Here is a 144,179-nt window from a genome sequence, read left to right as displayed (position 1 = left end):
TTGGCGATGAAACACAGAAATTGCATCGGAATTAAATAGAAAAGGCACAATGCCGACTTAAGTTCAAGAAGACTGACTCTTCTTACTGACTTTGTTTTGAACCATTCCTGTGACACTAATTATAGATTCCGATGCTTCACTTCAGGTTTACTGTATCCCTCTGACCTTCTTATAGACGATGAAACACAGAAATTGCATCGGAATTAAATACAAAAGCCACAATGCCGACATAAGTACAAGAAGACTGACTCTTCGTACTGTCTATGTTTTGAACCATTCCTGTGACACTAGTTATAGATTCCGATGCTTCACTTCAGGTTTACAGTTTCCCTTGGACCTTCTTATTGACGATGAATCACAGAAATTGCATCGGAATTAAATACAGAAGACAAATGCCGACTTAAGTACAAGACTCTTCTTACTGTCTATGCTTTGAACCATTACTGTGACACTAGTTATAGATTCCGGTGCTTCACTCCAGCTTTACTGTATCCCTTGGACCTTCTAATTGACGATGAAACACAGTAATTGCATCGGAATTAAATACAAAAGGCACAATGCCGACTTAAGGACAAGAAGACTGACTCTTCTTACTGACTATGCTTTGAACCATTCCTGTGACACTAGTTATAGTTTCCGATGCTTCCCTTCAGGTTTACAGTATCCCTCTGACCTTCTTATTGACGATGAAACACAGAAAAAGCATCGGAATTAAATACAAAAGGCACAATGCCGACATAACTACAAGAAGTCTGACTCTTCTTACTGTCTATGTTTTGAACCATTACTGTGACTCTAGTTATAGATTCCGATGCTTCACTCCAGGTTTACCGTATCCCTTGGACCTTCTTATTGACGATGAGACACAGAAATAGCATCGAAATTAAATACGAAAGGCACAATGCCGACTTAAGTACAAGAAGACTGACGCTTCTTACTGTCTATGTTTTGAACCAATCCTGTGACACTAGTTGTAGATTCCGACGCTTCACTTCAGGTTTACTGTATCGCTTGGACCTTCTTATTGACGGTGAAACACAGAAATTGCATCGGAATTAAAAACAAAGGCACAATGCCGACTTAAGTACAAGAACACAAACTCTTCCTACTGTCTATGTTTTGAACCATTCCTGTGACACTAGTTATAGATTCCGATGCATCACTTCAGGTTTACTGTATCCCTTGTACCTTCTTATTGACGATGAAACACAGAAATTGCATCGGAATTAAATACAAAAGGCACAATGCCAACTTAAGTACATTAAGACCCACTCTTTTTATTGACAATGATTTGAACCATTTCTGTGACACTAGTTATAGATTCCGATGCTTCACTTCAGGTTTACTGTATCCCTTGGACATTCTTATTGACGATGAAACACAGAAATTGCATCGGAATAAAATAGAAAAGGCACAATGCCGACTTAAGTACACGAAGACTGACTCTTCTTACTCTCTATGTTTTGAACCATTCCTGTGACACTAATTACAGATTCCGACGCTACACTCCAGGATTACTGTATCCCTTGGTCCTTCTTATTGACGATGAAACACAGAAATTGCATCGGAATTAAATACAAAGGCACAATGCCGACTTAAGGACAAGAAGACTGACTCATCTTACTGACTTGGTTTTGAACCATTAGTGTGACACTAGTTATAGATTCCGTTGCTTCACTCCAGGTTTCCTGTATCCCTTGGACCTTGTTATTGGCGATGAAACACAGAAATTACATAGGAATTAAATAGAAAAGGCACAATGCCGACTTAAGTACAAGAAGACTGACTCTTCTCACTGACTATGTTACGAGCCATTCCTGTGACACTAGTTATTGATTCCGATGCTTCACTTCAGGTTTACTGTATCCCTTGGACCTTCCTATTGACGATAAAAGACAGATATTGCATCGGAATTAAATACAAAAGGCAAAATGCCGACTTAAGTGCACGAAGACTGACTCTTCTTCCTGTCTATGTTTTGAACCATTCCTGTGACACTAGTTATAGATTCAGATGCTTCACTTCAGGTTTATTGTATCCCTCTGACCTTCTTATTGTTGATGAAACACAGAAATTGCATCGGAATTAAATAGAAAAGGCACAATGTCCACTGAAGTACAAGAAAACTGACTCTTCTTACTGTCTATGTTTTGAAACATTCCTGTGACACTAGTGATAGATTCCGATGCTTCACTCCGTGTTTAGTGTATCCCTTGGACCTTCTGAATGACGATGAAACACAGATATTGCATCGGAATTAAATAGAAATGGCACAATGCCGACATAAGTTCAAGAAGACTGACTCCTCTTACTGACTATGTTTTGAACCATTCCTGTGACACTAATAGATTCCGATGCTTCACTTCAGGTTTGGTGTATACCTTGGACCTTCTTATTGACGACGAAACACAGAAATTGCATCGGAATTAAATACAAAAGGCACAATGCCGACTGACGTACAAGAAGACTGACTCTTCCTACTGTCTATGTTTTGAACCATTCCTGTGACACTAGTTTTGGATTCCGATGCGTCACTTCAGGTTTACTGTATCCCTCTGACCTTCTTATTGACGATGAAACACAGAAATTGCATCGCAATTAAATACAAAAGGCACAATGCCGACTTAAGTACAAGAAGACTGACTCTTCTTGCTGTCTATGTTTTGAACCATTCCTGTGACACTATTTATAGATTCCGATGCTTCATTCCAGGTTTACTGTATCATTTGGACCTTTTTATTGACGGTGAAACACAGAAATTGCATCGGAATTAAATACGAAAGGCACAATGCCGTCTTAAGGACAAGAAGACTGACTCTTCTTACTGACTATGTTTTGAACCATTCCTGTTACACTAGCTATAGATTCCGATGCTTCACTTCAGGTTTACTGTATCCCTCTGTCTTTCTTATTGACGATGAAACACAGAAATGGCATCGGAATTAAATACAAAAGGCACAATGCCGACTTAAGTACAAGAAGACTGACTCTTCTTACAGTCTATGATTTGAACCATTCCGTTGACACTAGTTATAGATACCGATGCTTCACTCCAGGTTTACTGTATCTCTTGGTCCTTGTTATTGGCGATGAAACACAGAAATTGCATCGGAATTAAATAGAAAAGGCACAATGCCGACTTAAGTTCAAGAAGACTGACTCTTCTTACTGACTATGTTTTGAACCATTCTTGTGACACTAGTTATAGATTCCGATGCTTCACTTCAGGTTTACCGTATCCCTTGGACCTTCCTATTGACGATGAAACACAGAAATTGCATCGGAATCAAATACGAAGGGCACAATGCCGACTTAAGTACAAGAAGACTGACTCTTCTTACTGACTATGTGTTGAACCATTCCTGTGACACTTGTTATAAATTCCGATGCTTCACTTCAGGTTTACTGTATCCCTCTGACCTTCTTATTGACGATGAAACACAGAAATTGCAACGGACTTAAATACAAAAGGCACAATGCCGACTTAAGTACAAGAAGACTGACTCTTCTTACTTTCTATGTTTTGAACCAATCCCTTGCCACTAGTTGTAGATTCTGATGCTTCACTTCAGGTTTACTGTATCCCTTGGACCTTCTTATTGACGATGAAACACAGAAATTGCATCGGAATTAAATACAAAAGGCACAATGCCGACATAAGTACAAGAACACTGACTCTTCCTACTGTCTATGTTTTGAACCATTCCTGTGACACTAGTTATACACACCTGGAAATTGAAATAAGAACACCGTGAATTCATTGTCTCAGGAAGGGGAAACTTTATTGACACATTCCTGGGGTCAGATACATCACATGATCACACTGACAGAACCACAGGCACATAGCCACAGGCAACAGAGCATGCACAATGTCGGCACTAGTACAGTGTATATCCACCTTTCGCAGCAATGCAGGCTGCTATTCTCCCATGGAGACGATCGTAGAGATGCTGGATGTAGTCCTGTGGAGCGGCTTGCCATGCCATTTCCACCTGGCGCCTCAGTTGGACCAGCGTTCGTGCTGGACGTGCAGACCGCGTGAGACGACGCTTCATCCAGTCCCAAACATGCTCAATGGGGGACAGATCCGGAGATCTTGCTGGCCAGGGTAGTTGACTTACACCTTCTAGAGCACGTTGGGTGGCACCGGATACATGCGGACGTGCATTGTCCTGTTGGAACAGCAAATTCCCTTGCCGGTCTAGGAATGGTAGAACAATGTGTTCGATGACGGTTTGGATGTACCGTGCACTATTCAGTGTCCCCTCGACGATCACCAGTGGTGTACGGCCAGTGTAGGAGATCGCTCCCCACACCATGATGCCGGGTGTTGGCCGTATGTGTCTCGGTCGTATGCAGTCCTGATTGTGGCGCCCACCTGCACGGCGCCAAACACGCATACGACCATCATTGGCACCAAGGCAGAAGCGACTCTCATCGCTGAAGACGACACGTCTCCATTCGTCACTCCATTCACGCCTGTCGCGACACCACTGGAGGCGGGCTGCACGATGTTGTGGCGTGAGCGGAAGACGGCCTAACGGTGTGTGGGACCGTAGCCCGGCTTCATGGAGACGGTTGCGAATGGTCCTCGCCAATACCCCAGGAGCAACAGTGTCCCTAATTTTGCTGGGAAGTGGCGGTGCAGTCCCCTACGGCACTGCTTAGGATCCTACGGTCTTGGCGTGCATCCGTGCGTCGCTGCGGTCCGGTCCCAGGTCGACGGGCACGTGCACCTTCCGCCGACCACTGGCGACAACATCGATGTACTGTAGAGACCTCACGCCCGACGTGTTGAGCAATTCGGCGGTACGTCCACCCGACCTCCCGCATGCCCACTATACGCCCTCGCTCAAAGTCCGTCAACTGCACATACGGTTCACGTCCATGCTGTCGCGGCAAGCTACCAGTGTTAAAGACTGCGATGGAGCTCCGTATGCCACGACAAACTGGCTGACACTGACGGCGGCGGTGCACAAATGCTGCGCAGCTAGCGCCATTCGACGGCCAACACCGCGGTTCCTGGTGTGTCCGCTGTGCCGTGCGTGTGATCATTGCTTGAACAGCCCTCTCGCAGTGTCCGGAGCAAGTATGGTGGGTCTGACACACCGGTGTCAATGTGTTCTGTTTTCCATTTCCAGGAGTGTAGACTCCGACGCTTCACTTCAGGTTTACTGTATCCCTTGTACCTTCTTATTGACGATGAAACACAGAAATTGCATCGGAATTAAATACAAAAGGCACAATGCCGACTTAAGTACATGAAGACCGACTCTTCTTATTGACAATGATTTGAACGATTCCTGTGATACTAGTTATAGATTCCGATGCTTCACTTCAGGTTTACTGTATCCCTTGGACATTCTTATTGACGATGAAACACAGAAATTGCATCGGAATTAAATACAAAAGGCACAATGCCGACTTAAGTACAAGAAGACTGACACTTCTTCCTGTCTATGTTTTGAACCATTCCTGTGACACTAGTTATAGATTCCGATGCTTCACTCCAGGTTGACTATATCCATTGGAACTTCTTATTGACGATGAAACACAGAAATTGCATCGGAATTAAATACAAAAGGCACAATGCCGACTTAAGGACAAGATGACTGACTCTTCCTAATGACTATGTTTTGAACCATTCCTGTGACACTAGTTATAGATTCCGATGCTTCACTTCAGGTTTACTGTATCCCTCTGACCTTCTTATTGACGATGAAACTCAGAAATAGCATCGGAATTAAATACAAAAGGCACAATGCCGACTTAAGTACAAGAAGACTGACTCTTCTTACTGTCTATGTTTTGAACCATTCCTGTGACACTAGTTATAGATTCCGATGCTTCACTCCAGGTTTACTGTATCCCTTGGACCTTCTTATTGACGATAAAACACAGAAATTGCATCGGAATTAAATAGAAAAGGCACAATGCCGACTTGAGTACAAGAAGACTGACTCTTTTTACTGATTATAGTTTGAACCATTCCTGTGACACTAGTTATAGATTCCGATGCTTTACTTCAGGTTCACTGTATACCTTGGACCTTCTTATTGACGATGAAACACAGGAATTGCATCGGAATTAAATACAAAAGGCACAATGCCGACTTAAGTACAAGAAGACTGACTCTTCCTACTGTCTACGTTTTGAACCATCCCTGTGTCATTAGTTGTGGTTTCCGATGCTACACTTCAGGTTGACTGTATCCCTCTGACCTTCTTATTGACGATGAAACACAGAAATTGCTTCGGAATTAAATACAAAAGGCAAAATGCCGACTTAAGTACACGGAGACTAACTCTTCTTACTGTCTATGTTTTGAACCATTCCTCTGACACTAGTTATAGATTCCGATGCTACACTCGAGGTTTATTGTAGCCCTTGGACCTTCTTATTGACGATGAAACACAGAAATTGCATCGGAATTAAATACAAAAGGATCAATGCCGACTTAAGGACAAGAACACTGACTATTCTTACTGACTTTTTTTTGAACCATTCCTGTGACACTAATTATAGATTCCAATGCTTCACTTCAGGTTTACTGTATCCCTCTGACCTTCTTACTGACGATGAAACACAGAAATTGCATCGGAATTAAATACAAAAGCCACAATGCCGACCTAAGTACAAGAAGACTGACTCTTCGTACTGTCTATGTTTTGAACCATTCCTGTGACACTAGTTATAGATTCCGATGCTTCACTTCAGGTTTACTGTTTCCCTAGGACCTTCTTATTGACGATGAATCACAGAAATTGCATTCGAATTAAATACAAAAGACACAATGCCGATTTAAGTACAAGAAGACTGACTCTTGTTGCTGTATATGCTTTGAACCATTACTGTGACACTAGTTATAGATTCCGGTGCTTCACTCAATCTTTACTATATCCCTTGGACCTTCTTATTGACGATGAAACACAGAAATTGCATCGGAATTAAATACAAAAGGCACAATGCCGACTTAAGGACAAGAAGACTGACTGTTCTTACTGACTATGGTTTGAACCATTCCTGTGGCACTAGGTATAGATTCCGATGCTTCACTTCAAGTTTACAGTATCCCTCTGACATTCTTATTGACGATGAAACACAGAAATTGCATCCTAATTAAATACAAAAGGCACAATGCCGACTTAAGGACAAAAAGACTGACTCTTCGTACTGTCTATGTTTTGAACCATTCCTGTGACACTAGTTATAGATTCCGATGCTTCACTTCAGGTTTACTTTTTCCCTTGGACCTTCTTATTGACGATGAATCACAGAACTTGCATCGGAATTAAATACAAAAGACACAATGCCGACATAAGTACAAGAAGACTGACTCTTCCTACTGTCTATGTTTTGAACCATTCCTATAACACTTGTTATAGATTCCGATGCTTCACTCCAGGTTTACTATATCCCCTGGACCTTCTTATTGACGATGAAACACAGACATTGCATCGGAATTAAATACAAAAGGCACAATGCCGACTTAAGGACAAGAAGACAGACTCTTCTTACCGACTATGTTTTGAACCATTCCTGTGACACTAGTTATAGATTCCGATGCTTCACTTCCGGTTTACTGTATCCCTTGGACCCCCTTATTGACGATGAAACACAGAAATTGCATCGGAATTAAATAGAAAAGGCACAATGTCGTCTTAAGTACAAGAAAACTGACTCTACTTACTGATTATAGTTTGAACCATTCCTGTGACACTAATTATAGATTCCGATGCTTTACTTCAGGTTTACTGTATACCTTGGACCTTCTTATTGACGATGAAACACAGAAATTGCATCGGAATTAAATATAAAAGGCAGAATGCCGACTTAAGTGCAAGAAGACTGACTCTTCCTACTGTCTATGTTTTGAACAATTCCTGTGACACTAGTTGTGGATTCCGATGCTTCACTTCAGGTTTACTGTATCCCTCTGACCTTCTTATTGACGATGAAACACAGAAATTGCATCGGAATTAAATACAAAAGGCACAATGCCAACATAAGCATAAGAAGACTGACTCTTCTTTATGACTATGTTTTGAACCATTCCTGTGACACTAGTTATAGATTCCGATGCTTCACTCCAGCATTACTGTATCCCTTGGTCTTTGTTATTGACGATGAAACACAGAAATTGCATCGGAATTAAATAGAAAAGGCACAATGCCGACTTAAGCACAAGAAGACTTACTCTTCTTACTGACTATGTTTTGAACCAATCCTGTGACACTAGTTATAGATTCCGATGCTTCACTTCAGGTTTACTGTATCCCTTGGACCTTCTTATTGACGATGAAACACAGAAATTGCATCGTAATTATAAACAAAAGGATAAATGCCGACTTAAGTACACGAAGACTGACCCTTCTCACTGTCTATGTTTTGAACCATTCCTGTGACACTAATTATAGATTCCGATGGTTCACTTCAGGTTTATTGTATCCCTCTGACCTTCTTATTGACGATGGAGCACAGAAATTGCATCGGAATTAAATAGAAAAGGCACAATGTCGACTTAAGTACAAAAAGATTGACTCTTCTCACTGTCTACGTTTTGAACCATTGTTGTGACACTAGTTACAGCTTCCGATGCTACACTCCAGGTTTTTTTGCAACCCTTGGACCTTCTTATTGACGATGAAACACAGAAATTGCATCGGAATTAAATAGAAAAGGCACAATGCCGACTTAAGTACACGAAGACCGACTCTTCTTATTCACAATGATTTGAACCATTCCTGTGACAATAGTTATAGATTCCGATGCTTCACTTTAGGTTTACTGTATCCCTTGCACATTCTTATTGACAATGAAACACAGAAATTGCATCGGAATTAAATACAAAAGGCACAATGCCGACTTAAGTACAAGAATACTGAATCTTCTTACTGTCTATGTTGGAACCATTCCTGTGACACTAGTTATAGATTACGATGCTTCACTTCAGGTTTACTGTATCCCTCTGATCTTCTTATTGACGGTGAAACACAGAAATTGCATCGGAATTAAATACGACAAGCACAATGACGACTTAAGTACAAGAAGACTGACTCTTCCTACTGACTATGTTTTGAACCATTCCTGTGACACTAGTTAAAGTTTCCGATGCTTCACTTCAGGTTTACTGTATCCTTCTGACTTTCCTATTGACGATGAAACACAGAAATTGCATCGGAATTAATTAGAAAAGGCACAATGCCGACTTAAGTACAAGAAGACTGACTCTTCATACTGTCTATGTTTTGAACCAATCCTGTGACACTAGTTGTAGATTCCGATGCTTCCCTTCAGGTTTACTGTATCCCTTGGACCTTCTTATTGACGATGAAACACAGAAATTGCATCGGAATGAAATACTAAAATCACAATGCCGACTTAAGTACAAGAAGACTGACTGTTCCTACTGTCTATGCTTTGAACCATTCCTGTGACACTAGTTATAGATTCCGATGCTTCACTTCAGGTTTACAGTATCCCTTGTACCTTCTTATTGACAATGAAACACAGAAATTGCATCGGAATTAAATACAAAAGTCAAAATGCCGACATAAGTACATGAAGACCGACTCTTCTTATTGACAATGATTTGAACCATTCCTGTGACACTAGTTATAGATTCCGATGCTTCACTTCAGGTTTACTGTTTCCCTTGGACCTTCTTATTGACGATGAAACACAGAAATTGCATCGGAATTAAATACAAAAGCCACAATGCTGACCTAAGTACAAGAAGACTGACTCTTCGTACTGTCTATGTTTTGAACCATTCCTGTGACACTAGTTATAGATTCCGATGCTTCACTTCAGGTTTTTCTGTTTCCCTAGGACCTTCTTATTGACGATGAATCACAGAAATTGCATTCGAATTAGATACAAAAGACACAATGCCGATTTAAGTACAAGAAGACTGACTCTTGTTGCTGTATATGCTTTGAACCATTACTGTGACACTAGTTATAGATTCCGGTGCTTCACTCCGTCTTTACTATATCCCTTGGACCTTCTTATTGACGATGAAACACAGAAATTGCATCGGAATTAAATACAAAAGGCACAATGCCGACTTAAGGACAAGAAGACTGACTCTTCTTACTGACTATGGTTTGAACCATTCCTGTGGCACTAGTTATAGATTCCGATGCTTCACTTCAGGTTTACAGTATCCCTCTGACATTCTTATTGACGATGAAACACAGAAATTGCATCGTAATTAAATACAAAAGGCACAATGCCGACTTAAGTACAAGAAGACTGACTCTTCGTACTGTCTATGTTTTGAACCATTCCTGTGACACTAGTTATAGATTCCGATGCTTCACTTCAGGTTTACTGTTTCCTTTGGACCTTCTTATTGACGATGAATCACAGAACTTGCATCGGAATTAAATACAAAAGACACAATGCCGACATAAGTACAAGAAGACTGACTCTTCTTACTGTCTATGCTTTGAACCATTACTGTGACACTAGTTATAGATTCCGGTGCTTCACTCCAGGTTTACTGTATCCCTTGGACCTTCTTATTGACGATGAAACACAGAAATTGCATCGGAATTAAATACAAAAGGCACAATGCCAACTTAAGGACAAGAAGACTGACTCTTCTTACTGACTATGTTTTGAACCATTCCTGTGACACTAGTTATAGATTCCGATGCTTCACTTCAGGTTTACTGTATCCTTCTGACATTATTGACGATGAAACACAGAAATTGTATCGGAATTAAATAGAAAAGGCACAATGCCGACTTAAGTACAAGAACACTGACTCTTCCTACTGTCTATGTTTTGAACCATTCCTGTGACACTAGTTATAGATTACGACGCTTCACTTCAGGTTTACTGTATCCCTTGTACCTTCTTATTGACGATGAAACACAGAAATTGCATCGGAATTAAATACAAAAGGCACAATGCCGACTTAAGTACATGAAGACCGACTCTACTTATTGACAATGATTTGAACCATTCCTGTGACACTAGTTATAGATTCCGATGCTTCACTTCAGGTTATATGTATCCCTTGGACATTCTTATTGACGATGAAACACAGAAATTGAATCGGAATTAAATACAAAAGGCACAATGACGATTTAAGTACAAGAAGACTGACACTTCCTACTGTCTATGTTTTGAACCATTCCTATGACACTTGTTTTAGATTCCGATGCTTCACTCCAGGTTTACTATATCCCCTGGACCTTCTTATTGACGATGAAACACAGACATTGCATCGGAATTAAATACAAAAGGCACAATGCCGACTTAAGGACAAGAAGACAGACTCTTCTTACCGACTATGTTTTGAACCATTCCTGTGACACTAGTTATAGATTCCGATGCTTCACTTCCGGTTTACTGTATCCCTCTGACTTTCTTATTGACAAAGAAACTCAGAAATAGCATCGGAATTAAATTCAAAAGGCAAAATGCCGACTTAAGTACACGAAGACTGACTCTTCTTACTGTCTATGTTTTGAACCATTCCTGTGACACTAGTTATAAATTCAGATGCTTCACTCCAGGTTTACTGTATCCCTTGGATCCCCTTATTGACGATGAAACACAGAAATTGCATCGGAATTAAATAGAAAAGGCACAATGTCGTCTTAAGTACAAGAAAACTGACTCTACTTACTGATTATAGTTTGAACCATTCCTGTGACACTAGTTATAGATTCCGATGCTTTACTTCAGGTTTACTGTATACCTTGGACCTTCTTATTGACGATGAAACACAGAAATTGCATCGGAATTAAATATAAAGGCAGAATGCCGACTTAAGTGCAAGAAGACTAACTCTTCCTACTGTCTATGTTTTGAACAATTCCTGTGACACTAGTTGTGGATTCCGATGCTTCACTTCAGGTTTACTGTATCCCTCTGACCTTCTTATTGACGATGAAACACAGAAATTGCATCGGAATTAAATACAAAAGGCACAATGCCAACATAAGCACAAGAAGACTGACTCTTCTTTCTGACTATGTTTTGAACCATTCCTGTGACACTAGTTATAGATTCCGATGCTTCACTCCAGCATTACTGTATCCCTTGGTCTTTGTTATTGACGATGAAACACAGAAATTGCATCGGAATTAAATAGAAAAGGCACAATGCCGACTTAAGCACAAGAAGACTTACTCTTCTTACTGACTATGTTTTGAACCAATCCTGTGACACTAGTTATAGATTCCGATGCTTCACTTCAGGTTTACTGTATCCCTTGGACCTTCTTATTGACGATGAAACACAGAAATTGCATCGTAATTATAAACAAAAGAATAAATGCCGACTTAAGTACACGAAGACTGACCCTTCTTACTGTCTATGTTTTGAACCATTCCTGTGACACTAATTATAGATTCCGATGGTTCACTTCAGGTTTATTGTATCCCTCTGACCTTCTTATTGACGATGGAGCACAGAAATTGCATCGGAATTAAATAGAAAAGGCACAATGTCGACTTAAGTACAAAAAGATTGACTCTTCTTACTGTCTATGTTTTGAACCATTGTTGTGACACTAGTTATAGCTTCCGATGCTTCACTCCAGGTTTTTTTGCAACCCTTGGACCTTCTTATTGACGATGAAACACAGAAATTGCATCGGAATTAAATAGAAAAGGCACAATGCCGACTTAAGTACACGAAGACCGACTCTTCTTATTGACAATGATTTGAACCATTCCTGTGACAATAGTTATAGATTCCGATGCTTCACTTTAGGTTTACTGTATCCCTTGCACATTCTTATTGACAATGAAACACAGAAATTGCATCGGAATTAAATACAAAAGGCACAATGCCGACTTAAGTACAAGAATACTGAATCTTCTTACTGTCTATGTTGGAACCATTCCTGTGACACTAGTTATAGATTACGACGCTTCACTTCAGGTTTACTGTATCCCTCTGATCTTCTTATTGACGGTGAAACACAGAAATTGCATCGGAATTAAATACGACAAGCACAATGACGACTTAAGTACAAGAAGACTGACTCTTCCTAATGACTATGTTGTGAACCATTCCTGTGACACTAGTTAAAGTTTCCGATGCTTCACTTCAGGTTTACTGTATCCTTCTGACTTTCCTATTGACGATGAAACATAGAAATTGCATCGGAATTAATTAGAAAAGGCACAATGGCGACTTAAGTACAAGAAGACTGACTGTTCCTACTGTCTATGTTTTGAACCAATCCTGTGACACTAGTTGTAGATTCCGATGCTTCACTTCAGGTTTACAGTATCCCTTGGACCTTCTTATTGACAATGAAACACAGAAATTGCATCGGAATTAAATACAAAAGGCAAAATGCCGACATAAGTACATGAAGACCGACTCTTCTTATTGACAATGATTTGAACCATTCCTGTGACAGTAGTTATAGATTCCGATGCTTCACTTCAGGTTTACTGTTTCCCTTGGACCTTCTTATTGACGATGAAACACAGAAATTGCATCGGAATTAAATACAAAAGCCACAATGCTGACCTAAGTACAAGAAGACTGACTCTTCGTACTGTCTATGTTTTGAACCATTCCTGTGACACTAGTTATAGATTCCGATGCTTCACTTCAGGTTTTTCTGTTTCCCTAGGACCTTCTTATTGACGATGAATCACAGAAATTGCATTCGAATTAAATACAAAAGACACAATGCCGATTTAAGTACAAGAAGACTGACTCTTGTTGCTGTATATGCTTTGAACCATTACTGTGACACTAGTTATAGATTCCGGTGCTTCACTCCATCTTTACTATATCCCTTGGACCTTCTTATTGACGATGAAACACAGAAATTGCATCGGAATTAAATACAAAAGGCACAATGCCGACTTAAGGACAAGAAGACTGACTCTTCTTACTGACTATGGTTTGAACCATTCCTGTGGCACTAGTTATAGATTCCGATGCTTCACTTCAGGTTTACAGTATCCCTCTGACATTCTTATTGACGATGAAACACAGAAATTGCATCGTAATTAAATACAAAAGGCACAATGCCGACTTAAGTACAAGAAGACTGACTCTTCGTACTGTCTATGTTTTGAACCATTCCTGTGACACTAGTTATAGATTCCGATGCTTCACTTCAGGTTTACTGTTTCCCTTGGACCTCCTTATTGTCGATGAATCACAGAACTTGCATCGGAATTAAATACAAAAGACACAATGCCGACATAAGTACAAGAAGACTGACTCTTCTTACTGTCTATGCTTTGAACCATTACTGTGACACTAGTTATAGATTCCGGTGCTTCACTCCAGGTTTACTGTATCCCTCGGACCTTCTTATTGACGATGAAACACAGAAATTGCATCGGAATTAAATACAAAAGGCACAATGCCAACTTAAGGACAAGAAGACTGACTCTTCTTACTGACTATGTTTTGAACCATTCCTGTGACACTAGTTATAGATTCCGATGCTTCACTTCAGGTTTACTGTATCCTTCTGACATTATTGACGATGAAACACAGAAATTGTATCGGAATTAAATAGAAAAGGCACAATGCCGACTTAAGTACAAGAACACTGACTCTTCCTACTGTCTATGTTTTGAACCATTCCTGTGACACTAGTTATAGATTACGACGCTTCACTTCAGGTTTACTGTATCCCTTGTACCTTCTTATTGACGATGAAACACAGAAATTGCATCGGAATTAAATACAAAAGGCACAATGCCGACTTAAGTACATGAAGACCGACTCTACTTATTGACAATGATTTGAACCATTCCTGTGACACTAGTTATAGATTCCGATGCTTCACTTCAGGTTATATGTATCCCTTGGACATTCTTATTGACGATGAAACACAGAAATTGAATCGGAATTAAATACAAAAGGCACAATGACGATTTAAGTACAAGAAGACTGACTCTTCCTACTCTCTATGTTTTGAACCATTCCTATGACACTTGTTTTAGATTCCGATGCTTCACTCCAGGTTTACTATATCCCCTGGACCTTCTTATTGACGATGAAACACAGACATTGCATCGGAATTAAATACAAAAGGCACAATGCCGACTTAAGGACAAGAAGACAGACTCTTCTTACCGACTATGTTTTGAACCATTCCTGTGACACTAGTTATAGATTCCGATGCTTCACTTCCGGTTTACTGTATCCCTCTGACTTTCTTATTGACAAAGAAACTCAGAAATAGCATCGGAATTAAATTCAAAAGGCAAAATGCCGACTTAAGTACACGAAGACTGACTCTTCTTACTGTCTATGTTTTGAACCATTCCTGTGACACTAGTTATAAATTCAGATGCTTCACTCCAGGTTTACTGTATCCCTTGGACCCCCTTATTGACGATGAAACACAGAAATTGCATCGGAATTAAATAGAAAAGGCACAATGTCGTCTTAAGTACAAGAAAACTGACTCTACTTACTGATTATAGTTTGAACCATTCCTGTGACACTAGTTATAGATTCCGATTCTTCACTTCCGGTTTACTGTATCCCTCTGACTTTCTTATTGACGAAGAAATAGCATCGGAATTAAATTCAAAAGGCACAATGCCGACTTAAGTACAAGAAGACCGACTCTTCTTCCTGTCTATGTTTTGAACCATTCCATTGACACTAGTTATTGATTCCGATGCTTCACTCCTGGTTTACTGTATCCCTTGGACCTTCTTATTGACGACGAAACACAGAAATTGCATCGGAATTAAATAGAAAAGGCACAATGCCGACTTAAGTAGAAGCAGACAGACTCTTCTTACTGACTATGTTTTGAACCATTCCTGTGACACTAGTTATAGATTCAGATGCTTCACTCCAGGTATACTGTATCCCTTGGACCTTCTTATTGACGATGAAACACAGAAATTGCATCGGAATTAAATAGAAGAGGCACAATATCGACTTAAGTACAAGAAAACTGACTCTTCTTACTGCTTATAGTTTGAACCATTCCTGTGACACTAGTTATAGATTCCGATGCTATACTTCAGGTTTACTGTATACCTTGGACCTTCTTATTGACGATGAAACACAGAAATTGCATCGGAATTAAATACAAAAGGCAGAATGCCGTCTTATGTGCAAGAAGACTGACTCTTCCTACTGTCCATGTTTTGAACCATTCGTGTGGCACTAGTTGTGGATTCCGATGCTTCACTTCAGGTTTACTGTATCCTTCTGACCTTCTTATTGACGATGAGAAATAGAAAATGCATCGGAATTAAATACAATAAGCACAATGCCAACATAAGGACAAGAAGACTGACTCTTCTTACCGTATATGTTTTGAATCATTCCTGTGACACTAGTTATAGATTCCGATGCTTCACTCCAGCATTACTGTATCCCTTGGACCTTGTTATTGACGATGAAACACAGAAATTGCATCGGAATTAAATAGAAAAGGCACAATGCCGACTTAAGTACAAGAAGACTGACTCTTCTTACTGACTATGGTTTGAACCATTCCTGTGACACTAGTTATAGATTCCGATGCTCCACTTCCGGTTTACTGTATCCCTTGGACCTTCTTATTGACGATGGAACACTGGAATTGCATCGTAATTAAATACAAAAGGATAAATGCCGACTTAAGTACACAATGACTGACTCTTCTTACAGTCTATGCTTTGAACCATTACTGTGACACTAGTTATAGATTCTGATGCTTCACTCCAGGTTTACTGTATCCCTTGGACCATCTTATTGACGATGAAACACACAAACTGCATCGGAATTAAATAGAAAAGGCGCAATGCCGACATAAGCACATGAAGACCGACTCTTCTTATTGACAATGATTTGAACCATTCCTGTGACAATAGTTATAGATTCCGATGCTTCACTTCAAGTTTACTGTATCCCTTGGACATTCTTATTGACGATGAAACACAGAAATTGCATCGGAATTAAATACAAAAGGCACAATGCCGACTTAAGTACAAGAAGACTGACTCTTCTTACTGACTATATTTTGAACCATTCCTGTGACACTAGTTATAGATTCCGATGCTACTCTCCAGGTTTACTTTATCCCTTGGACCTTCTTATTGACGATGAAACACAGAAATTGCATCGGAATTAAATACAAAAGGCACAATTCCGACTTAAGTACAAGAAGACTGACTTTTCCAACTGTCTATGTTTTGAACCATTCGTGTGACACAAGTTTTGGATTCCGTGGCTTTACTTCAGGTTTTCTGTATCACTCTGACCTACTTATTGACGATGAAACACAGAAATTGCATCAGAATTAAATACAAAAGGCACAATGCCAACTTAAGTGCAAGAAGACTGACTCTTCTTACTGTCTATGTTTTGAACCACTCATGTGACACTAGTTGTAGATTCCGATGCTTCACTTCAGGTTTACTGTATCCCTTGGACCTTCTTATTGACGCTGAAATACAGAAATTGCATCGGAATTAAATACAAAAGGCAATATACCGACTTAAGTACACGAAGACTGACTCTTCTTACTGTCTATGTTTTGAACCATTCCTGTGACACTAGTTATAGATTCCGATGCTACACTCCTGGTTTACTGTATCCCTTGGACATTCTTTTGACGATGAAACACAGAAATTGCATCGGAATTAAATACAAAAGGCACAATGCCGACTTAAGTACAAGAAGACTGACTCTTCTTACTGTCTATGTTTTGAACCATTCCTGTGACACTAGTTATAGATTCCGATGCTTCACTTCTGGTTTACTGTATCCCTCTGACCTTCTTATTGACGATGAAACACAGAAATTGCATCGGAATTAAATACAAAAGCCACAATGCCGAATTAAGTGCAAGAAGACTGACTGTTCTTACTGTCTATGTTTTGAACCATTCCTGTTGCACTAGTTATAGATTCCGAAACTTCACTTCAGCTTACTGTTTCCCTTGGACCTTCTAATTGACGATGAAACACAGAAATTGCTTCGGAATTAAATACAAAAGGCACAAAGCCGACTTAAGTACAAGAAGACTGACTCTTCTTACTGTCTATATTTTGAACCATTCCAGTGACACTAGTTATAGATTCCGATGACTCACTTCATTTTTACTGTATCCCTTGGACCTTCGTATTGACGATAAAACACAGAAATTGCATCGGAATTAATTACAAAAGGCACAATGCCGACTTAAGTACAAGAAGACTGACTCTTCTTACTGTCTATGTTTTGAACCATTCCTCTGACACTAGTTATAGATTCCGATGCTTCACTTCAGCTTTACTGTATCCCACTGACCCTATTGCCGATGAAACAGAAAATTGCATTGGAATTAAATACAAAAGGCACAATGCCGACTTAAGGTCAAGAAGACCGACTCTTCTTACTGACTATGTTTTGAACCTTTCCTGTGAAACTAGTTACAGATTCCGATGCTTCACTTCAGGTTTACTGTATCCCTCTGACCTTCTTATTGACGATGAAACACAGAAATTGCATCGGAATTAAATACAAAAGCCACAATGCCGACTTAAGTACAAGAAGACTGACTGTTCTTACTGTCTATGTTTTGAACCATTCCTGTTGCACTAGTTATAGATTCCGATGCTTCACTTCAGGTTTACTGTTTCCCTTGGACCTTCTAATTGACGATGAAACACAGAAATTGTATCGGAATTAAATACAAAAGGCACAAGGCCGACTAAAGTACAAGAAGACTGAATCTTCCTACTGTCTATGCTTTGAACCAATCCTCTGACACTAGTTATAGATTCCGATGCTTCACTTCAGGTTTACTGTATCCCTCTGACCTTTTTGCCGATGAAACAGAAAATTGCATTGGAATTAAATACAAAAGGCACAATGCCGACTTAAGGACAAGAAGACTGACTCTCCTTACGGACTATGTTTGAACCATTTCTGTGGCACTAGTTATAGAGTCCGATGCTTCACTTCAGGTTTACTGTATCTATTGGACCTTCTTATTGAAGATTAAACACAGAAATTGCAACGGAATTAAACACACAAGGCACAATGCCGGCATAAGTACAAGAAGACTGACTCTTCTTACTGTCTATGTTTTGAACCATTCCTGTGACAGTAGTTATAGAATCCGATGCTTCACTCCAGGTTTACTGCATCCCTTGGACCTTCGTATTGACGATGAAACACAGAAATTGCATCGGAATTAAATAGAAAAGGCACAATGCCGACTTAAGTACAAGAAGACCGACTCTTCTTACTGGCTATGCTTTGAACCATTCCTGTGACACTAGTTATAGACTCCGATGCTTCACTTCAAGTTTACTGTACCCCTTGGACCTCCTTATTGACGATGAAACACAGAAATTGCATCGGAATTAAATACAAAAGGCACATTACCAACTTAAGTACAAGAAGACTGACTCTTCTTACTGTCTATGTTTTGAACCATTCCTGTGACACTAGTTATATATTCCGATGCTTCACTTTAGGTTACTGTATCCCTTGGACCTTCTTATTGACGATGAAACACAGAAATTTCGTCGGAATTAAATACAAAAGGCACATAACCGACTTAAGTACAAGAAGACTGACCCTTCTTACTGACTATGTTTTGAACCATTCCTGCAACACTAGTTATAGAATCCGGTGCTTCACTTCAGGTTTACTGCATACCTCTCACCTTCTTATTGACGATGAAACACAGAAATGGCATCGGAACTAAAAGCAAAAGCCTCTATGCCGACTTAAGTACAAGAAGACTGACTCTTCTTACTGACTATGTTTTGAACCATTCCTGTGACACTAGTTATAGATTGCGATGCTTCACTTCAGGTTTACTGCATCCCTCTGACCTTCTTATTGACGATGAAACACAGACATTGCATCGGAATAAAATAGAAAATGCACAATGCCGACTTAAGTACAAGAAGACTGACTCTTCTTACTGTCTATGTTTTGAACCATTCCTGTTGCACTAGTTATAGATTCCGATGCTTCACTTCAGGTTAACTGTTTCCCTTGGACCTTCTAATTGACGATGAAACACAGGAATTGCATCGGAATTAAATACAAAAGGCACAATGCCGACTTAAGTACAAGAAGACTGACTCTTCTTACTCTCTATGCTTTGAACCAATCCTGTGCCACTAGCTATAGATTCCGATGCTTCACTTCAGGTTTACTGTATCCCTCTGACCTTCTTATTGACGATGAAACACAGAAATTGCATCGGAATTAAATACAAAAGGCACAATGCCGACTTAAGTACAAGAAGACTGACTCTTCTTACTGTCTATGGTTTGACCCATTCCTGTGACACTAGTTATAGATTCCGATGATTCACTTCAGGTTTACTGTATCCCTCTGACCTTCTCATTGACGATGAAACACAGAAATTGTATCGGAATTAAATACAAAAGGCACAATACCAACTTAAGTACAAGGAGACTGACTCTTCTTACTGTCCATGTTTTGAACCATTCATGTGACACTAGTTGTAGATTCCGATGCTTCACTTCAGGTTTACTGTATCCCATGGACATTCTTATTGACGATGAAACACAGAAATTGCATCGGAATTAAATACAAAAGGCACAATGCCGACTTAGGTACAAGAACACTGACGCTTCCTACTGTCTATGTTTTGAACCATTCCTGTGACACTAGTTATAGATTCCGATGATTCACTTCAGGTTTACTGTATCCCTTGTACCTTCTTATTGACGATGAAACACAGAAATTGCATCGGAATTAAATACAAAATGCACAATGGCGACTTAAGTACATGGAGACCGACTCTTCTTATTGACAATGATTTGAACCATTCCTGTGACACTAGTTATAGTTTCCGAAGCTTCACTCCAGGTTTACTGTATTCCTTGGGCCTTGTTATTGACGATGAAACACAGATATTGCATCGGAATTAAATAGAAAAGGCACAATGCCGACTTAAGTTCAAGAAGACTGACTCTTCTTACTGACTATGAATTCAACCATTCATGTGACACTAGTTATAGATTCCGATGCTTCACTTCGGGTTTACTGTATCCCTTGGATCTTCTTATTGACGATGAAACACAGAAATTGCATCGGAATTAAATACAAAAGGCACAATGCTGACTTAAGGACAAGAAGACTGACTCTTCTTACTGACTTTGCTTTGAACCATTCCTGTGACACTAATTATAGATTCCGATACCTCACTTCAGGTTTATTGTATACCTCTGACCTTCTTATTGACGATGAAACACAGTAATTGCTTTGGTATTAAATTGAAAAGGCACAATGTCGACTTAAGTACAAGAAGACTGACTCTTCTTACCGTCTATGTTTTGAACCATTCTTGTGACACTAGTTACAGAATCCGATGCTTTACTCCAGGTTTACTGTATCCCTTGGACCTTCTTATTGACGATGAAACACAGAAATTGCATCGGAATGAAATGCAAAAGCACAATGCCGACTTAAGTACAAGAAGACTGACTCTTCTTACTGACTATGTTCTGAACCATTCCTGTGACTCTAGTTATAGATTCCGATGCTTCACTTCAGGTTTACTGTGTACCTTGGACCTTCTTATTGACGATGAAACACAGAAATTGCATCGGAATTAAATACAAAAGGCACAATGCCGACTTAAGTACAAGAAGACTGACTTTTCCAACTGTCTATGTTTTGAACCATTCCTGTGACACAAGTTTTGGATTCCGAGGCTTCACTTCACGTTTTCTGTATCCCTCTGACCTACTTATTGACGATGAAACACAGAAATTGCATCGGAATTAAACACAAAAGACACAATGCCGACTTAAGGACAAGAAGACTGACTCTTCTTACTGAGTATGTTTTGAACCATTCCTGTGACACTAGTTATAGATTCCGATGCTTCACTTCAGGTCTACTGTATCTCTCTGACCTTCTTATTGACGATGAAACACAAAAATTGCATCGGAATTAAATACAAAAGGCACAATGCAGACTTAAGTACAAGAAGACTGACTATTCTTACTGTCTATGCTTTGAACCATTACTGTGACACTAGTTATAGAGTCTGATGCTTTACTCCAGGTTTACTGTATCCCTTGGACCTTCTTATTGACGATGAAACACAGAAATTCCATCAGAATTAAATACGAAAGGCACAATGCCGACTTAAGTACAAAAAGACTGACTCTTCTTACTGACTATGTTTAGAACCATTCCTGTGACACTAGTTATAGATTCCGTTGCTTCACTTCAGGTTTACTGTATCCCTCTGACCTTCTTATTGACGATGAAACACAGAAATTGCATCGGAATTAAATGCAAAAGGCACAATGCCGACTTAAGTACAAGAAGACTGACTCTTCTTACTGACTATGTTTTGAACCATTCCTGTGACACTAGTTATAGATTCCGATGATTCACTTCAGGTTTACTGTATCCCTCTGACCTTCTCATTGACGAAGAAACTCAGAAATTGCATCGGAATTAAATACAAAAGGCACAATGCTAACTTGAGTAGAAGAAGACTGATTCTTCTTACTGTCTATGTTTTGAACCATTCATGTGACACTAGTTGTAGATTCCGATGCTTCACTTCAGGTTTACTGTATCCCTTGGACCTTCTTATTGACGATGAAACACAGAAATTGCATCGGAATTAAATACAAAAGGCACAATGCCGACTTAAGTACAAGAACACTGACTCTTCCGACTGTCTATATTTTGAACCATTCCTGTGACACTAGTTATAGATTCCGATGCTTCACTTCAGGTTTACTGTATCCCTTGTACCTTCTTATTGACGATGAAGCACAGAAATTGCATCGGAATTAAATACAAAATGCACAATGGCGACTTAAGTACATGAAGACCGACTCTTCTTATTGACAATGTTTTGAACCATTCCTGTGACACTAGTTATAGTTTCCGATGCTTCACTTTAGGTTCACTGTATCCCTTGGACATTCTTATAGACGATGAAACACAGAAATTGCATCAGCATTAAATACAAAAGGCACAATGCCGACTTAAGTACAAGAAGACTGACTCTTCCTACTGTCTATGTTTTGAACCATTCCTGTGACACTAGTTATAGATTCCGATGCTTCACTCCGGGTTTACTATATCCCTTGGACCTTCTTATTGACGATGAAATACAGAAATTGCATCGGAATTAAATACAAAAGGCACAATGTTGACTTAAGGACAAGAAGACTGACTCTTCTTACTGACTATGTTTTGAACCATTCCATTGACATTAGTTATAGATTCCGATGCTTCACTCCAGGTTTGGTGTATCCCTTGGACCTTCTTATTGACGATGAAACACAGAAATTGCATCGGAATTAAATGCAAAAGGCACAATGCCGACTTAAGTACAAGAAGACTGACTCTTTTTACTGACTATGTTTTGAACCATTCCTGTGTCACTAGTTATAAATTCCGATGATTCACTTCAGGTTTACTGTATCCCTCTGACCTTCTCATTGACGATGAAACACAGAAATTGCATCGGAATTAAGTACAAAAGGCACAATGCTAACTTGAGTAGAAGAAGACTGACTCTTCTTACTGTCTATGTTTTGAACCATTCATGTGACACTAGTTGTAGATTCCGATGCTTCACTTCAGGTTTACTGTATCCCTTGGGCCTTCTTATTGACGATGAAACACAGAAATTGCATCGGAATTAAATAGAAAAGGCACAATGCCGACTTAAGTACAAGAAGACCGACTCTTCTTACTGGCTATGCTTTGAACCATTCCTGTGACACTAGTTATAGACTCCGATGCTTCACTTCAAGTTTACTGTACCCCTTGGACCTCCTTATTGACGATGAAACACAGAAATTGCATCGGAATTAAATACAAAAGGCACATTACCAACTTAAGTACAAGAAGACTGACTCTTCTTACTGTCTATGTTTTGAACCATTCCTGTGACACTAGTTATATATTCCGATGCTTCACTTTAGGTTACTGTATCCCTTGGACCTTCTTATTGACGATGAAACACAGAAATTTCGTCGGAATTAAATACAAAAGGCACATTACCGACTTAAGTACAAGAAGACTGACTCTCCTTACTCTCTATGCTTTGAACCAATCCTGTGCCACTAGTTATAGATTCCGATGCTTCACTTCAGGTTTACTGTATCCCTCTGACCTTCTTATTGACGATGAAACACAGACATTGCATCGGAATTAAATACAAAAGGCACAATGCCGACTTAAGTACAAGAAGACTGACTCTTCTTACTGACTATGTTTTGAACCGTTCCTGTTGCACTAGTTATAGAATCCGGTGCTTCACTTCAGGTTTACTGCATCCCTCTCACCTTCTTATTGACGATGAAACACAGAAATGGCATCGGAACTAAAAGCAAAAGCCTCTATGCCGACTTAAGTACAAGAAGACTGACTCTTCTTACTGACTATGTTTTGAACCATTCCTGTGACACTAGTTATAGATTGCGATGCTTCACTTCAGGTTTACTGCATCCCTCTGACCTTCTTATTGACGATGAAACACAGACATTGCATCGGAATAAAATAGAAAATGCACAATGCCGACTTAAGTACAAGAAGACTGACTCTTCTTACTGTCTATGTTTTGAACCATTCCTGTTGCACTAGTTATAGATTCCGATGCTTCACTTCAGGTTAACTGTTTCCCTTGGACCTTCTAATTGACGATGAAACACAGGAATTGCATCGGAATTAAATACAAAAGGCACAATGCCGACTTAAGTACAAGAAGACTGACTCTTCTTACTCTCTATGCTTTGAACCAATCCTGTGCCACTAGTTATAGATTCCGATGCTTCACTTCAGGTTTACTGTATCCCTCTGACCTTCTTATTGACGATGAAACACAGAAATTGCATCGGAATTAAATACAAAAGGCACAATGCCGACTTAAGTACAAGAAGACTGACTCTTCTTACTGTCTATGGTTTGACCCATTCCTGTGACACTAGTTATAGATTCCGATGATTCACTTCAGGTTTACTGTATCCCTCTGACCTTCTCATTGACGATGAAACACAGAAATTGTATCGGAATTAAATACAAAAGGCACAATACCAACTTAAGTACAAGAAGACTGACTCTTCTTACTGTCCATGTTTTGAACCATTCATGTGACACTAGTTGTAGATTCCGATGCTTCACTTCAGGTTTACTGTATCCCTTGGACATTCTTATTGACGATGAAACACAGAAATTGCATCGGAATTAAATACAAAAGGCACAATGCCGACTTAGGTACAAGAACACTGACGCTTCCTACTGTCTACGTTTTGAACCATTCCTGTGACACTAGTTATAGATTCCGATGATTCACTTCAGGTTTACTGTATCCCTTGTACCTTCTTATTGACGATGAAACACAGAAATTGCATCGGAATTAAATACAAAATGCACAATGGCGACTTAAGTACATGGAGACCGACTCTTCTTATTGACAATGATTTGAACCATTCCTGTGACACTAGTTATAGTTTCCGAAGCTTCACTCCAGGTTTACTGTATTCCTTGGGCCTTGTTATTGACAATGAAACACAGATATTGCATCGGAATTAAATAGAAAAGGCACAATGCCGACTTAAGTTCAAGAAGACTGACTCTTCTTACTGACTATGAATTCAACCATTCATGTGACACTAGTTATAGATTCCGATGCTTCACTTCGGGTTTACTGTATCCCTTGGATCTTCTTATTGACGATGAAACACAGAAATTGCATCGGAATTAAATACAAAAGGCACAATGCCGCCTTAAGGACAAGAAGACTGACTCTTCTTACTGACTTTGCTTTGAACCATTCCTGTGGCACTAATTATAGATTCCGATACCTCACTTCAGGTTTATTGTATCCCTCTGACCTTCTTATTGACGATGAAACACAGTAATTGCTTTGGTATTAAATAGAAAAGGCACAATGTCGACTTAAGTACAAGAAGACTGACTCTTCTTACCGTCTATGTTTTGAACCATTCTTGTGACACTAGTTACAGAATCCGATGCTTTACTCCAGGTTTACTGTATCCCTTGGACCTTCTTATTGACGATGAAACACAGAAATTGCATCGGAATGAAATACAAAAGCACAATGCCGCCTTAAGTACAAGAAGACTGACTCTTCTTACTGACTATGTTCTGAACCATTCCTGTGACTCTAGTTATAGATTCCGATGCTTCACTTCAGGTTTACTGTGTACCTTGGACCTTCTTATTGACGATGAAACACAGAAATTGCATCGGAATTAAATACAAAAGGCACAATGCCGACTTAAGTACAAGAAGACTGACTTTTCCAACTGTCTATGTTTTGAACCATTCCTGTGACACAAGTTTTGGATTCCGAGGCTTCACTTCACGTTTTCTGTGTCCCTCTGACCTACTTATTGACGATGAAACACAGAAATTGCATCGGAATTAAACACAAAAGACACAATGCCGACTTAAGGACAAGAAGACTGACTCTTCTTACTGACTATGTTTTGAACCATTCCTGTTGCACTAGTTATAGAATCCGGTGCTTCACTTCAGGTTTACTGCATCCCTCTCACCTTCTTATTGACGATGAAACCCAGAAATGGCATCGGAACTAAAAGCAAAAGCCTCTATGCCGACTTAAGTACAAGAAGACTGACTCTTCTTACTGACTATGTTTTGAACCATTCCTGTGACACTAGTTATAGATTGCGATGCTTCACTTCAGGTTTACTGCATCCCTCTGACCTTCTTATTGACGATGAAACACAGACATTGCATCGGAATAAAATAGAAAATGCACAATGCCGACATAAGTACAAGAAGACTGACTCTTCTTACTGTCTATGTTTTGAACCATTCCTGTTGCACTAGTTATAGATTCCGATGCTTCACTTCAGGTTAACTGTTTCCCTTGGACCTTCTAATTGACGATGAAACACAGGAATTGCATCGGAATTAAATACAAAAGGCACAATGCCGACTTAAGTACAAGAAGACTGACTCTTCTTACTGTCTATGTTTTGAACCATTCCTGTTGCACTAGTTATAGATTCCGATGCTTCACTTCAGGTTAACTGTTTCCCTTGTACCTTCTAATTGACGATGAAACACAGGAATTGCATCGGAATTAAGTACAAAAGGCACAATGCCGACTTAAGTACAAGAAGACTGACTCTTCTTACTCTCTATGCTTTGAACCAATCCTGTGCCACTAGTTATTGATTCCGATGCTTCACATCAGGCTTACTGTATCCCTCTGACCTTCTTATTGACGATGAAACACAGAAATTGCATCGGAATTAAATACAAAAGGCACAATGCCGACTTAAGTACAAGAAGACTGACTCTTCTTACTGTCTATGGTTTGACCCATTCCTGTGACACTAGTTATAGATTCCGATGATTCACTTCAGGTTTACTGTATCCCTCTGACCTTCTCATTGACAATGAAACACAGAAATTGTATCGGAATTAAATACAAAAGGCACAATACCAACTTAAGTACAAGAAGACTGACTCTTCTTACTGTCCATGTTTTGAACCATTCATGTGACACTAGTTGTAGATTCCGATTCTTCACTTCAGGTTTACTGTATCCCTTGGACATTGTTATTGACGATGAAACACAGAAATTGCATCGGAATTAAATACAAAAGGCACAATGCCGACTTAGGTACAAGAACACTGACGCTTCCTACTGTCTATGTTTTGAACCATTCCTGTGACACTAGTTATAGATTCCGATGATTCACTTCAGGTTTACTGTATCCCTTGTACCTTCTTATTGACGATGAAACACAGAAATTGCATCGGAATTAAATACAAAATGCACAATGGCGACTTAAGTACATGGAGACCGACTCTTCTTATTGACAATGATTTGAACCATTCCTGTGACACTAGTTATAGTTTCCGAAGCTTCACTCCAGGTTTACTGTATTCCTTGGGCCTTGTTATTGACGATGAAACACAGATATTGCATCGGAATTAAATAGAAAAGGCACAATGCCGACTTAAGTTCAAGAAGACTGACTCTTCTTACTGACTATGAATTCAACCATTCATGTGACACTAGTTATAGATTCCGATGCTTCACTTCGGGTTTACTGTATCCCTTGGATCTTCTTATTGACGATGAAACACAGAAATTGCATCGGAATTAAATACAAAAGGCACAATGCCGACTTAAGGACAAGAAGACTGACTCTTCTTACTGACTTTGCTTTGAACCATTCCTGTGGCACTAATTATAGATTCCGATACCTCACTTCAGGTTTATTGTATCCCTCTGACCTTCTTATTGACGATGAAATACACTAATTGCTTTGGTATTAAATAGAAAAGGCACAATGTCGACTTAAGTACAAGAAGACTGCCTCTTCTTACCGTCTATGTTTTGAACCATTCTTGTGACACTAGTTACAGAATCCGATGCTTTACTCCAGGTTTACTGTATCCCTTGGACCTTCTTATTGACGATGAAACACAGAAATTGCATCGGAATGAAATACAAAAGCACAATGCCGACTTAAGTACAAGAAGACTGACTCTTCTTACTGACTATGTTCTGAACCATTCCTGTGACTCTAGTTATAGATTCCGATGCTTCACTTCAGGTTTACTGTGTACCTTGGACCTTCTTATTGACGATGAAACACAGAAATTGCATCGGAATTAAATACAAAAGGCACAATGCCGACTTAAGTACAAGAAGACTGACTTTTCCAACTGTCTATGTTTTGAACCATTCCTGTGACACAAGTTTTGGATTCCGAGGCTTCACTTCACGTTTTCTGTATCCCTCTGACCTACTTATTGACGATGAAACACAGAAATTGCATCGGAATTAAACACAAAAGACACAATGCCGACTTAAGGACAAGAAGACTGACTCTTCTTACTGAGTATGTTTTGAACCATTCCTGTGACACTAGTTATAGATTCCGATGCTTCACTTCAGGTCTACTGTATCTCTCTGACCTTCTTATTGACGATGAAACACAAAAATTGCATCGGAATTAAATACAAAAGGCACAATGCAGACTTAAGTACAAGAAGACTGACTATTCTTACTGTCTATGCTTTGAACCATTACTGTGACACTAGTTATAGATTCTGATGCTTTACTCCAGGTTTACTGTATCCCTTGGACCTTCTTATTGACGATGAAACACAGAAATTCCATCAGAATTAAATACGAAAGGCACAATGCCGACTTAAGTACAAAAAGACTGACTCTTCTTACTGACTATGTTTAGAACCATTCCTGTGACACTAGTTATAGATTCCGTTGCTTCACTTCAGGTTTACTGTATCCCTCTGACCTTCTTATTGACGATGAAACACAGAAATTGCATCGGAATTAAATGCAAAAGGCACAATGCCGACTTAAGTACAAGAAGACTGACTCTTCTTACTGACTATGTTTTGAACCATTCCTGTGACACTAGTTATAGATTCCGATGATTCACTTCAGGTTTACTGTATCCCTCTGACCTTCTCATTGACGATGAATCACAGAAATTGCATCGGAATTAAATACAAAAGGCACAATGCTAACTTGAGTAGAAGAAGACTGATTCTTCTTACTGTCTATGTTTTGAACCATTCATGTGACACTAGTTGTAGATTCCGATGCTTCACTTCAGGTTTACTGTATCCCTTGGACCTTCTTATTGACGATGAAACACAGAAATTGCATCGGAATTAAATACAAAAGGCACAATGCCGACTTAAGTACAAGAACACTGACTCTTCCGACTGTCTATATTTTGAACCCTTCCTGTGACACTAGTTATAGATTCCGATGCTTCACTTCAGGTTTACTGTATCCCTTGTACCTTCTTATTGACGATGAAGCACAGAAATTGCATCGGAATTAAATACAAAATGCACAATGGCGACTTAAGTACATGAAGACCGACTCTTCTTATTGACAATGTTTTGAACCATTCCTGTGACACTAGTTATAGTTTACGATGCTTCACTTCAGGTTCACTGTATCCCTTGGCCATTCTTATAGACGATGAAACACAGAAATTGCATCGGCATTAAATACAAAAGGCACAATGCCGACTTAAGTACAAGAAGACTGACTCTTCCTACTGTCTATGTTTTGAACCATTCCTGTGACACTAGTTATAGATTCCGATGCTTCACTCCGGGTTTACTATATCCCTTGGACCTTCTTATTGACGATGAAATACAGAAATTGCATCGGAATTAAATACAAAAGGCACAATGTTGACTTAAGGACAAGAAGACTGACTCTTCTTACTGACTATGTTTTGAACCATTCCATTGACATTAGTTATAGATTCCGATGCTTCACTCCAGGTTTAGTGTATCCCTTGGACCTTCTTATTGACGATGAAACACAGAAATTGCATCGGAATTAAATGCAAAAGGCACAATGCCGACTTAAGTACAAGAAGACTGACTCTTTTTACTGACTATGTTTTGAACCATTCCTGTGACACTAGTTATAAATTCCGATGATTCACTTCAGGTTTACTGTATCCCTCTGACCTTCTCATTGACGATGAAACACAGAAATTGCATCGGAATTAAATACAAAAGGCACAATGCTAACTTGAGTAGAAGAAGACTGACTCTTCTTACTGTCTATGTTTTGAACCATTCATGTGACACTAGTTGTAGATTCCGAAGCTTCACTTCAGGTTTACTGTATCCCTTGGACCTTCTTATTGACGATGAAACACAGAAATTGCATCGGAATTAAATAGAAAAGGCACAATGCCGACTTAAGTACAAGAAGACCGACTCTTCTTACTGGCTATGCTTTGAACCATTCCTGTGACACTAGTTATAGACTCCGATGCTTCACTTCAAGTTTACTGTACCCCTTGGACCTCCTTATTGACGATGAAACACAGAAATTGCATCGGAATTAAATACAAAAGGCACATTACCAACTTAAGTACAAGAAGACTGACTCTTCTTACTGTCTATGTTTTGAACCATTCCTGTGACACTAGTTATATATTCCGATGCTTCACTTTAGGTTACTGTATCCCTTGGACCTTCTTATTGACGATGAAACACAGAAATTTCGTCGGAATTAAATACAAAAGGCACATTACCGACTTAAGTACAAGAAGACTGACTCTCCTTACTGACTATGTTTTGAACCATTCCTGCAACACTAGTTATAGAATCCGGTGCTTCACTTCAGGTTTACTGCATCCCTCTCACCTTCTTATTGACGATGAAACACAGACATTGCATCGGAATAAAATAGAAAATGCACAATGCCGACATAAGTACAAGAAGACTGACTCTTCTTACTGTCTATGTTTTGAACCATTCCTGTTGCACTAGTTATAGATTCCGGTGCTTCACTTCAGGTTTACTGTTTCCCTTGGACCTTCTAATTGTCGATGAAACACAGGAATTCCATCGGAATTAAATACAAAAGGCACAATGCCGACTTAAGTACAAGAAGACTGACTCTTCTTACTCTCTATGCTTTGAACCAATCCTGTGCCACTAGTTATAGATTCCGATGCTTCACTTCAGGTTTACTGTATCCCTCTGACCTTCTTATTGACGATGAAACACAGAAATTGCATCGGAATTAAATACAAAAGGCACAATGCCGACTTAAGTACAAGAAGACTGACTCTTCTTACTGTCTATGGTTTGACCCATTCCTGTGACACTAGTTATAGATTCCGATGATTCACTTCAGGTTTACTGTATCCCTCTGACCTTCTCATTGACGATGAAACACAGAAATTGCATCGGAATTAAATACAAAAGGCACAATGCCGACTTAGGTACAAGAACACTGACTCTTCCTACTGTCTATGTTTTGAACCATTCCTGTGACACTAGTTATAGATTCCGATGCATCACTTCAGGATTACTGTATCCCTTGTACCTTCTTATTGACGATGAAACACAGAAATTGCATCGGAATTAAATACAAAATGCACAATGGCGACTTAAGTACATGGAGACCGACTCTTCTTATTGACAATGATTTGAACCATTCCTGTGACACTAGTTATAGTTTCCGATGCTTCACTCCAGGTTTACTGTATTCCTTGGGCCTTGTTATTGACGATGAAACACAGATATTGCATCGGAATTACATAGAAAAGGCACAATGCCGACTTAAGTTCAAGAAGACTGACTCTTCTTACTGACTATGAATTCAACCATTCATGTGACACTAGTTATAGATTCCGATGCTTCACTTCGGGTTTACTGTATCCCTTGGACCTTCTTCTTGACGATGAAACACAGAAATTGCATCGGAATTAAATACAAAAGGCACAATGCCGACTTAAGGACAAGAAGACTGACTCTTCTTACTGACTTTGTTTTGAACCATTCCTGTGACACTAATTATAGATTCCGATACCTCACTTCAGGTTTATTTTATCCCTCTGACCTTCTTATTGACGATGAAACACAGTAATTGCTTTGGTATTAAATAGAAAAGGCACAATGTCGACTTAAGTACAAGAAGACTGACTCTTCTTACTGTCTATGTTTTGAACCATTCTTGTGACACTAGTTACAGATTCTGATGCTTTACTCCAGGTTTACTGTATCCCTTGGACCTTCTTATTGACGATGAAACACAGAAATTGCATCGGAATGAAATACAAAAGCACAATGCCGACTTAAGTACAAGAAGACTGACTCTTCTTACTGACTATCTTCTGAACCATTCCTGTGACTCTAGTTATACATTCCGATGATTCACTTCAGGTTTACTGTGTACCTTGGACCTTCTTATTGACGATGAAAGACAGAAATTGCATCGGAATTAAACACAAAAGACACAATTCCGACTTATGGACAAGAAGACTGACTCTTCTTACTGAGTATGTTTTGAACCATTCCTGTGACACTAGTTATAGATTCCGATGCTTCACTTCAGGTCTACTGTATCTCTCTGACCTTCTTATTGACGATGAAACACAGAAATTGCATCGGAATTAAATGCAAAAGGCACAATGCCGACTTAAGTACAAGAAGACTGACTCTTCTTACTGACTGTGTTTTGAACCATTCCTGTGACACTAGTTATAGATTCCGGTGATTCACTTCAGGTTTACTGTATCCCTCTGACCTTCTCATTGACGATGAAACACAGAAATTGCATCGGAATTAAATACAAAAGGCACAATGCTAACTTGAGTAGAAGAAGACTGATTCTTCTTACTGTCTATGTTTTGAACCATTCATGTGACACTAGTTGTAGATTCCAATGCTTCACGTCAGGTTTACTGTATCCCTTGGACGTTCTTATTGACGATGAAACACAGAAATTGCATCGGAATTAAATACAAAAGGCACAATGCCGACTTATGTACAACAACACTGACTCTTCCGACTGTCTATGTTTTGAACCATTCCTGTGACACTAGTTATAGATTCCGATGCTTCACTTCAGGTTTACTGTATCCCTTGTACCTTCTTATTGACGATGAAGCACAGAAATTGCATCGGAATTAAATACAAAATGCACAATGGCGACTTAAGTACATGAAGACCGACTCTTCTTATTGACAATGTTTTGAACCATTGCTGTGACACTAGTTATAGTTTCCGATGCTTCACTTTAGGTTCACTGTATCCCTTGGACATTCTTATAGACGATGAAACACAGAAATTGCATCGGCATTAAATACAAAAGGCACAATGCCGACTTAAGTACAAGAAGACTGACTCTTCCTACTGTCTATGTTTTGAACCATTCCTGTGACACTAGTTATAGATTCCGATGCTTCACTCCGGTTTTACTATATCCCTTGGACCTTCTTATTGACGATGAAATACAGAAATTGCATCGGAATTAAATACAAAAGGCACAATGTCGACTTAAGGGCAAGAAGACTGACTCTTCTTACTGACTATGTTTTGAACCATTCCATTGACATTAGTTATAGATTCCGATGCTTCACTCCAGGTTTAGTGTATCCCTTGGACCTTCTTATTGACGATGAAACACAGAAATTGCATCGGAATTAAATGCAAAAGGCACAATGCCGACATAAGTACAAGAAGGCTGACCCTTCTTACTGACTTTGTTTTGAACCATTCCTGTGACACTAGTTATAGATTCCGATGATTCACTTCAGGTTTACTGTATCCCTCTGACCTTCTCATTGACGATGAAACACAGAAATTGCATCGGAATTAAATACAAAAGGCACAATGCTAACTTGAGTAGAAGAAGACTGACTCTTCTTACTGTCTATGTTTTGAACCATTCATGTGACACTAGTTGTAGATTCCGATGCTTCACTTCAGGTTTACTGTATCCCTTGGATCTTCTTATTGACGATGAAACACAGAAATTGCATCGGAATTAAATACAAAAGGCACAATGCCGACGTAAGTACAAGAACACTGACTCTTCCTACTGTCTATGTTTTGAACCATTCCTGTGACACTAGTTATAGATTCCGATGCTTCACTTCAGGTTTACTGTATCCCTTGTACCTTCTTATTGACGATGAAGCACAGAAATTGCATCGGAATTAAATACAAAATGCACAATGGCGACTTAAGTACATGAAGACCGACTCTTCTTATTGACAATGTTTTGAACCATTCCTGTGACACTAGTTATTGTTTCCGATGCTTCACTTTAGGTTCACCGTATCCCTTGGACATTCTTATAGACGATGAAACACGGAAATTGCATCGGAATTAAATACAAAAGGCACAATGTCGACTTAAGGGCAAGAAGACTGACTCTTCTTACTGACTATGTTTTGAACCATTCCATTGACATTAGTTATAGATTCCGATGCTTCACTCCAGGTTTAGTGTATCCCTTGGACCTTCTTATTGACGATGAAATACAGAAATTGCATCGGAATTAAATACAAAAGGCACAATGTCGACTTAAGGGCAAGAAGACTGACTCTTCTTACTGACTACGTTTTGAACCATTCCATTGACATTAGTTATAGATTCCGATGCTTCACTCCAGGTTTAGTGTATCCCTTGGACCTTCTTATTGACGATGAAACACAGAAATTGCATCGGAATTAAATGCAAAAGGCACAATGCCGACATAAGTACAAGAAGGCTGACTCTTCTTACTGACTTTGTTTTGAACCATTCCTGTGACACTAGTTATAGATTCCGATGATTCACTTCAGGTTTACTGTATCCCTCTGACCTTCTCATTGACGATGAAACACAGAAATTGCATCGGAATTAAATACAAAAGGCACAATGCTAACTTGAGTAGAAGAAGACTGACTCTTCTTACTGTCTATGTTTTGAACCATTCATGTGACACTAGTTGTAGATTCCGATGCTTCACTTCAGGTTTACTGTATCCCTTGGACCTTCTTATTGACGATGAAACACAGAAATTGCATCGGAATTAAATACAAAAGGCACAATGCCGACGTAAGTACAAGAACACTGACTCTTCCTACTGTCTATGTTTTGAACCATTCCTGTGACACTAGTTATAGATTCCGATGCTTCACTTCAGGTTTACTGTATCCCTTGTACCTTCTTATTGACGATGAAGCACAGAAATTGCATCGGAATTAAATACAAAATGCACAATGGCGACTTAAGTACATGAAGACCGACTCTTCTTATTGACAATGTTTTGAACCATTCCTGTTACACTGGTTATTGTTTCCGATGCTTCACTTTAGGTTCACCGTATCCCTTGGACATTCTTATAGACGATGAAACACGGAAATTGCATCGGAATTAAATACAAAAGGCTCAATGCCGACTTAAGTACAAGAAGACTGACTCTTCCTACTGTCTATGTTTTGAACCATTCCTGTGACACTAGTTATAGATTCCGATGCTTCACTCCGGGTTTACTATATCCCTTGGACCTTCTTATTGACGATGAAATACAGAAATTGCATCGGAATTAAATACAAAAGGCACAATGCCGACTTAAGGACAAGAAGACTGACTCTTCTTACTGACTATGTTTTGCAGCATTCCATTGACACTAGTTATAGATTCCGATGCTTCACTCCAGGTTTAGTGTATCCCTTGGACCTTCTTATTGACGATGAAACACAGACATTACATCGGAATTAAATAGAAAATGCACAATGCCGACTTAAGTACAAAAAGACTGACTCTTCTTACTGTCTATGTTTTGAACCATTCCTGTTGCACTAGTTATAGATTCCGATGCTTCACTTCAGGTTTACTGTTTCCCTTGGACCTTCTAATTGACGATGAAACACAGGAATTGCATCGGAATTAAACACAACAAGGCACAATGCCGACATAAGTACAAGAAGACTGACTCATACTGCTGTCTATGTTTTGAACCATTCCTGTGACACTAGTTATAGATTCCGATGCTTCACTTCAGGTTTACTGTTTCCCTCTGACCTTATTGCCGATGAAACAGAAAATTGCATCGGAATTAAATACAAAAGGCACAATGCCGACTTAAGGACAAGAAGACTGACTCTTCTTACTGACTATGCTTTGAACCATTCCTGTGAAACGAGTTACAGATTCCGATGCTTCACTTCAGGTTTACTGTATCCCTCTGACCTTCTTATTGACGATGAAACACAGAAATTGCATCGGAATTAAATACAAAAGCCACAATGCCGACTTAAGTACAAGAAGACTGACTGTTCTTACTGTCTATGTTTTGAACCATTCCTGTTGCACTAGTTATAGATTCCGATGCTTCACTTCAGGTTTACTGTTTCCCTTGGACCTTCTAATTGACGATGATACACAGAAATTGTATCGGAATTAAATACAAAAGGCACAAGGCCGACTTAAGTACAAGAAGACTGAATCTTCCTACTGTCTATGTTTTGAACCGTTTCTGCGACACTAGTTATAGAGTCCGATGCTTCACTTCAGGTCTACTGTATCCCTTGGCCCTTCTTATTGACGATGAATCACAGAAATTGCATCGGAATTAAATACAAAAGGCACAATGCCGACTTAAGTACAAGAACACTGACACTTCTTACTGTCTATATTTTGAACCATTCCAGTGACACTAGTTATAGATTCCGATGCTTCACTTCAGGTTTACTGTAACCCTCTGACCTTCTTATTGATGATGAAACACAGAAATTGCATCGGAATTAAATACAAAAGGCACATTACCGACTTAAGTACAAGAAGACTGACTCTTCTTACTGTCTATGTTTTGAACCATTCCTGTGACACTAGTTATATATTCCGATGCTTCACTTTAGGTTACTGTATCCCTTGGACCTTCTTATTGACTATGAAACAGAGAAATTTCGTCGGAATTAAATACAAAAGGCACATTACCGACTTAAGTACAAGAAGACTGACTCTCCTTACTGACTATGTTTTGAACTATTCCTGCAACACTAGTTATAGAATCCGGTGCTTCACTTCAGGTTTACTTCATCCCTCTCACCTTCTTATTGACGAAGAAACACAGAAATGGCATCGGAACTAAAAGCAAAAGCCTCTATGCCGACTTAAGTACAAGAAGACTGACTCTTCTTACTGACTATGTTTTGAACCATTCCTGTGACACTAGTTATAGATTCCGATGCTTCACTTCAGGTTTACTGTATCCCTCTGACCTACTTATTGACGATGAAACACAGAAATTGCATCGGAATTAAATACAAAAGGCACAATGCCGACTTAAGTACAAGAAGACTGACTCTTCTTACTGTCTATGTTTTGAACCATTCCTGTGACACTAGTTATAGATTCCGATGCATCACTTCAGGTTTACTGTATCCCTTGTACCTTCTCATTGACGATGAAACACAGAAATTGCATCGGAATTAAATACAAAATGCACAATGGCGACTTAAGTACATGAAGACCGACTCTTCTTATTGACAATGATTTGAACCATTCCTGTGACACTAGTTATAGTTTCCGATGCTTCACTCCAGGTTTACTGTATTCCTTGGGCCTTGTTATTGACGATGAAACACAGATATTGCATCGGAATTAAATAGAAAAGGCACAATGCCGACTTAAGTTCAAGAAGACTGACTCTTCTTACTGACTATGATTTGAACCATTTATGTGACACTAGTTATAGATTCCGATGCTTCACTTCGGGTTTACTGTATCCCTTGGACCTTCTTATTGACGATGAAACACAGAAATTGCATCGGAATTAAATACAAAAGGCACAATGCCGACTTAAGTACAAGACGTCTGACTCTTCTTACTATCTACGTTTTTAACCTTTCCTGTGAGACCTGTTTGAGATTCCGTTGCTTCACTTCAGGTTTACTGTATTCCTTGGACCTTCTTATTGACGATGAACTACAGAAATTGCATCGGAATAAAATACAAAAGGCAGAATACCGACTTAAGTACAAGAAGACTGACTCTTCTTTCTGCCTATGTTTAGAACCTTTCCTGTGAGACCAGTTTTAGATTCCGATGCTTCACGTTAGGTTTACCGCATCCCTTGGACCTTCTTATTGACGATGAAACACAGAAATTGCATCGCTAATGAATACAAAAGGCACAATGCCGACGTAAGTACACGAAGACTGACACTCCTTACTGTCTATGTTTTGAGACTTTCTGGTGAGACCAGTTTTATATTCCGATGCTTCACTTCAGGTTTACTGTATCCCTTGGACCTTCGTATTGACGATGAAACACGGAAATTGCATCGGAATTAAATACAAAAGGCACAATGTCGACGTACGTACAAGAGGACAGACACTTCTTACTTTCTATGTTTTGAACCTTTCCTGTCAGGCCACTTTTAGATTCCGATGCTTCACTTCAGGTGTACTGTTTTCCTTTGACCATTATATTGTTGATGAGACACAAAATTTGCATCGGAATTAAATACAAAAGGTACCATGCCGACTTAAGTAAAGGAAGACTGATTCTTCTTAATGTGTATGATTTGAATCCTTCCTGTGAGACCAGTGTTGGATTCCGATGCTTTACTAAAGGTTTACTGTGTCCCTTGGACCTTCTTATTGACGATGAAACACAAAAATTGCATCGGAATTAAATACAAAGGGCACAATGCCTCCTTAAGTACAAAAGACTGACTCTTCTTACTGTCTATGTTTTGAACCTCTCCTGTGAGGCCAGTTTTAGATTCCGATGCTTCACTTTAGGTGTACTATATTCCTTTGACCATCATATTGACGATGAGACACAGAATTTGCATCGAAATTAAATACAAGAGGCTCAATGCCGACTTAAGTACAAGATCACTTACTCTTCTTTCTGTCTATGGTTTGAACCTTCCCTGTGTGACCGGTTTTAGATTCCGACGCTTCACTTCAGGTTTACTGTATCCCTTGGACCATCTTATTGACGATGAAAAACAGAAATTGCATCGGAATTAAATACAAAAGGCACAATGCCGAGTTAAGTACAAGAAGACTGACTCTTCTTTCCGTCTATGTTTAGAACCTTTCTTGTGACACCAGTTTTAGATTCCGATGCTTCACTTTAGGTTTACTGTATCCCTTGGACCTTCTTATTGACGATGTAGCACAGAAATTGAATCGGAATTAAATACAAAAAGAACAATGCCGAGTTAAGTACGAGAAGACTGACTCTTGTTACTGTCTATGTTTTGAACCTTTCCTGTGAGACCAGTTTTAGATTCCGATGCTTCACTTCAGGTTTACTGTATCCCTTGGACCTTCTTATTGACGATGAAGGACAAAAATTGCATCGGAATTAAATACAAAAGGCACAATGCCGAATTGAGTACAAGACGTCTGACTCTTCTTACTATCTACGTTTTTAACCTTTCCTGTGAGACCTGTTTGAGATTCCGTTGCTTCACTTCAGGTTTACTGTATCCCTTGGACCTTCTTATTGACGATGAACTACAGAAATTGCATCGGAATAAAATACAAAAGGCAGAATACCGACTTAAGTACAAGAAGACTGACTCTTCTTACTGCCTAGGTTTGAATCTTTCCTGTGAGACCAGTTTTAGATTCCGATGCCTCACATTAGGTTTACTGCATCCCTTGGACCTTCTTATTGACGATGAAACACAGAAATTGCATCGGAAATGAATACAAAAGACACAATGCCGACTTAAGTACACGAAGACTGACACTCCTTACTGTCTATGTTTGAGACTTTCTGGTGAGACCAGTTTTAGATTCCGATGCTTCACTTCAGGTTTACTGTATCCCTTGGACCTTCGTATTGACGATGAAACACGGAAATCGCATCATAATTAAATACAAAATGCACAGTGCCGACTTAAGTACAAGAAGACTGACTCTTCTTACTGTTTATGATTTGAACCTTTCCTGTGAGACCAGTTTTGAGTTCAGATGCTTCACTTCAGGTTTACTGTATCCCTTGGACCTTCTTATTGACGATGAAACACAGAAAATGCATCGGAATTAAATACAAAAGGCTCAATGAAGTCGTAAGTGCAACATGACTGACTCTTCTTACTGTCTATGCTTTTGTACCTTTCCTGTGAGACCAGTTTTAGAAATCAATGATGCACTTCAGGTTTACTGTATCCCTTGAACCTTCTTATTGACGATGAAACACAGAAATCGCATCATAATTAAATACAAAATGCACAGTGCCGACTTAAGTACAAGAAGACTGACTCTTCTTACTGTCTATGTTTTGAACCTTTCCTGTGAGACCAGTTCTAGACTCCGATGCTTCACTTCAGGTTTACTCTATCCCTTGGACCCTCTTATTGACGATGAAATACAGAAATTGCATCGCAATTAAATACAAACGGCATAATGCCGACTTAAGTACAAGAAGACTGTCTCTTCTTACTGTCTATGTCTTGAACCTTTCCTGTGAGACCAGTTTAGATTCCGATGCTTCACTTCAGGTTTACTGTATCCCTTGGACCTTCTTAGTAACGATAAAACACAGAAATAGCAACGGAATCAAATACAAAAGGCACAATGCCGACTTAAGTACAAGAAGACAGTCTCTTCTTACTGTCTATGTTTTGAACCTTTCCTGTGAGACCAGTTTTAGATTCCGATGCTTCACTTTAGGTTTACTGTATCCCTTGGACCTTCTTATTGACGATGTAGCACAGAAATTGAATCGGAATTAAATACAAAAAGAACAATGCCGAGTTAAGTACGAGAAGACTGACTCTTGTTACTGTCTATGTTTTGAACCTTTCCTGTGAGACCAGTTTTAGATTCCGATGCTTCACTTCAGGTTTACTGTATCCCTTGGACCTTCTTATTGACGATGAAGGACAAAAATTGCATCGGAATTAAATACAAAAGGCACAATGCCGAATTGAGTACAAGACGTCTGACTCTTCTTACTATCTACGTTTTTAACCTTTCCTGTGAGACCTGTTTGAGATTCCGTTGCTTCACTTCAGGTTTACTGTATCCCTTGGACCTTCTTATTGACGATGAACTACAGAAATTGCATCGGAATAAAATACAAAAGGCAGAATACCGACTTAAGTACAAGAAGACTGACTCTTCTTACTGCCTAGGTTTGAATCTTTCCTGTGAGACCAGTTTTAGATTCCGATGCCTCACATTAGGTTTACTGCATCCCTTGGACCTTCTTATTGACGATGAAACACAGAAATTGCATCGGAAATGAATACAAAAGACACAATGCCGACTTAAGTACACGAAGACTGACACTCCTTACTGTCTATGTTTGAGACTTTCTGGTGAGACCAGTTTTAGATTCCGATGCTTCACTTCAGGTTTACTGTATCCCTTGGACCTTCGTATTGACGATGAAACACGGAAATCGCATCATAATTAAATACAAAATGCACAGTGCCGACTTAAGTACAAGAAGACTGACTCTTCTTACTGTTTATGATTTGAACCTTTCCTGTGAGACCAGTTTTGAGTTCAGATGCTTCACTTCAGGTTTACTGTATCCCTTGGACCTTCTTATTGACGATGAAACACAGAAAATGCATCGGAATTAAATACAAAAGGCTCAATGAAGTCGTAAGTGCAACATGACTGACTCTTCTTACTGTCTATGCTTTTGTACCTTTCCTGTGAGACCAGTTTTAGAAATCAATGATGCACTTCAGGTTTACTGTATCCCTTGAACCTTCTTATTGACGATGAAACACAGAAATCGCATCATAATTAAATACAAAATGCACAGTGCCGACTTAAGTACAAGAAGACTGACTCTTCTTACTGTCTATGTTTTGAACCTTTCCTGTGAGACCAGTTCTAGACTCCGATGCTTCACTTCAGGTTTACTCTATCCCTTGGACCCTCTTATTGACGATGAAATACAGAAATTGCATCGCAATTAAATACAAACGGCATAATGCCGACTTAAGTACAAGAAGACTGTCTCTTCTTACTGTCTATGTCTTGAACCTTTCCTGTGAGACCAGTTTAGATTCCGACGCTTCACTTCAGGTTTACTGTATCCCTTGGACCTTCTTAGTAACGATAAAACACAGAAATAGCAACGGAATCAAATACAAAAGGCACAATGCCGACTTAAGTACAAGAAGACAGTCTCTTCTTACTGTCTATGTTTTGAACCTTTCCTGTGAGACCAGTCTTAGATTCCGATGCTTCTCTTCAAGCTTACTGTATCCCTTGGACATTCGTATTGACGATGAAACACAGAAATTGCATCGGAATTAAACATAAAAGGCACAATGCCGACTTAAGTACAAGAAGACTGACTCTACTTACTGTCTATGTTTTGAATCATTCCTCTGAGACCAGTTTTAGACTCCGATGCTTCACTTCAGGTTTACTCTTTCCCTTGGACCTTCTTTTTGACGATGAAATACAGATATTGCATCGGAATTAAATACAAAAGGCACAATGCCGACTTAAGTACAAGGAGACTGACACTCCTTACTGTCTATGTTTTGAGACTTTCCTGTGAGACCTGTTTTAGATTCCGATGCTGCACTTCAGGTTTACTGTATCCCTTGGACCTTCGTATTGACGATGAAACACAGAAATTGCATCGGAATTAAATACAAATCGCACAATGCCGACTTAAGTACAAGAAGACAGACTCTTCTTACTTTCTAAGTTTTGAACCTTTCCTGTCAGACCAGATTTAGATTTCGATGCTTCACTTCAGGTTTACTGTATCCCTTGGACCTTCTTACTTGCAATGAAACACAGAAATTGCATTGGAATTAAATGCAAATGGCACAATGCCGCCTTAAGTACAAAAGACTGACTCTTCCTACTGTCTATGTTTTTTACCTTTCCTGTGAGACCAGTTATAGATTCTGATGCTTCACTTCAGGTGTACTATATTCCTTTGGCCGTCATATTGATGATGAGACACAGAATTTGCATCGAAATTAAATACAAGAGGCTCAATGCCGACTTAAGTAGAACCACACTTACTCTTCTTTCTGTCTATGGTTTGAACCTTCCCTGTGTGACCAGTTTTAGATTCCAACCCTTCACTTCAGGTTTACTGTATCCCTTGGACCATCTTATTGACGATGAACAACAGAAATTGCATCGAAATTAAATACAAAAGGCACAATGCCGACTTAAGTACAAGAAGACTGACTCTTCTTTCTGTCTATGTTTTGAACCTTTCTTGTGAGACCAGTTTTAGATTCCGTTGCTTCACTTTAGGTATACTGTATCCCTTGGAGCTTCTTATTGACGATGAAACACACAAATTGCATCGGAATTAAATACGAGAGGAACAATGACGACTTAAGTACGAGAAGACTGACCCTTCTTACTGTCTATGCTTTGAATCTTTCCTGTCAGACCAGTTTTAGATTCCGATGCTTCACTTCAGGTTTACTGTATCTCTTGGACCTTCTTATAGATGAAGAAACACAGAAATTGCATCGGAATTAAATACAAAAGGCACAATGCCGACTTAAGTACAAGAAGACTGACTCATCTTACTGTCTATGTTTTGAACCTTTCCTGTGAGACCAGTTTTAAATTCCGATGCTTCACTTCAGGTTGACTCTATCCCTTGGACCTTCTTATTGACGACGAAACACAGAAATTGCATCGGAAATAAATCCAAAGCGCACAATGCCGACATAGGTCCAAGAAGACTGACTCTTTTTACGTTCTAAGATTTGAGCTTTTCCTGTGAGACCAGTTTTAGATATCGATGCTTCACTTCAGGTTTACTCTTTCCCTTGGACCTTCTTTTTGACGATGAAACACAGATATTGCATCGGAATTAAATACAAAAGGCACAATGCCGACATACGTACAAGAAGACTGACTTTTCTTACTGTCTATGATTTTAACCTTTCCTCTGAGACAAGTTATAGATTCCGTTGCTATACTTCTGGTTTACTGTATCCCTTGGACCTTCTTATTGACGACGAAACACAGAAATTGCATCGGAAATAAATACAAAAGGCACAATGCCGACTTAAGTACACGAAGACTGACACTCCTTTCTGTCTATGTTTTGAGACTTTCCTGTGAGACCAGTTTTAGATTCCGATGCGTCACATCAGGTTTACTGTATCCCTTGGACCTATGTATTGACGATGAAACACAGAATTTGCATCGGAATTAAATACAAAGGTCACAATGCCGACTTAAGTACTAGAGGACTGACTCTTCTTACATTCTATTATTTGAGCCTCTCCTGTGAGCCCAGTTTTAGATTCCAATGTCTCACTTCAGGTGTACTGTTTTCCTTTGACCATTATATTGATGATGAGACACAGAATTTGCATCGGAATTAAATACAAAAGGCACCATGCCGACTTAAGTACAAAAGACTGACTCTTCTTACTGTCTATGTTTTGAACCTTTCCTGTGAGATAAGTATTAGATTCCGATGCTTCACTTCAGGTGTACTATATTCCTTTGACCATCATATTGACGATGAGACACAGAATTTGCATCGAAATTAAATACAAGAGGCTCAATGCCGACTTAAGTACAAGAACACTTACTCTTCTTTCTGTCTATGGTTTGAACCTTCCCTGTGTGACCGGTTTTAGATTCCGACGCTTCACTTCAGGTTTACTGTATCCCTTGCAGCTTCTTATTGACGACGAAACACAGAAATTGCATCGGAATTAAATACAAGAGGAACAATGCCGATTTAAGTGCGAGAAGACTGACACTTCTTACTGTCTATGTTTTGAACCTTTCCTGTGAGACCAGTTTTAGATTCTGATGCTTCACTTTAGGTTTACCGTATCCCTTGGACCTTCTTATTGACGATGAAACACAGAAATTGCATCGGAATTAAATACAAAAGGCACAATGCCGACTTAAGTACAAGAAGACTGACTCTTCTTACTCTCTATGTTTAGAACCTTTCCTGTGAGACCAGTTCTAGATTCCGATGCTTCACTTCAGGTTTACTGTATTCCTTGGACCTTCTTATTGACGATGAGACACAGAATTTGTATCGAAATTAAATACAAGAGGCTCAATGCCGACTTAAGTACAAGAAGACTGACTCTTCTTACTGTCTATGTTTGAACCTTTCCTGTGAGACCAGTTTTAGATATCGATGCTTCTCTTCAGGTTTACTGTATCCCTTGGACCTTCTTATTGACGATTAAACACAGAAATTGCATCGGAATTAAATACAAAAGGCACAATGCCGACTTAAGTACTAGAAGACTGACTCTTCTTACTTTCTACGCTTTGAACCTTTCCTGTGAGAGCAGTTTTAGATTCCGATGCATCCCTTCAGGTATACTGTATCCCTTGGACCTTCTTATTGACGATGATACACAGGAATTGCATCGGAATTAAACACAAAAGGCACAATGCAGACTTACGTTCAAGTAAACTGACTCTTCTTACTGTCTATGTTTTGAATCTTTCCTGTAAGACCAGTTTTAGCATCCGATGCATCACCTCAGGTTTACTGTAGCGTTTTGACCTTCTTGTTGACGATGAAACAAAGAAATTGCATCGGAATCACATTCAAAAGGCACAATGCCGACTTAAGTACAAGAAGACTGACTTTTCCTAATGCCTATCTTTTGAACCTATCCTGTGAGACCAGTTTTAGATTCCGATGCTTAACTTCAGGTTTACTGTATCCTTTGGAACTTCTTATTAACGATGAAACACAGAAATTGTATCGGAATTAAATACAAAAGGCACAATGCCGACTTAAGTACCAGAAGACTGTCCCTTCTTACTTTCCATGTTTTGAACCTTTCCTGTGAGAGCAGTTTTAGCTTCCGATGCTTCACTTCAGGTTTACTGTATCCCCTGGTCCTTCTTATTGACGATGAAACACATAAATTGCATCGGAATTAAATATAAAAGGCACAATGCCGACCTAAGTACAAGAGGATTTACTCCTCTTACTGTCTATGTTTTGAGCCTTTCCTGTGAGACCAGTTTTATATTCCGATGCTTCACTTCAGGTTTACTATGTCCCTTGGACGTTCTTATTGACGATGAAACACGGAAATTGAATCGGAATTAAATATAAAAGGCACAATGCCGACCTAAGTACAAGAGGATGGACTCCTCTTACTGTCTATGTTTTGAGCCTTTCCTGTGAGTCCAGTTTTAGAATCCGATGCTTCACTTCGGGTTTACTGTATCCCTTGGACCCTCATATTGACGATGAAACAAAGAAATTGCATCGGAATTAAATACAAAAGTCACAATGCCGACTTAAGTACAAAAGACTGACTCTTCGTACTGTCTATGTTTTGAGCCTTTCATGTGAGACCAGTTTTATGCTCCGATGCTTCACTTCAGGTTTACTGTATCCCTTGGACCTTCTTCTTGACGATGAAACACGGAAATTACATCGGAATTAAATACAAAAGGCACACTGCCGACTTAAGTACAAGAACACTGACTCTTCTTACTGTCTATGCTTAGAACCTTGCTTGTGAGAGCAGTTTTAGATTCCGATGCTTCACATCACGTTCACTGTATCCCTTGGACCTTCTTATTGACGATGAAACACAAAAAATTGCATCGGAATTAAATACAAAAGGCACAATGCCGCCTTAAGTACAAGAGGACTGACTCTCCTTGCATTCTATGATTAGAGCCTTTCCTGTGGGACCAGTTTTAGATATCGATGCTTCACTTCAGGTTTACTCTATCCCTTGGACCTTCTTATTGACGATGAAACACAGAAATTGCAGTGGAATTAAACACAAAAGGCACAATGCCGACTTAAGTACAAGAAGACTGACTCCTCTCACTGTCTGTGATTTGAACCTTTCCTGTGAGACCAGTTTTAGATATCAATGCTTCACTTCAGGTTCACTATATCCCTTGGACCATCTTATTGAGGATGAAACGTAGAAATCGCATCTGAATCAAATACAAAAGGCACAATGCCGACTTAAGTACAAGAAGACTGACTCTTCATACTGTCTATGTTTTGAACCTTTCCTCTGAGACCAGTTTTACATTCCGATGCTTCACTTCAGGTTTACTGTATCCCTTGGACACTCGTATGGACGATGAAACAGAGAAATTGCATTGGAGTTAAATACAAAAGGCACAATGCCGACCTAAGTACAAAAGACTGACTCCTCTTACTGTCTATGTTTTGAACTATTCCTGTGAGACCAGTTTTATACTCCGATGCTTCACTTCAGGTTTATTGTATCCCTTGCAACTTCTTATTAACGATGAAACACAGAAATTGCATCGGAATTAAATACAAAAGGCACAATTCCAACTTAAGTACTAGTAGACTGACCCTTCTTACTTTCTATGTTTTGAACCTTTCCTGTGAGACCAGTTTGAACTTCCGATGCTTCACTTCAGGTTTACTGTACCCCTTGGATCTTCTTATTGACGATGAAACACAGAAATTGCATCGGAATTAAATATAAAAGGCACAATGCCGACCTAAGTACAAGAGGATGGGCTCCTCTTACTGTCTATGTTTTGAGCCTTTCCTGTGAGTCCAGTTTTAGATTCCGATGCTTCACTTCAGGTTTACTGTATCCCTTGGACCCTCTTATTGACGATGAAACACAGAAATTGCATCGGAATTAAATACAAAAGGCACAATGCCGACATAAGTACGAGAAGACTGGCCCTTCTTACTTTCTATGTTTTGAATCTTTCCTGTGAGAGCAGTTCTACATTCCGATGCTTCTCTTGAGGTATACTGTATCCCTTGCACCTTCTTATAGACGATGAAACACAGAAATTGCATCGGAATTAAACACAAAAGGCACAATGCAGACTTAAGTTCAAGAAAACTGACTCTTCTTACCGTCTATGTTTTGAACCTTTCCTGTAAGACCAGTTTTAGCATCCGATGCTTCACTTCCGGTTTACTTTATCCTTTGGACCTTCTTGTTGACGATGAAACACAGAAATTGCATCGGAATCACATTCGAAAGGCACAATGCCGACTTAAGTACAAGAAGACTGACTCTTCTTAATGCCAATCTTTTTAACCTTTCCTGTGAGACCAGTTTACATTCCGATGCTTAACCTCAGGTTTACTGTATCCCTTGGACCCTCTTATTGACGATGAAACACAGAAATTGCATCGGAAATTAATACAAAAGGCACAATGCCGACTTAAGTACAAAAGACTGACTCTTCTTACTGTCCATGTTTTGAAACTTTCCTGTGAGACCACTTTTATACTCCGATGCTTCACTTCAGGTTTATTGTATCCCTTGGAACTTCTTATTAACGATGAAACACAGAAATTGCATCGGAATTAAATACAAAAGGCACAATGCCGACTTAAGTACTAGAAGACTGACCCTTCTTACTTTCTATGTTTTGAATCTTTCCTGTGAGAGCAGTTTTACATTCCGATGCTTCACTTGAGGTATACTGTATCCCTTGCACCTTCTTATTGACGATGAAACACAGAAATTGCATGGGAATTAAATACAAAAGGCACAATGCCGACTTAAGTACAAGAAGACTGACTCTTCTTACTGTCTATGCTTTGAACCTTTCCTGTGAGACCAGTTTTAGATTCCAATGCTTCACTTCAGGTTTACTGTTTCCCTTGGACCTTCTTATTGACGATGAAACACAGATATTGCAGTGGAATTAAACACAAAAGGTACAATGCAGACTTAAGTTCAAGAAAACTGACTCTTCTTACTGTCTATGTTTCGAACCTTTCCTGTGAGACCAGTTATAGATTCCGATGCTTCATTTCAGGTTTACTATGTCCCTTGGACGTTCTTATTGACGATGAAACACAGAAATTAAATCGGAATTAAATATAAAAGGCACAATGCCGACCTAAGTACAAGAGGATGGACTCCTCTTACTGTCTATGTTTGAGCCTTTCCTGTGAGTCCAGTTATAGATTCCGATGCTTCACTTCAGGTTTACTGTATCCCTTGGAACTTCTTATTGACGATGAAACACAGAAATTGCATCGGAATTAAATACAAAAGGCACACTGCCGACTTAAGTACAAGAACACTGACTCTTCTTACTGTCTATGCTTAGAACCTTGCTTGTGTGAGCAGTTTAAGATTCCGATGCTTCACTTCAGGTTTACTGTATCCCTTGGACTTTCTTATTGACGATGAAACACAAAACATTGCATCGGAATTAAATACAAAAGGCACAATGCCGATTTAAGTACACGAAGACCGACTCTTCTTACTGTCTATGTTTGAACCTTTCCTGTGAGACCAGTTTTAGATATCGATGCTTCACTTCAGGTTTACTGTATCCCTTGTACCTTCTTATTGACGATGAAACACAGGAATTGCATCGGAATTAAAAACAAAAGGCACAATGCCGTCTTAAGTACAAGAGGAGTGACTCTTCTTGCATTCTATGATTTGAGCCTTACCTGTCGGACCAGTTTTAGATATCCATGCTTCACTTCAGGTTCACTGTATCCCTTGGACCTTCTTATTGACGATGAAACACAGAAATTGAAGTGGAATTAAACACAAAAGGCACAATGTAGACTTAAGTTCAAGAAAACTGACTGTTCTTACTGTCTATGTTTTGAACCTTTCCTGTGAGACCAGTTTTAGCTTCCGATGCTTCACTTCTGGTTTACTGTATCCTTTGGACCTTCTTATTGACGATGCAACACATAAATTGCATCGGAATTACATTCAAACGGCACAATGCCAACTTGAGTACAAGAAGACTGACTCTTCTTAACGCATATCTTTTGAACCTATCCTGTGAGACCAGTTTAAGATTCCGATGCTTCACTTCAGGTTTACTGTATCCCTTGGACCCTCCTACTCACGATGAAACACAGATATCCCATCGGAATTAAATACAAAAGCCACAATGCCAACTTAAGTACAAAAGACTGACTCCTCTTACTTTCTATGTTTTGAAACTATCCCGTGAGACCAGTTTTAGACTCCGGTGCTTCACTTCAGGTTTACTGTATCCCTTGGACCTTCTTATTGACAATGAAACACAGAAATTGCATCGGAATTAAATACAAAAGGCACAGTGCCAACTTAAGTACAAGAACACTGACTCTTCTTACTGTCTATGATTTGAACCTTTCCTGTGATTCCAGTTTTAGATTCCGATGCTTCACTTTAGGTTTACTGTATCCCTTGGACCTTCTTATCGACCATGAAACACATAAATTGCATCGGAAATAAATACAAAAGGCACAATGCCGTCTTAAGTACAATAGGACTGACTCTTCTTACATTCTATGATTTGAGCGTTTCCTGTGAGACCAGTTTTAGATATCGATGCTTCACTTCAGGTTTACTGTATCCCTTGGACCTTCTTATTTACGATGAAACACATAAATTGCAGTGGAATGAAACAGAAAATGCACAATGCAGATTTAAGTTCAAGAAAACTGACTCTTCTTACTGTCTATGTTTTGAACCTTTTCTGTAAGACCAGTTTTAGCATCCGATGCTTCACTTCAGGTTTATTGTATCCTTTGGACCTTCTTGTTGACGATGAAACTCAGAAATTGCATCGGAATCACATTCAAAAGGCACAATGCCGACTTAAGTACAAGAAGACTGACTCCTCTTAATGCCTATCTTTTGAACCTATCCTGTGAGAGCAGTTTTAGATTCCGTTGCTTCACTTCAGGTTTACTGTATCCCTTGGACCATCTTATTGACGATGAAACACAGATATTGCAGTGGAATTAAACACAAAAGGTACAATGCAGACTTAAGTTCAAGAAAACTGACACTTCTTACAGTCTATGTTTCGAACCTTTCCTGTGAGACTAGTTTTAGCTTCCGATGCTTCACTTCAGGTTTAGTGTATCCCTTGGAACTTCTTATTGACGATGAAACACAGAAATTGCATCGGAATTAAATACAAAAGGCACAATGCCGACTTAAGTACAAGAAGACTGACTCTTCTTACTGTCTATGCTTTGAACCTTTCCTGTGAGACCAGTTTTAGATTCCAATGCTTCACTTCAGGTTTACTGTATCCCTTGGACCTTCTTATTGACGATGAAACACAGATATTGCAGTGGAATTTAACACAAAAGGTTCAATGCAGACTTAAGTTCAAGAAAACTGACTCTTCTTACTGTCTATGTTTTGAACCTTTCCTGTGAGACCAGTTTTAGCTTCCGATGCTTCACTTCAGATTTACTACGTCCCTTGGACGTTCTTATTGACGATGAAACACAGAAATTGAATCGGAATTAAATATAAAAGGCACAATGCCGACCTAAGTACAAGAGGATGGACTCCTCTTACTGTCTATGTTTTGAGCCTTTCCTGTGAGTCCAGTTTTAGATTCCGATGCTTCACTTCAGGTTTACTGTATCCCTTGGAACTTCTTATTGACGGAGAAACACAGAAATTGCGTCGGAATTAAATACAAAAGGCACAATGCCGACTTAAGTACAATAGGACTGACTCTTCTTACATTCCATGATTTGAGCCTCTCCTGTGAGACCAGTTTTAGATTCCGATGCTTCACTTCAGGTTTACTGTATCCCTTGGAACTTCTTATTGACGATGAAACCCAGAAATTGCATCGGAATTAAATACAAAAGGCACAATGCCGTCTTAAGTACAAGAGGACTGACTCTTCTTGCATTTTATGATTTGAGCCTTTCCTGTGGGAACAGTTTTAGATATCGATGCTTCACTTCAGCTTTACTGTATCCCTTTGACCTTCTTATTGACGATGAAACACAGAAATTGCAGTGGGGTTAAACACAAAAGGCACAATGTAGACTTAAGTTCAAGAAAACTGACTCTTCTTACTGTCTATGTTTTGAACATTTCCTGTGAGATCAGTTTTAGCTTCCGATCCATTACTTCAGGCTTACTGTATCCTTTGGACCTTCTTATTGACGATGCAACACATAAATTGCATCGGAATTACATTCAAAAGGCACAATGCCAACTTAAGTACAAGAAGACTGACTCCTCTTAACGCCTATCTTTTGAACCTTTCCTGTGAGACCAGTTTACGATTCCGATGCTTCACTTCTGGTTTACTGTATCCCTTGGACCCTCCTATTCACGATGAAACACAGAAATCCCATCGGAATTAAATACAAAAGGCACAATGCCGACTTAAGTACAAGAAGACTGACTCTTCTCACTGTCTATGCTTTGAACCTTTCCTGTGAGACCGGTTTTTGATTCCAATGCTTCACTTCAGGTCCACTGTATCCCTTGGAACTTCTTATTGACGATGAAACACAGAAATTGCATCGGAATTAAATAAAAAAGGCACAATACCGACCTAAGTGCAAGAGGATGGACTCCTCTTAATGTCTATGTTTTGAGCCTTTCCTGTGGGTCCAGTTTTAGATTCAGATGCTTCCCTTCATGTTTACTGTATCCCTTGGACCCTCTTATTGACGATGAAACACAGAAATTGCATCGGAATTAAATACCAAATGCACAATGCCGTCCTAAGTACAATAGGACTGACTCTTCTTACATTCTATGATTTGAGCCTTTGCTGTGAGACCGGTTTTAGATATCGATGCTTCACTTCAGGTTTACAGTATCCCTTGGACCTTCTTATTTACGATGAAACACATAAATTGCAGTGGAATGAAACAGAAAATGCACAATGCAGATTGAAGTTCAACAAAACTGACTCTTCTTACTCTCTATGTTTTGAACCTTTCCTGTGGCACCAGTTTTAGCTTCCCATGCTTGAGTTCAGGTTTTCTCTATCCCTTGAACCTTCTTATTGACGATCAAACACAGGAATTGCATCGGAATTATGACGGCATTGTGCCTTTTGTATTTAAGTACAAAAGACTGACTCTTCGTACTGTCTATGCTTTGAACCTTTCATGTGAGACCAGTTTTATGCTCCGATGCTTCACTTCAGGTTTACTGTATTCCTTGGACCTTCTTATTGACGATGAAACACAGAAATTACATCGGAATCACATTCAAAAGGCACAATGCCGACTTAAGTACAAGAAGACTGACTCCTCTTAATGCCTATCTTTTGAACCTGTCCTGTGAGACCAGTTTTAGATTCCGTTGCTTCACTTCAGGTTTACTGTATCCCTTGGACCATCTTATTGACGATGAAACACAGATATTGCAGTGGAATTAAACACAAAAGGTACAATGCAGACTTAAGTTCAAGAAAAATGACTCTTCTTACTGTCTATGTTTTGAACCTTTCCTGTGAGACCAGTTTCAGCTTCCGATGCTTCACTTCAGGTTTACTGTATCCTTTGGACCTTCTTATTGACGGTGCAACACATAAATTGCATCGGAATTACATTCAAAAGGCACAATGCCAACTTGAGTACAAGAAGACTGACTCTTCTTAACGCATATCTTTTGAACCTATCCTGTGAGACCAGTTTAAGATTCCGATGCTTCACTTTAGGTGTACTGTAGCCCTTGGACCTTCTTATCGACCATGAAACACAGAAATTGCATCGGAATTAAATACAAAAGGTACAATGCCGACTCAAGTACAAGAAGACTGACTCTTCTTACTGTCTATGTTTTGAACCTTTCCTGTGAGACCAGTATTAACTTCTGATGCTTCACTTCAGGTTTACTGTGTCCCTTGGATCTTCTTATTGACGATGATACACAGAAATTCCATGGGAAATAAATACAAAAGGCACAATGCCGACATAGGTACAAGAAAACTGACTCTTCTTACTCTCTATGCTTTGAGCCTTTCCTGTGAGTCCAGTTTTAGATTCAGATGCTTCACTTCATGTTTACTGTATCCCTTGGACCCTCTTATTGACGATGAAACACAGAAATTGCATCGGAATTAAATACAAAAGCCACAATGCCGTCTTAAGTACAATAGGACTGACTCTTCTTACATTCTATGATTTGAGCCTTTCCTGTGAGACCAGTTTTAGATTCCGTTGCTTCACTTCAGGTCTACTGTATCCCTTGGACCATCTTATTGACGATGAAACACAGATATTGCAGTGGTATTAAACACAAAAGGTACAATGCAGACTTAAGTTCAAGATAACTGACTCTTCTTACTGTCTATGTTTCGAAACTTTCCTGTGAGACTAGTTTTATCTTCCGATGCTTCACTTCAGGTTTACTGTATCCCTTGGAACTTCTTATTGACGATGAAACACAGAAATTGCATCGGAATTAAATACAAAAGGCACAATGCCGATTTAAGTACAAGAAGACTGACTCTTCTTACTGTCTATGTTTAGAATCTTTCCTGTGAGACCAGTTTTGGATTCCAATGCTTCACTTCAGGTTAACTGTATCCCTTGGACCTTCTTATTGACGATGAAACACAGATATTGCAGTGGAATTAAACACAAAAGGTACAATGCAGACTTAAGTTCAAGAAAACTGACTCTTCTTACTGTCTATGTTTTGAACCTTTCCTGTGAGACCAGTTTTAGCTTCCGATGCTTCACTTCAGGTTTACTATGTCCCTTGGACGTTCTTATTGACGATGAAACACAGAAATTGAATCGGAACTAAATATAAACGGCACAATGCCGACCTAAGTACAAGAGGATGGACTCCTCTTACTGTCTATGTTTTGAGCCTTTCCTGTGAGACCAGTTTAAGATTCCGATGCTTCACTTCAGGTTTACTGTATCCCTTGGTCCTTCTTATTGACGGTGAAACACATAAGTTGCATCCGAATTAAATACAAAAGGCACAATGCCGACTTAAGTACAAGAAGACTGACTCTTCTTACTGTCTATGTTTTGAACCTTTCCTGTGAGTCCAGTTTTAGATTCCGATGCTTCACTTTAGGTTGACTGTATCAGTTGGAACTTCTTATTGACGGAGAAACACAGAAATTGCATCGGAATTAAATACAAAAGGCACAATGTCGACTTAAGTACAAGAGGACTGACTCTTCTTACTGTGTATGATTTGATCCTTTCTTGTGAGACCAGTTTTAGATTCTGATGCTTCAGGTTTACTGTATCCCTTGCACCTTCTTATTGACGATGAACCACAGGAATTGCATTGAAATTAAATACAAAAGGTACAATGCATACTTAAGTACAAGAAGACTGACTCTTCTAACTGTCTATGCATTGAACCTTTCCTGTAAGACCAGTTTTAGATTCCGATGCTTCACTTCAGGTTTACTCTACCCCTTGGACCTTTTTATTCACGATGAAACACTGAAATTGCATCGGAAATAAATACAAAAGGCACAATACCGACTTAAGTACAAGAAGACTGACTCTTCTTACTGTCTATGTTTTGAACCTTTCCTTTGAGACCAGGTTTTGATTCCGATGCTTAACTTCAGGCTTACTGTATTCTTTGGACCTTCTTATTGACGATTAAACACAGAAATTGCATCGGAATTGAATACAAAAGGCACAATGCCGACGTAAGTACAAGAAGACTGACTCTTCTTACTGTTTATGCGTTGAACCTTTCCTGTGAGACCAGTTTTAGATTCCGATGCTTCACTTCACGTTTACTGTATCCATTGGACCTTCATATTGACAATAAAACACAAAAATTGCATCGGAATTAAATACAAAAGGCTCAATGCCGACTTAAGTACAAACGACTGACTCTTCTTACTGTCTATGTTTTGAACCTTTGTTATCGACGATGAAACACAAAAATTGCATCGGAATTAAAAACAAATACCACAATGCCGACTTAAGTACAAGTGGACTGACACTTCCTTACATTCTATGATTTGAGCCTTTCCATTCAGAGCAGTTTTATATTCCGATGCTTCACTCCAGGTCTACTGTATCCCTTGGACCTTCTTATCGACGATGAATCACAGAAATTGCATCGGAATTAGATACAAAAGGCACAATGCCTACTGAAGTAGAGGAACACTGACTCTTCTTACTGTCTATGCTTTGTACCTTTCCTGTGAGACCAGTTTTGGATTCCGAAGCTGCTCTTCAGGTTTGTTGTATCCCTTCGACCTTCTTATTGACAATAAAACACAAAAATTTCATCGGAATTAAATATAAAAGGCTCAATGCCGACTTAAGTACAAGAGGATTGACCATTTCTTACATTCTATGATTTGAGCCTTTCCTGTCAGAGCAGTTTTAGATATCGATGGTTTACTTCAGCTTTACTGTATCCCTTGGACCTTCTTAATGACGATGAAATACAGAAATTGCATCGGAAAGAAATACAAAAGGCACAATGCCGACTTAAGTACAAACGACTCACTCTTCTTACTGTCTATGCTTGAACCTTTTCTATGAGCCCAGTTATAGATTCCGATGATTCACTTCAGGTTTACTGTATCCCTTGGACCTTCTTATTGACGTTGAAACACTGAAATTGCATCGGAATTAAATACAAAGGGCACAATGCATACTTAAGTACAAGAAAACTGACTCCTCTAACTGTCTATGCTTTGAACCTTTCCTGTAAGACCAGTTTTAGATTCCGATGCTTCACTTCAGGTTTACTGTATCCCTTGGACCTTCTTATTGACGATGAAACACAGAGATTGCATCGAAATTAAATACAAATGGTACAATGCATACTTAAGTACAAGAAGACTGACTCTTCTAACTGTCTATGCATTGAAACTTTCCTGTAAGACCAGTTTCAGATTCCGATGCTTCACTTCAGGTTTACTGTATCCCTTGGAACTTCTTATTGACGATGAAACACAGAAATTGCATCGGAATTAAATATAAAAGGCACAATGCCGACTTAAGTACAAGACGACTGACTCTTCTTACTGTCTATGATTTGAGCCTTTCCTGTGAGACCAGTTTTAGATTACGATGCTTCACTTCAGCCTTGCTGTATCCTTTGGACCTTCTTATTGACGATGAAACACAGAAATTGCATCTGAATTAAATTCAAAAGGCACAATGCCGACTGAAGTACAAGAGAACTGACTCTTCTTACATTCTATGATTTGAGCCTTTCCTTTGAGACCAGTTTTAGATTCCGATGCTTCACTTGAGGTTTAATGTATCCCTTCGACCTTCTTATTGACAATGAAACACAGAAATTGCAGCGGAATTAAATACAAAAGGCACAATGATTATTGAAGTAGAGGAACACTGACTCTTCTTACTGCCTATGTTTTGAAACTTTCCTGTAAGACCAGTTTTGGATTTCGAAGCTTCACTTCAGGTTTACTGTATCCCTTGAACTTTCTTATTGACAATGAAACACAAATATTGCATCGGAAATAAATACTAAAGGCACAATGCCGACTTCAGTAAAAGAAGACTGACTCTTCTTACTATGTTTTGAACCTTCCTTGTGAGACCAGTTTTAGATTCCGATGCTTCACTTCAGGTTTTGTGTATCCCTTCGACCTTCTTATTAACGATGAAACACAGAAATTGCATCGGATTAAATACAAAAGGCACAAGCCCGACTTAAGTACAAGAAGACTGACTCTTCCTACTGTCTATGTTTTGAACCTTTCCTGTGAGACCAGTTTTACATTCCGATGATTCACTTCAGGCTTATTGCATCCTTTGGACCTTCTTATTGACGATGATATACAGATATTGCATCGGAATTGAATACAAGAGGCACAATGCCGACTTAAGTACGAGAAGACTGACTCTTCTTACTGTCTATATTTTGAACCTTTCCTGTGAGACCAGTCATACATTCCGATGCTTCACTTCAGGTTTACTGTATCCCTTGGACCTTCTTATTGACGATGAAACACAGAAATTGAATCGAAATTTAAAACAAAAGTCACAATGCCGACTTAAGTACAAGAAGACTGACTCCTCTTACTGTCTAAGTTTTGAAGCTTTCCTGTGATACCAGTTTTATATTCCGATGCTCACTTCAGGTTTACTGGATCCCTTGGACCTTCTTATAGACGATGAAACACAGGAATTGCTCTGGAATTAAATACAAAAGGCACAATGCTGGCTTAAGTACTAGAAGACTGACTCATCCTACCCTCTATCTTTTGGACCTTTCCAGTGTGACCAGTTTTAGATTCCGATGCTTCACTTCTGGTTTACTGTATCCCTTGGACCTTCTTATTGACGATGAAACACAGAAATTGCATCGGAACTAAATACAAAAGGCACAACGCCGGCTTAAGTACAAGGAGACTGACTCTTCTTACCGTCTATGTTTTGAACCTTTCCTGTGTGACCTGTTTTAGGTTCCGATGCTTCACTTTAGGTTTACTGTATCCCTTGGACCTTCTTAACGACGAAGAAACACAGAAATTGCATCGAAATTAAATACAAAAGGCACAATGTCGACTTAAGTACAAACGACTGACTCTTCTTACTGTCTATGTTTTGAACCTTTCCTGTGAGACCAGTTATAGATTCCGATGCTTCACTTCAGGTTTATTGTATTCTTTGGATCTTCTTATTGACGATGAAATACAGAAATTGCATCGGAATTAAATATAGAAGGCACAATGCCGGTTTAAGTACAAGAAGACTGACTCTTCTTTCTGTGTATGATTTGAATCTTTCCTGTGAGACCAATTTTAGAATTCAATACTTCACTTCAGGTTTACTGTATCCCATGGACCTTCTTATTGACGATGAAAAACAGAAATTCCATCGGAATTAAATACAAAAGGCACAATGGCGTCTTAAGTACAAGAAGAATCACTCTTCTTACAGTCTATGTTTGAAACTTTCCTGTGTGACCCGTTTTAGATATCGATGCTTCACTTCAGGTTTACTGTATCCCTTGGACCTTCTTATTGACGATGAAACACAGAAATCGCATCGGAATTAAGTACAAAAGGCCCAATGCTGACTTAAGTACAAGAAGACTGACTCTTCTAACTGTCTATGTTTTGAACATTTCCTGTGAGACCAGTTTTATATTCCGATGCTCACTTCAGGTTTACTGTTTCCCTTGGACCTTCTTATGGACGATGAAACACAGAAATTGCACCGGAATTAAATACAAAAGGCACAATGCCAACTTAAGTACACGAAGACTCACTCTTGTAACTGTCTATATTTTGAACCTTTCCTGTGAGACCAGTTATAGCTTCCGATGCATCACTTCAGGTTTACTGTATCCCTTGGACCTTCTTATTGACGTTGAAACACTCAAATTGCATTGGAATTAAATACAAAAGGCACAATGCCAACTTAAGTACAAGAAGACTGACTCTTCTTACTGTCTATGTTTTGAACCTTTACTGTGAGATCAGGTTTAGAATCAGATGCTTCACTTCAGGTTTACTCTATCCCTTGGACCTTCTTATTGACGATAAAACACAGAAAGGGCATCGGAATTAAATACAAAAGGCACAATGCCGACTTAAGTACAAGAAAACTGACTCTTCTCACTGTCTATGTTTTGAACCTTTCCTGTGAGAGCAGTTTTAGATTCCAATGCTTCACTTCAGGTTTACTGTATCCCTTGGACCTTCTTATTGACGATAAAACACAGAAAGGGCATCGGAATTAAATACAAAAGGCACAATGCCGACTTAAGTACAAGAAAACTGACTCTTCTCACTGTCTATGTTTTGAACCTTTCCTGTGAGAGCAGTTTTAGATTCCAATGCTTCACTTCAGGTTTGCTGTATCCCTTGGACCTTTTTATTGAGGATGAAACACAGAAATAGCATCGGAAATAAATACAAAAGGCACAATGCCTGATGAAGTAGAGGAACACTGACTGTTCTTACTGTCTATGTTTTGAACCTTTCCTGTGAGACCAGTTTTGGATTCCGAAGCTTCACTTCAGGTTTACTGTATCCCTTGGACCTTCATATTGACAATGAAACACAAAAAATTGCATCGGAATTAAATACAAAAGGCACAATGCCGAACTAAGTACAAGAAGACCGACTCCTCTTACTGTCTATGTTTAGAGCCTTTCCTGTGAGACCAGTTTTAGATTCCGATGCTTCACATCAGGTTTACTGTATCCCTTGGAGCTTCTTATTGACGATGAAAAACAGAAACTGCATCGAAATTAAATACAAAGGTCACAATGCCGACTTTAGTACAAGAAGACTGACTCTTCTTACTGTCTATGTATTGAAGCTTTCCTGTGAGACCAGTATTACATTCCGATGCTCACTTCAGGTTTACTGTATCCCTTGGACCTTCTTATTGACGTTGAAACACAGAAATTGCATCGGAATTAAATAGAAAAGGTACAATGGCGTCTTAAGTACAAGAAGAATGACTCTTTTTACTGTGTATGTTTGAAATGTTCCTGTGAGACCGGTTTTAGATATCGATGCTTCACTTCAGGCTTACTGTATCCCTAAGACCTTCTTATTGACGACGAAACGCAGAAATCAAATCTGAAGTAAATACAAAAGGCACAATGCCGACTTAAGTACAAGAAAACTAACTCTTCATACTCTCTATGTTGTGAACCTTTCCTGAGAGACCAGTTTTATATTCCGATGCTCACTTCAGGTTTACTGTATCCCTTGGACCTTCTTATGGACGATGAAACACAGAAATTGCATCGGAATTAAATACAAAAGGCACAATGCCGACTTAAGTACACGAAGACTGACTCTTCTAACTATGTTTTGAACCTTTCCTGTTAGACCAGTTTTAGCTTCCGATGCATCACTTCAGGTTTACTGTATCCCTTGGACCTTCATATTGACGTTGAAACACTGAAATTGCATCGGAATTAAATACAAATGGCACAATGCCGAGTTAAGTACAAGAAGACTGACTCTACTTACTGTCTATGTTTGGAACCTTTCCTGTGAGACCAGTTATAGCGTCCGATGCATCACTTCAGGTTTACTGTATCCCTTGGACCTTTTTATTGACGATGAGTACACAGAAATTGCATCGGAAATAAATACAAAAGGCACAATGCCGAACTAAGTACAAGATGACCGACTCCTCTTACTGTCTATGTTTAGAGCCTTTCCTGTGATACCAGTTTTAGATTCCGATGCTTCACTTCAGGTTCACTGTATTCCTTGGACCTTCTTATTGACGATGTAACACAGAAATTGCATCGGAAATAAATACCAAAGGCAGAATGCCGACTTAAGTACAAGAAGACTGACTCTTCTTACTGTCTATGCTTTGAACCTATCCTGTGAGACCAGTTTTTGATTCCGATGCTTCACATCAGGTTTACTGTATCCATTGGACCTCCTTATTGACGGTGAAACACATTAATTACATCGGAAATAAATACAAAAAGCACAATGCTGACTTAAGTACAAAACACTGACTCTCCTGACTGTCTATGTTTTGAACCTTTCCAGTGAGACCAGTTTTGGATTCCGATGCTTCACATCAGGTTTACTGTATCCCTTGGACCTTCTTATTGACGATGACACACAGAAATTGCATCGAAATTAAATACAAAGGTCACAATGCCGACGTAAGTACAAGAAGACTGTTTCTTCTTAGTGTCTATGTTTTGAACCTTTCCTGTGAGACAAGTTTTAGATTCCGATGTTTCACTTCAGGTTTACTGTATCTTTTGGACCTTCTTATTGACAATGAAACACAGAAATTGCATCGGAAATAAATACAAAAGGCACAATGCCGACTTAAGTACAAGAAGACTGACTCTTCTTACTGTCTATGTTTTGAGCCTTTCCTGTGAGACCAGTTTTAGAATACGATGCTTCACTTCAGATTTACTGTATCCCTTGGACCTTCTTATTGACGATGAAACACAGAAACTGCATCGAAATTAAATACATAGGTCACAATGCCGACTTTAGTACAAGAAGACTCACTCTTCTTACTGTCTATGTTTTGAAGCTTTCCTGTGAGACCAGTATTATATTCCGATGCTCACTTCAGGTTTACTGTATCCCTTGGACCCTCTTATTGACGTTGAAACACAGAAATTGCATCGGAATTAAATAGAAAAGGTACAATGGCGTCTTAAGTACAAGAAGAATGACTCTTCTTACTGTCTATGTTTTGAACCTTTCCTGTGAGACCAGTTTTAGCTTCCGATGCATCACTTCAGGTTAACTGTATCCCTTGGACCTTTTTATTGACGATGAAACACAGAAATTGCATCGGAAATAAATACAAAAGGCACAATGCCGAACTAAGTACAAGATCACCGACTCCTCTTACTGTCTATGTTTAGAGCCTTTCCTGTGAGACCAGTTTTAGATTCCGATGCTTCACTTCAGGTTTACTGTATCCCTTGGACCTTTTTATTGAGGATGAGACACAGAAATTGCATCGGAAATAAATTCAAAAGTCACAATGCCTGCTGAAGTAGTGGAACACTGACTGTTCTTACTGTCTATGTTTTGAACCTTTCCAGTGAGACCAGTTTTGGATTCCGAAGTTTCACTTCTGGTTTAGTGTATCCCTTGGACCTTCATATTGACAATGAAACACAAAAAATTGCATCGGAATTAAATACAAATTGCACAATGCCGAACTAAGTATAAGAAGACCGACTCCTCTTACTGTCTATGTTTAGAGCCTTTCCTGTGAGACCAGTTTTAGATTCCGATGCTTCACTTCAGATTTACTGTATCCCTTGGACCTTCTTATTGACGATGAAACACAGAAACTGCATCGAAATTAAATACAAATGTCACAATGCCGACTTTAGTACAAGAAGAGTGACTCTTCTTACTGTCTGTGTTTTGAAGCTTTCCTGTGAGACCAGTATTATATTCCGATGCTCACTTCAGGTTTACTGTATCCCTTGGACCTTCTTATCGACGTTGAAACCCAGAAATTGTATCGGAATTAAATAGAAAAGGTACAAAGGCGTCTTAAGTAAGGGAAGAATGACTCTCCTTACTGTCTATGTTTGAAATGTTCCTGTGAGACCAGTTTTCGATATCGATGCTTCAATTCAGGTTTACTGTATCCCTTGGACCTTCTTATTGACGACGAAACGCAGAAATTGCATCGGAATTAAATACAAAAGGCACAATGCCGACTTCAGTACACGAAGACTGACTCCTCTAACTATGTTTTGAACCTTTCCTGTTAGACCAGTTTTAGCCTCCGATGCATCACTTCAGGTTTACTGTATTCCTTGGACCTTCATATTGACGTTGAAACACTGAAATTGCATCGGAATTAAATACAAAATGCACAATGCCGAACTAAGTACAAGAGGAATGACTCTTCTTACACTCTATGATTTGAGCCTTTCCTGTGAGACCAGTTTTAGATTCCGATGCTTCACTTCAGATTTACTGTATCCCTTGGACCTTCTTATTGTTGATGAAACACAGAAATTGCATCGGAATGAAATACAAAAGGCACAATGCCAACTTAAGTACAAGTAGACTGACTCTTCTTACTGTCTATGTTATGAACCTATCCTGTGAGACCAGTTTTAGATTCCGATGCTCCACTTCAGGTTTACTGTATCCCTTGGAGCTACTTATTGACGATGAAACACAAAAACTGCATCAGAATTACATACAAAAGGCACAATGCCCACTTAAGTACAAGAATACTAACTCTACTTACTGTCTATGTTTTGAACCTTCCTTGTGAGACCAGTTTTAGATTCTGATGCTTCACTTCAGGTTTAGTGTATCCCTTCGACCTTCTTATTGACGATGAAGAACAGAAATTGCATCGGAATTGGATACAAAAGGTACAATGCCGACTTAAGTACAAGAGGAATGACTCTTCTTACATCCTATGATTTGAGCCTTTCTTTTGAGACCATTTTTAGATTCCGATGCTTCATATGAGATTTACTGTATCCCCTGGAACTTCTTATTGACGATGAAACACAGAAATTGCATCGGAATTAAATACAGAAGGAACAATGCCGACTTAAGTACAAGAAGACTGACTCTTCTTAGTATCTATGTTTGACGTTTTCCTGTGAGACCAGTTTTAGATTCCGATCCTTCACTTCAGGCTTACTGTATCCTTTGTACCTTCTTATTGACGATGAAACACAGAAATTGCATCGGAATTAAATACAAAAGGCACCATGCCGACTGAAGTACAGGAGAAGTGACTCTTCTTACATTCTGTGATTTGAGCCTTTCATTTGAGACGAGTTTTAGATTCCGATGCTTCACTTGAGGTTTAATGTATCCGTTGGACCTTCTTATTGACGATGAAACGCAGAAATTGCATCGGAATTAAATACGAAAGGCACAATGCCTACTGAAGTAGAGAAACACTGACTCTTCTTACTGCCTATGTTTTGAACCTCTCCTGTAATACCAGTTTTGGATTTCGAAGCTTCGCTTCAGGTTTACTGTATCCCTTGGACTTTCTAATTGACAATGAAACACAAATATTGCATCGGAATTAAATACAAAAATCACAATGCCGACTAACGTACAAGAAGACTCACTCTTCTTACTGTGTATGAATCGTACCTTTCCTGTGAGGCCGGTTTTAGATAACGATGCTTCACTTCAGGTTTACTGTATCCCTCGGACCTTCTTATTGACGATGAAACACAGAAATGGCATCGGAATTAGATACAAAAGGTACAATGCCGACTTAAGTACAAGAGGAATGACTCTTCTTACTGTCTATGTTTTGAACCTATCCTGTGAGACCAGTTTTAGATTCCGATGCTTCACTTCAGGTTTACTGTATCCCTTGGACCTCTTATTGACAATGAAACACAAAAATTGCATCGGAGTTAAATACAAAATGCACAATGCCGACTTAAGTACAAGAGGAATAACTCTTCTTACACTCTATAATTTGAGCCTCTCCTGTGAGAAAAGTTTTAGATTCCGATTCTTCACATCAGATTTACTGTATCCCTTGGACCTTCTTATTGTCGATGAAACACAGAAATTGCATCGGAATGAAATACAAAAGGCACAATGCCAACTTAAGTACAGGTAGACTGACTCTTCTTACTGTCTATGTTATGAACCTATCCTGTGAGACCAGTTTTAGATTCCGATGCTCCACTTCAGGTTTACTGTATCCCGTAGACTTTCTTATTGACAATGAAACACAAATATTGCATCGGAATTAAATACAAAAATCACAACGCCGACTTACGTACAAGAAGACTCACTCTTCTTACTGTGTATGATTCGTACCTTCCCTGTGAGGCCGGTTTTAGATTCCGATGCTTCACTTCAGCTTTACTGTATCCCTTGGACTTTCTTATTGACGATGAAACACAGAAATCGCATCGGAATTAAATTACTGAAGGTACAATGCCATCTTAAGTACAAGAAGACTGACTCTTATTACTGTCTATGTTTTGCACCTTTCCTGTGAGACCAGTTTTGTATTTCGATGCTCACTTCAGGTTTACTGTATCCCTTGGACCTTCTTATTGAGATTGAAAAAAAGATATTGCATCGAAATTAAATACAAAGGTCACAATGCCGACATAAGTAGAAGAAGACCGACTCTTCTTACTGCCTATGTTTTGAACCTTTCCTGTGAGACCAGTTTTAGATTCCGATGCATCACTTCAGGTTTACTGTATCCCTTGACCTTCTTATTGACAATGAAACACAGAATTTGCATCAGAGTTAAATACAAAAGGCACAATGCCGACTTAAGTACAATAAGACTGACTCTTCTAACATTCTATGATTTGAGCCTTTCCTGTGAGACTAGTTTTAGATATCGATGCTTCACTTCGAGTTTACTGTATCCCTTGGACCTTCTTATTGCCGACGAAACACAGAAAATGCATCGGAATTAAATACAACAGGCACAATGCCGACTTAAGTACAAGAGGACTGACTCTTCCTACATTCTATGATTTGAGCCTTCCCTTTGAGACACGTTTTACATTCCGATGCTTCACTTGAGGTTTACTGTATCTCTTGGACCCTCTAATTGACGATGAAACACAGAAATTGGATCGGAATTAAATACAGAAGGCACAATGCCGACTTAAGTACAAGAAGACTGACTCTTCTTACTGTGTATGATTTGAACCTTTCCTGTGACACCAGTTTTAGATTCCGATGCTTCACTTCAGGTTTACTGTATCCCTTGGACCTTCTTATTGACGATGAAATACACAAATTGCATCGGAATTAAATACAAAAGGCACAATGCCGACTTAAGTACAACAAGACTGACTCTTCTTACTGTCTATACTTTAAACCTTTCCTGTGAGACCAGTTTCAGATTCCGATGCTTCACTTCAGGTTTACTATATCCCTTGGACCTTCTTATTGACGATGAAACACAGAAATGGCATCGGAATTAAATACAAAAGGCACAATGCCGACTTAAGTACAAGAAGACTGACTCTTCTTACTGTCTATGATTTGAACCTTTCCTGTGAGACCAGTTTTAGCTTCCGATGCATCACTTCAGGTTTACTGTATCCCTTGGACCTTCTTATTGACGTTGAAACACTGAAATTGCATCGGAATTAAATACAAAAGGCACAATGCCTACTGAAGTAGAGGAACACTGACTGTTCATACTGTCTATGTTATGAACCTTTCCTGTGCGACCAGTTTCAGTATCCGAAGCTTCACTTCAGGTTTACTGTATCCCTTGGACCTTCTTATCGGCAATGAAACACAAAAAAAAGCATCGCAAATAAATACACAAGGCACAATGCCGACTTAAGTACAAGAGGACTGACCGGTTCTTACATTCTATGAATTGAGCCTTTCCTGTCAGAGCAGTTTTCGATATCGATGCTTCACTTCAGGTTTACTGTATCCCTTGGACCTTCTTATTGACGATGAAACACAGAAATTGCATCGGAATAAAATACAAAAGGTGAAATGCAGTCTTAAGTGCACGAAGACTGACTCTTCTAACTGTCTATGATTTGAACCTTTCCTGTGAGACCAGTATTATATTCCGATGCTCACTTCAGGTTTACTGTATCCCTTGGACCTTCTTATCGACGTTGAAACCCAGAAATTGCATCGGAATTAAATAGAAAAGGTACAATGGCGTCTTAAGTACAAGAAGAATGACTCTTCTTACTGTCTATGTTTGAAATGTTCCTGTGAGACCAGTTTTAGATATCGATGCTTCAATTCAGGTTTACGGTATCCCTTGGACCTTCTTATTGACGACGAAACGCAGAAATTGCATCGGAATTAAATACAAAAGGCACAATGCCGACTTAAGTACACGAAGACTGACTCCTCTAACTATGTTTTGAAGCTTTCCTGTTAGACCAGTTTTAGCCTCCGATGCATCACTTCAGGTTTACTGTATCCCTTGGACCTTCATATTGACGTTGAAACACTGAAATTGCATCGGAATTAAATACAAAATGCACAATGCCGAACTACGTACAAGAGGAATGACTCTTCTTACACTCTATGATTTGAGCCTTTCCTGTGAGACCAGTTTTAGATTCCGATGCTTCACTTCAGATTTACTGTATCCCTTGGACCTTCTTATTGTCGATGAAACACAGAAATTGCATCGGAATGGAATACAAAAGGCACAATGCCAACTTAAGTACAAGTAGACTGACTCTTCTTACTGTCTATGTTTTGCACCTTCCTTGTGAGACCAGTTTTAGATTCTGATGCTTCACTTCAGGTTTAGTGTATCCCTTCGACCTTCTTATTGGCGATGAAGAACAGAAATTGCATCGGAATTGGATACAAAAGGTACAATGCCGACTTAAGTACAAGAGGAATGTTCTTCTTACATTCTATGATTTCAGCCTTTCCTTTGAGACCATTTTTAGATTCCGATGCTTCATATGAGATTTACTGTATCCCCTGGAACTTCTTATTGACGATGAAACACAGAAATTGCATCGGAATTAAATACGGAAGGAACAATGCCGACTTAAGTACAAGAAGACTGACTCTTCTTAGTATCTATGTTTGACGTTATCCTGTGAGACCAGTTTTAGATTCCGATGCTTCACTTCAGGCTTACTGTATCCCTTGTACCTTCTTATTGACGATGAAACACAGAAATTGCATCGCAATTAAATACAAAAGGCACCATGCCGACTGAAGTACAGGAGAAGTGACTCTTCTTACATTCTATGATTTGAGCCTTTCATTTGAGACGAGTTTTAGATTCCGATGCTTCACTTGAGGTTTAATGTATCCTTGGACCTTCTTATTGACGATGAAACGCAGAAATTGCATCGGAATTAAATACGAAAGGCACAATGCCTACTGAAGTAGAGGAACACTGACTCTTCTTACTGCCTATGTTTTGAACCTCTCCTGTAATACCAGTTTTGGATTTCGAAGCTTCGCTTCAGGTTTACTGTATCCCTTGGACTTTCTAATTGACAATGAAACACAAATATTGCATCGGAATTAAATACAAAAATCACAATGCCGACTAACGTACAAGAAGACTCACTCTTCTTACTGTGTATGAATCGTACCTTTCCTGTGAAGCCGGTTTTAGATAACGATGCTTCACTTCAGGTTTACTGTATCCCTCGGACCTTCTTATTGACGATGAAACACAGAAATGGCATCGGAATTAGATACAATAGGTACAATGCCGACTTAAGTACAAGAGGAATGACTCTTCTTACTGTCTATGTTTTGAACCTATCCTGTGAGACCTGTTTTAGATTCCGATGCTTCACTTCAGGTTTACTGTATCCCTTGGACCTCTTATTGACAATGAAACACAAAAATTGCATCGGAGTTAAATACAAAATGCACAATGCCGACTTAAGTACAAGAGGAATAACTCTTCTTACACTCTATGATTTGAGCCATTCCTGTGAGACCAGTTTTAGATTCCGATTCTTCACATCAGATTTACTGTATCCCTTGGACCTTCTTATTGTCGATGAAACACAGAAATTGCATCGGAATGAAATACAAAAGGCACAATGCCGACTTCAGTACAAGAAGACTGACTCTTCTTACTGTCTATGTTTTGAACCTTCCTTGTGAGACCAGTTTTAGATTCTGATGCTTCACTTCAGGTTTAGTGTATCCCTTGGACTTTCTTATTGACAATGAAACACAAATATTGCATCGGAATTAAATACAAAAGGCACAATGCCGACTTCAGTACAAGAAGACTGACTCTTCTTACTGTCTATGTTTTGAACCTTCCTTGTGAGACCAGTTTTAGATTCTGATGCTTCACTTCAGGTTTAGTGTATCCCTTCGACCTTCTTATTGACGATGAAGAACAGAAATTCCATCGGAATTGGATACAAAAGGTACAATGCCGACTTAAGTACAAGAGGAATGACTCTTCTTACATTCTATGATTTCAGCCTTTCCTTTGAGACCATTTTTAGATTCCGATGCTTCACATGAGATTTACTGTATCCCCTGGAACTTCTTATTGACGATGATACACAGAAATTGCATCGGAATTAAATACGAAAGGAACAATGGCGACTTAAGTACAAGAAGACTGACTCTTCTTATTGTCTATGTTTGACCTTTTCCTGTGAGACCAGTTTTAGATTCCGTTGCTTCACTTCAGGTTTACTGTATCCTTTGGACCTTCCTATTGACGATGAAACGCAGAAATTGCAACGGAATTAAATACGAAAGGCACAATGCCTACTGAAGTAGAGGAACACTGACTCTTCTTACTGCCTATGTTTTGAACCTTTCCTGTAAGACCAGTTTTGGATTTCGAAGCTTCGCTTTAGGTTTACTGTATCCCGTAGACTTTCTTATTGACAATGAAACACAAATATTGCATCGGAATTAAATACAAAAATCACAACGCCGACTTACGTACAAGAAGACTCACTCTTCTTACTGTGTATGATTCGTACCTTCCCTGTGAGGCCGGTTTTAGATTCCGATGCTTCACTTCAGGTTTACTGTATCCCTTGGACTTTCTTATTGACGATGAAACACAGAAATCGCATCGGAATTAAATTACTGAACGTACAATGCCATCTTAAGTACAAGAAGACTGACTCTTATTACTGTCTATGTTTTGAACCTTTCCTGTGAGACCAGTTTTGTATTTCGATGCTCACTTCAGGTTTACTGTATCCCTTGAACCTTCTTATGGACGATGAAACACAGAAATTGCATCGGAATTAAATACAAAAGGAACAATGCCGACTTAAGTACAAGAAGACTGATTCTTCCTACTGTCTATGTTTAGAACCTTTCCTGTGAGAGCAGTTTTAGATTCCGATGCTTCACTTCAGGTTTACTGTATCCCTTGGACCTTCTTATTGAGGTTGAAAAAAAGATATTGCATCGAAATTAAATACAAAGGTCACAATGCCGACATAAGTACAAGAAGACCGACTCTTCTTACTGCCTATGTTTTGAACCTTTCCTGTGAGACCAGTTTTAGATTCCGATGCATCACTTCACGTTTACTGTATCCCTGGACCTTCTTATTGAGAATGAAACACAGAATTTGCATCAGAGTTAAATACAAAAGGCACAATGCCGACTTAAGTACAATAAGACTGTCTCTTCTTACATTCTATGATTTGAGCCTTTCCTGTGAGACTATTTTTAGATATCGATGCTTCACTTCGAGTTTACTGTATCCCTTGGACCTTCTTATTGCCGACGAAACACAGAAAGTGCATCGGAATTAAATACAACAGGCACAATGCCGACTTAAGTACAAGAGGACTGACTCTTCCTACATTCTATGATTTGAGCCTCTCCTTTGAGACACGTTTTACATTCCGATGCTTCACTTGAGGTTTACTGTATCCCTTGGACCCTCTAATTGACGATGAAACACAGAAATTGCATCGGAATTAAATACAGAAGGCACAATGCCGACTTAAGTACAAGAAGACTGACTCTTCTTACTGTGTATGATTTGAACCTTTCCTGTGACACCAGTTTTAGATTCCGATGCTTCACTTCAGGTTTACTGTATCCCTTGGACCTTCTTATTGACGATGAAACACACAAATTGCATCGGAATTAAATACAAAAGGCACAATGCCGACTTAAGTACAACAAGACTGACTCTTCTTACTGTCTATACTTTAAACCTTTCCTGTGAGATTAGTTTCAGATTCCGATGCTTCACTTCAGGTTTACTATATCCCTTGGACCTTCTTATTGACGATGAAACACAGAAATTGCATCGGAATTAAATACAAAAGGCACAATGCCGACTTAAGTACAACAAGACTGACTCTTCTTACTGTCTATACTTTAAAACTTTCCTGTGAGACCAGTTTCAGATTCCGATGCTTCACTTCAGGTTTACTATATCCCTTGGACCTTCTTGTTGACGATGAAACACAGAAATTGCATCGGAATTAAATACAACAGGCACAATGGCGTCTTACGTACAAGAAGAATGACTCTTATTACTGTCTGCGTTTGAACCTTTCCTGTGAGACCAGTTTCAGATTCCGATGCTTCACTGCAGGTTTACTGTATCCCTTGGACCCATGTTATTGATGATGAAACACAGAAATCGCATCGGAATTAAATACAAAAGGCACATGCCGACTTAAGTACAAGGAGATTGACTCTTCTTACTGTCTATGTTTTGAACCTTGCCTGTGAGATCAGTTTTATATTCCGTTGCTCACTTCAGGTTTACTGTATACCTTGGACCTTTTTATTGATGATGAAACACAGAAATTGCATCGGAAATAAATACAAAAGGCACAATGGCGTCTTAAGTACAAGAAGACTGACTATTCTTCCTGTCTATGATTTGAGCCTTTCCTGTGAGACGAGTTTTAGATTCCGATGCTTCACTTCAGGTTTACTATATCCCTTGGACCTTCACATTGACGATGAAACACAGAAATTGCATCGTAATTAAATCAAAAGGCACAATGCCTGCTGAAGTAGAGGAACACTGACTGTTCTTACTGTCTATGTTTTGAACCTTTCCTCTGAGACCAGTTTTGGATTCCGAAGCTTGACTTCTGGTTTACTGTATCCCTTGGACCTTCATATTGACAATGAAACACAAAAAATTGCATCGGAATTAAATACAAAAGGCGCAATGCCGAATTAAGTAGAAGAAGACCGACTCCTCTTACTGTCTATGTTTTGCGCCACTCCTGTGAGACCAGTTTTAGATTCCGATGCTTCACTTCAGGTTTACTGTATCCCTTGGACCTTCTTATTGTCGATGAAACACACAAATTGCATCGGAATTAAATACAAAAGGCACAATGCCGACTTAAGTACAAGAAGACTAACTCTTCTTACTGTCAATGTTTTAACCTTTCCTGTGAGACCAGTTTTAGATTCCGATGCTTCACTTCAGGTTTACTGTATCCCTTGGACTTTCTAATTGACGATGAAACACAGAAAGTGCATCGGAATTATGTACAAAAGGCACAATGCTCACTTAAGTACAAGAAGACTGACTCTTCCTACTGTCTATGCTTTGAGCCTTTCCTGTGAGACCAGTTTTAGATTCCGATGCTTCACTTCAGGTTTACTGTATCCCTTGGACCTTCTTATTGACGATGAAACACAGAAATTGCATTGGAATTAAATACAAAAGGCACAATGCCGACTTAAGTACAAGCAGACTGACTCTTCTTACTGTCTGTGTGTTGAGCCTTTCCTTTGAGACCAGTTTTAGATTCCGATGCTTCACTTAAGGTTTACTGTATCCCTTGGAAGTTCTTATTGACGATGAAACACAGAAATTGCATCGGAATTATATACAAAAGGCACAATGCCGACTTAAATACAAGAGGATTGACTCTTCTTACTTTCTATGATTTGAGCCTTTCCTGTGAGACCAGTTTTAGATATCGATGCTTCACTTCGGGTTTAATGTATCCCTTGGACCTTCTTATTGACGATGAAACACAGAAATTGCATCGGAATTAAATGCAAACGGCACAATGCCGACTTAAGTACTTGAAGACTGACTCTTCTTACTGTTGTAAGGGGTCGGTAGGCCCTTACTATAAGTTTTGCGACAGCACAGGTCGACAGGGCAAACAATCGATCGGGACGGCACTCGGTGTAGTGCGTCTGTGCTTGAACTACTCTTTGCACAGGTAGTTGGGATGACATGTGAAATCACCTCGCAGATTGAAGCTCTTTGGCGCAGCTGCTACAAGAGTCTGTGTGACGTCAGTCAACAATTGCGTCGCCACACGAATTGTCGTCCACATAACAGTTTATGGGTCCACAAGAAGCTGTCCGATTTTCACTATTTAAAAAGCAATTCCAGTCAAAATATTATCACTATACACTTCTTTAAAACTTTCGTGACGAATTCTTGGCTCGTTTTGGTCGTAATAATGTTCACACGTGTCTTTCTTTGGTGTTCACTTTTCACAGTTTTTCGCGCGGATTTACGCATTTGCATATTATAACACAGTTTATCGACACTGTTACCCTCATCTAATATGGCAAGAAAAAACAGTTTATTCACAATCGTAAGATATTATTACTTCGTATTGGTAAAAAAAAATGCACTGTTTGTTGTCGCGATTTTAAAGTTTATGCTGTGTCTCGAACCAAAATTGGAAAAATATTTTCTCGCGTTAAGCAAGATAAAACTACCTATTGTTCTTTACGATTTGTCCGAAAATTGCACTTGTCCATTCACGGTAAGCCAAGGGTGTAACACTGCGGTTTAATTTTACTGACTTATCTCGCTCGATCGGGATCTGATAGCAGCCCAAATAGATAATAACTAATGTGACCATGTACCTAATGGGGCTGGCAATCGGATTGGACTGCTACGGAGTTGTTACATTCCATTTTGTCCTTCTCGAATGCTGTAATAATTAAATGTCTGGTGGCAGGAAGAACAACAACACAGCTTCATTAATCAACGACCTATATTCTCACAAAAACACAAAGTAAGGAGACAGCCACTGCCTTCGTTGTACAGAATTAATAACGGCTAATCTCAGCACAGGTCCTTTCGTTATTCATTATCGTCACACGCAATTTCAATCATTGTAATCCAACACTACACTCCAACACTGCAATCCAACACTGCAATCCAAATGATTCCGGCGCGGTAGACGCGTAATTACAAATATCGGCACAAAAATATCACTGAATCACACTAGTAATTATACTTTTTCACTTTCCCGAATATTTCTAACACAAAGGGGTTAAACCACGGCGATGGCCACTCCCTTTGTCGGTACGGTCTTGCATTCCAGCAACAGACCTCCATCCGGCTCGGCCCGCAGCGCGTACCACACTACTATCTCAACACTCGCTCTCGCTCTCGAAACCCGACACACACTATCGATTGTTTGTCCTGTCGACCTGTGCTATCGCAAAACTTATAGTAAGGGCCTACGGACCCCTTACAGACTGCACCGATTGCGAAATCACTTGCATCCGCTGTAATCGAGATGCAGGCATCTGGCAAAGGATGGGCGAGAGTGACACCACGTGCTAACGCTGATTTAAGATCTTCAAAAGCTCTCACCATGCTGTCAGACCACGGTACTCGGCGACTGCCTGAGGTTTGTTTTCCGGCCAGTGTATCAGTCAAAGGGGCTTGATTTGCTGCCGCCATCAGCAGATTACGGCGGTAGAAATTGACAGTTCCTAAAAACCGGCGTAATTCGCGAAACGACACTGGGAGGGGTAACTTGCGAATGCAGTCAACCCGCTCCTGCGGGGGGCATATACCATCCGAGGAGACTGTGTACCCCAGGAAAGTGACAGCAGTGCAGCAGAGTTGTGACTTGTCATTATTGATCTCGACTCCGTTACGTGTCAATAAGTCCTGTATCGTGGCCAGGTGGAGTTCATGTTCCCTGTCAGAGGGGGAGAAAATTAGTATGTTATCGAGATATGCGTAGCAATATGTGCAGTTAAAAAGAAGTGAGTCTATAAAACGCTGCCATGTTTGGGCCGCATTTTTGAGACCATAAGGCATGTAAAAAAATTCGTACAGGCCAAAAGGTGTGATTACTGCTGTCTTTGGTATGTCACTCTGTTCCATTTGGTATCTGTAAATATGCCTTGCGGCAGTCCAAGACACTGAAGATGCGTGCTCCGCTAAGTACTTGCGCAAAGTCTTGTATGTGAGGTATCGGGTAATTCTCTAATACCGTCCGCGCGTTGAGGCGACGATAGTCTCCACACATGCGCACAGTGCCATCCTTTTTGGGAACTAAATGTATGAGGGAGGACCAGTTACTGTCCGATGGGCGAATAATGCCTGTCCTTAGAAGTTCCTCCACTGCAGCTTTAGCAAGGCGTAGTTTATGTGGTGGCAGTCGGCACGCTTTATGGCGCACTGGAGGCCCATCTGTCGTCACAATTGTGTGTGTTGTGCCATTCGTAATAGCGTTCAGCTTGGCTGGCGAACTCATTTGGGGGCCGTCGTGAACGGGGATCGGTAGCACACAAGAGTCACTAACCTTATGTGCCAGGGAAGCAGTCTGCTTCGGTGTTGATAAAGTTCCACGAGGTGCATCTCCGGTGTCAGGTGGTGGCGACGTTGGCAGTCGTTGTACGAGGCGTCGTGCCCCGGTGAGGGCTTGCGTAGCCGATGATCTGGCACGGTTCCATTCGACGTTGTGAGGACGGAGATCGTCGACTGCAGGGCGTTCAGGCTGGAGGTGGGCGGTGGAAATCGTGAGGCTGTCTGCCGATGAAGAGCACTTGATGGGAGCTGTGCCCAGGTCGTCGGGCGGCCGAGGGGGAGGGGGGGCCGAAGAAGCGACTGAACATGCAATGTGCGTGGACGAGGTGTGGTGCAATAATGCGACTGACTGAAGATCTGGAGACAGTCTGAAGTGGAAAAGGAAGTCGATGCCTAATACTGGATCTTCGACATCAGCCACGTAGAAGGACCACGTGAACTGTTTACCAGGTATGAGTTCAATAGGTAACTTGGCCAAACCCTTGACACGAAGTGTCGCCTTATTTGCTGCTCGAAGGGAGGTTGTTGGTGTCGTGTCCTTTACAGAAAATGTGGGAGGTATGACACTAACATCTGCTCCGGTATCGACGAGAAAATACCGGCGCGAACCTACATCCAAGGCGTACAGACGTCCTCGTGGGGTAGGGGCTCTGACAGAATGCAGTGTCTGTGGGCGCCCCTGCCTGTATCCGTGGGCCATGGCGCCTACTGCGGCCCGCGTGCAGCGTTTGGGAACGCGCAGGGCGGACGGCAGTTGCGAGCAGCGTCCCTGAAAGTGGTGTGAAACCAGCACATGCGTGAATCGGCTATACTCGTCCCGACCAGCCGAAGCGTCAGGCGAGGGGAAGGCGGGGCAGGCAGGCACTAGCCCGGTTGGGGTGGGGAGCGGCTGTTGCCGACCCGCTGGCGGTTCCCGGTCTTGGGCGCTAGGTGGCTGCTGTTCCGTGTGCTGTCCGCGATACGCACGCGCCCGGCCTCTACCGCCCGACGGTGGAAGTATACACACAGGGTTACCAACCTCGGCGGTGTTAGACACTGTGCTGTGTCGAATAATGGCATATGCCTGATCCGCCAGCCATAGTTTATCCTCGAGTGACGCTGCGGTATGTGGAAGCAAATGTAACTGTAGTTCTTGCGGCAGCTTCACCAACCACAATGCCCAGAGCGCTAAGTTCGGCAGGATCTCGGTACCGACCTGTGCACGCAAGCGTCGCCACAGCTGTGAGGGTGTTCTGTCGCCTAAAGTCTCGTCATAAATTATGTTGAGAATAGTATCGGCCGGTGGACGAGAGAGGCGTTCGCTAAGTAATGCATGAGCAGAGGCATATTTGTTGCTCTTAGGAGGGTTCAGCAATAAGTCACTGATGAGATCAGGGTGGTCGTGCAGGTGGTTCACTAAACACACGAAACGGGTGCTGTCGTCCGCAATACCGTGTATGTCCAACATGTTGTCCACCAAGCTAAACCACGTCACTGGGTTGTCCGGTTGTAATGGCGGCAGCTTCGGAAAACGGCCGGGGGCCAGTGTTTGCGGGGCTGTAGGAGGGGCACGAAATGCACGGGGATTCTGCACGGTGTTCACTGGTGCGAAATGTGCCTCAGTGGCAGGCGATGTGTTGTGTTGAACGTCCGTTAGCTGTGTAGGCGAGACGTGGTATCCAGTCCATCTAGGCACGGAATCTGTGCGGCCACACCACAAGCACGGCGCGGCAGGCGCGAGATCGCGACTGAGCGCCGAGTGACGGGGTGGAACCACAGCAGGTGCGTCGCCCGAGGTGTGCGCGGGGCGGCAGGACGGGTAGGCGTATAAGTGGTCCGGCACGGTTGGCGTGAGTGTCCCTTCGACCGGCGCGAAGGGGGGCACGTTAAACGGCAGCCGTGCACGTGGACCCAGAAACTGGCCAGCCGCGTGGTCCATGCTGTGCGGTAGGAACTCGGGGTTTCCGGGGTCCTGTGCTGAAGGGGCATTCTGTTGAGCGTAGAATGCCGTAGAAGGTGTCTGCGACGATGTGTACAGCGCCCGGTGTGGTATGCCGGCAGAGGTTAGAGTCGTCCGGCCAGGCGAGGCAAACACGGGAGATACGAACATTCCCGGTGTATTAGTGGCACACGGGGTGAAGCGTTGCGCTTCACAGTCGAATGTCCATTCTGCGGTCGCGGCGTCGTGCACTGCCGTAAAAACTGGAGACTGCGACATTGTCTATTGGCGCAAAACCGGTGATACACAGCGAGCGACTGCAACGTATTTTCGCGACTCGGGGTCACCAATGTGGGATTTTATGGCTATAGTGAGGGTCCACGCACCAAAAATTCCAACTTATTACGATAATGCACTTTTATTGCGGTTCGTATATTTACAGAAACACAAGAAAAACAATGCACAATTTCACGACATGTGTATCACTCGTCAACACGCAGACGGGACTGTCCAAAGAAGCTCGAGTCCCCAAAGACCTTTTACTCTGTGCTTCGCCGGTGAAGTTACTGGCAGTCGACTGTCGCCACAGAAGGTTAGATTGTAAATGGTTTTGTTTCAGATTTTTTTCCCCCAAGGACATTTACTGCATTTGCATTTCTGATTTCCACACACATTTTCACTCAGAATTGGAACAGACTGCAGTAGTTACAAATTTAAATAACAGTTATAAATATACTGGCAATTTTCATTGTATTTAATTATAATAATTTTGTATAAATAAAACAATTGGTAGCATACAGTACTTGTATAATTGGTCATGCTCTAAATTTCACACTGCAATGAAGTTGTCCTCTGTTTTTATTACAATATACAGTTTTATTCAGACCAGTATAAGTTCAAAATTACACATTTCTGGATAGTGCTTTCGTAAGAAAAATGTTTACTTTCATGCCCTCTGTTACATCAGGGAACTAGAAATACTTTTTGTGATACGCCTTGTATATAATTCTGTTGCAGTATTTAAAAAAAAAAAAAAAAGTGGAGGGAGGGGGTCATAAACCATGTCTTAATTTTCCACTGTGGCTTTGAGAGAAATAACACACCAATTGGATGAATTACAAATGAGCGTGCAAAGGGCTAAATACACTCCTGGAAATTGAAATAAGAACACCGTGAATTCATTGTCCCAGGAAGGGGAAACTTTATTGACACATTCCTGGGGTCAGATACATCACATGATCACACTGACAGAACCACAGGCACATAGACACAGGCAACAGAGCATGCACAATGTCGGCACTAGTACAGTGTATATACACCTTTCGCAGCAATGCAGGCTGCGATTCTCCCATGGAGACGATCGTAGAGATGCTGGATGTAGTCCTGTGGAACGGCTTGCCATGCCATTTCCACCTGGCGCCTCAGTTGGACCAGCGTTCGTGCTGGACGTGCAGACCGCGTGAGACGACGCTTCATCCAGTCCCAAACATGCTCAATGGAGGACAGATCCGGAGATCTTGCTGGCCAGGGTAGTTGACTTACACCTTCTAGAGCACGTTGGGTGGCACGGGATACATGCGGACGTGCATTGTCGTGTTGGAACAGCAAGTTCCCTTGCCGGTCTAGGAATGGTAGAACGATGGGTTCGATGACGGTTTGGATGTACCGTGCACTATTCAGTGTCCCCTCGACGATCACCAGTGGTGTACGGCCAGTGTAGGAGATCGCTCCCCACACCATGATGCCGGGTGTTGGCCCTGTGTGCCTCGGTCGTATGCAGTCCTGATTGTGGCGCTCACCTGCACGGCGCCAAACACGCATACGATCATCATTGGCACCAAGGCAGAAGCGACTCTCATCGCTGAAGACGACACGTCTCCATTCGTCCCTCCATTCACGCCTGTCGCGACACCACTGGAGGCGGGCTGCACGATGTTGGGGCGTGAGCGGAAGACGGCCTAACTGTGTGCGGGACCGTAGCCCAGCTTCATGGAGATGGTTGCGAATGGTCCTCGCCGATACCCCAGGAGCAACAGTGTCCCTAATTTGCTGGGAAGTGGCGGTGCGGTCCCCTACGGCACTGCGTAGGATCCTACGGTCTTGGCGTGCATCCGTGCGTCACTGCGGTCCAGTCCCAGGTCGACGGGCACGTGCACCTTCCGCCGACCACTGGCGACAACATCGATGTACTGTGGAGACCTCACGCCCCACATGTTGAGCAATTCGGCGGTACGTCCAACAGGCCTCCCGCATGCCCACTATACGCCCTCGCTCAAAGTCCGTCAACTGCACTTACGGTTCACGTCCACGCTGTCGCGGGATCCTACCAGTGTTAAAGACTGCGATGGAGCTCCGTATGCCACAGCAAACTGGCTGACATTGACGGCGGCAGTGCACAAATGCTGCGCAGCTAGCGCCATTCGACGGCCAACACCGCGGTTCCTGGTGTGTCCGCTGTGCCGTGCGTGTGATCATTGCTTGTACAGCCCTCTCGCAGTGTCCGGAGCAAGTATGGTGGCAAGAGAGAAATCTGAAAGACGTGACATATGAACTGAATCATTGTAATACATATGTGCTTAACTTCACTTCAAAAGAAAAGGTTATATACTGTACCAGTTTGTACACTTATGCATGTCTGATGGCAGTACTGCTGTGATACGGAGGGTTCTGTCCTGTCGCTCAGTAGTGTGCTTGTACTGATATCAGTGTACTCACATGTAAACTGCAATGAAAGATAGTGTATTATAACCTATTAGCCTACAACACTCTTCAGTTGCTCTTTGTGAGCCTTTCACTCAGTAAATATATGAATGACATTATCATTGCTAGTTGCCTTCCAAATCAGATTCAATCTGTGGGACGACATTGATGCATAGTTGATATGAAACCACTTGTAACCTGAGCCAGAGTTCTGCATTACCTTTCTGCTTCAGCTACAGTTATAGTGTGTAAAAGATGTGCAATGCTACACACAGAATTGGAAATAAGGTTGAAACTTTGAGATCATGCATCTTATTATTATTACTATTATTGTGGGATAGATAAACAGACACATAAATAACATCACACAACCTTTAAATGTACAGAAAATACCTTTATGTGCACAGGAAAAACGTACAAGACTGCTCCCACCGAGTATCAAAGCTAGCAAAGAACTGACTTACTAGGTCACAGCCGAGATAAAATTCGTGTCAGAGAGGTTGTGTATACTTGTGGGTAGTTTCACAACACACAAAATGCATCACTGCCATACAACCAACCCCCTACCCCTGCCCTCCTGCCCCCTGTACTGTGGGGCATCTGGGGTGTCTCGATATTTGAACTTTATTTATCGAGTGTCTCTCGTGTGAGCCGGGTGCCGTGGTGGCAGCAGAGCTGTCGGCTGTGGCACTGGGGTATCTGCAGGTTATGAGGTGGGAGTGGTCGGTGTTGGGGAAGTGAGGTCTGCTGGCTGTGATGTGATGTGTCTGGGACAGTTGATGTTAAAACCCACACTTGTTTGACCTATTCAGTTGACACCTCCAGGGCCGTGCCATTGTGTGACCCCTCTATGTAAAACTGAGGAAGAACTGGTTGTATGCTGGCTGGGGTAGATGTCTGACTAAGTTTGTATGCAACATTATGTGGGAACAGCTGTGCAAATCCTTTTGCCAGGTTACTGTAATGAGGAGTGGATGTTGGTGCTTTTGCACTAAATGTAAGAGTTCTGTCAGGGTGGGTAGTGGTGCTGGCACTAAATAGTCCTCTAAATGCACAGAGGCTCTCCACATACCATTTTAGCTACAGAAGCACCAATATTGGATCTGAACACCTTTCAGATGCCCAAGAGGACTAAATGGCTTTAGTAGAAGCAAAGGTGGGGACCATTAGAGTACCAAGAAAGAAATTTCATTCAAGTCAGGATTGTCTTTTTAATTAGTGCAAACACCCTCTGATGTTTATTATCCCGTTTCCATAATGCACCCTTCCTTAAAAGTTTCTCAAGCACAGAAGAAGATAGTATCCTGAAATAAATAAAAGACAGAAACAGCAAAATCTGAGAAAAGATTTGAGTTGATCATGGCACTTTGGAGTGGGAAAGTTCCTTATTGCTTCCATTTTCATTGAATCGGGTTCAGTTCCGTGTGGAGAAATTATATGACTGAGGAATTTAATCTGTGATTTGGCAAAGACTGATTCATTTAGGTTGATCATTATGCCAGCTCTCCTAAAGTCTTCAAGTAATTCGTACAGTACTTCTGAATGTTCTCCCCATGAAGTGGTATGGTTAGAAAAAAAGAGGGTTACATGCTTCAATAATTCTTCAAGCAGAACTTTGTCCACTGCTCTCATACGGACTGCTGTTGAGATTGAAAGACCGAAAGTTATTCCCTTCAACTGGTAGCATCTTCCATTGTGTAAAGTGGCTGTCTACTTCTTGCAGCCTTCATCTAAAAATAGTTGCGAGTAACTTCTTGTTAGATTGAGGCCGATAAACTATTCTACTCCTTTAAACTTTTTGTAATGCCGCCACCACGTTTTGGGCTTTACCTCCAAAACTAGCAGTTCAGCCACAGCAGCGGAATGCACGTCGATCGCAGCATTGAGGGCCATTGAGATGGCACGGGGCAGACTAGGCTAGCTGCTGCAATACTGCAACCGCAGTAGTAAACGAGCTTCTCGCAGGGTGAGCCAGCTCGCACTGCACTCTCGAGCCACAGATTTGTGACCACGGCCAGAAACAGTGCGTCAGTACCACGAATGAGCCTCGCACGAGGATAAAATCACAATTCGAGCACAGGGATAAGCAGTCCGTAGCGCCCCGGGAGACGAGAGGTCCCCGCAGGACGACCGAGTGACGGGACAAAATGCGTGACCGTAGGAGTCTGGGGTTCCCACACTATACCTTCTTAGTGCCGAACCCTCCTCCTCGTGCTCAGTGCTTTTATACTGGTGGGCTGACCCACGCCAGACTGCTGCCCTGGGGGTAGTGGGACGAGACCCGGCCAGTACAACCGCCTACCCTTCCGTGCCAGTGCCGAGTGTCATCACTAGCCGGATGGGTACCACCAGCAGAGATGGATATCCCCTACGAGAAATTCGGCAGTCTTTGGCACCACTGGCTCCAATTCTGTGTGGGCGAGTCCCACTTACGGGGCCGCACACTGCCTCGTAAGTAACTGCAGTCGACATTTCTGGAAACTAATGTCACCACACAGTAGCCGTCAGCTCACTGCCACCTCTTGCCACCAACAGGAGCAAGTATACAAACTAAAAGGCATATTACTATAAACAAAACTAGATCTAGATTGATTCTTCGGTTCGATCCCACAATGCCATGTCTTGTAAGCGATAACATTTCGATCGTCGAAGGATTCAAGTCCGGGTAGCGATGCATTCTCACAGCAAACAATAGAGAGTGTAAACCACCCACTGCCAGCTGCTCCACTTGCAACATCAAGAGAGAAATTAACTCGACAACCACAAAAAAACATAGGTCCACTGAGAATAACAGATTGTGCGGTGCTATTAGTGCCAAGTTTGTTTTCCAGACTAATTATGTGTTTGTAAACTGGTATGCGGTGGCGGCGTTGACGATACACATGTCAACGAGGCATAGTGTTTCAATGCTGTTGCAGATCAAGCTCACAGCAGATTAAGCAGCTGGTAATTGACTACAAGCCGATAGTCATTCTTGCCTGCCTTAGGGAAAAGGAAAACAGGAGAAGCGTACAGCGAGGTGGAATAGTTAATTACCTCATCCTTCAACATATGCTCAATTTTGGCCCGCAGCACTCGCATTTTAGAAGGTGACAACCTATACGGAGCCTTACGCACCAGCATCTGATCGGTAAGAAGAATTTCGTACTCGATCTGATTGGTTACTCCTAATCTGTCCGTAATAACTTGCGGGTACTCAGACAACAGCTCCTTTAACCTTGCTTCTTGGTCGGAAGGGACATGTGATACATCTGGATAATTCTGTGTTACCGCCAAAACAGTACTTCCTCCTCCCCTGCCACACTCACAAAAGGCAATTCTAGTAGTTGGTCGGAATTAAAAATAGAAGGTACCCCTTGAAGGATCGACAATTAGACCAACCCAAAATGAAAGGCGTGCTTAAATTCTCCGCAACCAACAACTGAACAGGCCATGAAAAGGTGCCAATAGACAAACTTGCTGTGCACTTCCCCAGAATAGGCAACATTTCACCATTAGCATTCTGACGTCTACTTCCAGTAGAACGCACACTAGACAAACGAACTGTTTTACCAAATTCCAAATACCATGGCTTACTAACGAAAGACCGGGCATTGCCTGTGTCTAATAAGGCACAAATCGGTTCCTGCCCTAATTTCCCACTAATAAAGGGGAGAGAAGGGATCGACCGAGCTCGAATTACACGACAATTTACCGGCCAGTTTCGCTTTCTTTTCCCCCACCTTCTTCCCCCCTTCTCCTGGCGTCATTTTTGATAACGGGGCACGTGAAGAACCGGACAGGACCGGACCAAATGATCTGGGGATCCGCAATGATAACATTCGCGTCGGTTGGTGACATTCCGCGGAACAACGGTTGGCAGTGCTTCCGAAGGCATAGTATTATGAGAACGCTGCTGGGTAACTTCCGGAAATTGGCGGACATCTAATTTGTCAACAACCGCCAACAACTCGGCATACGTTCGTGGTCTCTCAACAAAGATAAATTTTCCCTTCTCTGATGCAGAAAGATCAACAAGGATATGGGTGACACAATCGCTTTCTGAAATTTGTATGTCGAGAACTCCTACCGCAGGCCTAACACGTTCCACAAATTGCATTAGTGGTTCCCTATCTCCTTACGCCCGCCAAAATTGTTCCTGATCCAACGCTCTACGCGCGCGGTCAGTGAGCTTAATATTCAGGTGCATGAGCGAACCGCCTTCTTGCAACATTTCGGTTATTATCAAATTTAAACTGCCGTGGGCCATTGAATACAACGCCGTCAATACCGTAGCATGTGGGTGAGATAGAGCCTCCATATGTCGCCATAAATGAATAATTAATTCCAACAGCTTGATAACTTGATCTACCGACTCAATAATAATGTCAGTGACATCATGCAACACTCTCAATAAAGGGTGGGGCAATCTCGCAAAGGAATTAGACTGTTGTAATTCGACTCGCTGGGACGCACACTTCCTTACATCATGACGATCCTCAAGATCGATATTACTCTCCTCTGCCCCCCAAGGCAAGCGTCAGGAGGTGCGAGTTCAGGCCCTCCATCCCTGCCAAGGCCTGATTAAAAGCAGCTCTATGCGCGTCTTGGACCCCAATTGATTTTAAATCTAACAGCCAATTGAGCTTGTGCCCGACAAAGCTGTTTTAACGTGGGAGGAGCACGCTCAAAGACTGACATGGTAGCACTCCAAGTAGCTATAAATGTGGAAACTGATGACATCCACTTACCCTGATCCGGGAAAAGATCTGGAGGCAACGTTACTGGAGCTAACGCCACCCGGAGCCGTGCAATCGACACATTCACCGTACTGTCAACACTTTGACTTCTGATTCTAAGCTCATATTGCAGCTGGGCTTTCATAAGTAAGTCTAAACCTGGTACTGATCGTGCCATGATCATTCGGTGTTCCTGTATAAACACAAAGGAAACTATAAGCAAAAAACGTTCTCAATAAGCAAGAGCATAAAAATACAAAAAAATATCACATTCATACTCCACCTACACAAATTTAGGCACCCAAGGTCCGGGAAGGAAGGTGTGCTGCTACCACTGATGTGGGTTACCAACACAAGTACAAGGATAACGTACCAATAGGGACAAGAAAGGAGGCATGAAGGGCGCCAAAAACAGAAATAACAGTCATCCATTTATAGCACCCTTTACCCACGCACATCATGATATATGGGACATTATAATTGCCATACTCAAACTCCATTGTGTGTACCCTTCATGATACATATTGTTTGTCATAATAGATTTAAGAAATTACAATGGCACATCAACTCCGCTATGACAAACAGTGTGCATAATGAAGACCGCATAATGTTACCAATGTAAGAACTTAAAATAATACTAGCATAAAATTAACTAAAAAGCCTAGAAGGAAATGTTTATGAGAAGAACACAATGGGGCCGCAAGGCGGGAGGCAACACAATACTTAACTCAGGTGCACCAAAACAAACAACGGACACCAGGCCGCACCAACAACGTACATGTAAGACACGCAACTACTCTCTCCCTTGCGGTTCCAGCCGTTCCACCCAAGTAATAGCTACCTGAAACATTTTAATACTTGGAACAGTACATGAGTGATCAGCAAATTAAAAAGAAAACAATGTTTTTGTTGTTGTCTTCAGTCCTGAGACTGGTTTGATGCAGCTCTCCATGCTACTCTATCCTGTGCAAGATTCTTCATCTCCCAGTACCTACTACAGCCTAAATCCTTCTGAATCTGCTTAGTGTATTCATGTCTTGGTCTCCCTCTGCGGTTTTTACTCTCCACGCTGCCCTCCAATGCCAAATTTGTCATCCCTTGATGCCTCAGAACATGTCCTACCAACCAATCCCTTCTTCTAGTCAAGTTGTGCCACAAACTCCTCTTCTCTCCAATTCTATTCAATACTTCCTCATTAGTTATGTGATCTACCCATCTAATATTCAGCATTCTTCTGTAGCACCATATTTCGAAAGCTCCTGTTCTCTTCTTGTCCAAACTATTTATCGCCCATGTTTCACTTCCATACATGGCTACACTCCATACAAATACTTTCAGAAATGACTTCCTGACACTTAAATCTATACTCGATGTTAACAAATTTCTCTCCTTCAGAAACACTTTCCTTGCCATTGGCAGTCTACATTTTATATCCTCTCTACTTCAACCATCATCAGTTATTTTGCTTCCCAAATAGCAAAACTCCTTTACTGCTTTAAGTGTCTCATTTCCTAATCTAATTCCCTCAGCATCACCCGACTTAATTCGACTACATTCCATTATCCTCGTTTTGCTTTTGTTGATGTTCATGTTATATCCTCCTTTCATGACACTGTTCATTTCGTTCAACTGTTCTTCCAAGTCCTTTGCTGTCTCTGACAGAATTACAATGTCATCGGCACACCTCAACGTTTATCTTCCTTCTGCATGGATTTTAATACCTACTCCAAATTTTTTCTTTTGATTCCTTTACTCCTTGCTCAATATACAGATTGAATAACATCGGGGAGAGGCTACAACCCTGTCTCATTCCCTTCCCGACCGCTGCTTCCCTTTCATGCCCTTCAACTCTTATAACTGCCATCTGGTTTCTGTACAAATTGTAAATAGCCTTTCGCTCCCTGTATTTTACCCCTGCCACCTTCAGAATTTGAAACAGAGTATTCCAGTCAACATTGTCAAAAGCTTTCTCTAAGTCTACAAATGCTAGAAACATAGGTTTGCCTTTCCTTAATCTATTTTCTAAGATAAGTCGTAGGGTCAGTATTGCCTCACGTGTTCCAACATTTCTGCAGAATCCAAACTGATCTTCCCCGCGGTCGGCTTCTACCAGTTTTTCCATTCGTCTGTAAAGAATTCGCGTCTGTATTTTGAAGTTGTGACTTATTAAACTGATAGATGTGAAAATTATCGAACTGTCAGCACCTGCTTTATTTAGGATTGGAATTATTATATTCTTCTTGAAGTCTGAGGGTATTGTGCCTGTCTCATACATCTTGCTCACTAGATGGTAGAGTTTTGTCAGGACTGGCTCTCCCAAGGCCATCAGTAGTTTTAATGGAATGTTGTCTACTTGTTTCGACTCAGGTCTTTCAGTGCTCTGTCAAACTCTTCATGCAGTATCATATCTCCCATTGCATCTTCATCTACATCCTCTTCCAATTCCATAATATTGTCCTCACGTACATCGCCCTTGTATAGACCCTCTATATACTCCTTCCATCTTTCTGCTTTCCCTTCTTTGCCTAGAACTGGGTTTTCATCTGAGCTCTTGATATTCATACAAGTGGTTCTCTTTTCTCCAAAGGTCTCTTTAATTTTTCTGTAGGCAGTATCTATCTTACTCCTAGTGAGCTAAGCCTCTACATCCTTACATTTGTCCTCTAGCCATCCGTGCTTAGCCATATTGCACTTCCTGTCAATCTCATTTTTGAGACGTTTGTATTCCTTTTTGCCTGCTTCAGTAACTGCATTTTTATATTTTCACCTTTCATCAATTAAATTCAATATTTCTTCTGTTACTCAAGGATTTCTACTAGCCCTTGTCTTTTTACCCACTTGATCCTCTGCTGCCTTCACTACTTCATCCCTCACAGCTACCCATTCTTCTTATACTGTACTTCTTTTCCTCATTCCTGTCAAATGTTCCCTAATGCTCTCTCTGAAACTCTGTACAATCTCTGGTTTAGTCAGTTTATCCAGGTCCCATCTCCTGAAATTCCCACCTTTTTGCAGTTATTCAGCTTTAATCTACAGTTCATAACCAATAGATTGTGGTCAGAGTCCACATCTGCCCCTGGAAATTTCTTACAATTTAAAACTTGGTTCCTAAATCTCTATCTTACCATTATATAATCTATCTGATACCTTCTAGTATCTCTGGGATTCTTCCATGTATACAACCTTCTATTATGAATCCTGAACCAAGTGATAGCTATGATTAAATTATGCTCTGTGCAAAATTCTACCAGATGGCTTCCTCTTTCAATTCTCTCTCCCAATCCATATTCACCCACTATGTTTCCTTCTCTCCCTTTTCCTACTCTCAAATTCCAGTCACCCATGACTATTAAATTTTCGTCTCCCTTTACTACCCGAATAATTTCTTTTATCTCATCATACATTTCATCTATTATTCATCATCTGCAGAGCTAGTTGGCATATAAACTTGTACTACTGTAGTAGGCATGGGCTTCGCGTCCTTCTTGGCCACAATAATGCGTTCACTATGCAGTTTGTAGTAGCTTACCCGCACTCCTATTTTTTTATTCATTACTAAACCTACTCCTGCATTACCCCTATTTGATTTTGTATTTATAACCCTGTATTCACCTGACCAAAAGTCTTGTTCCTCCTGCCACTGAACTTCACTAATTCCCACTATATACAACTTTAACCTATCCATTTCCTGTTTTAAATTTTCTAACCTACCTGCCCGATTAAGGGATCTGACATTCCACGCTCCAATCAGTAGAACGCCAGTTTTCTTTCTCCTGATGTCTTCTTGAGAAGTCCCTGACCGGAGATCCAAATGAGGGACTATATTACCTCCGGAATATTTTACCCAAGAGGATGCCATCATCATTTAATCATACAGTAAAGCTGCATGCCCTCGGAAAAAATTACGGCTGTAGTTTCCCCTTGCTTTCAGCTGTTCACAGTACCAGCAGAGCAAGGCCGTTTTGGATAATATTACAAGGCCAGATCAGTCAATCACCCAGACTGTTGCCCCTGCAACTACTGAAAAGGATGCTGCCCCTCTTCAGGAACCACATGTTTGTCAGGCCTCACAACAGATACCTTTCTGTTGTGGTTGCACCTATGGTACGGCAATCTGTATCACTGAGGCATGCAAGCCTCCCCACCAACGGCAAGGTCTTTGGTTCATGGGGATTGGGAAAAAAAAAAAAAAAAACAATAACACGACATAAAAATACAATAATTTAAGAAAAAGAGCGTAAGGTCTTTCGGTAATTAACAGATTACGAAGCAGGTAAAGGGCCATGTGCCACTATTAAATCTTCCATAATTACACTACTAAATTTCTCAGTACCCAAGTTGCAATTAACAGAATGGGAATTAAAGCATTTAAGTGATAATGTTACTTCAAAATAATAATAAAATCATTTCATACAGCAGAGGACCAAGAATGGCCCGATCAGTACTCCCCAGTGAAGCAGTTCACACAAATAGTACTCCACGGCTCCAAGCTCACAGCCCCATACAAACTGCAACACAATCATAGCGACCAAGGGTTCTACCAGAACCACCAGGCAGTGAGCCAAAATAGTACTAAGCCCAAACAAGGACTGACTTTTAAAATAACGAGACCTAGCCTGGGCCAGACAACAGACCAAATGCCGGGAAATCCATAAGAAACCTCAGCCAACTTAATATCAAAACAACAATTTATGAACAATATGCAAAACACAAGACCTCTCAGTCCAAAGGCTTCCGTTTCGTCGCGAAGATGGCTCCGACCTGCCTGCTGAGGTACCAAGTGTCGTACGGAGTGCCGAATCGAGCTTAACCTTCGTTAACAGAAAGTGGAAGCACCACAAGACAAATAAACTCCAATCAAACTGCGCAAGGCAAACTCTAAAGATTTGATTTATCTTCAAGTGCATAGTTTCGAGTGGCAAACATAAAGCACCCAGACTAACGTGCCGCCAAATGACGCACTTCCATCACCAGCAGCTAGTAGAGTATGGACAGCAGCGCACCCCATCAATATACATCCGTGGGATGGTAAATGAGGATAGTAATCCCAGCTATGGAGAGACAGGAGGACAAAATGACATCCCGCCACACACGGAATGTATTTCAAAGTCAGGCTCGACAGACTACAACAGGCGAGATTTTGCTCCCCTAGCGAATCAGATTAAAATGCACACCACGCCGCTGTCCACACTATTAACCGTAAAATCACGGTCCGGTCTTCCCATCAGGCCCCACTCGGCGTCCTGGCACAAACAACCACTACCGAGCAGAACTGTCTCCACGCCAAGGCAGCCACCTCTCTCCTCCTCACACACCTCCAGCTAAGCTCCGGCCAGCGATCACACACGGAAACAACCGCCTAATGCCGAAGCGCCGTCTGAGTGAAAACTCAGCACTAAGATTGATACGGACTTGGAAATAAGCGAGCACCAATCAAGTATGGTATTGGTAGGCCATCAAAGGTGCAGACCCACTGCAGTCCTTGTAGAGATGGCCAGCAGCCGTCTGTTGTAGCTGTGCAGGTGCACAATTACCATTGAAGAGTCTTGCGGAAAATATAGCAATTCCATAAACCACTACTTATGTACTAACAAAGTTTTTGGAATTGTCCTTAGAACCAGCAATGCTGTTAAGCAGTCCCTTGCTGAATTATTAACACACGTGCAAACACTAACAGTACCAACTTCTCACATATTGTGCATATACTATGAACAACAGAAATGTGTGCACTGAAATGAATGCTTACAAGTTACTTAATTTGGTGAACTGGTGTCAATTACTATTTTATAACATCAGAATACAATTACAAAGGTACAGAAAATATCATTAAAAATATCATAATACATATAACATCTGTAGTAATACAGGCATTATAAAAGAATAGAAATAAACATACTTATCAGTGTTACAGGAATTATGACATAAGTAAATACATAAAAGATCAGAATAGCTTTCGAAAACAACATTCAACCATCTTTACAAAGTAAATAACATATTATTATGCAAATTATATTTGAGGATAACAGTTTTCTACATCATAGTGAATGTAGCTTAGCATTAGAAAAATTCTACAACATAAACCTTGTTAGCTAAATACATAAAGACAGGAAAAACACAAATACCCAAGGGTACACAAACACATAGCGGAATAACACAAAAGGAAAGGACAGGGTTTGATTTCAGTGTAACATCTGGTACTGCAGTCCAAACCAAAACTTCATTCCATAGATTTTTCCTCATATTTCAACATTTGTTCACACACAAAAAATATCCTATTAAAGCATTCATTCTGTATTTATATGTTCACATATTTCTTACCTCATAATTTATTTTCCATTATCTTACCTCATGATTTATTTCCAAGAAAATACTACCTAAGCCTGGCAATAGACACTCACATCTGCCATTGCTCCACTTCCTTGCGCCTTCTGCTTCCCTGGTCCAGGTGCGGCAATAGACACTAACATTGGCCACCACACTAATCTTCACTGCTGCCACCCTGGCCCAGGTCCTCGGAATAGGCGCTCACATCGGCTACTGTGCCACCTCCCCACACCGGCTGCCACCCTGGTTTAGGACCCGGCTAGAGAGACTCACATCAGGAAACCACTACACCTCATCATGCCTGCAGCTAACCTGGGCCAGGTCCTGGCAATAGACGCTCACATCACCCACCACACCACCTAATCTTCACTGCTGCCAGCCTGGCCCAGGTAATGGCAAGAGACGTTCACATCGGACACAGCACCACCTCCTCTCACATACTGTCACCCTTGCCAGGTCTTGGCAGTAGACACTTCAACCAGCCACCACTCCACCTCCTATCACCTGCTGCCACCCTGGCCCATATCCTAGTAATAGATGCTCAAATTTGCCTCCACTCCAACTCTTCATGCCTGTTTCCATCCTTTTCCTGACAATAGACGATCATATCAACCACTGTGCCACCTCCTCATGTATGCTGCCACCTTGGCCCAGGTTCTGGCAATAGAGGCTTACATCGGCCTCTACATCACCTCCTCGTACCTGCTGCCACACTGCCCCAAATACTATTAATAGACGCTAACATTGGTCACCGCACCACCTCCTCCCGTCAGCTGCCACCCTGGCCAAGGGCATGGCGATAGACTCACACATCGCCAACCACGGAACCTCCTAGCACCTCCTGCCACCCTGGCACAGGTCCTGCCGATAGACACTCACATCGGCCACCACTCCACTGCATCGCTCCTGCTGCCACACTGGCCCGGGTCCCGGCACTAGATGCTCATATCAGCCACTGCTACATCTCATTGTGCCTGCTTCCTTCTTGGCACCGAGTCCTTGAAATAGATGCTCACAACAGCCACCGTGCCGCCTCCTCGTGCCTTCTGCTGCCCTGGCCAAGATCCTGGCAATAGACGCTGACATTGGCCACTGCTCCACCTTCTAGTATGATAAAAAAATTAGGTGAAATATATTTCAATTCTTTCAATTTAAGTCTGTGTTTCATACTAGAGTGTCGTGTTCCCAGTTTGCCACAGCTTCGCCACAGGAGACACGAAAGTAGTCGAAGACGTCCGCCTTCTGGTCGGCTCCTGATCGTTGTCAGAAGGAGGCTAGTTTTTGATTACGCAAAGACTTCTATTATTTGGAAAAGAAAAACCCGGATTTCTTTACATAATCAGTATGAATTTTATAATTAGTTAAGGGACTTTTAGCAATGAACAGTAAAAAAATTGCATTTGCAAATGAAATCATTAATAAATGGGGCAGCTATGAGTTGTATAGAAGACAAGGAGAGGCCATGTGTCTACAACCAGGATGCCGCAGTATTCTCTGCTGTAGTAAAGGCTGCTTGACATTTATAAAAATAATACGGCATGGAGGTTAAAAAAGTATAAAGGAAAAGAACAGAATAAGAAATCTGGTAAATACTAAATATATTCAAACAAATCTCACTAGCAAATTAGGGCTTATTTATAAACATTATAACTTACGTAAGTACTTTTCTAAGTGTATGGTGCGATCAGATTTCAGCCTGCCCTGTGCTGTCTCCTCGGTTTACATTTTTGTCACAAATTACAGTCATTACTTTTCTCCTTCGTTAAAGACAATTCTTGCACTGTTCAACACCTTCATAACAATAACTTGCCGATTTACAGTTTCGAACATAAATTACTTGAATTTTATTAATTAATAATGTTGTCTGCACACAGGCAAGACTGCTCACTTTTCTAGCTTAAAGTCGACCTTCTTTAAGTTTTCACTTTACAAGCAGAAGTACATTAAAATCTGAAGAGCTATAAAAGTTTTAACTGTCATCTTTTATTTAGATCGAAGCGGAACGTCAGTTCAGCTTCTGTTAAAATGTTTCTTTGACTGCGCAATCGATGTATTTGCGTCCGCGCTAGATGCGCATCTTTACAGTTACGTAAATTATATAAAACAAATGTCTTTCAAAGAATAGGTCTCATCTCATAAGTTGATCATTTAATATACAGATAGGTGAATGCCTTTCCAAGGGTACTCACAGCTTTCATACTACGGAAATCCCAATAATATTACAACCTCACCACACCTGCTGCCACCCTGGACCAGGCCCTGGCAATTGACGTTCACATCGGCAGATCTGCCACCTCCACAAACCTGCTGCCACCCTGCCCATGTCCCTGGACACAGACGTTCACATCTGCCACCTTGCCTCCTCCCCAAACCTGCTGCTTCCATATCCCAGGTCTGGGAAACGGATGCTCACATCAGACAACGCTCACAGAAGCCACCACTCCAGCTAATAATGACTGCTGCGACCCTGGTCAAGGTAATGGCAAAAGATCATCACATCGGACACAGCGCCAGCTCCTCACAAATGCTGTTGCCCTATCCCAGGTCTTGGCAGTATACACTTAAATCAGCCACAGCTCCACCTTCTCTCACCTGCTGCCACCCTGGCCTATGTCCTGGCATAGACGCTCAAATTGGCTTCCACTCCAACTCTTCGTGCCTGTTACCACCCTGGCCCAGGTCCTGGCTATAGACGATCATATCAACCACTGAGATACCTCCTCACGCATGCTGCCACCTTGGCCCAGTTTCTGGCAATAGACTACCACATCAGCCACTGCGCCAACTCCCCACAACAGCTGTCTCCAGGGCCCAGGCCTTGGCAATTGTCGCTCACATCTTCAATCACGCAACCTCCCCACACCTGCTGTTGCCCTGCCCCAGGTTCTAGCAAGAAGCACTCACATCGGCTACTCCTTCACCGTGTCGCTCCTGCTGCCACACTGGCCCAGGTCCTGGCAATAGATACTCACATCGGCCTCCACTCTAACTCCTCGTGCCTGATGCTACCCTGGCCCTGATCCTGGCAGTAGACACTCACATCAGTCACCCCTCGACCTCCCGACACCTGCTGCCTCCGTGGCCCAGGTCCTGACAAAAGATGCTCACATCAGCCACTGCTTCAACTCTTCGAGCCTGCTGCCACCCGGGCCCAGGTTCTGGCAATAGATGATCAAACCAACCACTGTGCCACCTCATTGCGCATGCTGCCACCCTGCCCAGGTCCTCGCAATAGACACTCACATCAGAAACCGCTACACATCATTTCGCTTACTGCTACCCTGGCAATAGACCCTCACATTGGCCACTGTCCCACCTCCACACAACTTGAAACATACCCTTTGAAAAATTAATGAATTACTGTGCTGATAAACTTCTATGTTATTTGAGTATCAAACAGCTGAGCAAAACTGAACATACTCAGTCATTGCTATCTTTACTTAAGATGATCAACACTAAACTACACACAATATTTTTAGCGCAACGCAATCTGACTTTCAAAAATCCCTACAAAAGAATGGCCCTGACTATCAATAACCTATACCTTTCAGGATTCACTTACATTACAAAAATCTTCGTTACTCAAACTACTGCAGTACAGCGAGCGCCACTACTGCCAGCTAAATAAAAGGTTCTAGCTACTGAAGGCACTAACTACTGATAGGCATAGTCAGCAAATGAAAGATTTTGATAGAGAACAATCAATGTATTTACCTTAATAATGTTCAAAAGTCATAATATATAGATCAGTTCACGTTATAAAGTATTACAAATTTACTCTTTCTGCCGGACACACGTCCAGATCGTCCGTTCTTAAAATTACGTCATCTCTATCCCCACATCCACCACAGCTGGCGGCTCACCTCCAACTGCGCAACACTACATACTGTTCACATTCTGCTGCCCAACACTACAACTGCAAATATTCCAACAATAGTAACCAGCCACAGGCTGCACACAGCACAGTCAGTCAGAGCGCTATGTGGTGTTACCAACATAAAAACCTAAACAGCCTACTTACATAGCCCCCATGCTCCCACCAAAAATTTTACAATTTGTTTTGTGCAGTGGCCAATAATGGTTGGAAAACATTTTTCATAATTACAATAACAAGGATATGGAATGCACACACTTATTGATGCACTGTTGGTCAAAAGCAAAAATTGTGCTCATAAAGACAGTCCTGATCATTCATCACATTAGTAATTACAGTTTTCTTTTTTTTCTCAAAGTCTGAGCAGTAAAGGATAATGCATACGGAAGTAATGGATTTCCATGCAGTCTGGAAGAAATGGTGTTGTCCTTCCAACAGAAAGACAGTGCTGACTCTTGACATGCAGACAGGTAATGGGCCACAACAGAGCAAACCCACAACAGACTCATTCGAATTTTTGAAAAATATTGGTAGGTATGTCATCACAGAGCAGACCCACTGTAGTCGTGGTAGAGAGTATGGTATTGGTGGGCCATCAAAGGTGCAGATCCACTGCAGTCCTTGTAGAGACCAATTTTGATGGTGATTGTGAAACTGCACACCCGCAACAGAGTCTTGCGGACAATATAGCACTTCCATAAACCACTACTTATGCACTAACAAAGTTTTTGGAATTGTCCTTAGAACCAGCAATGCTGTTAACAAGTCCCTTGCTGAATTATTAACATATGTGCAAACCCGAACAGTACCAACTTCTCACATATTGAGCATATACTATGACCAACAGAAATGTGTGCACTGAAATGAATGCATACAGTTTACTTAATTTGATGAACTCGTGTCAATTACAAGTTTATAACATGAGAATACAATTACAAAGGTACAGAAAACATCATTAAAAACATAATAATACATATTACATTTGTAGTAATACAGGCTTTACAAAAGAATAGAAATAAACATACTTATCAGTGTTACAGGAATTATCACATAAGTAAGTACATAAAAGATCAGATTAGCTTTCGAAAATAATGTCTAACCATCTTTACAAAGTAAATAACATATTATTAATGCAAATTATATTTGAGGATAACAGTATTCCTCACCATTATGAATGTAGCTTAGCATTAGAAAAATTCTACAACATAAACCTTGTTAGCTAAATACATAAAGACAGGAAAAACACAAATACCCAAGGGTACCCAAACACATAGTGGAATAACACAAAAGGAAAGGACAGAGTTAGTTTTCAGTGTAACATCTGGTACTCCAATCCAAACCAAAACTCCATTCCATAGATTTTTCCTCATATTTCAACATTTGTTCACACACAAAAAAATCCTATTAAAAGCGTGCTTTCTGTATTTATATTTCACATATTTCTTACCTCATAATTTATTTTCCATTATCTTACCTCATCATTTGTTTCCAAGAGAATCCTACCTAAGCCTGGCAATAGACACTCACATCTGCCACTCCTCCACCTCCTCGTGCATTCGGATACCCTGGCCCAGGTCCTGGCAATAGAGACTCACATCAGCCACTGCTCCACCTCATTGCCCTTGCTGCCACACTGGTCCAGGTCCTGGCAATACACGCTCACATTGGCCACTGCTCCACCTGCTTTTGCAAGCTGCCACCCTAACCCAGGTCCTGGCAGTGGATGATCTCATCAGCCACCACAACACCTCTTCACATCTGCTGCCACCTCGGACCAGGACCTCGGCGATTGACGCTCACATCCGCCACCACGACACCTCCTCACACCTGCTGCCACCCTGGCCTAGATCCTGGCACTAGATGCTCACGTCAGCCACTGCTCCATCTCGTTGTGCCCGCTGCCGTCCTGGCCCCGAGTCCTGGCAATAGATGCTCACAACGGCCACTGTGCCACCTCCACACTACTTGAAACATATCCTTTGAAAATCAAATAACATAGTATTTTAGCAGCACACTAATTCATTTATTTTTCAAACAGCTGAGCAAAACTGAACGTACTCTGTCATTACTCTCTTTACTTATTCTGATCATCATTAAACTGACACACAATATTTTTAGCGCAACGCAATCTGACTTTCAAAAACCCCTACAAAAGAATGGCCCTGACTAACAATAACCTATAGCTCTCATGAAAGATGATGTGACTTACCAAACGAAAGCGCTGGCAGGTCGATAGACACACAAACAAACACAAACATACACACAAAATTCAAGCTTTCGCAACAAACTGTTGCCTCATCAGGAAAGAGGGAAGGAGAGGGAAAGACGAAAGGATGTGGGTTTTAAGGGAGAGGGTAAGGAGTCATTCCAATCCCGGGAGCGGAAAGACTTACCTTAGGGGGAAAAAAGGACGGGTATACACTCGCACACACACACATATCCATCCACACACATACAGACACAAGCAGACATATTTAAAGTATTTAAATATGTCTGCTTGTGTCTGTATGTGTGTGGATGGATATGTGTGTGTGTGCGAGTGTATACCCGTCCTTTTTTCCCCCTAAGGTAAGTCTTTCCGCTCCCGGGATTGGAATGACTCCTTACCCTCTCCCTTAAAACCCACTTCCTTTCGTCTTTCCCTCTCCTTCCCTCTTTCCTGATGAGGCAACAGTTTGTTGCGAAAGCTTGAATTTTGTGTGTATGTATATGTCTGTTTGTGTTTCTATCGACCTGTCAGCGCTTTCGTATGGTAAGTCACATCATCTTTGTTTTTAAATATATTTTTCCCGCGTGGAATGTTTCTGCTGTGGTTCCATCTGCTGTGGTTGTTCTGAAAATCAACATAAAATTCTACACACAACCTTGTACAGATAACCTTGTAGGTGGGGCAACCACATACATTCACCTGAAAATGTGGCTCTCAGTGCCACGAAACCGGCAGTGATCTAATAATAAAGGACTAAATACAGTTGAAGTAGTTATTAATACCCAATGTATCCGAGACAAAAAATTTTCTGTTATCTTTTTATAGCAAAATTATTTGGGTAAGATTAGTACTGTTTCATTGTTTTGGAAAGCACACTTACAAGTATTCTACTGTGCCCTACGGCCAGTGCGATTACTGCTCGCTTTTGTCTACACGTGTCTTTTCTATATTTTGGATATGAGTAAGTATGTGTTCTGTTGAATATTACCTCTCCTGAATCCAGCTGTTTCTTTGTTTCAGAATCCATGTTAAGCAAGCATGTCATTGTGCAGTTTGTTGTTGTTGGTTGTTTTTTGGGGAAGGAGACCAGACAGCGAGGTCATCGGTCACATCGGATTAGGGAAGGAAGTCGGCCGTGCCTTTTGAAAGGAACCATCCCGGCACTTGCCTGGAGCGATTTAGGGAAATCACGGAAAACCTAAATCAGGATGGCCGGACGCGGGATTGAACCGTCGTCCTCCCGAATGCGAGTCCAGTGTCTAACCACTGCGCCACCTCGCTCGGTCATTGTGCAGTTTCTTAGGATACACTAGTGCACTGATTATGAATGCTTTCATAAACAGTTTATAGTTGTGAGGTGGTTTTATCTTTGTTACATTTGCATCACTATCTTCAGAAAACAACACTCAGTTTCATTTCTCGAGTTGAATCTTCTTTCGGGTGGGACTGTTCACGGTCATATTGGGGCAAAATAATCAGAGCACACTGTGCTCGAGGTAAGGGGTCACCGACTAGTTGACAGTTGGATGGCAGATGTTTTCAGAGGCACAAGCTAAGACCAGTAGATAGAATTGCATTTCTGCCTTGTGCTGGAGAAACAAGGTGGAAGTTTACCTCCACAGATTAATACAACTTTACTTCCTCCAACCACCCTTTCATACTCTGATCATACGAGTTAACGCCCATATTATATTGGCATTAGTTATGAGTAGGTCTAAAAGATTTGGGACTGGCGAGCTGTAAAGCAATATTAGGTGGTTTATGCAGGGAGGAGACTATTTCCATCACTATTGTTAGGAGCTAGACACTGAGGTGACAAAAGCTGTGGGATAGCAATATGCACATTGACAGCTGGCAGTTGTATCGTGTACATGAGGTACAAAAGAGCAGTTCATGGTGGTTCTGGCATTTATACTCAAGTGATTCGTGTAAAAAGGTTTCCTAAGTGATTATGGCTGCAGAGCAGGAATTAACAGGCACATTCAAATTTGGAAATCATTGGGACATCTACAGTGTCAAGACTGCGCAGAAAACACCAAATTTTCAGCACTACCTCTCACCACAGACAGTGCAGTGGCCGGCCATCACTTAATGACCGAGAACAGGGGCGTCAGCATCGAGTTATCAGTGCTAATAGACACGCAACACTGCACGAAATAACTGCATATATAAATGTGGGACGTACGCCAAATGTATCTGTTAGGACAATGCGACAAAATTTGGTGTTAACGGGCTACGGCAGCAGATGACCGACACGAGTCCCTTTTTGCTAACTGTGACTGTATCGGTCGGACCCTAGATGACCAGAAAACTGTGGCCCGGTCAGACGAGTCCCAATTTCAGTCGGTAAGACCTGACGGTAGGGTTCGAGTGCGACACAGAGCCCGTGAAGCCGCGGACCCAGACTGTCGACGAGGCACCGTACGAGTAGTTGGTGCCTCCGTACCGGTGTTGGCTGTGTCTACACGGAATGGACTGGGTCCTCTGGTTCAAATGAACCAATCGTCGGTCATTTGCAGCCATTCACAGATTTCCACGTTCCCAAACAAAGGTGGAATTTTTACGGATGACACTGTCCACGTCACCTGGCCACAACTGTTCGTGCCCAGTTCGAAGAACGTTCCGGACAATTCGAGCGAATGATGTAACTGCCCAGATCACCTGGAACGAATCGTGCAGAAAATTTGTGGTACATAATTGAGAGGTCAGTTTGTGCACAAAATCCTGTATTGCCAACTCTTTCACTATTATGGGCAGCTGTAGAGGCAGCACAGCTCAATATTTCTGCAGGGAACTTCCGAGAACTTGTCGAGTCCGTGCCCTGTCCAGTTGCTGCACTGTGCCGGGAAAAAGGAGGCCCGATGCGATACTGGGAGCTGTCCCGTGACTTTTGTCACCTCTGTGCGTAACTATATTCGTAAAATCAGCACTTACGTCACTGGTCTGGGAAATAAATCCCTGTACTCGTGTTGGTCTTCAAACGTGAACTTTATTCCTGCACTTGTGGGTAACGTCTCAGATAGTTCTCTATACATCCCCTGTACATATATGAAGTGTGTGTCTGTACTTGGTAGGGTGACGGGAGGCCCAGTGGATATGCTGCTGACCAAAGGAAATTGTTTTATTCAACTTTAACTATACACCACACCATTAACTCAGTGAGGCAAGACACGCCCCCCTCTGTTGACCCCGGCCGGTATTCACTCGAGGCCGGCTGCTCCTGTCTGACGAGGAGACGGTCACGTAGGCAACCCACAGTGTTGACGACAGACTGGACGGTGGACTGCAGCGTCAGTAGACCACAGCTGTGATGTCAGTGCCTCTGCATGTCGAGCTATGACGGCATTCCTGTGGGAAATGGCCTCTCCTCACGACTCGGCCCCTCACACATTTACTGCTGTGGTACGTGGTGACTGCCGTGAGTGGGCTGTGACCCACTGCCTTCTGGCAGGGGTCGAACGGCAGCCGGTTCGGGCTGCAGGTCGGCAGTGCCGAGGCACGAGTCCCGCGAGGAACTCGGTGCTAGTGACAGGTGACCTGACCCGGACTCAAACCCACGGCTGCTGCTGGTAGTGCACAGCCATCTTATCATCTGTCGTGGTCCTGGGTTTGTGGCGATGCTGTCAGAAACCCAAAGTGTCTCTGCCTCGAAATTCAGACTGTGGGACGCATTTGTTGCACCAAAAACTGGCAACCTATCGAGTAGCCCATAACGAGAGTCTCCGCACGATCGGTGGCGTCGACGCGTCCGCTGTTGCTATAACCAGTGCTTTTTTTCTGGAAATAAGTTTGAGGGTACTGTGACATTGGATGTAATGCAGGAAAATTACTTACTACTGAAGCACTGCTTTTAGCCATAACGTATCGGACTCTTCAGTTGCTTCCAGCTCAAATGAAGCAGGAGACTCCAAGGAACCCCCAAACATACAAGAGAATGTGGTATCGAACACTTCAGTTTATATCACCTCAAATGAAGCACGCAATTCCCATCAACTCCTGAACAATAAAAGAAAATGGTATCGTACACTTCAATTGACCTTTAATACACCTCAGATGAAACATGTGAGTCCAATCGACCCTCCACTCAATGACACCGTATTTCCCACCAAAAACTACACTGGTACCGTTCGTATTGCAATTACCGATGCGAAAAAATGAAATAAAAAATTTATGTCCGTGAAATAAATCTTTGGCACTCTTCCAAGTTGTCAACATCGTAAAAAAATTACTTTGTTGACGAAAAAGTTTTAGGGTACGCATCCCCCAGCGTTCCCCCAGAGAAACAGCACTGGCTATAATGAGTGTGCGGCACACTGCAGCTAGGCAGCCTTCTTCTGCGTGGGTGCTATTCTGACCCACACATCATCAAGCCGCAATTACCAGCCTGTAGCTGCAACTGCAATACTCCACACTGGCTCTGATACCACGTCTCATTAATTTCACTAGAAACTGGGTAGCGGTTGACACCCTCCACGGAGAAGACCCGGCCCATAGTGCCAAGTTCAGACACGATTCTCCAGTGTAACTAGTTCTACCCTTAACGTATATAATAAGTACACGTTACTCAACTGGCTACTCCTAAACACTACAAAATTACTACATTTACCTTAAAAACTAAACAAACTTACATATTCTCTCTTGCTCGGGATCTAACCTGTGGGAACTAGAACTACCCCGGATCGTGCTTCTGAATGGCTCGTCATGTCAAATAAATAAAAACTATGTGGAGCAAAATCAGAGTCACTATGGCACCAGGAATTGCGACAGTCCAGGTAATTGTTACCCGACGTCTGCCATCCTGATATTGTTCCACATGCCCCATTAACTGCTCCACAACGATATGCCCCTGCTGCGTGGCTATCGTCCGACTTATTGCCTAATCGAATCCTTACTTTCCTGAACAATACCTCCGAGCCAACTCTATTCCTTTCACTATTTCCGGGGGCTTGTCTGGTCAGTATAGCTGCAGATGGGTTACACTTAACAGAGATAGTCCTATCATTGTAGCTGGTAAATTCAATATTGGACCCATAATATCGTACATGCTTCTGTTTATCGATAACCAAATGCCTCTTAACTCCGAGTGGCTTGCATCCCGTGAGCTTTCTTTGCCCATAGTATATGACAACATAGTAATGGTTGCTAGCTGCTAAGTACAAACCCACTTTTGTTCCATCACCTCATTCTGGGACAGACAACCCCTGCCTCGCACCTGAACGACTGTAAGATGCACAGGCTTCCACCCATCTGAATATCACGAGTCGGGCGTACGGTTACCACACCACTCTGTCATTGCTGAATCTCGCCTCCAGTCGTCATCACGTGCCAGCCTCCGTCTTCTGCCACTGTAATACCCCTTCCTCTCTCACCTGCACCAACTTCCCAGCTGCCTCTAGCTTCACTGGACAGACGTGCATCGTGCAACGCCTAAACAGCACGCGCTCGTCTGCCACCAGTGCGCTCGCCGACACGCACAACTGCGCACTATCTGTTACCTCCGCAGTTTCTCAAAAAATGGCTCTGAGCACTATAGCACTATGGGACTTGACATCTGAGGTCATCAGTCCTCTAGAACTTAGGTTAGTTAGGTTTAAGTAGTTCTAAGGACATTACACACATCCATGCCCGAGGCAGGATTCGAACCTGCGACTGTAGCGGTCGCGCGGTTCCAGACTGAAGCGCCTAGAACAGCTCGGCCACCACGGCCGGCTCCGCAGTTGCTCCACAGTAGTAGAAAGGCAAGTTCTGGCCGCTCAGCTCTGTCGTTAACTGCACCTTTCCCAATCCCTTCACGTATCGCTGAGGTGACAATGAGACTAGACTTAATTGCCAGTGCCCGATGAATGGCTTCCTGCAATTTCGTCAGCTACAGTCTTTTGTACCAGATATTACCACTGGCGACTGTAACGGTCTTTCCAGTATTATTCTTGCATCCAGTTCTTAAGTCTGTGATTGAACTGCCTCTAAATCCCAGTTCAAAGTGTTAGCTGACGCTGTGGAATAATCTATCACTTCTTTAGTAAGCTGCCGAAGCACGCGTGTACTGTTCGACGTACCACTCTCCTAACTCACAATCCGTGTGGAATGCTACTCCACAGCCACCGTCTTCCCTTGTGGCAACTGCTGTTTCGTTCAGATCGCTTATGTTGCTCGTGTCTGCTGTGCCAAATATGTTCTTCAGTTTTATATCTCCAGCGTCTGTCCATCCCCTTTTTACCCTCCTTAACTCGTTTGGCAGTATTCCTGTCACTTTATGCATCTGCTCCTGCAATCGATCATATGCACTGAAAAATTTTCTGTGTTCTTTTGACCACTCCCTAAACACTCTGTTACTACTTACTAACTGCCGAAGACCCAAAAACACCTCCTCCAACCTCCTTATCTCATTCTGCAGCTCCCACACGGTGAATACTAAGCTCAATGGGCAAATGGGTGTCGCTCAACTCCACTGGCGGCTCTCTCGTGACTGAGAGCAGGCTGCCCCATCCCGTGATCAAACAGCGGACCCCATACTGCATTCCATTGCTCTGGGTGTCACAGGTTCGTGGTGGAGGCTGTGATATGGAGACGAGAATGTTTTACTACACGAATGGCTGGGTACTTATGTGCTCTAGACTACATTCATTCAGGGCTTAAGGCACATTCTCTAAACACTTCTGTGTTGGCAGGTGAGGAAAGGCTCCTGTCCTTCTGTTAGCGTATTGCAGCGTCGCCTGTTCAAAAATGGTTCAAATGGCTCTGAGCACTATGGGACTCAACTGCTGAGGTCATTAGTCCCCTAGAACTCAGAACTAGTTAAACCTAACTAACCTAAGGACATCACAAACATCCATGCCCGAGGCAGGATTCGAACCTGCGACCGTAGCGGTCGTGCGGTTCCAGACTGTAGCGCCTTTAACCGCTCGGCCACTCTGGCCGGCTATCCCCTGTCAGTCCTACTCTGTACAGATCCCACATACTTGAGCAATATGCTAGGATGGGTCGCACTAGTTATTTACAATCACCTTTGACAACCAATTGCATTTTCCTAGTATTCTACAATTAAGTGGAAGTTAAGCATCTATGTGATCAAATGGTTTAAATGGCTCTGAGCACTATGGGACTGAAGTTCTGACGTCATCAGTCCCCTAGAACTTGTTGTTGTTGTGGTCTTCAGCCCTGAGACTGCTTTGATGCAGCTCTCCATGCTACTCTATCATGTGCAAGCTTTTTCATCTCCCAGTACCTACTGCAGCCTACATCCTTCTGAATCTGCTTAGTGTATTCATCTCTTGGTCTCCCTCTACGATTTTTACCCTCCACGCTGCCCTCCAGTACTAAATTGGTGATCCCTTGATGCCTCAGAACATGTCTACCAACCGATCCCTTCTTCTAGTCAGGTTGTGCCACAAAGTCCTCTTCTCCCCAATTCTATTCGATGTCTCCTCATTAGTTATGTGATCTACCCATCTAATCTACCCTATAACTTAGGTTAGTTAGGTTTAAGCAGTTCTAAGGACATCACACGCATCCATGCCTGAGGCAGGATTCGAACCTGCGACCGCTATGTGATCAATCCACTTCATATACCTATGCAGTGTTACACGCAGGTATTTCTTTGAGTTCACAAATCCCAACTGTGACTCGTTGATATGTTCATAGAATATTATGTTTTTCGTTTTGTGACGTTGACAGTTTTACACTTCTGAACGCTTAAAGCAAATTTTATCAAGGTATGACTGAATATGAGTATAGCTTCTACATCTACATCTACATCTACATCGATACTCCAGAAGCCACCATGCGGCGCCTGGTGGAGGGTGTCCTGTACCAGTGCTTGTCATTTCGTTTCCTGTTCCAGTCGCAAATAGAGCGACGGAAGAACGACTGTCTGTACCCCTCCGTATGAGCCCTAATTTCTCGATTCTTATCTTCGTGGCCCTTACGTGCAATTTTACAGGTGGCAGTAGACTCGTTCGGCTGTCAGCTTCCAATGCCGGTTTTCTAAATTTTGTCAGTAGCATTTGTCGAAAAGTACGTTGCCTTCCCTCCAGGGAGCCCCATTTGAGTTCCCGAAGAATCTTCGTAGCACTTTTGTGCTGTTCGAACCTACTGGTACCAAATCTAGTAGCCCGCCTCTGAATTTCTCCGACGTCTTCCTTCAATCCGACCTTGTACGGATCCCAAACACTCGAGCACTACTCAAGAACAGGTCGCACCAGCGTCCTATATGCGGTCTCTACAGGTGAACCTTTCCTAAAATTCTCACACTAAACCAGAATCGACCATTCGCCTCCCCTACGACAGCTCTCAGATGCTCGTTCCACCTCATAGCACTTTGCAACCCTACGCCCAGACATTTAAACGACTTGACGGTTTTATTTTCATTTTTTATTTATCCAAGCAGGTCACTAGTAGTACTATATCCTAACATTACAGGTTTGATCTTCCTATTCATCTGCATTAACTTACACTTTTCCACATTGAGGGCTAGCTGGCATTCATCACACCAACTGGAAATTCTAAGTCGTCTCGTATCTTTCTACAGTCAGTCAACTTCGACACCTTACCGTACACCATGACATCATCAGCAAACAACAGTAGATTGCTGCCCACACTGTCCACCAAATTACTTATGTATATAGAAAACTTTCCCCTGGGGCACTCCTGATGATACCCTTGTCTCTGGTGAACACTCGCCGTTGAGGACAACATTCTGGTTTCTATTATTTAAGAATTCTTCGAGCCACTCACGTATCTGTGAACTTATTCCACATGCTTGTACCTCCATTAACATCATGCAATGGGGCGCCAAGCCAAACGCCTTCTAGAAATCTAGAAATATGGAATCTGCCTATTGTCCTTCAGCCATAGTTTCTAGTATATCATGTGAGAAAAGGGCAAGCTGAGTTTTTCAGCAGTGATGCTTTATAAAACCGTGCTGATTCGTGCACATAAGCTTCTCAGTATCAAGAAAGTTTATTATATTCGAGCTGAGAATGTGTTCAAGGATTCTGCAGCAAAAAGAAGTTGGGGATACTGGTCTGTAATTTTGTGGGTCCATCCTTTTACCTTTCTTATATACTGGAGTCGCCTGCGCTTTTTTCCAGCAGCTTGGGACTTTGTGCTGCGCAAGAGATTCACGATAAATTCAAGGTAGATAAGGAGTCAATGCCGTAAAATCGAACTGGGATTCCATGTTGACCTGAGGATTTATTTACTTTCAAATCTGTCAGTTGTTTTTCTCCGCCAGGTATGCTTAGTGGGCTGGGCTAGCACCTGGATGGGTGACCATCCAGTCCACTGAGTGCTATTGGCAAATGGGGTGCACTCAGCCCTTGTGAGTCAAACTAAGGAGCTACATGATTGAGAAGTAGCGGCTCTGGCCCATAATTGACATACAGCTGGGAGAGCGGTGAGCTCACCACATGCCCCCCCCCCCCCACTCATATCCGCATCCAATGACGTCTGTGGGCTGAGGATGACACAGTGGTCGGTCGGTAGCATTAGGCCTTCATGGCTTGTTCGAGCAAACTTTAGTTTTAGTTTTTTAGGTATGCTTACTACTATGTCGTCCATACAGGAGTCTGTCCCATGGCCAAATGACACTATGTTTGTATGATTCTCCTGTGTGAACGATTACTTGAAAGAGAAATTTAAAACTTCAGCTTCTGTTTTGCTATTTTTAACTGCCGCACCAGACTGGTCAACAAGAGACTGAATGGAAACCTTACACCCGCTTAGCGATTTTACATAGGACCATAATTTTCTTGGGTTCCCTGCCAGATCTTTTGCTACATAAGAGTACGAGGTGGTGGACATCTCTTCCGAACAGCACGTTGTAAGCACCCCAGTTCCTCAATAATGTTATGTCTGGGGAGTTTGGTGGCCATCAGAAGTGTTTAAACTCAGAAGAGTGTTCATGGAGCCACTCTGTAGCAATTCTGGATCTGTGATCGCATTGTCCTGTTGGAATTGCCCCGAGTCCATTGGCACGCACAATGGACGTGAATTGACGCACGTGATCAGACAAGATGCTTATGTACGTGCCATCTGTCACAGTCACATCTAGACGTACCAGGGGTCTTATATCACTCCAACTGCACATGCCCCACACTCTTACAGAGCCTCCACCAGCGTGAACAGTCCCCTGCTGACATGCATGGTCCACTGATTCATGAGGCAGTCTCCGTACCCATATATGTCCATCCGTTCGATACAATTTGAAAAGAGACTCATTGGACCAGGTGACATGTTTTCTGTCAGCAACAATCCAATGTCGATATTGACGGGCGCAGGCGAGGCATAAAGCTTTATGTCGTGCAGTCCATCAAGAGTACACAAATGGGCTTTTGACTGCGGAAGCCCATATCGATGATATTTCTTTCAATGGTTGTCACGCTGACACTTGTTGATAGCCCAGTATTGAAATCTGCAGCAATTTGCGGAAGGGTTGCAATTCTGTAACGTTGAATGATTCTCTTCAGTCGTCGTTGGTCCCATTCTTGCAGGATCTTTTTCCAACGGCAGCAATGTCGAAGATTTGATATTTTACGCGATTCCCGATATTCACGGTACACTCGTGAAATGGTGATACGGGTAAATCTCCACTTCATCGCTACCTCGGACGTGCTGTGTCCCATCACTCGTGCGCCGACTATAACACCACGTTCAAACTCACTTAGATCTTGATAACCTGCCATTATAGCAGCCATAACCGACCGATCTAACAACTGCGCCAGACACTTGTCTTATTTAGACGTTGCTGACCGCAGCGCCTTATTCTGCCTGCTTATGTATAATTGTGTTTGAATACACTTGGCTATTATACTTTCTCTGGCGCTTCAGTATAGATCTTTTCACAGACTGTATTTCGTTGTAGATAACTGAATCATCTTTGGAAAATTTAAGTTTACTATTAATATTGTCTGCAAGATCAGTGGCATAAAACTTGAATGGCAAGGGACCCCGCACACTTCCCTGGGTTACACCAGATGTTACTTCTACATTTCCGTCATCTCAGGTAACACGTTGTGTCCTTCCTACCGAGAAATCCTCAATCCAGTGGCAAATTTCGTCTGATAACTCGTATGACCGTACCTTTGACAATAAACAGAGAAGTGATTTCGAGTCAAATTCTCTCTGGAAATCAAGAAATACTACATGTACCTGAGTGCCTAGTTGGTTTCACATGATTGATGTTCTCGGAATCCATGCTGGTTGGTATGGAGGAAGTCATTCTGTTCGAGGTATCTCATTATGTTTCAGCTCAGAATATGTTCTACAACAAACAGATGTCAAGAATACTGGACGGTAGTTTCGTGGATCACTTCTACTATCCTTCTCGTAAACAAGTGTGACCTGTGCTTTCTTCCAACTACTGGGCACAGTTTTTTATTCGAGCGATCTGCGAGGCATTGTACCTCGAAGAGTGGCTCCTGCGATGTTGAAACTTGCGTGCCTCAGTGGCAAATGTAAGCGAACTTTTATCTACATTTACGTCTACGTTTACATGATTACTCTGTAATTCACTATTAAGTGCCTGGCAGAGGCTTCATCGAACCACCTTCAAGCTATTCCTCTACTGTTCCACTCTCCAACATGCATGATTTATCGTGGAACTGAAATTTATCGTATACCTTTTGGTACTGGTGTGGATGACTTTACACTTTTCATTATATGGAGTCAATTGCCACTTTTCGCAACACACAGATACCTTGTCTAAATCGTTTTGCATTTCGTTTTGATGACCTGCTGACTTTATAAGACGGTATATGACAGCTTCATCCGCAGACAATTTGAGTGCTATTCAGATTTTCTCCTAAATCCTTATGTAGGTCAGGAACGGCAGAGGGCCTATAATACTTCCTTAGCGAACGTCAGGTGTTATTTCTGTTTTACTCGATGGCCTTCTGTCAGTCACTACCGACTGTGAGCTTCCTGACATGAAGTAACGAGTCCAGTCACACAACTAGTCCGACAGTCCATAGGAACGCAGTTTCGTTAGAAGGTTCTTATCAAATACGGTGTCAGAAGCCTACTGGAAATAGAAAAAAAGAAAGGAATCAGTCTGACATCCCCTATTAATACATTGTGTTGCTTTTTCGTTCGCAGCACTTTAATTTTTTTCGGAAATAGTCGCGTGGGCGAGACTGCAAACCGTGGGATTGGTATCGCTGTATCAGACAGAGGAGTACCTCTGAAGTGTTAGCAGTAAGAAGTACAAGAACACTAACAACAAACAAAACTCACTGGCTAGTTTCAAAAGTAGCGTCGATTTTTTGCACAGTCTCACCCAAAAAAAAAAAAAAAAAAAAAAAAAACGCGTTCGCTTATTGTCCAGTGTTGAAGGGAGAAGCGAAAAGTGGAAACTAGCGAAAGATAGACGGAGCATTTGAGCGGACACTATCCAAATCTACTTAGTTTGGTTCGCCACTCCTGCAGTTTCTCAATGACATTCATGAGCCAAAAGAAACTGCAGACTCCGTGGACAAAGAGACAGCTTGTTTATTTTTATTTTATGCTGTGAAAGTAACATTCGTTTACAGATATTTTCCGACGGTCCACCTTCTTAGAAGAAAAGTTAAGGAAAAACAAATCTACGTTTACAGCATTTGTAGACTTAGAGAAAACTTTTGACAGTGCTGACTCTTTGAAATTCTGAAGACAGCAGGGGTAAAACACAGGCTGCAAAAGGCTGTTTAAAACTTGTATAGAAATCAGACAGCAGTTATAAGGGAAGCAGTGTTTGATAACAGAGTGAGACAGGGCTCTAGCCTATCCAGTCGGATTTCCTATATTGCTTGCACAGTGTACAAAGAAAAATTTGGAGAAGAAATTCAAGTTCAAGAAAAAAAAGTAAAAACTTTGCTGTCTCTGAGGTTTGCCAATGACACAACTGAAATGTGGCTTGTATTGTACCTGACCGAAGGAAATGAGAGGGTATCACTGAATCACTGAAATGGCTAAATAGCTTAAAGTCGTTTGGAACAGTAAGTACAGGAATGCCACAAGGGTCTGTGCTGAGCCCTTAGCTCTTTCTTATTTTTATTCCACTTTGTACAAAAGCTACTAGCAAATTTACTCTCTTTGCTGACAATACATCCCTTTTAGTTGAAAGCACACCTGACAGTGACATTACAACGTCTGCCAACTTTGTGTTCCATGATCTCCATAGGTGGTTCAGTTAAAATGGCATGGTTTTAAATTTAAAAAAAAGCTGGGTTCATTTCCATGGGTCTCAGAAAGTTCAGGAGGATATGTGTCTAAACCATAGTGATCATTATATACTGCAAGTTCGTTCTTCAAAATTTTTAGGCCTTCACATCGACAAGAAACTATATTGGTCTTGCCATATTCTGGACTTTTAGTTCAGCAAGTTATGCTTTACATATTGTAGCAGCAACTGCTAATACTGACACTGTTAAGGCTACTTATTTGGCTATTTTCATTCATTTTTGCCATATAGCGTAATATCTTGGGGTAGCCAACCAATGGCAAATAAAGTATTTGCTTAGAATTCTGACTGCTCTTTTCTGAGTCACAGAGTTATCAGAAATCGTTCCTGCAGAAAACACTTTAAAATACATAAAATATTATCAATGACCTTACATTACATCCCATCTCTTATATGCTTTTTAATTAAAAACCTACCATGAACAAAATCAATAGTGCTTTCATGACTACAAGACAAGGTCAAAACATGACTTGCATGTCGACAGAAAAAACTTGAGTCAACTACAAAAGATGTAAACTGCTCAAACATAAAAAAATCTTAGCAATGTAATGACACAGTTTAAAAGTAAATTAAAGATTATCTTGTGGAAAACTTTTTTACTCTTTTAACGAAATCTTTAATGTAAACATATCTTCATCATAATTTAGATATGACACATTGTACTTGCAACATTTGCTGTTACCAATTGGTAATCACAACCTATGTTAGCATTGAAATTTTTTCTCAGGTTGATGATGTACTTAAATTCTCTCTACCTTTTAACTTGTAATGTATAATAATTGAAATTTATTATGTGATTGTTTTATACCTCTGTTCACTTTTGGAAATGCCTAAGCTTGTAATTATTAGCGTATTTTCTTCCTGTACAAATCACAATTTGTATCTTTTGGGATCTGAAAGTATTGTCTTCATGTTCCTTGTCCATGTAATTTTCTTGTACATTGGATCAACAGAACACGAACAAATAAATAAAATGATATAAAATTTAAACTCCTATTTTGCATATAAGAGTGGCACAGAGTGTATTTGTTCCTTATTTATGTAGAAAGCCATGTCACGAGAAGGAATTTTTGGCGTGATATCCATGGGTCTCTTAGTTTCGATAACCATATCTTAATACAACTGGCCTGCCATATCCTTGATACAGTCGGAAAATAATACGTGTAACACACTGTTAAATTACTGAAGCAGACCTTGTGAAGTTTTCTGTGGATGGTTTCTGCTGCAGGAGGAAGTCAAATGAAGTGGCGTACGTTGTCACATGAGGCATATTGTTAAGGGATCCTAGATGGGCGCAAATTTTGCCGGCCGACCGATTGACCAATTTCGTGACGTTGTACACACGTCCGGAGCGATCGACGCAGTCTACACAGGTCCCAATCGATTGCACTCAAACAAATCACAACAGCGCTGCGCTGTTCACTGAGTTTTATATCCTACGAGATCCCGCTTGGTTTTGGGGTTTGCCTTTGTAATTTTAGAGGTAACAAGGTCAAAAAAAAAAAAAAAAGCCGAGAGAAAGCTGTGGGCAAAGAACTGCCTAATGCAAGGAAAGAAATTCACGCATAGTCTGTTACTTAAGCAGCTGGGAACCGATGGTTTTAGTAAATATCTAAGAATGAATGAATCATGCATTTCGGAGCTGCTGAACTCCGTCAAACCATTCTTAACGAAAAAGAATACAGGCATGCGAGAGGCTTTCAGTGGCCAAAAATCGTAATGTAGGTAACAGCAACATACAGAGGTTAAGATGACCTCAAATTCAATAGTGTTGTATTCCCACAGTTATTACCTACAATGATGCCTGAAACTTCCACCGTGGTTTATAGTTCACTGAGGAAATGTGGTAAAGCAAATAAATAAAATAAAATAAATTCATGTAAACGTTATCAATTTATTTATGCATGTAATTTTGAAGACAACTTGTAAAATTAAGAAATTGAATTCGAATTCCTGAAAGAAATACTACACATGATGGTGATCTAATAAATACAACAACAGATACATAATAAATGAAGCATTTAACAACTTCTTTAACGAAAAAAAAATTCCACACTTTGCTCCTCGTAGCAGAGGGCTTCAATATTTGCTGGGCCTTTTCAGCACTTGCAACGTCGAAACTAAGAGTATTTTCTGAATTAACTTCCATTGAACATTTCGGTTTTTAGATTTCATTTCAGATAAGTATTGGAAATAAAACCATGAAAGAGAAATACAAACATGTAAATTAGTTAAAAAAATGAAAAAAGTCCTTCATTTCTTGCATTTGTATTGCTATAAGCCTCGCACAATATGTTCCACAAACATCTGCAGTCTTTATATTTCTACATAAACTCCATCCTTGAAGTAACGCCCTCCTCACGCCATACCATGTATGTTAGAAGTTCGACTTTTGACACTGTGCACGAGACTAAATGCTGTTCTGTCAGGCAGTTGGCAAGCCTCTTAAGCAAATTCAGGAGGTTGTAAGTTGCAGTAGTTTCTTGGAGTTTAAGTATTCATTTCTTGGTCTCCCTCTACGATTTTTAACCTTACATCTTCCTGAATCTGCTTGAGTATTCAACTGTTAGTCTCCCTATACGATTTTTAACCACACACTCGCCTCCATTACTAAATTGGTGATCCCTTGACGTCCCAGAATGTATCCTGTCAACCAATCCCATCTTTTTGTCAGGTTGTGCCACAAATTTCTTTTCTCCTCAATTCTATTCAGTACTACTCGTTAGTTACCTGATCTGCGCATCTAATCTACATCATTCTTCTGTAGCACCATGTTTCAAAAGCTTCTATTCTCTTCTTGTCTAAACTTAAATCTATATTCGATCTTAACAAATTTCTCTTCTTAATGAACGCTTTTCTTGCCATTGCCAGTTTACATTTTATATCCTCTCTGCTTCGGCCATCATCAGTTATTCTGTTGCCCAAATAACAAAACTCGCCTTTACTCTAAGTGTCTCATTTCCCAATCCAATTCACTCTGCATCATCTGATTTAATTCCACTACATTCCATTATCCTTGTTTTGCTTTCGTTGATGTTCATCTTATATCCTCCTTTCAAGGTACTGTCCATTTCATTCAGCTGCGCTTCTAAGTCCTTTGTAATTCTGTCAGAGACAGCAGTGTCATTGGCAAACCTCAAAGTTCTTATTTCTTCTCCCTGAACTTTAATTTCTCCTCCAATTTTTTCTTTCCTTTCCTTTCCTGTTTGCTCAACGCACAAACTGAATAACATTGTCTCACTCCCTTCTCAATGTTGTAGCCTGTCCTCTTGTAGCAGTAAGATACAGGGAGTGAAAAGCTAGTTACAACTTCCACTTCTTCAGAATTTGAAGGAGAGTATTCCAGTTAACATTGTCAAAAGCTTTCTCTAAATCTACACACGCTATAAACGCAGATTTGCTTTTCCGTAACTCATCTTCTAAGGTAAGTTGTAGAGTACTCAAGTGTTCCCACATTTTGCCGGAATCAAGTGTTCCCACATTTTGCCGGAATCCAAATTGTTCTTCCCCGAGGTTGGCTTCTATTAGTTTTTCCATTTTTCTGTAAGGAATTCGTGTTATTATTTTGCAGTTGTGATGTATTAAAGTAATATTTCAGTAGTATTCGCACCTATCAGCAACTGCTTTCTTTGGAATTGGAATTATTATATTCTTCTGGAAGTCTGAGGGTATTTCGCCTGTCTCATACATCTTGCACACCAGATGGAAGACTTTTGTCATGGCTGGCTCTCCCAAGGCTATCAGCAGTCCTGGTAGAATGTTGTAAGTGAAAACAAGGCTTCAGGCGTAGACGTCTTTCTATCAAATTCTTCTCACAGTATCATGTCTCCTCTCTCATCTTTCTCTGTGTCGTCTTCCATTTCTATTACATTGGTTGTAAGTTCACCTCTCTTGTATAGACCCTTTATATACTCCTTCCACATTTCAACTTTCCCTTCTTTGCTTGTGACCGGTTGCCATCTGAGCTCTTGATATCATACAGGTGCTTCTCTTTCTCCATTGGCCTCTTTAGTTTTCCTGTAGGCATTAGCTATCTTTCCTCTGGTTCCTTACGTTTGTCCTCTAGCTGTTCTTGCTTAGTCATTTTGCTCTTCCTGTCAGTCTCATTTTTTAGACGATTGTATTCCCTCTCGCCTGCTTCATTTACTGCATTTTTATATTTTCTCCTTTCATCGATTAATTTCAGTATCTCCTGTGTCACCCAAGGATTTCTACTAGGCCTTGTCGTTTTATCTGTCTTATCCTCAGCTGCCTCCACTGTTTCATCTCTCAAAGCTACTCATTCATTTTCCACTGTATTCCTTTCCCCTGTCCACGTCAATCATTCCCTAATGTTTCCAACTGCATACTCTTTTGCAATTTCTTTAGTTCAATCTACAATTCAAAGCCAATAAATTATGGCCAGATTCCACATCTTCCACTCGAAAATGTTTTACAAATTAAAATCTGATTCCAAAATCTCTATCTTATGTAAAGGTTTCAGATTGATTGTGTACATGGAAGAGACCTGGAGACACAACTATACAGTCTTCTTTCACAATTTTTAAACCATCTATTAGTGATCATTAAATTATGCTCTACCAGGTGGTTTCCTTTTTCATTCCTTCCTGCCAGTCCACATTCACTTACTATTTTTCCTTATCTTCCTTTTCCTACTACTGAATTCTAGTCCTGCATCAAAATTAAATTTTCGTCTCCCTTAACTACCTGAATAATTTCTTTCATCTGATTATACATTTCTTCAAATTCTGCATCATCTGTGGAGCTTGTTGGCATATAAACTTGTAAGACACAAAACCGATACCCACCACAGTCAATCTTGGCTACAATGATGTGTTCACTAAGCTGTTCACAGTAGCCTAACCCTATTTCTATTTTCTTATTCACTATTGAACCTATTCCTGCATTACCCCTATTCAGTCTTACATATATAACCCTGAGTTCGCCAGAGCAGAAATCCTGTTCCTCCTGTTACCGATCTTCACTAATTCCCCCTATATCTAACTTCAACCTATCCATTTTCCTTTTCAATTTTCGAACCTCCCTGCCTGATTAAGGGAACTAACATTCCTCACTCTGTTACATAGAACGCCAGTTTTGGTTTTCCTGATGACAGCATCGTCGTGAGTAGACCAGCCTAGAGATTTGAATAGAGGAATATTTTACCTCCGGAATATTTTACCCGAGAAGATGCCATCATCATTTAACCATACAATAGAGCTGCATGTCCTCGGGAAAAATTATGGCTGTAGTTTCCCCTCACTTTCAGTCGTTTGCGGTACCAGCAGAGCGAGGCTGTTTTGATTCATGTTACAAGGCCAGATCAGTCAATCATCCAGACTGTTGTTCCTGCAACTGCTGAAAAGGCTGCTGCCCCTCTTCAGGAACCACACGCTTGTCTGGCCTCTCAACAGATACCCCTCCGATATGGTTGCACCTATGGTACGGCTATCTGCATCGCTGAGGCACGCAAGTCACCCCACCAATGGCAAGGTCAATGGTTCATGGAGCGGTATGTGGAACGAAAAGCATTTAAGAAGCTCCCTCTTAGATAAATAACTGTGCCAGTCATGTGAAGTACCTTCTAACTTGTGCGAAAAATTACAATTCACTGCCTGAAATGTAAACTTCTTCCTTTGCTGTTGAAAGTAACTGAAACAACGGAAAAAAACACCGGCAAGAGTATGTCTATACCAGTACCAGAATATATTTTGTCTGCATGTATATTGTTTCTTTGAAGGTGTTCTTGTTTGGAAGGGATGTCTCTTAAAATAACTAGCTTGTAAATTTTCTTTTATACGTTATAGGCGGCTGACAATGAGACTAAGTAACCTTTTGATTCTTTCTTACGTGTGCGTGTCTTTTATATATATTTTCTTCTGACGACGAGTGGTAGTTTGTTTTTACCAGATAATCAATGTGTTTTCAATATCCACTCGCATTTTCTGTGTTTCATGTTTATTTTGTAAATTTATTGATTATAACAATACCCAGAAGGTCTCAGAGACGTGAAGGTGAATTTAAAAAGTCTTACTATCACCAGGACTCGAACCAGAATTGTCACGTATGTTATCTTCGCCCTCTACTGGGACGAATAATATGGGATACCTTTATCTTTGTTCTGTGTCATAAGCCTCCTAAAATATTTAAACGCGCCGCTCACGCATTATGTGACATTTACCATCAATAACGTGTACGTTTTCGAGAGAATCTCATTGTACTAGTGTTTTGGAGTGACTGACGACGAGCTTTTGTCGGACGGTTGGCACGACAGTGCTGCACAAGGCATAATTTGTACGGCGAAACGAACGCCCAGGTGACGTTGGCGAAACGGAGTGGACAATCGAATCGATCGCTCAACTAACTGATGCGTATGAGGGCCCTCTAAAAGCACAAAAGCTGCCAGGCAGAAACAACATCTAACATGCGAGTTTTTCAGTTCATATCAGGATTAGTGTCAACCACTTCCTTCTTTTCAAGTACATATATTGGCGATGTGACAGTTTCTTGTAGCCAATGGGAAGTAGGTTAAGATAAGGCCGGTATTACACTATCAAATTTCTTCGTCAAAGATTTGATCAAAGATGTGATCCAATATTCCGTCAAATATATTTGACAAAGATCTTTGATGACAATGTAATACCCCGTCTAGCGCTACGTCAAAGTTCAAGACGTCTGACAAAAACAAATTGTTATTTACCGCAGCAGCTGCTTGTACCACAATTGCCGTGTATGCACATGTGATACAGAAGCGGGGGAAAAAAAGGAAACGTACCTGGGTGAAGCCATGGGTTTCACGATGAGACCAAAAAAGCATTCAACAAAACTTGTTATGTGAGCTAATAGTGGAAGACGTCAAGTCGTACATCAATTACTTGCGAATGGATGAGCATACTTTTCAGTATGTGCTCAGTGAAGTGATTCCTCATGTCTCAAAACACAATACTCACCTAAGAACTGCTATATCTGCAGAAGACAGGCTCACTGTAACACTTCGATTCCTTGCTAGTTACTCTAGCTTACAGTACAGCACTCGGATTCCACAGTGCACATTAAGTAAAATAATACCTGAAACATGTGAAGCCATTTATAAAGCACCAAAGGACCATTGTCTGAAGGTAAATAAATGTTCAATACAGTTTCTGTCCATTAAGATAAATTGTTATTTTATTTTATTCACATAGCAAATTTCAATTGATGTGTGAAACCACAAAATTAATAGAGATGTATGAGGCGGATGAGGCGCTTTACAATGTGAGGCACCCTGATTATAAAAATAGATTATGAAGATTAGAGAGATACAAAAATTATATACATATAAAATCGAGTCTTCTTCCTCTATTCCAGCCTGCTGCAAGGCAACCTGGATATACCCAGAGGCAGACGGTTGTGCTTGGGTTGTCACATGCAGCAAATCCCACCTGTCCATTAAATTCCGCTCCAGACAGTGCATTGTGGCAGTGGTGAATTCCTTGCCACCCACTTTTTCCATTCCATGCAGATCTGCTGTGATGTGGGCGCCAAGGGTACTGTAGCGGTCTTCTTGGACAGGCATGGTTCTGGCAGCATCAGCCATAGCCTTAAGTGTCCTGCTGGCCTCCACCATCACATCTGTTGCCACGTCTGGTGTGACTTCCCTCCTTTAAGTGGGAGGCCGCTCTTGACGCAGGGGCTGGGGCTGTGCCTCGCTACATGCGACAGGCTCTTGCATCTCATGCTAAAAAATAAGAGATAAAAGCTATTAGTTACGTACTTCCTTGCACATACATAAATCTTATGTATTTACAGGTACCCACAAGCAGAGGAGAGTGGGAGCAAATAGGATTTCAAGAAGAAGTGGAACTGTTATAACACTATAGGAGCAATGGACGGAAAGCACATTCATATTAAATGTCCACAAGCTAGTGGATCTCACTTTTGCAGTTACAAATCCTTCAACAGTATCATTTTATTTGGCACGGTAGATGCTTCCTACAAATTTTTGTATGTTGATGTAGGAACTAATGGGCGTGTCGGTGATGCTGGAGTGTTTTCAAAAAGCAAACTGACCGATCTATTCTCAACATTCCTGAAGGCAGGAAGCTTGGGAACACAAACATTACAACTCCAATGGTAGTACTGGCAGATGACACATTTCCTCTTGAGTTATAACATTATGGAGCCATACCCCTTAAAAGGAATCACAAAAGAAGAAAAGGTTTTCAATTACAGACTGTCACGAGGAAGAAGATTAGTGGAGAGCAGCTTTGGTATGCTTGCAAATCGTTTCAGGATTTTTCTTACTACCATTAATCTGCCTCCGGAAAAAGTTACCACAATTACACTGGCTGCCTGCACATTGCACAACTTGTTAACTGAGAGAAGAAAACACTTGTACACTCGTCAGGAAACAGTGTCTGCCGTAGTAGGAGACTGTGTCTCAAGATAAGTGCAAAGCACTGAGGACCTATAGCGAATGGAACCAATACCTTGCCAAGCTGCTTCTGGACGTCCAGTACACAGGAAACCAGTTAGAGAATACTTCAAGACATTTTACAATGGCGCTGGAAAAGTGCCCTGGCAACATAATCACATTTAGTTATGTAAAATCTAAACAAATGTGCATACCTCAAACATTTCTTCGAACGTTGGTGTGGAACCTTCACTTTCACTTTCTGTGCTTTCTATGTTGCAAACACTCTCGTCCGCCTCTGTTGCCTGGTCCAGAAATTTCCGCATGTGGAACCAGTACCCTTGTGGAGTATACGCCGCCTGTGCATTGGCTCCACTTTTGCTTTTATGCATCTGCAATATTAGTAATAAAAATAATGTAAACTACTTATAGGTTACGTAAACATTATTGTATGCTTCAAGTCGCTGCAGTGAACAAATGAATGCTAATCATTTGTATGGCATGTAAACTTTACTTGCATAAATAACAATAAATGAATATGTCAATACGTACTTTTGCTTTCTCGTACGACTAACTTGTGCGGAGACCACTAATCTTCATGTCCTCAGCCGTACATCCAGGCCGTATGTCACGGCTAATAATCTCCACAATACTTTTGTAACTCTCCAATCTTATTAATCTATTTTTATAATCAGGGTGCCTCACATTGTAAAGCGCCTCATCCGCTTCATAAATTTCTATTAATTTTGTGGTAGACGCCACACACCAACTGTACTTTGCTGCCATGTTCACAGACACTAAAGATGACAGAACGCTGCAGTGATGCTAGTGCTCCGCGTGTTAACATATCGCATAGCAGTGAACAGAAGACAAGCGATTTCTTTGATCAAATCTACGGCGAGGCCCTAGATTTGATCAAATATTGGACAACATTTGTCAAAGTTCCCTATTACGCCATCAAATATCTTTGACAAAGATATTGGACAAAGAAATTTGATAGTGTAATACCGGCCTAACCAATGAGAGACGAGGATCGAGGAAACTGTTCGGAGCGCTGGAACTGAAACTGATCGACAGAAGTTCGTCGTGGTTTCCTCGAATATTCAGCAACACGCATTCGACATTAATTACTACTTTGTAGTGGAGGCTGCGATGAAATATAGGGTTGTAATGTAGGCCAAGGTTCTTTTATTGAACTGCTTTTCAGCTTAGCAAAATTTGTAGCTTAGACGCAGCTGTTTAAAGTTTCGTAGTTACAGCAGTTGGATAGAGAGGAGTCCTCCATACGAGTAATTGGCTTTGGCGAGTGACGTAAAAAACATGGAACAAACATCGTAAATATTATGTTCATTGTGACGTCACATAAATGTGGATTTCTTCAACGCGATAAAAACAGCGAGTTAAAAAAAAAAAAGTTACAACGTCGCAAATAAACACTTAGGACTGCGAATATTCTAGTGAAAGAAATAATTTTTAGAGCGAAAAAGGAATCGAGTAGGTCCCATCGTAAAAACACACTGTATCGCTATAACGGACGTCAGATCATAAAATTTGAAGTGGAAAGAAGTGAGATCATTTCATTATGAATTTACAAATACTGTAGGTGAACTGTTAGTCACTAAATCGAATCATAACCAAGAACTGTAACTGCCGCTATCTGTTAAAAACGCCAGAAACTATCAAAATGAAAAATACACATTAATTTCCTGAAAATACAGCCCATGTAACAGAAAACAACATGCTACTAAACGAAAGAGCTATAACTATCATTCAAGAAAAGTAAACTAGAAATACACTTACAGGCTGCTTTTCCAAAGTCTGCTACTGTTGATAATCACTCCCATGACTCTCGGAAATAATATTTGCTTCCCGAATAACCGTCGCTCATATTATACTCAGAAACCGCGAAATATTTATAATAAATAATTACTCGTGAATCGAATCATATTCAGAAATAAGCCAAACAAGCATCACAACGAACGAAGTGATAAAGTTAAATCGTTACTCTGTTATCAGCCAGTGACAATAGTAGTCATTCGTAAATAATATTAGCTGCAGTTTTCTATTAAATAATTCTTAATGAACCTCATAGTTAAAATATTTGACAAAGTCTTAAATACAAGTCGGATATTGCGAAGAGCATAATATATCACGACATACGATGCAGATAACCAAACGGCATTCGTTTCCTTCGACACCTCAACGAAATTTTCGCATTACACCTAACACACTACTCCTACCACATATAGTTGTCTTGGCTTTAACGAGAAAACTGTTGAACTAAACTGACAGCAGAAAAGCTTTCTGTGATGACGTCTCATTCGTTGGCTTCGCCAATTCACAATTAAACTGCTGCATTCCAACCTAAACTACACCTCAGGCTCCAATGCAGATCAGTGCGTCACCACAAACTCTTTGTCCATTGAACGATTCGTTGGGTTCGCCACCTCACAACGAAACTGTTGCATTCCAACCTGATCTAGACCTCGAGTTACGCTACAGATCAGTGTGTCACCACAGAATTTTTTTTTCTCTCAGATTCGGTGGCTTCCTAAACTCAGAACCAAACTGTTGCATTCCAACATAACCTAGACCTCGGTCTACGTTACAGATCAGTGGGTCCCCACCGAAATTTTTTCCACTGTCAGATTCATTGGCTTCGCGAATTCCAGCCTGACCTAGACCTCTGGGTAAGGTATAGATCAGATGTATCACCAAAGAAATCTTTTCCGCTGTCTGGTTTTTAGTTGGCAAAACCAACAAATCTAATTGTTGCGTTCCAACCTAACTTAGACCTCAGGTTACGCTACAGATCAGTGTGTCACCACAGGTACCTTTTCGACTATATTATGCTTTGCCAACTCACATGCAAATCGTCACTTTCTTTGCTAACCTAGACCTCCAGCTAAACCAGTCCATATTGTGACATTACGCTGGACTATTGACTCAGGAGGTAACTTCTCTCTCGGAAATTGCAGTTCGTCAATTTCTATAAAACCACCGGCCGACCAATTCTGTTCCTTCTCATAACAAAATGCAAATAAACTTCCAGGCAAAACGAACGCCAGTCTGTAACAGTTTTATAGTCTGCTTCTGCCCCATGAGCAGCAAACCAAATAGGAGATCTGAAACAAAAATATAAGAAAGTAATAAAATACTTTTCGTAGGAAGCCTTCATACCTCAAATCTTGGTAGCGGTCTTGCGGTAGCGTTCTCGCTTCCCGCGCACGGGGTCCCGGGTTCGATTGCCGGCGGGGCCCGGGATTTTCTCTGCCTCGTGATGACTGGGTGTTGTGTGTCTTTCATCATCATTTCATCCCCATCGACACGCAAGTCGCCGAAGTGGCGTCAACTCGAAAGACTTGCACCAGGCGAACGGTCTACCCGGAGGGAGGCCCTAGCCACACGGCATTTCCATTTACTTCAAATCATACCTTTCTAACAAACAGACCACCACACACCATCTTTTGGACAGTCCCATATAAACGAATAGCTCATGTGTTTCTCCGAAACCTTCGAAAATGTCACAAACACTACATTTACAATAACTAAACTAAACTCCTCCCTGACACGCCATGAAGGCCCAAAGGTACTGACCAGCCACCATGTCATCCTCAGCTCATAGGCATCATCACTGGATGCGGATATGGAGGGACATATAGTCAGCACACGGCTCTCCCGGCCGTATGTCAGTTTCCGAGACCGGAGCCGCTACTTCTCAATAGAGTAGCTCCTTAGTTTGCCTCACAAGGGGTGAGTCCATCCCATTTGCCAACAGCACTCGGTAGACCGGATGGTCACCCATTCAAGTGCTAACCCAGCCCACACTTACAATAGCAAGCAATTAAATTGTACTGTCTGGCGAAGCTGTTTGGTGAACTGAAATGAATGTCATCAATCTCACTATAGCGGAACAAAGTAGATGAATACGTTGCACCCCATTCCTGCTACTTTCCACATCTTCAAAATCAGCAGCAGAACTTGGCCCCACACTTGCCCCATATCTCGCAATGCTACCAATACTTGAAAAGCAATTTCAAATCCCACGCAAAGATTAACAAATTATTTTCTGAATAAACCAACGAGATTACACAGGAATTCAATTTTAAATACGCCCCAAAATGTGACGCCACAGCAGCCAGTACGTCACAGGTTAAAGTCGATCGGCTAGTATCGAACATTCCTCTAGAACTACTTTTGTTTTTCTCAAATTGTAATAACCTGATATGCCCAATAGCCTTATAAAAGTAGTCCACAAATGAATAAAACAACATCAATTCGGCTACTACTACTAAAGTATCGTCAGGAATTGTAATTAAGTGTGATGAGAGTAAGCGTCATTTTCATATGGGATATTGCAATGCAACCAACACGAGAAACAACAAAATTTAATAATTTCTGAAAATGCAATGATCGTCACTTTTGCTACACAGTATTTGAAAAAGACCAGCTTATCATGAAACTAGGTGCTGATTTGACAGTTGTACAAGTGGAGTTGGGAGTTTTAGGAGCTGCAGTCTGCAGTAGCAATGCGCTGAAGAGCTAAAGAAACTGGTACACCTACCTAATATTGTGTGGGGCCTCCGCAATCAAGCAGAAGTTCGGCAACACGACGTGGCATGGACTGGCTAATGTCTGAAGTAGTGCTGGAGGGAATTGACACCATGAATCCTGCAGGGCTGTCCACAAATCCGTAAGATCTCTTCTGAACAGCACTTCACAAGCCATCCCAGATACGCTCAATAACGTTCATGGGTGGGGAGTTTGGTGGCCAGTGGAAGTGTTTAAACTCAGAAGAGTGTTCCTGGAGCCACTCTGTAGCAATTCTGGACGTGTAGGGTGTTGCAGTGTCCTGCTGGAACCGCCCGAGTCTGTCGGAATGCACAATAGACATGAATGGATACAGGTGATCAGACAGGATGCTTACATACATGTCACCTGTCAGAGTCGTATCTAGACGTATCAGGGTATCACTACAACTGCAGTCCTCTGCTGACATGCAGGGTCCAAGGAATCGTGATGTTGTATCGAGCGGATGGACGTGTATGGGAATGGAGACAATTTGAAAAGAGACTTGTCTGACCAGACATCATGTTTCCAGTGTTGGTGTTGACGGGCCCAGGCGAGGCATAAAGTTTTGTGTCGTGCAGTTATCGAGGGTACACGACTGGGTCTTCAGCGTGGAAAGCCCAGACTGATGATGTTCCATTGAATAGCTTGCATGCTGGTACTTCTTGATGGCCCAGCACTGAAATCTGCAGCAATTTGCAGAAGGACACTGAACGATTCTCTTCAGTTGTTGTTGGTCCCATTCTTGCACGATCTTTTTCTGGCCACAGCAATGTCGGAGATTTGATGTTTTACCAGATTCCTGATATTTATAGGACACTCGTGAAATGGTCATATGGGAAAATCCTCGAACCATCGCTACCTCGGAGATGCAGTGTCCCATCGCTCATGCACCGAATGTAACACCACGTTCTTGACAACCTGCCATTGTAGCAGCACTAACCACTCTAACAACTGCGCCAGACACACGTTGTCTTACGAGGGGAGACCCAAAAATACCCTGAATTTCTTTCTAGAAAGCATATACTTTATTGTTTTCAAATACAACCTTAATCTCCTTCGAAGTACTCTCCATTAGCATTAATACACTTGTCCAAACGTTCATTCCAGTAGTCAAAGCACCTTTTAAATTCGTCCTCTTTGTACATGCTAGCACTTTGATGACATTGCGTTTTACGTCTTCCACATCCGCAAAACGCTTCCCTCTCAAGTCTCTTTTCATCCTCGGGAATAGGAAGAAGTCCGAGGGTCCTAAATCCGGCGAATAGGGCGCGTGGGTCAAGGTAGTCGTCTTCGTTGAGGCCAAAAACTGGCGAACGCTGAGAGCCTATAAAATAAATAAAATAAATTAATAAATAAAAATATATTGTTATTTAGATATTGATTATTCTATCTGTATGATGGTGATTGTGATTGCAATTGTATTGGCTTATCTGGAACGTGGACGTTTAATTATTCGGTATCAGACACTTGACAATGGCTTTTACGTAAAGGCAATGTTACTCGTAGTTGACCGTGAAATAAAACTGAATAATCGGACTTCGTAATTAAATCGTTTCCAAAGACTGCTGCGGTAGGTGCGGACTCATAATCTAAATCTCAATATTACAATAATTTGCCAGCCATGCCAATACGTCGTACAGAGGTGATTGTCTACTAAACATAAAAAAGTTACACAGTTAGATAAATCAGATATATTCAATGAATAAGCCTACAGTTCATAATCCTACTTACTTTTATAAATATAAATTCTTTACAGAATCGAGTGCCTAGTGTGGTTGCAACTCGCAGTATTCTTCTATAACATGAAATATGGCGGTGTGCCAGACAATAAAAAAAAATACGTGCTTCTCGCACCACTTCAACCAGAGCTCTCTCTTTCTTAATCAAACATAAGAGTAACGTAATTGTGCTTTTGTTTTATCAGCGACGCAGCGCTGCAGTTGTGTGCCATAGGCTTTATTTATTTGTCACTGATTATTTATTTAATTAATATTTCGCGTTTCCGAGGAAACTCACGCTCGGCATGCAAATGTGCCTTTATATTGCCCCCTGAATTGCGAGGCGAAAGAACACACCTGCAGGCGAGCAATTCACCTAAAGGCACAAGAAAATCTAAGTTATCTACAACTATTTACATGACTTACATTACACATTATACACATTATATACAAAATTTGAATGACGCGGGTGCACCGTAAAAGTTCTAATGTTGGCAGATAGAGTGCGTGCATGCGCAGAAGCGTCTGTGTAACTGCGGCACTGCCGTTATATCATACAGTTAGATCACGCGGCACAGTATTGCAGATCATATTGTTCGTGTGCGCGCGTTTTTCAGTCGTTGCACAAAGAAAATATTCAACCAAGATTACATATGAAGACTACATTCTATGACAGGTAACTTAGTTTTAAATTTACAATATTTGTTATAACACAATACAACTTAGATTGTTGAATGTTCTTAATTACATAGTATTGTTTTGAAATACTTCAAAGAAAAATGTCCGTATTTTTCAGGTGCGTTGACCTATACACATTGTGTCGTTATTACAGTTCATATTCATCCGCTGCACAATAATTTTTTACAGGTTAGTATCGTCGTGGTAAAGTTTTTTTGATCACAGTAACATCGTTGTATAACAACGTTATTAAAACATAAGCGTGTCCATTTCTCATTTCCATTATAGTCGTAGTGATGCAGTTGGTTGTGACTAAAAGCATTGCTTATTACAGATCAGACGTGACCCGTCGAGTAATTGGTCCACGTGCAGTTCGTTTTTTACATTCCGTGGAAGCTTGGCTGCAGAACCTCGGACGGCACATAGCTGGCGTCGATCCTTGGACAGTCCAGGTAAGAGTGTACGTCACATTTCGAGAACATTTCATTCCCTGAAGTTCCAACCAAAATTCTTCCACCCGTCGTGTTGTTTTCTGGACAGGCACTTTGTATCCATTTAATCCAGTTAACATCTTGAAGTTGGGTACTGTAGTAATGTCACCAGACGATGCACGAATTATGCACTTCACATTTTCAGTTTTTTGCTGAATATAGCTCACCTAAATGTTCGTAGTTATTAATCAAGGAAATCGTTCATCGCGTTTACATAGATACGCTGCATAATGAATGGCATTAACAGTTTCTTTCACATAGGTTTCCGCGTAGTTGCAGAGTTAGTAATGTTCGTTAATGTCCGTGAACAGTGGTTCACTATGCAATGTCTTTTTGGCACTCGTTTTGTTCAAATTTTTACATAGTAACAGTTACACTATACATCAGTTAAAAAAATAAGTAATTATACATACACACGTCACATATTTTCTTAGCATAAACATAATATAGTTGCACATAAACATGTTTACATCATCATTACATCGCTATAGGTTATTACATTGTGTCACATTTGATTTCATGAATTGCAGATATTTACATCCTCTTTAGCGGTTTTGCTGGGATATTATCGATGTTTTTTGTGATGTCATCTGAAATTAAGATAGGTTAGACACAACATTCATTACATCAGTAGGCAAGACCAGGCGTTTTCACTACTCAATAAATATTCAAAATAGTAAGAGAGAGAAAATGTTCGATTCCTCGCGTTTTGTGCGTGTTTGTAGAGTGTCTGTGTGGCCTTGATTACTGATAGATGCTTTTCGTGTTGAGAGATGTGTGTCTAATCTATTTCTCAAAGTAAAAGATCGCTTCACAGATGACGTCTGTCAGTTCGTCAGGTGTCACACCAAGTCAGTGGTACCTTCAGTAACAAATGTTCCGTGAAAAATTAATATGTCATCCACTGCTACGTAATCATAAATTTTACTTTAATATTCCGTCCTTCAGGTGGAGGCGCGCGCTGAAAGAAGAGTTCTTCTGTCTTCAACTGCGTCACTGGAACCGCTGAAATGAAAATTTCTATACTACTTATTATCTGTGTTGTAACAACAGAGTTTTTCGTGTTGCTTAGCAATATTTTGATGGGTATGACCTTGACATTATTCAGCATGAAATGCTCTAAGATCTCGGTGTGCGTATAGCCCAATAATTTTGTTAGTTCTAGGATGTTGTAACAGATACGCACCAGGATGCGGTATGTTAACAATTATATAAGGTCCTTCATATAGCAGACGCCACTTAGCGTTGCGTCGTTTGAGTGCTACAGATTTATGATGAGTACGAGGTAGTACAAGCATTCCTACCTCGAATTTTTGTTTTCTTTTTATTATGTTTCTGTGATGTTTGTTTCGTATTTGTGCGTGATGTGTCAATGTAGTCAATACTTCTTTTATTTTCTGTTCAGGTGTGATTTCCTTGTCTGACAACTTAGGTAATGGTTCTATCCACTGATCGTTCTGTTTGCAATTGAACATGATCTCGTTAGGTGTGTAATTCATATCGTAAATATTTAAGCTATTGTGTACATCTTCGAAAAGACTTAGGTAGGACACCCAATTAGTATGTTTTGATGAAATATAGGTCCTCATGAATCGATTTAATTCTCGGAAAAGTCTCTCAGTCGCGTTACATTGTGGACTAAACCTCGAAATAAATATACTTTTAATGTTATTGTCCTTCAAGAAATTTCTCCATTTGTACCCAGAGTAGTATGCTGCATTATCTGATAGAATTGCTTTAGGTTTTCCCACGTGCGTCAGGTAATCACTTGAGAATCTTCGTATTAAAGCATTTGCAGTGGCGGATTTTAAAGCATAAAGTTTTACATGTTTAGAAAATATATCGTAAAAAGCTAAGATATATTTGACGCCTCCAGAGCTTGCTGGATGCGGTCCACTGATGTCAGTACACAGAATTTCCAGGGGTTTACTAGGTAAAATAGAATGTAAATCTGTTTTTGTGGATAAATTCTGAGGTTTTGATTTTTGACATATGACACATGTTTTTAGTTCCCTGTAAATTTTTCTTCTCATATTGCTAAAATAACAGTATGTGCTGAGCTTTGCCAAACACTTTTTCGTCCCATAATGACCCCAAACTAAGTGTGTGTGCCAAATTAGATTACGTGCAGACTCTTTGGGAATGCATACACACCAGTTAGTAGCATTTGGATGTCGGCGGTAAAATAACACATCATTGTGTAACTTGTAATACTTAGTCAAAGGATGATTGTGTTTTTCCACCAGTAATGTTATTATCTTATACCAGTGAGGATCAGATTTTTGTAATTCAGCCATGTTTCTGCACATATCAATATAATATTGGTGATACTGCTTGTCTTGCATCAAGAGAATCCTGTAGTCATTTATATTTTCTAAGTCACTGTTGGTATCATTCATACCTTGTGGAAGTCTAGACAAAGTGTCTGCAATGGTGTTGTCCTTACCTCTTATGTACTTAATTTCAAAAGAGTAGTTCTGAAGTGTAACTGCCCATCGTGATAGTCTAGGATGTACAAGTTTACAAGTTAACAAAAATGTCAGGGCCTGGTGATCGGTGTAAATTACTGTATGCTTTCCAAATAAATAATAATTGAATTTCTTGAATGCCCATACTATGGAAAGTGTTTCTAACTCAGTAGTGGAGTATGTACGCTCACATTCAGTTAGAGTGCGACTCGCAAACCCAATAATTCTTATCTGTTCCTCCTCTTTATTCTTTACAACTTGAAATAAGCAACAGCCCAAGCCAGTACGTGAAGTGTCACAAGTCATACAAAAATCTAAATTGAAATCTGGATGGCTCAATATGTTAGCATTCACTAAAGCATGTTTAATTGTATTAAAGTCATTCTGGCACTGTTCCGACCAGATCCAAACTTGATTCTTTCTGAGTAGATTTAGCAGATGTTTACTGTTCAAAAGTGGTTGTGGCAAAAAACGTCTGAAAAATGAATATGCCCAAGGAATGATTTTAACTGCTTTTTAGTTCGAGGGCTAGGAAAGTTTCTGATAGCATCTAATTTACTGGGATCCGGACGTATGCCCTGTGAATTAATGATATGTCCTAAATACTTTATCTCACTGCAACCAAATTTTGATTTTCTTAGGTTGGCTGTGACTCCAGCTTGTGCAAATTTTTCTAAAATTCTTTGAAGAGTGTCAACGTGTTCATTCCAAGATTGTGTAGCTATCAGTATATCATCTACATAGTGTGTGACTGTCTCAACTAAATCGTCGCCAAGCACGGTATCCAGGGCTGTAATGAATACCCCAGAGCTGACATTCAGTCCGAAGGGTAGAACACAAAACTGATAGGTTCGCCCCCCGAACATAAATGCAGTATATTTCCGAGAATCAGGAGTGATACCCACCTGCCAAAACGAATTAGCGAGATCTATTGTGGAAAAATATTTTGCATCTAGAAATTTCTGTAATTGCTCTTCTAAATTTTCAGGTTTTGTGTGAACCGGTAAAATTATTTCATTAATAGCTCGTGCGTCTAACACTAACCTAATGCTTCCATTTGATTTTTTGACAACAAGTAGAGGACTACAATAAGGTGAGGTGGATGGTTCAATGACCTTCCAGTCTAACATTTGTTTTAATTCTTGCCACACAGCAGGTCGTTGAGATAACGGTACGTTATATGTCTTATGGTAGAAGATCTTGTGAGGCTTAACTTCAATCTTGTACACATACGTGTTGATAACACCTAATCGTTTGGTAAAAGCTTGTAAATATTTGGATAACACTTCCTGTAGTTTTATACGTTCATGTACACTGAGAGCTTTAGCTTCACTTATCTTATGATCAAGCAATGTTTTCAAGTCCATTATCTCTGTATCAGATGAGTGTGTTTGCATGTCTTGAATGTCAAGTACTAACTGAACCTTGTACCCTGTACAGTGTTTGTCATGCTTTAGAGTTCTCCTGTCCAAATCAATAATAATTACACTGCCTTTATCATTTAAAATACATTTACCTTTGGAGAAGTCTATAATGCAGTCCTTCTCGCTCATAATATCTATTCCTAATATGCAATTTGTCACAAGGTTTTGTACAACCAGGAATGGCCATTGTACGGTTCCATTACCTATTTTAACGTTTACAAAAACTTGCTTCGTAACCCTACATGACTTATTACCTAGTGCAGTAGTTATTTTACAGTTTTGGGCAGGAAACTCAGGCACAGGTTCCAATTCACACATCTTTTTATAGAAATTAAAAGACAAAACGCTCACAGCTGCACCTGTATCTAGGATAATAGTAGTTGGAATCCCACCTACTACACCAGTAGTAGATGCTAAAACAATTTCATTTGTGTTTAAACGACATTGTGTACTGTCTTGTAAAAGTTCATCTGATATATTGTTATTGTGGTTGTATCTTATAAGTAAAACAGGTAGTTTTTGTTTAGATTTACTCGGCATATCATTATTCTGTTGTTCAAGTGTGGTGTCAAATAACTGATTAACATTGAAGTCGCCCCCCAAGAATTCTTCAGCCATGACCTGGGGCAAAGTAGTGACTGTTTCTAGTTTGTTGGATTATCATTTGTACTAGGTACTGACACAGATTGAGGTTGTGCATCAGGTGTCATTTCTATTATATTCACATTCGGATATTGCCTATTATGATCTCCAAACTTTTGCGGTTGTTGTTGCTGTTGCGCATTATAACTTACCTGTCGGTCGTAAGGTATGCTCCAATTTTGACCTGGTGGCTGCTGTGGTAAAGCAGAGTTTGAATGAAAGTACTGATCGTTACGAGTCCAACCTTGATGCTGTCTTGGCTCATAGTTATTATTATTTCTATTTCTGTTTGTGTTTTTGTTATTACCTTTGTATCCGTTGTTACCGTTGTAGTTATTACCGCGGTGCCTCTTGTATGGATTGCCGCATGAAATGTTATTACTGTTGTAACTATTGTTTGTATTGGAATACGCGTGTTGATTTTGATTTCCGTATTGAGACGGCATGTGAGTTTGCTGTTTTTGTTGTACCGCGTATCCAACTGTGGGCGCGCCAGAATTGTGTTGGCAAGCCTGCATGTTTTGCATACCACTAGTGTAAACATTGTGGCTGCTGTTTTGCCGCGCGAAGCGCTGATCTTCAAGTAACATGTCAACCGAATCTAAAGCTGTTAAAAAATAATCTGAATCGTCATCCGGGATATGTAGAAGTTTTTCCTTAATGTTGAAAGGCAATTTGGCCTTCAACGCTCGGAGTATATCATGCGTTGCGACTGGTTCGTCTAAAAAGTGTCCCATGTTCAAGTATTTTTCAAAATATCTGCGTAAGTTACCATTTTTACTGTTAAAAGTTTCAGGTTCTAAAATTTGTCTTCTGAGTCGCTCCTGGACGGATTGCGACCAGAATTTGTTCAGAAAAGCACGCTCAAACTCACTGTATGTGGTACATACGTCAGCTTGACTGTATGCCCAGACAGCTGCATCGCCTTGGATGTAACCGACAATATATGAAATCCTTTTCCGGTCACTCCAAGTGCGTGGAAATGCGTTACTAAAAGATTTAAGAAAAATCACCGGATGAATGGTTCGTTTTTCTGGGATAAAAATCTGAAATTGCCTGTGTTTCATTAAGCTTTCATCTTCCTTCGCATTGTGATATGGATTTATTCCACTGTAATTACTGGTATGTTCAGCTGGCGAGTAATTACGATAATGTTGCTGTGGTTTACCATGATAATAGCTTGTGTTTGTGTTTCCACATCGTGGTATGTGTTGTAGTCGTGGTGTGTTTTGTTCTTGTGTATTTGTCGTGTGCGGAATGTGTGTATCATACTCGAATGTATATTGGTTTCTGAACTGTACATTTTGACTGATATTTTCGTTACATTCAGACTGTAGTTGATCGGTGAATTGTCTCATGGGTGCAGTGACGGATTGTACTGCGTCACTGATCAGCTGTTTGTTATTAGTAATGTATTGCGCTACGGAGTCGTGCACAATTGTTGGTAAATTTTCACGTAAGCATCTATCAAAATGTTTGTCTTTGTTCTCAACCCAATCATGAAATTCTTTATTAATATTTTGAAAATGAGCTGTGGCATCTGATTGTAAGATGTCAGTCAGGTGTTGTTCAACATTGTCAAATTTATTCTGTACGTCAGTAATTCGTTTTTCAAGGTTGTCATGTACTGAAGGGTATGTTTGAATTTGTTCAGTAAGAACTTCACACGTGACATTAAGGTTTTTTACTTGTGTCTGTAAAAGTGCTACGTCAGTTGTAGTCTTTTCTTGTCTCGTATAGAGCTGGGAAAATTTAGTACTGAGTTCGGTCATCTGTTTGGTCAGTGTGGCGTCTATAAGTTCCACACGTTTACACAAAGTGTCATTACCTATCTTGATTGCTATGAGATCAGATTTGATTTCGTCATTTTGTGTTTTTAACTGTTCATTTTGTGTCTCTAATTGTGCCTTTAAGGTTGCCATGTTTTCGGCGTTCTGTTTCCTTATGGTTGCCATATTTTCTGAGTTTTGTTTCACTAGCATTTGTAACATGTCGGCAATGTTTACCGTTTGCAAGGTCTCTGCCCCCGCCGCGTCATTAGACGTGACGTCATGCATTAACATGGGCTCTGATTGAGATTTTGAAATTTTTGTAGTGGACGGCCTATCGTCAAAATTTTCGTCAACACTTGCGTCAATGTTTGATGAATCGTCACTACCGGTTGCTGTCGTAAAGTCATTTTCTAACACTTGTCTCACGTCCGAGTCGGATTGCGTCTGAATAGTACGTCCTTGCTGTTCCATTTTTGCGTATTGTTTTCTAGTTATTACCATGCCACACGTGATATATGTTTCAAGAAAATTTTTGACACTGATTTTAAAATAAAATGTAGTTGAGCATGAATCGCTCGTAGCAACAATGGCTGTCTGTTAATTTAAAAATATAAACTGAATTTGAGATTATTGGTAATGGCTGCTGGCCATGTTACATGATATCGTACAGAAGTCGGCCATATTGTACACTCGTGTATTGGTATTGTTGCATACGTTATTGTTTAGGGAAAAGTACTGAGAATGAAATTTATCACTGAAACTGTTATGCGGAAAAGAAACACTAGAGAATTTACTGAAAAGCTAATACACTGAATTATATGTCTGGTCAAGCCTGCTAATGCAAAGATGCTGCGTCTTACCTTATTTTGCTGGAAGTTTCATTGCGTCTTCCCGCAAAATTTCAGAATTGGAAAATATCTTCAGATTTTGTTATCTCTCATACATTGACGTCCAGGTCCAGAAAGTTGATTTTTTACATGAAACAAAGAGAACAATGTAACAAATGACAAAATAACAAGTCCTGTCACGGTCGCCAATATAAAATAAATTAATAAATAAAAATATATTGTTATTTAGATATTGATTATTCTATCTGTATGATGGTGATTGTGATTGCAATTGTATTGGCTTATCTGGAACGTGGACGTTTAATTATTCAGTATCAGACGCTTGCCAATGGCTTTTACGTAAAGGCAATGTTACTCGTAGTTGACCGTGAAATAAAACTGAATAATCGGACTTCGTAATTAAATCGTTTCCAAAGACTGCTGCGGTAGGTGCGGACTCATAATCTAAATCTCAATATTACAATAATTTGCCAGCCATGCCAATACGTCGTACAGAGGTGATTGTCTACTAAACATAAAAAAGTTACACAGTTAGATAAATCAGATATATTCAATGAATAAGCCTACAGTTCATAATCCTACTTACTTTTATAAATATAAATTCTTTACAGAATCGAGTGCCTAGTGTGGTTGCAACTCGCAGTATTCTTCTATAACATGAAATATGGCGGTGTGCCAGACAATAAAAAAAAATACGTGCTTCTCGCACCACTTCAACCAGAGCTCTCTCTTTCTTAATCAAACATAAGAGTAACGTAATTGTGCTTTTGTTTTATCAGCGACGCAGCGCTGCAGTTGTGTGCCATAGGCTTTATTTATTTGTCACTGATTATTTATTTAATTAATATTTCGCGTTTCCGAGGAAACTCACGCTCGGCATGCAAATGTGCCTTTATAAGCCGTGTGTGCGGGAGAGTTGTCGTGATGCAGGAACCATACGCCAGAATCCCACAAAGCTGGACATTTTCGCGACAAATGTCTGCGAAGCCACTTCATAGCTTCCAAATTGAATTTGTCCCTGAAAACCAGACAGAAAACCAACAATTCTGAGTGTACTATCCCTTTGATGTCAAGAAAACAGATCAACGCAGTTTTCACATTCGATTTCACTTGTCGAGCTATTTTTGGTCGAGGTGAGCCAGGTGACTTCCATTGTGATGACTGTTGTTTACTTTCTGGCTCGTACCATAGCACCATGATTCATCACCTGTAATGATTTTGTTGAAGGATGCGTTCAAAGATGATCCACATTTTTTCATTTCGAGACAGGCTTGATCGCGACGATCCCTTTGATCTTCGGTACGAAGGCTTCGGCACGAATTTTGCTGCCACTCTTCGCATCCCCAAATCGATGGTCGAGATGCGCTGAATTGAGCTCCAGGACAACCCGGACAAGTTCTCGAGTAGATCAATTGTCCTGCTCCGATCTTCACTGACGAGATGACGGATTTTGTCAATGTTGTCTTCGCTTCGAACAGTTGAAGGTCGACCGGAACAGGGCTGATCTACAACTACCATTTCTCCCCTTCTAAACTGAGAAAACCATTTGAACACTTGCGTTTTACTAAGAACACGGTCTTTGTAGGTCGTGTGAATCATCGCAACAGTTTCTTCTGCGTTCTTGCTGAGCAAGGAACGAAACTTCACTGCCGCTCATTGTTCGTATGAACTAGCCATTTCCTCATGTCATGTCTGCACTGTACGCACACTCAAAGAACTGCCAAAGAAACCACCCTTCTCACTGTTGTGTGACGCCACATGGCGGAATGACTCAGCAGAGCTCCTACTACAAACCTCTGGCGGCGCAACCTGCTACTACAAGTACACAATGTGCAGCATTACAATTCCAGTTACTTTTGGGTCCCCCCTCGTATATAAGCATTCCTGACCCCAGCTCCGTATTCTGCCTGTTTACATATCTCTGTATTTGAATGAATACGCACCTATACCAGTTGCCTTTTTTTTTTTTTTTTTTTTTTTTGCTTCAGTGTGTTAGTGCTAGACTAGTAGACAGGATTACAACCAAGCCTCCTATACAAGTGCAAAGGTCCAGGTGACACTGCAAGTCTGTTAGCTTCAGTCTAGATGTCTCAGGCAACTTCAGCACAGTGGAGACTGATATAGTTGGTTCCGTGTTCCACGGGTCATTTGTACAACTGATGTCTATGATGTGGAACAAGTCATTTTACATTGTCATTACCCAATCATATTATGTAAAGAAACTTTCCCACTTTTTGCAAAATTAACTTATCTGTGCCTTGAGAATTTTATATCACAGTATAAATGACCAAACATTTTGTTGAGACCATTCTGCACCTCTTTCCGTGCTAAGGCCAAAACTTTAATGTGCAGCAATGAATGTCATTTTGGCTTCTGGTATCGTATTTGTGTGTCTCGTTGTTTCTTTTGAACTGCCATAGATTACTAACAACAAACTTCATGAGGGAATAAATAGACTGAGAGGCAGTAGTTAAAATGCCTAACTCCTTAAACAGATGTCTATAAGATGATCATGGGTGAGCACCACACATTCTTACAGCACATTTTTTAAGCAATGAACAGTTTCTTTCTCAAAGATGAGTTATCTCAGAACATTATTGAATGGATAGATGTATAATATGTCAGATTACTGATTTCTCTCTCCCCAAGATTTGCAAAGATTCAAAGTGCAAATGTGGGTGGTCTAAGTTCTTGTAGGAGTTGCAGTTTTTTTTTCAGTTTAAATCCTCATCAATATGGACACCTAAAAATTTTGAAGTTTCCACTGAAACTATTGTTTCCTCACCATGTGAGGACAAACGTATTCAAGAAACTCAAGAAATTTCCAAACAATCTGTGACAGTACAATCAAGCTCGTAAGGTGCAAGCTTAGTGTGGGAAGTGTGTGTGTGTTGTGTGTGTGTCCTGACCTGCCACAAATTTCTCTCCTGTGCCAACCTCTTCATTCTTCATCTCGGAGCTGCACTTGTAACTACATCCTAAATTATTTGCTTGATGTATTCCAGTCTCTGTCTTCCTCTTCAGACTTCACCCCCTACAACTCCCTCTGGTAGCACAGAAGTTATTCCCCAATGGTCTTGAACAGATAGGGTGGACAGTAGGATATCTGTTTTCTTGTCACAGTTTTCCATATATTCCTTTCACTGACGATTCTCCAGGGAATGTTCTCACTCCTACTCCTCCTAAATTTCAACATTCTTCTGTAGCATTTGTAGACTATAAAACATTGTATCAAGTGCAGCAGTATATAAATTCCTGTATACCCCCTGAACCAAAAATGTATCTGTAGAACCTGTTAAGACTGTCGCAGGAGAGTTAAGATGAAATTCCTATATGGGTAATGTCACTGATTGGGTTGAATGCCATTTAGACCCACACAAATGCTATTTTCCAAGTTTTGTGCTGCCACTGTGTGATGCAGAAGTAGCTAATGTGAATAAAGCTTTGTGTGTGTGTGTGTGTGTGTGTGTGTGTGTGTGTGAGAGAGAGAGAGAGAGAGAGAGAGAGAGAGAGAGAGAGAGAGAGAGAGAGAGAGAGAAATGTCAGAATAGTTTAAAACTCTTTGTTAAGTGACTACCAGGTTACTATATTTTCTATGTGAAGTTCAAGGTCCAGCGATATCATCTGTGATTTAAGCTCTTTAGGAACGTTCTTGGAAAAGAAGGTATAATAATAAGGGGTCACTAATTTCTCATATCCTTACAGGACAATTGACAAATGTAAATCCAGCAGGGTATAATTATTTCTCCATCAGGCTGTATAGATCCCATCACGAAAGTAGTCTTCAGGGATGTGGAATGAGCCAAGCTATACAGTTCATTAACAAAAGACAAGGAAATTGTGACAACCTAATCCGTATGCTGCTTGAACTGACCTTTGGTTTATGAGTTTCAAGGGTTTAAAAATAAAAAAAAAACTTTTGTTTTTGATCAATTGATGATTGTTTTAAAATGCTGTAGCTCAAAAACTATACAACCTATAGAGGTCAAACTTGCACCATTGTTTTCCTCTAAAAATTACCTTCAACTTTATATGTAACATGACTATGCTACCTAAATCTGAAAATTTTAAACTATTCCAAAAAAACATTTCTTAAAATTTCCAAAATATGTACCCTCGGATTTTTTTTATAAAAATTACATGTGTTGTCCAGTCTAACTGACTACTTGCATGCAAAATTTCAAGATTGGATCTCAATGGGTTCTTGTATAAAATAATATTTTACTACCGCAATACACACTAGTGAGTTGAAAAGCAGACTATTTCTAGGCTATGAATACTAAGGTAGGCCTATGTAATTCTAACAAACTTAAATTATTATGTTAGCCTTTTTATGCAACATTACCCTCTTTTTGTTTGTTAATTCATTAAATGATATGGTGTTGTTTTAATTTAATGTTCATGATTCTTTTAACTATGCATCAGAAGAAAGTGAACACATTTTAATTGGTAATATACATGCTACAAGTTAAAATTTTGAATAAAGCCACTCACCTTCATCCATAGTTGTAAATGGCAGAGATTATCTTTTTCTTGGTTTTCCAGTGTTATTTGTAATCATTTACAACAAGTTCCTTATATTAGAAATTGGCATATAAGTAATTTCAGTTGGGGAAAAAGATTAGCTTCTTTATATTTGCATGGATAGAACTGTATTTGTAATACTAATTGGTATTTACAAAGTTAATACACATGGTATTTATACAACTTAGTGTTTAGTGAGGGTAGGTGTAACATAATTTAAACGTGCTTCTTTTATGATCTTTTAAGATATTTTTCCTAAGCAAGAGAAGACAACTTCATTTCTTTAGCACTTAAAGTGTAGGTTGTTCCCGTAGCTGTTGTTGGATTTGCTGTTTGTAAAAGAGTATTTCCTAGGACATCTATTATATCTCTTGGTTGTGGATAGTAAAAAGACAGGGCTGGACCCTTTGGGTGAAAAAAATTTATTCAGTACATGCCCTGTATTTTTCTTCAATGGATCCTAGCCACCAAGAGTCATCGTAAGCTACTGTCACAAAACCAGCAGCAATATTTTCCATATATGACGGTGTTATTTGGTTCAGTGTTGTCACATATTAAAGAGACTCGTCCAGGCTAAAATGATAGGGCTTGACGGTAATTTGACACTCTGTGCAGGGTTTATACGAGTCAAAAGTGATTGAAACTTTTGTGTTTCCACAGTCACTAAACCGAGGAAGTAAGTATTCTTTGGTCAATTCATAGTCCTCTGTTAAGCAATATTCAAAGTCAATTTTTTTTATGTTTTCCATGGCAAAGACATAAAGTGATTTGGGTGTTAATATTTGTTGGTCATACGGTCTTTGTAAGCTGGCTTTAGCAGCTAGCCGCTTAACAGTTCCACCGAGCCCATCGCATGCACTCTTGCCGTGGGATGTTGCAAAGAACTCCCACTCTGCCTCAACTTCAAAATCAGTTTTGTGCAAACACAAATTAAAGAAGTTTTTCTTATTTTTATATTGTGCAGCACTGCCGTCAGAAAATTAAGTAATCTTTTTAAGTGCAAAAGACAAGGTTTGCTTCATGATTTCTAGCAGTTTTTTCTGGAATACGTAGAAAGCGACTGGATTATGATTCAGGCAATCTGATATGAAGACATGCTGCAGATGTGTTAGTTTTCCCTCCCATTTATAATATATGATGAAAGAATGCAGTGAAGCTTGGGTGGTAGTCCAGTGGAATGATTGTATTTAATCTTGTACTACAAAAGAGTAGTTTTCTGCAAAATCACAGTTGACTACTATATGGCCTTCAGTTAAATTGTCCTTGATATCGCTGTAGTATTCTTTCTGCTGACTAGCTATAAATGAATGAGTTTTTACCTTCATTAGAGTGTCCGGAAACTCATCCATAAAGTCATCAGTACTTTGTACTACAGTATCCATCAAACACCTATCTACAGTTACCCACTTTTTGTAGTTAACTTCAATCATATTGTCAGTGAACTTTGCATTCAATAGATCTTTAAGTCTAGAGACACCAGGACATTCTTTACAAATATCCATAAAACATTGTTACGATGGTGGATTGCACATCATCTTGGCTAGGCAGGAATGATAAAATTTCAAAGCAGTTACATCTCCATCCAAAACAAAATTTTGCATCTTAGCACCATTCATCATTAGTTTAATGTTTTGGTGTAAGGTACACACACAAACAGTATGTGTGCCACTTCTTCCAGCCACGATACAGTTCCTTGGTCTTAATTTGCAAAACTTGGAAAACCCAATTTTGTTTGCAGGGATCTTTTCCTTAAGTAATTGGTATATTTCTTGCAAATTTGCCAACACTAGCCTCTTTTGAACCTGGATCTTTCCATCTTTATTTCTTATAGTCACACAATCTTTTTTCCCTGGCACCATTCTACTAACATAGTCAGAATTGTAGAAGTCTTTTACACAGTCAACAATATACTCATTTAGAGTTCTTCCAGGTTTAGGATTAGTAAAAGAAAAAGGAATTTTGTCAAATCCTAACAGTTTTACTGCACCAGCCATGTAGTTTGTCACTCCAAATTCTTCTTCTATTTTCTGACAGCTCCAACTCATAGGTAAGATAGACAAAATCATCATGTTTTCACTTCTTTTTGTTGTTTGAGCAAACTTTTCTTTTAACTGTTGAGTAATCTCTGATTCATCTTCGGAATGTTCGGTAATAACTTCTTCAGGGCTCGATTCTGGTAGTAAGTTCTTTTCTAAGCTAGACTTTATTTTATCAAGTGTTTTCTTTGTATCGGTAGGCACAGAAAAATTTTTCTTCTTTAGTGGTGACTCACCAATGAGTTCCAAAGACTTGTTGAAATAGTCTACGGAAGATTGAGGATCAATAAAAGAATCGTTTACATTTTCGCTACTCCAAGGTAAAACTACTTCTTCTGTTTTGTGTTTGTCACTAATCTTTTTCCTACATACATCACATATTTTCATGCCACTAATGATTCCTAAGTCTAGAGAGCACATCCAGTCTCTTACAGTTCTTAGTGATTGTACACAGACTTTCTTATGTTGTTCTACTTTAAAAGGATTACAACATTTAGCAACAATAATCGCCCAATTCTTCTGAGATGCCGTTTCTGTAACGTAACAAATTTTACTATCAAAAAGTACGTGTGTGTGTGTCTAATATACACACACACATATATATATATATATAAAAAAACAAAGATGATGTGACTTACCAAATGAAAGTGCTGGCAGGTCGACAGACACACAAACATACACACAAAATTCAAGCTTTCGCAACAAATTGTTGCCTCATCAGGAAAGAGGGAAGGAGAGGGAAAGACGAAAGGATGTGGGTTTTAAGGGAGAGGGTAAGGAGTCATTCCAATCCCGGGAGCGGAAAGACTTACCTTAGGGGGAAAAAAGGACGGGTATACACTCGCACACACACACATATCCACCCACATATACACAGACACAAGCAGACATATTTAAAGACAAAGAGTTTGGGCAGAGATGTCAGTCGAGGCAGAAGTGCAGAGGCAAAGATGTTGTTGAATAACAGGTGAGGTATGAGTGGCGGCAACTTGAAATTAGCGGAGATTCAGGCCTGGTGGATAACGGGAAGAGAGGATATATTGAAGAGCAAGTTCCCATCTCCGGAGTTCGGATAGGTTGGTGTTAGTGGGAAGTATCCAAATAACCCGGACGGTGTAACACTGTGCCAAGATGTGCTGGCCGTGCACCAAGGCATGTTCAGCTACAGGGTGATCCTCATTACCAACAAACACTGTCTGCCTGTGTCCATTCATGCGAATGGACAGTTTGTTGCTGGTCATTCCCACATAGAATGCGTCACAGTGTAGGCAGGTCAGTTGGTAGATCACGTGGGTGCTTTCACACGTGGCTCTGCCTTTGATCGTGTACACCTTCCAGGTTACAGGACTGGAGTAGGTGGTAGTGGGAGGGTGCATGGGACAGGTTTTACACCGGGGGCGGTTACAAGGGTAGGAGCCAGAGGGTAGGGAAGGTGGTTTGGGGATTTCATAGGGATGAACTAAGAGGTTACGAAGGTTAGGTGGACGGCGGAAAGACACTCTTGGTGGAGTGGGGAGGATTTCATGAAGGATGGATCTCATTTCTGGGCAGGATTTGAGGAAGTCGTATCCCTGCTGGAGAGCCACATTCAGAATCTGATCCAGTCCCGGAAAGTATCCTGTCACAAGTGGGGCACTTTTGTGGTTCTTCTGTGGGAGGTTCTGGGTTTGAGAGGATGAGGAAGTGGCTCTGGTTATTTGCTTCTGTACCAGGTCGGGAGGGTAGTTGCGGGATGCGAAAGCTGTTGTCAGGTTGTTGGTGTAATGCTTCAGTGATTCCGGACTGGAGCAGATTCGTTTGCCACGAAGACCTAGGCTGTAGGGAAGGGACCGTTTGATGTGAAATGGGTGGCAGCTGTCGTAATGGAGGTACTGTTGCTTGTTGGTGGGTTTGATGTGGACGGACGTGTGAAGCTGGCCATTGGACAGGTGGAGGTCAACATCAAGGAAAGTGGCATGGGATTTGGAGTATGACCAGGTGAATCTGATGTAACCAAAGGAGTTGAGGTTGGAGAGGAAATTCTGGAGTTCTTCTTCACTGTGAGTCCAGATCATGAAGATGTCATCAATAAATCTGTACCAAACTTTGGGTTGGCAGGCCTGGGTAACCAAGAAGGCTTCCTCTAAGCGACCCATGAATAGGTTGGCGTACAAAGGGGCCATCCTGGTACCCATGGCTGTTCCCTTTAATTGTTGGTATGTCTGGCCTTCAAAGGTGAAGAAGTTGTGGGTCAGGATGAAGCTGGCTAAGGTAATGAGGAAATAGGTTTTAGGTAGGGTGGCGGGTGGTCGGCGTGAAAGGAAGTGCTCCATCGCAGCGAGGCCCTGGACGTGCGGGATATTTGTGTACAAGGATGGTTTCTGGGGTTAACGGATTGGGTAAGGATTCCAGGCGTTCGAGAAAGTGGTTGGTGTCTTTGATGAAGGATGGGAGACTGCACGTAATGGGTTGAAGGTGTTGATCTACGTAGGCAGAGATACGTTCTGTGGGGGCTTGGTAACCAGCTACAATGGGACGGCCAGGATGATTGGGTTTGTGAATTTTAGGAAGAAGGTAGAAGGCAGGGGTGCGGGGTGTCGGTGGGGTCAGGAGGTTGATGGAGTCAGGTGAAAGGTTTCGTAGGGGGCCTAAGGTTCTGAGGATTCCCTGAAGCTCCGCCTGGACATCAGGAATGGGATTACCTTGGCAAACTTTGTATGTGGTATTGTCTGAAAGCTGACGCAGTCCCTCAGCCACATACTCCTGAAGATCAAGTACCACGGTCGTGGAACCCTTGTCCGCCGGAAGAATGATGATGGACCGGTCAGCCTTCAGATCACGGATAGCCTGGGCTTCAGCAGTGGTGATGTTGGGAGTAGGATTAAGGTATTTTAAGAAGGATTGAGAGGCAAGGTTGGAAGTCAGAAATTCCTGGAAGGTTTGGAGAGGGTGATTTTGAGGAAGAGGAGGTGGGTCCCGCTGTGACGGAGGATGGAACTGTTCCCCTCCCCCCGCCCCCCCCCCCCCCTCTCTCGGACATGAACTATGAACTCATTACTTTAAAGAAGATTTTCTGATGACACAGATGTACAGAGACATAAATTAAGCACAGTCGATCACATCTTATAACTCAAGGGGTACGTTGCTCTGAATGGAACGTGGTATCGCCAAGTTTAAAAATGTTAATTAGTAGTAACCTGATAAATACCTGTATAATTGACACTTAAAATAATAGGGTATCTGGTGCTAATTTATTATTGTTTCACTAGTTCATAAAAACTGACAAAAGTTTCTAACTTCAGATTACCACAAAGAGAACATTTATTTTGATGAAACTTGCACATAATACAAATAAAAAGTGAATAAATAAGCAAGAAATTTTTTTTTGGATAAACAGATAACAAATATTTCGTAACTATTTTAAATTAATTACTGTACACAATAATACATGCTAGTCCAGCCAGTGATATTTAAGAATGGCTACCTCATCAGTCTTGCCACTTTATCTCGTAAAGAAAAAGTTGTTTCAAATCCACTGTCATTACGACGAGAAACCGAGCGTCATTGCGGATCGTTAAAGCCAGAATTCAAACACTATTGCAGATGGTTAAACAATGGAAACTTCAGGCTGGAATATCAACAATTTTAAGAAAAGGATTGGCAGTCAGGCACAACTAAAAGACTGTTACACATTACCGCTTTCTGTCAGAGCCTCCTTCGGCAAAGAAAATACACGTACGTTCGCACGAGCGAACACGGCCAGAAGTTAGAATGTATAACAGTCTATTCGTTGTACTTGTCTGCTAATCAGTGTAAAGATGACCCACTGAGTTGCACACTATCCTTTTCCTAATATTACTGTAAATAATTTATGTTCTTTCTACACACTTCCACAATTACTTGTAATTACCCTGTTTCAAAACAGTTTCCACCAATGTTAATGTGACGTTACACCCAAAATAAATATTTTCGACCTGACAGCCTGCAGCAGTCCACTACGACACACAGTCTAGTAACAAAAGTTGAGAAGTATTAAATTTTGGCCCAGTTACAATATTCCAGCTGAGATGCAATCAGTATTTAAAATTAGTTCCCTATAAATATCATATCAGTTTTATATATTCTCTAGAGAGAGAACAGATATACTGCTTTAATCCTAGACATCGTTATCACTCTTTAACTATCACTGCAACTCTCCAGTCATCCACTGCTTCCTCTGCACTGCGAAGCAACACATTCTCCTCCTCTTCAAGTTCTGCACCACTCTCGTTATCAGACACGTAGAAAGCCGGTTACAAAGGTCGAATGAC

This window comes from Schistocerca americana, chromosome 7 (genome assembly GCF_021461395.2).
Source record: "Schistocerca americana isolate TAMUIC-IGC-003095 chromosome 7, iqSchAmer2.1, whole genome shotgun sequence".
In the NCBI taxonomy this organism is placed as follows: Eukaryota; Metazoa; Arthropoda; class Insecta; order Orthoptera; family Acrididae; genus Schistocerca; species Schistocerca americana.
The sequence above is the reverse complement of the archived record's forward strand: the minus strand, read 5'-3'. Positions refer to the sequence as shown.